The sequence below is a fragment of the Mobula birostris genome, chromosome 23 (assembly GCF_030028105.1).
Source record: "Mobula birostris isolate sMobBir1 chromosome 23, sMobBir1.hap1, whole genome shotgun sequence".
In the NCBI taxonomy this organism is placed as follows: Eukaryota; Metazoa; Chordata; class Chondrichthyes; order Myliobatiformes; family Myliobatidae; genus Mobula; species Mobula birostris.
Window position 1 is genome coordinate 29,571,927 of NC_092392.1, and position 128,663 is coordinate 29,700,589.

Genomic DNA, 128,663 nt, shown 5'->3' on the forward strand with positions numbered 1-128,663 from the left:
TCAAGTAACTTCACACTTCTGAAGGAGGTGGCTGAAGAGATCATGGAGGCATTAGTAATGATCTTTTAAGAAAGATTCTGGAATGGTTCTGGAAACTGGAAAATTGCAAATGTCACTTCACTCTTCAAGAAGGGAGAGAGACAGAAGAAAGGGAACTATAGGCCAGTTAGTCTGGCCTCATTGGTTGGGAAGATGTTGGAGTTGATTAGTAGGGATGAGATCTTTAGGTACTTGGAGGCACATGATAAAATAGGCCAGAGTCAGCATGGTTTTCTCAAGGGAAAATCTTGCCTGACAAATCTGTTGGCACTCTTTAAAGAAATAACAAGCAGAATAGACACCGGCAGCTGAGGAGGCCAAGTCTTTGTGGATATTTAAGGCAGAGGTTGATAGTATCTTGATTGTTCAGGCTGTGAAAGGGTACAGGGAGAAGGCGGGAGTTTGGAGCTGACAGAAAAGTTTGGATTAGCTATGATGAAATGGCAAAGCAGACTCAATAGGCCAAATGGCCTAATTCTGCTCCTTTACCCTATGGCCCTATGGTTTAGGAGGATGGATTTTCCCATTGGTGAAAACACGTTTAGGAAGGTGGGTTTTCCCATTGGTGAAAGCACGTTTAGGAGGGTAGGATTTCCCTTTGGATAACATGTTTTGGAAAGTGGGATTTCCCATTTGTGGAAACATATTTAGGAGGGTGGGTTTTCCCATTGATGATTGCTGGGTCCACTTCATACCAACATATCAATCCAAACAACTACCTTCCGTTCATTGTTATGTTGGTCCTGGAATGTGTGAAGACACTTGTAGGCTGCCCCAGCACGCCCTCAAGTGTGTTGGTTGTTAACACAAACAACACATTCACTGTGTGTTTCAATGTATATGTGATAAATAAACTTGAATTTTGATTCATTAACTAACTCGCCTGAATTTTTGGTAAAATAAATACATGAAATCATGTTTGGAGAATCTGGGTTGGTTTGCTGAATTCTTAAAAAATCATGCAAGCACAGAAACAAAACAAGATTGTACTTTTTGATTTTTTTTCTGCAAACACAAATTTAAAGCAGAAGCTTTTACTATGATTTGCACATTTGTTTTCTTACATTATAAAAGTTTCAATGGTGATACTGTCGTTGGTAAATTGCCTGCCTCCCAGCCTTAATTATCAGAAGCCTTGCTCATACGGTGGTGCTCAAAAGTTGGTAAACTCTGCAGAATTTTCTGCATAAATATTACCTCAAAATAATCAGATCTTCACCTATGCGTCCACAATGCTTCTGGGACAATGTTCTGTGAACAGTTGAGACAAAAGTTAAACTCTTTGGCAGAAATACACATTGCTATGTTTGGAGAATAAAGGGCACTGCACACCAACACCAAAACCTCATCCTATCTGTGAAGCATGGTGGAAGGAGCATCATGGTTTGGGCTTTGTAGCCTCAAGACCTGGACAGCTTGCAGTCGTTGAGGGAACAATGGATTCAAAATTGTATCAAGACAATTTCAGGAGAATGTTGGGGTAGCAGTCTGTCACCTGAAGCTTAACAGAAGTTGGATAATGCAACAAGACAATGATCTGAAAGACAAGAGTAAATCAGCAACAGAATGGTTTAAGAAGAAAATTTATGTTATGGAATGACTGAGTCAAAGTCCTGGCCTTAATTTTATCGAAATGTTATGGAAGGACCTAAAAAAAGCAGTTCATGCAAGGAAGCCCACCAACATCCCAGAGCTGAAGTACCATCCATCTGGGACATTTATCAGGAGCGCTGTGTACGCAGGGCCCTTCGTATCATCAGGGATCCCACCCATCCACTCAGCATCCTCTTTGACTTTCTACCATCCGATGTATAAAAACAAGAACGGTCGGGATGAGAAACAGTTTCTGCCCTCACGCCATTAGGCTTCTAAACTCCATGCTGCATTGTATGCGAAGCGTCACTTGTTAATCTGTTCTATATCTTGCAATATTTAATTTATGCACTTTAGTTTATTTATGCGTGATTCATCTGTAGATTTTATCCTTACTTTCATAAGTGATCTTGTGTTACGTGTGCTACGGTGCTTTACACAGTGGTTCGGAGAAATGTTTTCTCGTTTGACGGTATATAGTTAAATGACAATAAACTTGACTTGATTGTATCAATCGATTTCTGCATAATTGAGAGAAATTGAGAACTAATACATCCAGCAGTCATCCCCACAAGCACTAATCCCTATTGTCCCAACAACTGATCCCAGATCAGGTCCTACTAGCTGATCCCCACAGCCCCAGCAGCTGATCTCCACAGTCGCAACAACCGATCCCAGGCCCCAGCAGCTCATCCTGACAGCTCCAGCAGTGGATTCCTACAGCCTCAGCGATGCAACCCCAAGCCCCGGCTGCGGGTCCCCCACGCTCAGCAGCAGTCCTGACTCGGGACTCACATCCTTCCGGTTTCGTCATCGACATAGCTCCAACCCCGGAGCAAACTGATTGGCGCTTCTGCAGGAGCCGGGTGGCGTTCAGACCCCGGATTGGTGGGCGGGCCCGTCATGTTCGGTCGGCTGGAGGCCGGAGTCCGGAGCCCGGAGCCGGGATGAGTTCGTTCGAGGGGCAGATGGCTGAGTACCCCGGCGTGGCCATCGATAGGTTCGACAGGAACAACCTGCTGGCCAAGGCTTTCTTCCTCTCTCACTGTCACAAAGGTGCGGAAATCCTCCCTCAGCTGCGGGTGGTTGGGGCAGGTGGACCTGCCACTGTTTTCCGGGTCAGGACAGTCACGTTTACTGTCACTGAATTTATAACACATGACGGATGTTTTGTGGCAGCAGTGCAACGCAAAGAAATAGCAAGTACAACTTTGTAAGGAAGTGTTAAGGAAGCAGAAGGATTTGGACAGATTGGGGGAATGGACAAAGAAGTGGCAGATGGAGTAAGCTGTCAGGAGGTGCATGGTCATGCACTTTGGTAGGACTGTTTTGTAAACGGAGAGCGAACTGAGAAATCAGAGGTGCAAAGAGATTTAGGAGTCCTTGTGTAGGATTCCCGAAAGGTGGTAAGGAAGGCAGATGCAATGTTAGCATTCGTTTCGAGAAGACTAGATTATATTATACGCCTCACAAAGCCTCAGAGTTACATCCTTGCTTTTATATAAGCAAGGATATAACACTGAGGCTTGTAAGGCTTTGGTCAGACTGCACTTGGGGTATTGAGAGTAGTTTTGGACCCTTTATCAGAGAAAGGATGTGCTGGCACTGGAGAGAGGTTGAGAGGAGGTTCATGGCAATGATTCCGGGAATGAAAGGGTTAACGTTTGATGTATTCATTGGTGTTTAGAAGAATGAGGGAGATCTCATTGAAACCTGTCAAATATTGAAAGGCCCAGATAGAGTGGATGTGGACAGGATGTTTCTAAATAACAGGCGAGTCCAGGACTGGGGGCATAGTCTCAGAATAGTGATGTCTCTTTAGAACAGAAGAAGAGGAATTCCTTTAGGCACAGGGTAGTAAATCTGTGGAATTTATTGCCACAGATGGCTGTGGAGGCCAAGTCATTGGGTATATTTAAAGAGGAAGTTGATAGATTCTTGATTAGTAAGGAGGTGAAAGGTTAAGGGGAAAAGGCAGGAGAATGGGATTGAGAGGGATAGTAAATCAGGCATGATGGAATTGCACAGCCAACTCGATGGGCTGAACGGTCCAATTCAATTCCACGACATCTTATGCTCTAAAGGTCATGTACCTATTCCCTGATTGTTAGAAACAAGAGGACATGCCCTGAACAGTAAGGGTCCTTAGCGATGTGAGGCACCACCTCTTAAAGATGCCCTTGATGGTAGGGAGGCCAGTCCCTGTGATGAAACCGGCTCAGTCGACAGCCCTCGGCAGCCTTTTGCGACCCTGTGCAGTGGGGCCTCCGTTGTCAGATTTTGATGCAGCCAGTTGGAATGCTCTCTGCTGTACATTTGTAGAAATTGCAAGAGTCACAGTACCTGTGGTGGGTGTTTTACTTCTGGTGTGACATGTGGTAGGGGTGGGACTGCTTCACAGAGGAGTGTGATCTCTCACCAGGATTGGTGCTCAGGGGCTTGTTATAAGAAGAGACTGGATGGGTAGGGACATTAACCTGGGAAGTTCAGGGAAGGTACCAGACAATTGGAAGTGATTCTCAGTCACAACGTGACACCCAGTCAGCAGGCAGTGCGGTAGTGAAGCAGTTAACGTAACCCTTTACATCAGTTCTTGCCACTGTCTATAAGGAGTTCGTATGTTCTCCCTGTGACTGTGTGGGTTTCCTCCATGAGCTCCAGTTTCCTCCCACTTTCCAAAGACGTACAGGTTAGCAAGTTGCGGGCATGCTACGTTAGCGATGGATGCATGGTAACACTTATGGGCTGCCCCCAGCAGTTCTTGGACTGTGTTAGTTGTTAATGCAAATGATGCATTTCACTGTATGTTTCGATGTACTTAGGTCAAAGTTAATCTTTAAATCTTTTTTTAAAAGTGTTTAAAATCTGAACGGTGGGCACAAGTTAGTTTAACCCCGTTATTGGCAAGATGTTTAAGTCAATAATCAAAGAGGAAATTGCTAATCATTCAGGAAAAGTGCTCATAAGTAAGCCTAGACCATCAAACCTAGGCAAGTGCAATGTTAGCATTTATTTTGAGAGGACTAGACTCTAAAAGCAAGGGTGTAATGTTGAGGTTTTATAAAGCACTGGCGAGGCCTCACTTTGAGTATTGTGAGTAGTTCTGGAGTCCCTTATCTGAGAAAGTATGTGCTGACATTGGGGAGAGTTTAAAGGAGGTTCACAAAAGTGATTCCAGGGTTGAAAGATTTATCATCTGAGGAGTGTTTGATGGCTCTGGGGCTGTATTCACTGGAATTCAGAATAATGAGGGGAGACCTCATTGAAACCTATCAAATTCTGAAGGGGCTGGATAGAGTGTTTGTAGAGAGGATGTTCCCAATGGTGGGGAGTCCATGACCAGAGGACACAGCCTCAGACTAATGATAAAAAGTACTTTATTGATCCTGAGTGGGAAATTCTTTCATTACAGCAGCAGTATACACAATAATGTACCCAGTGTGAAATACTGTTCAGTAATAATGTTTAAAATAATAAAGCAGAGACTATTATACTATGATGCGTATTCTACCACACAGAGATGAACTGTTGTATATGCTTATTGCATCTGGTGGGAAAGATTTTCTGTAACGATCCTTATGACAGATTTTCTGTAACGATCCTTATGTCAGCTCGAATGATGTCCATTTAGAATGGAGATGAGGAATTTCTTTTGCCAAGAGTGGTGAATACGTGAAATTCATTGCCACAGATGGCTACAGAGGCCAAGTCATCGGGTATATTTAAGGCAGAGGTTGTGGATTCTTGATTAGTCAGGGCGTGAAGGGATACAGGGTGAAGGCAGAAGATTGGAGATGAGAGGGAAATGTATCAGCCATGATGGAAATGGCGAAGCAGGCTCAATGGACTGAATGGCCTAATTCTGCTCCAATATTTTATGGTCTTATCTTGTCTTATGCTTTGATGAAAGGTTACTTTTTTTAACAAATTTGCTTGAATTCTTTAAGGATCTAACAGGGAGAGTTGGTAGAGGGGAACCTGTAGATTAAAGTTCAAACTACATTTATTATCAAAGTATGAATACCATATACAACCTTGAGATTCATCTCCTTGCAGGCAGCCACAAAACAAAGCAACACCATAGAACTCATTTTAAAAAAAAACCCACACAGCAAATGCCCAATGTGAGAAAAAGGAACAAATTCTCCAAACAATTAAAAAAAAAGTAGACAATAACACACAACATGAACTGTAGAGCCCCCGAAAGTGAATTCACAGCCACGGGGCTGCCGAGGCGAGTGAAGCCGGTCCAAGAGCCCAGCGGCTGCAGGCCACAGCCACCAGGTCAGTTCGGCGCTCTGCGGATGGCTGCAGGCCACAGCCACCCTTTTTTTTTATTATTTTTAAACAAAATTCTTTATTACAAATGTCGGTGCTATACAATATTTACAAAACCAGTGACTAACACATTTACTACACTACAAACAGACAATACATGTTAAACCAATATATTGCCATCCTCATCAATGATGGCATTTACACCCCGCGGAGCCCAACGGTCCTGGAACATCTCTACAGTCGCCGTGGACTGTGCGTATTCCTTTTCAATATTCACCCGGGCACGAACATACCCCCTAAACATAGCCAGGCAGTCCGCCGGGGAGATCCTCCTGCCACCCTTTTCCAGGAGCCACAGATGGCAATTTTCGCCAGCCCCAGGAGCAAGTTGACAAGGACATCCTCATCCCTCTGTGCCCCCCTCCTTACTGGATGACCATATATGAATAGGGTGGGACTGAAATGCAACCAGAAGGCGAGAAGCAGCCCACGCAAATACGCGAAAAGGGGCTGCAGCCTCACACACTCCACGTACATATGGTACACGGTCTCCTCCAGCCCGCAGAAGTGACACGCGGCTGGGAGATCCGTGTACAAACTAAGGAACTTATTGCAGGGCACCGCTTTATGCAGCACACTCCAGCCGAGATCCCCAAGGTGCATGGGAAGGACTCCCTTGTAGAGGGACTTCCATTGGGGACCCCCCTCACCTCCAGGAGGAAAGACCGACCGCCATGGCGTGTCGGGACGGTGGACAAATGCTAGGAAGTAGAGGGTGTGGAGCAGCAGCCCATAAAGGTACCTCCTGCCTGCATCCCTGAATGGAATTGTGGCTGTCGATGAAAGATGGCTCAAGTTGTGTGGATTCGTCTCTCGGGTAAGGCTACGGGGCCTGGGCCCGACGAGCAGCTCAGCTTGAGTCGATCCACACACCTGAGCCGCACTGACATCCGTTGAGACAGGGCAAGGGTCGGCCAGGACCCCGCCCTCTGCCAGAGGAGGGGATTCCCGGCCTGAGGCAACCATGTTCCAGACTCTCAGTAGGTCCTGATAGAAGCCGGGCAGCCTCTGCAAAGCAGCACGGCTGACGCCCACCGGTGGTAGCTGCATATCTTCGTGAAGACAACGGCCCCTCTGGAGGAAGAAAGTCGCCAACACGTGCCACTTGGGAGGGTGCTCGGCATACAGGAATCTCTGCAGAGTCCTGAGGCGGAGAGCTGCCAGCCGTGTGCGTACACACACCAGCGACTGTCCGCCCTCTCCTTCTGGGAGACTCAGAACCGCTGCAGAGACCCAGTGCTTCCTGTTTCCCCAGAAGAAGTCCACTAGCTTCCTCTGCATTCTCGCGACAAAAGGGGCAGGGGGGGCCAAGGTGACCATCCGGTACCACAACATGGAGGCCACCAGCTGGTTTATGACCACCACCCTGCCTCGATAGGAAAGCACCCTGAGAAGGCCTGACCAGCGCCCTAGCCGGCCCATGATCTTTGTCTCCAGGTCCTGCCAGTTCGCCAGCCAGGTCTCCCCAGAAGGACTCAGGTAGACTGCCAGATAGAGAAGGCATCTGGTGCTCCACTCAAAAGCTCTCATCTCCTCCGGCAGGGAGTCCACCTGCCACTGGCCTACTAAGAGTCCGGAACATTTCGCCCAGTTGATCCTCGCGGAGGATGCCGCCAAGAAAACATCTTGGCACTCACGCATCCTCCGCAGGTCATAGGGGTCTGTCATCATGAGGAGTACGTCATCGGCGTAGGCCGAGAGGACGACCCCCATGTCCGGTTCGCCCAGAACCAGACCTGTCAGCCTTCTCCGAAGAAGGCCGAGGAATGGCTCGACACAGATTGCATACAGTTGACCGGACATGGGGCACCCTTGACACACTCCTCTTCGGAAGTGGATAGGTCCTGTCAATGATCCGTTAATCTTAACTAGGCACTCTGCGGCAGAGTACAGGAGCCGAACTTGGGCCACAAAGTGTGGTCCGAGCCCAAAAGCCTGCAGGGTGCCCACCAGGAAACTGTGGTCCACCCGGTCAAACGCCTTCTCCTGGTCAAGAGAAAGAAACGCTGCCGGGGTCCCAGTCTCCTGGAGTAGGTGGATCAGGTCCCGTACTAGGTGGACATTGTCCTGGATGGAGCGGCCCAGAACTGTGTAAGATTGGTCAGGATGGACCACCTGTCCAATTACCGAACCCAGACGGTTGGCCATTGCCTGGGCGAAGATCTTGTAGTCCGCGCACAAGAGGGAGACCGGCCGCCAGTTCTTTAGCAGGCGGAGGTCTCCCTTCTTGGGCAGTAGGACCACAACAGCTCTTCGCCATGAGAGGGGCATTTCTCCGGTGGCTAGGCTCTCCCCTAGGACAAGGCTGTAATCATCCCCCAGGACATTCCAAAAAGCCTGATAAAACTCAACACTCAGTCCATCCAAACCAGGGGACTTGCCCCTCTGGAGTTGCCGAAGGGCAGTGGGCAGCTCCTCCCGAGTCAGGGGGGCGTCCAGACGCACCTCGTCCTCTGGGCTGACCTTAGGCAAATCCTTCCAGACCTCATTACACGCCTCCGCATTTGACGGATCAGGCGAGAATAAGGACCGATAGAATGAACGGACTTCGTTGTTAATTCCATCAGGGTCCGTGATGGAGGAGCCATCGGCAGCCAGCAGCTCCACTAGCTGCTTTTGAACTCCCCGCCACCTCTCCAACGAGTAGAAGAAAGGTGAGCCACGGTCCAAATCCTGCAGCATTTGGATCCGTGACCTCACGTACGCACCTCGGGACTGCTGGAGCTGCAGGTTCCTTAGTGCGTCCTTCTTCTCCTGGTATCCCTGCCACAGCTGCTGGTCTCCAGCGGTCGGACCGAGGCGGGACTCCAGGTCAAGCAACTCTCTCTCAAGCCGCTCAACCTCAGAGCCCCGCCTCTTTGTCGACCCCCTAGTGTACTCCCGACATAAAAACCGGATGTGGGCTTTGCCCACATCCCACCATAGCCGTAGGGAGCAGAACTCTCTCCGCCTCTTCTTCCAGGAGACCCAGAACGCTCGGAACGAATCCCAGAATCAGCTGCCCTCCAGCAGCCGGTTGTTAAAATGCCAATACCCGGATCCCACCCGAGAGTGTAGTGGAATAAATTCCATCCACACAAGGTGACGATCCGAGCACGACACTGGCCGCATGGAGGACGCCGACACGCGGGAGACGCAGGCCCGAGAGATATATATGCGGTCTATCCTGGAACCTCCCTCTCTAGACCTTCTCGAGAAGGCGTCAGAGTTGGGGTGAAGATTCCGCCAGCTGTCCACCAAGTCAAAGGAGCCGACTAGCTCCTTTAACTTTCTTGCTGATGCTGGGTCGCGTTGGAGGCCCGAGCGGTCCTCCGCCTCGAGGGTGCAATTGAAGTCTCCCCCGAGGATGATGCAATCCCCAGGATCGATGGAGCTCAGCAGGGTGGACAGCTGGCAGAATAGGCGCGTCTGCATCATACCGCGCCTGGGAGCATACGCATTGATAAAATGCGATGGTACGCCATCCAGGCACACAACCGGCTGGAGCAGACGGCCGGGCACAACGTCTTGGACTCTTTCAATTACTGGCTGGAAGGTCGGGGCCAACGGGATCGCCACCCCTCTAGAAGTGGAGCTGAGGTGGCTCATGTAGACCCCGCCCCTCCATTCCAGGAGCCAAGCAGACTCGTCCCCAGGGATGGTATGGGTTTCCTGCAGGAAACTCACCGTATACCGCCCATCCCTGAGGACTGAGAGATTGTTATGCCTGCGAAGAGGACCCCTGCTGCCGTTTACATTGAGACTAGCTATGGTAAGCTTCATGTCGGGAGTACACTAGGCCTCAGCAGCTGTGCCCATTTCGGAGAGAGCAGAGGCGCCCTCCACCACACTGTCCCGAAAGAAAGCAAGGTTACTTTTTGCCTTCCGGGCTCGAGTGGTACCAGCGACACCCTGTGACCCGCCATCCCCTGTTGGAGCGAGGCTGCTTCTCCCTCTGACGTCTCTTACTAGGTCATCTAGGAAAGATTTTGGTTGCCGTCTGTCGTTCCCCAACACCGCATTCCTCTTTCCCTTTCCCTTTCGTCTGAGGATGACTCGCAGGGACCTCACCAGCCTCGGCATGCTGGGCCAGCGAAGCGAGGCTAGTTGAGGCCGGTGCTTGGCACCCTCAGAGGTGAGAATGAAATGCTTAATTTCCTCTACAGGTATCAATGGGGACTTCTCAGGAGGGGTGAGGATGTCCATTGTTTCACTATCGAAGGAGTCCCCCTCCAACCCGTCACTGCAGACAGAATCCCCATTGGCCTCCCCGCATGTTCCAATAGATGGCTGCACTTGTGACCCATACCGCGCAGCGGGCACCTCGCTCTTACCTGCCCGCTCCACCGTCGCATCAGCCTCATCTACATTTGCGGCAGTGGAGGGACAATCCCCAGGGGCTCCCTGCAAGTTATTTATTGCTGGGGTCGACGTGCATAGAATATCGTCCTCCCCAGGAGGCAGGTATAGAGGGGAACCCGGCACCTTTGGTCCAAGGGATTCACAAGCAGCCTGGTGCTGAGAATGAGAGAGCTTTGTCTCGTCTCCTCTTACACTATTCGGTACACTTGCCTCCAGAGAGGCACTGACTTGTAGGTCCTGGGTGGAGGCCTCCAGGGCTGCCTCATTTGTGCAAACAGGGCTGTCACAAGCTTTTTGCACAACCACACCATCTACCCCAGGACTGGTGGCTACATCTGGGGACTCAGGTTTAGAACCAACCCCTACCCGGATTCCCACCCCTTCCTGGGACTCCCCTGCAACTACATCCCCTGCCCTCTTGCGGGAACGTTACCTTCTCCTCTTCACGCCGGAGGAGCACACAGGTGCAGGCTTCACCGATGGGGCGGCGCTTTCTGTTTCCATCGCCCCGTCTGCTTGCGCACCTCCCTGAGCCCCACGCTCCACTTCAGGCGAAATGGGCGTGAGCTCTGCGGCCTCAGAGGCCGGCTTCTTAGGGTGTTTGGATTTCTTCTTTGCCTTCTTACTCTGCACAGACTCCACCCCGTCCCCCACCTGAACCACAGGGAGAGGAGCAGGGACCGACCCAACCGTAGGAGTAGGGACAGGGGTAGGGGCAGGGTGAGGGGCTGGGGCAGGGTCAGGGGCGGGGGCAGGGTCAGATGCAGGCACACGCGCAGGAGTAGGATCAGGGGCAGAGGAAGCTGGGGCACTGGTGCCCGAAGTGGGCTCCCTCGGGTTCCGGGTGGTAGGACAGTCCCTCCGAAAGTGCCCCACCTCCCTGCACGCATTGCACCGTGGGCGCTCGGAGCTCCAAAACACCTGATAGTCCACACCCCCATGCCGGACAGTAAACCGGCCCTCAACGTTGTCCTCCCTTTCCAGCTGCATGAATACCTGACGCCGGAAAGAGATTACGGTGCGGAGGGTGCGTCTCTTAAATTTGTGTCGGATGGCAGTGATTTCCGACCTTACTTGCCCTAAACGGGCCAGTGGGGGAAGCAGGACCTCATTTGGAATGAAAGGCTTAACATGCCCAAGCACGATACGTTGCGTGGGGGCCGTCACCAGCTCCATCGGTAAAAAGATGTTGTCTACCGTGACTCCCCTGCTTAGGGCCCGGTGCACTAGCTCTTCATTCGCCAGATAAAACACCGCCTTTCCGAACTCCTTCTTGGTGGCCAGAATACCGCCTTTCCCCACAAGGTCCTCCATTGCCTCCGCACACTTTTCTAGTGTCATTCCAGGGCGCAAAATACATTGCACCCCACGTTCCACCTTCACCGACCGAAACAGGGCGTTGTCCGAGGCCGGGGAGGCAGCCGCCCTTGCGTAACTCCCCGAAGGCCCGCAACTCCCTGGAGACCGGTCCGGCATGCTGGCGCTCTTTCCAGTCTGTGAATTTTACAGCGGTGCCAGTTAGAAGTCCTGGAGCGAGTCGAATAACTGGCTGGGAAAGTTTGCAGTCGACAGTTCCTCGCTGGCTCGGCGCCAGGAAAGGCTCCGTCGGACTTGCAGAGACCCAGGCCGGGAGAGGTCGAAACGTCCTTCCAGATGCTCCGGCTCTGACACCGGATGAAAATCAGGAAAATAATGGAGGAGGAACGTTGCCCCGATGTCAATGGGGGGAACAACGGCGTTTGCCTCTGGTTTTGGAGCGAAACCGGCTTCCTGGCGAGTTGCCAGCGGCCGCAGCTGGGAGCTACGCAGTTAGCAGCCGCCAACAAACTCAGTCCAAACTGGCAGTAAAACTCCACACCGAGCTTCCACACCAACGCCGTCACTCACTCAGTTATCCAAGAGACTTTTAGAGCCACCTCCAAAGTATTCCACGAACTTTATCCAGTAGTTTTCCTTCGATTTCCCCCAGCTCAGTCAGCACAGCTCCTCTCTGTGTCTGACCCTGCCGACGGCTGCAGGCCACAGCCACCAGGTCGGTTCGGCGCTGTGCCGACGGCTGCAGGCCACAGCCACCAGGTCGGTTCAGCGCTGTGCCGACGGCTGCACCCATGGCTGCAGGGTCAGTTCAATGCTGAACCACCCCGATCAAATAGCAAAATAGTTTTTTAAAAAAAATAAACACAAACATACAGAACGTGAACTGTAGATGTAATGTATCTGGATTTCTGAGAAGCACTTGTACTCAACACCAGTAATTTACAATGGATGTAAAAAAAAATGAGGATTCCTTGCTTTGTAAGATTATCTAAGGATAGTTAGCTTTTGCCTATTAGAGGTCACGTAGTAGTAATGCGATCACTCCAGTCGAGTATGATATTTTCCGGAGGGGCTGGCTGTAGGTGGGTCTTCAGGTGGCGTTTGAGGTCGATCCGGGATCCACATGTTCTGAGGGTCTTTTTCCAGAACTCACAATCCTGCCCCCTTCACTACAGGCCGATCGCCATGGACTTACTCTGGAATGTCTAGGGTGGACTCTCTGATTGGGGAACACCCGTGCGTGACTTTGTTTAATGTGGGAGGGGGATGCACGGTCAGGGTCCAGTGTCAGGTGCGGTGTGTAACAGCACTGTTGTACAACATGCTCTGGTATCTTCAAACTGGATCTGCGGTATTCTCAACTGGGAAATGGAATGATTGAGTGATGGAATTTCCAAATGATTTGTCTGCAGATCACATGAAGGGATTAAGAGCTCCTGTCCTGCAGAGACGGTTGGAATGCAGGTACTAATTCTGATTAGTGTTATCTCTCGAATGTTTTATATATAATTTAGCAAGTTGTTCTTTCTGGTGATAATTAATTTATTATTGTCACATGTACTGAGGTATAGTGAAAATATGCCTTGCACACGATCCATACAAATCAGATCAGGTAGAACAAGGTAAAAAATAAGAGAATGCAGAATAAAGTGTAACAGTTACAGAGAAAGTGCAGTGCAGGCAGACAGTAAGGTGCAAGGTCCTGGCGAGGTAGATTGTGAGGTGAGGAATCCATCTTGTACTACGAAACCCTTCCTTATACAGCAAGGTAGAAGATGTCCTTCAGCCTATGTGCTTACAGTTATCTTCTGCCTGATGGGAGAGGTGAGAAGACAGAACCTCTAGGGTGGCTGTGGTCTTTGATTATGAGGCAGTGAGAAGTGGAGACTGGTGGTCCTCAACCTGTCTTCTACTCATGGCCCTCTGTAGCCCCTACCCCCCCCCCGCATTCTCTCCCATCCCCGAACACACACAAGCTAAGCTCTTTTGCTGCCTTATTTGCATCATCATCACAGGAGTTCCCAACCCTTTTTATACTATGGACCCTTAACCGAGGTTGGGAACCCCTGATCTAGCATATTTTCCCATTCATTTCATTAAATTAAATTGCATTTATTAATTTATTTTTTATTTATATATTTTAGTAATATTTCATTAAGATAGTAAACTTATCATGGCCCATTCAGAAACTGCTGTGGCTCAGTTTCTTGTATTTTACTTGTGGCCCCTGTGAAATCCAGCATGGCCCCATTGTTGAGAACCACTGGTACAGACGGTCCATGGAGGGGGAACTGGTCTTCCAGATCTGTCTTCACAACTCTCTGGTCATGGGCAGAGTGGTTGCCGTATCGAGCCCGTGATGCAGTCACATGGGAAGCTTTGGCTGATGAAGGTCAAATGGGACACAGGGTCACAGAGAATGGAAAAGTCATTGCCAGAGGAGGAGGGAGGAGGTAGAGTTGAAATATTAAGGGAGTGTATGGACATTCAGCACTAACCTATCTCCTGAGGTATGGATGTCAAGAAAGTGGAAAGTGGCTACAATTTGCATCTTTCTTCTCCAGTCCTTTACCTTTCCCATCTATCACCTCCCAGCTTCTCGCTTCATCCTCCCTCACATACCCACCCACCAGTCTTCACCTATCACCTTCTAGTTCAGCGGTCCCCAACAACCGGGCCGCAGAGCATGTGCTACCGGGCCGCGAGGAAATGATACGAGTCAGCTGCACCTTTCCTCATTCCCTGTCATACACTGTTGAACTTGAACATAGGGTTGCCAACCGTCCCATATTTGCTGGGACATCCTGTATATTGGGCTAAAGTGGTTTGTCCCATAGGGGACTGCCCTTGTCCCGTATTTCCCCCGCTAAGATAGAGCGTTCCTAGAAACCTTTCGTGCAGAAATGGCATAAAGCGAGGAAGCAATTGCCATTAATTTATATGGGAAAAGTTTTTGAGCGTTCCCAGACCCAAAAAATAACCTACCAAATCATACCAAATAACACATAAAACCAAAAATAAATAATACTAACATATAGTAAAAGCAGGAATGATATGATAAATACACAGCCTATATAAAGTAGAAATAATGTATGTACAGTATAGTCGGGAAGATGAAAGCAAAGCCGATTTGTAGGGAGAAAAAATTGGCACGTATGCACATGCGCACATCACGTGCACACGTCACGCATGCGCACACAGGTGCCCGCGCAAGGCTTCATGGTCATGGTAGTCTTCCCTGGGGTAAAGTGTCCTGGGATTTGACTGCTACTTTTGTCCCTTATTTGAGAGTGAGAAAGTTGGCAACCCTAACTGTAAAAGACATGTTGAGGTGAGTTTAACCCTACTTGAACACCCCCCCCCCCCGAGGTCGGCTGGTCCGCAAGAATATTGTCAACATTAAAACTGGTCCACGGTGCAAAAAAGGTTGGGGACCCCTGTTCTAGTTTGTCCTCACTTCTTATTCTGGCATCTTCCCCCTTCCTTTCCAGTCCTGATGAAATATCTCATATCTCAACTGGAAAATTTGACTATTTATTCCTTTCCACAGATGCAATCTGACCTGCTGAGTTCCTCCAGCATTTTGTGTGTGCTGCTCTGTAATTTTCATGATTTTTTTTTTGACTACCAATTGCAAAAGCATCTGTGTGCTAAACAAATAGTTGATTTGATGTGTTCACTCAGTTACGAGTGGTGGAAGCTATAATCATGTGATCTTTCCGGTCCGTGGAGCAGGTTAGTGTCTGAACTGTTGGCGTTGAATTGTTAACTGACATCCTGCAGGTGCTGTACCGAGTTACTGACAGACCAGGTGTTGTTTCCACACCGCGGAGCTCAACCAACTTGTCCTTCCACGGCTACTGTATATCTGACAAGATTGTCACCTGTGCTGATCACTATCCGCCCAGAGGAGAGCTGTAAATGAAGGATGTAAAAGGATGTAGCACGATCACTCGAGTTGAGTCTGATGTTCTCCAAAAGGGGCTGTCTATTGGTGACTCCTCAGGTGGCTGATCCAGGATGTTAGTGAATCCCTCAGAGGAGAATGCCTGTGTTTAATGTGGGGAGGCTGATGTACAGGCAGCCGCCACACAGTCTTTACGCTTCTCTGCTGCAGCCTGCCCGTACCAGCTCCACGGTTGGATCGCTCTGTCTAGAACTCCCCCCCACCCACCCCTTGACCTTACCACCATGGGTGATCCTGCCATGAGCTAAGCTCCAGACAGCATTGCTCTCGGGGTCTCAGGAATTCTCAAGATTCTCTCCAACATGACAGGGTGACAATCCTCGGAGAAGGACGTGTAATGGAAGAACACACTTGCATTAACACCCGACACACCCAAGGATGCGCTGGGGTAGCCTATAAGTGCCTCGACATGTTCCAGCGCCAACGTAGCGTGCCCTGGTGTTCAGCAGAACAACACAGAACACAACAAGCAATAAAACAACAATAGCAAAACAAGCCCCTTTTACACTGGCGTCCCGGGGTGGAGATTGTTGCCAGAGCAGTATCGTATAACAGATCCTTAAGTCAGTTTAAAGACTCCCCAGACTCCTTTCGCTTCTGTGGCTGGGAGGAGACAGTGTACCACTGTTTATGGAATTTATAGTGAGAGGTTACAGTCTCTGTTTGGGTATCTGAAAGGGCTGCTCCTCAAATTCTAGTTACACTTCAATCCCACCCTTCTGATCTTCAGCCGCCCCCCCACCACCACCCCAGCACCCAGTGCAAAGGGAAGAGAGTTGTTCAGGTTATCTCCTGGTCGTATTGTGGCTTGGCCTGGCCGTGGTGGCCATTCAGAGGTCCAGGCAGCAGGTAGTCAAGAGTTCTGCCCAGACCAACTGCCTCTCCTCTTCCAGGGTTACATCCATGCCCACATGTCCCTGGAGAAAGGAGCACGCGATACCCACGGGTACGTGGATAAGTCATGTACACAAACACACGTACATCATGGCCAAGAAAGCTCAACACCTACACTTCCTCGAGGCTAAAGGATTTTGGCAGGTCCCCATTGATATTTATCAATGCGCTACAGAGAGCATTGTGTCTGGATGCATCATGGCTTGGTACGGCACCTGCTCTGCCCGTGACCTCAAGGAACTGTAGAGAGTTGTGGACACAGTTCAGCATATCACAGAAACCAGCCCCCCACCCCCCATGAACTCTGTCTTCACCTCGATGCCTCAGTGAAGCGGCCAGTGTAATCAAAAGCTCCACCCACCCTGGATCTTCTCTGTTCACCCTCTCCCGTCGGGCGGAAGGTACAAAAGCCTGAAAGCACGTCCCACCATGCTCAATAAGTTGGACTCCTGAGCCCATAATCTCCCTTATTGTCTGGCTGAACCACACTTCCTCTCTGACTGTTACACTTTATTCTGCATTCTGTTATCGTTTTCCCTGTGAGTCACAAACTCCAGTGGATGACCATGACGTACCACTGGATCTGGATTTCTGAGCTCAAGAGGCTGGGACTGCCCCCAGTGCAGCAGCTCTTCCACTTGGAAAAAAAAATTCTGCCGCACAAGTTTCCTGACATTGTCGGATGCGATGGACAGCTATCGTGTAATGAACTGATCTGTACGGACGGAGTGCAAGACCAGTTTTTCATTGTATCTCAGTACATGTGACAATAATATTCCTATTCTTTGGAGGATTTCTGGGACCTGTGGGTTCCACAGAGCCTCAAGTGTATTCTGGATAGTGTTCAGGTGAAATATTTAAGGGGAAACTGAGGGGCAACAACATCTTCCCTCAGAGGATGGTTTGAGTGTGGAAGTAGTGATTGTGGATTTGATTACAGCATTTAAGTACATGGCTGGAAGGGCTATGGTCCTGGTTCAGGTCGCTGAGACTAAGCAGAGTAACAGACTGTGTTATAAACAGTGTGTATCATGAAGCACTGTAATATTGTATAATCTAGTTCAGTGGCTCCACTTAATATCAAACAATGTATACAATATACATCCTGAAGTCCTTGTTCTTCACAGACATCCACGAAAACAAAAGAGTGCCCCAAAGAATGTGACAGTAAAAACGTTAGAATCCCAAAACTCCCCCTCCCTCCCTCCCCACACACTAGCAGCAGCAAAGCAATAACCCCCCCCCCCCCCTTACTTCAGGAAACGAGAAGCATCAGCACCACCCACCAAGCAAGCAGTAGCAAAGCCTCCAAGAAAGACTATGATCTGCAGTAATGGCAAGTCGATCTCCCCCTCCACCCTCTCCCCTCCCACTCTCTTTCTCTCCCCTCCCCCTCTCTCCCCCTCTCTCCCCCTCTCTCCCCCCTCTCCCCCTCCCTCCTCTCTCCCCCCTCTCTCCCCCCCTCCCCCTCCCCCTCTCTCTCCCCCCTCCCCCCTCTCTTCGCCCGCCCCCGTGCCAAAAAAAACAGCTTGCTGATTTATGGTGTTAAAATCTGCCACGTCACTTCTTTGTCCAAGATCTCCTACTTCAGAATCAACAACGAACTCTTTTCCCCACTGACGAGGAAAGAGAGAGAGCGTGTGCAATTTGCCGAGCCCAGAGCCCCTGACAGCCAATCCGCTGTTCTTGATGTTCCATTTTCTCCCACAATGCTTCAGTCGGCGGCACTGGCACAGAATCAGCTTGTCCCCAGGGCCGCAAAGCCTCAAAACCCCAAAGGCACGCCTGTCCTCTCGGCTGCGTCCTTGGGATACCGATAAATGGCCAGAAGTGGGTCCCATTGCCGCAAAGAACTGAAGCTTGAGTGTAGCTCTAGGTCAGGGTCCTCGACAGAACCCCATCCACCTCGAAAGGGAAAAAGAGAGACGTTAACGGCAGATATTAAGCTGTTTCTACAGATGAGCTTGAAGATGTCACTATCGAGTGCCATCGTTGTTCCGGTCATACATACCATGTCATGCTGTAATGACCGAGTAAACCTCCTTTGGGAAAGGAAGGGAAGTGCATCGTGGAAATGCCAGCACCGCCTCCAGGCACCATTCTTCCCCAAATGTCACATCACGCTGACTTGGAAATGTATCTCCATCCTCTTACCAGCAGTGGTCAAAATTCTGGAAGTTCCTCTTCAAGTTAAGAGAGGGAGCACCTTCATCACGTGGACACCGGAGTTCAAGTTAGTCCATCACCGTCTTTTCATAAAGCAGTAATTACTCTGACACTGCTGACCAAGATGTAATCCCAGCCTGAAGCAACTTGATTGCTTGAAAAACCAACAAAAGGCAGTGGATACAGGCCAGTCCATCAAAGGAAAACCCTTTTCCCACCATCAAGCACATTATAAAATCTCTTTTCGCACATTGGTTATTTGTCAGTCTTCACTTCTGAATAGTTCTCTTTATTGATTCTATTATAGTTCTATGTTCTACTGTGAATGCCTGCAAGAAAATGAATCTCGGGGTAGTATATAGTGACATATACATATTTTGATAATAAATTTATTTTGAACTTTTAATAGAATGAATCTTTTTTTCTTTACCTTTTACAGTCTAAAGCTGAGACTCTACTGTTCACCTGTCACAAAGGAGATTCTGCTAACAAGTAAAAAATATAAATTCTGGGAGAATTATATCGTAAGTTCCTTTTTCAATTCCTTTCTCTCTTTTTATTTACTTGCTGTGTTTAGTGAAGCTGCTAAGTGGGTCTGGACCAGACGTGGTCTTCCCAAGCGGTCATCTCAAAGTGTGAGATCGCATTGTGTGGCCAGCTGCTCTGAAATGCATCATGGGTGAGCGTGTGTAACACACGTGGGATTTGACTGAAGAAAAGAATGGCTGACATCACTTAGCACTTTAAAGCTTACAAAACTCATTGCAACGTGTGTGTGTGTGTGTGTGTGTGTATGTGTGTGTGTATGTATACATACGTACGGAGTGCATTTACTGAGCACTCTCTGTCATAACATGGTTCAATTCATGCTACAGTTGCAGAGTTAGAGAAAGAAGTAAGCCATTTGGCCCATTTATACTAATCCCATTTATCCAGTGATAGCCCTTGAAAGGGGGAATGCAACAATAAAGATTAACACAAACCAATCTTCCGTCCTTGGACGCACTTTACACCACACGCTGTCGGAGCAGTGCTGCCAGGATAATCAAGGACACGACCCACCCAGCCAACACACTTTCCGTCCCTCTTCCCTCTGGGAGAAGGCTCTGGAGCTTGAAGACTTGTACGGCCAGATTTGGGAACAGCTTCTTTCCAACTGTGATCAGACTGCTGAACGGATCCCGACCCGGATCTGGGCCGCACCCTCCAAATATCCGGACCTGCATCTGGGTTCTTTTTTGCACTACCTTACTTTCCATTTTCTATTTATGATTTATAATTTAAATTTTTAATATTTACTATCGATTTGTACTCCAGGGAGCGGGAAGCACAGAATCAAATATCACTGTGATGATTGTACGTTCTGGTATCAATTGTTTGGCGACTATAAAGTATAGGTATTTGTCACGTGTACATCAAAACATACAGTGAAATATCGATGACCAACACAGTTGAAGGACGTGCTGGGGGCAGCCCATAAGTGTCACTACACTTCCAACGCCAACACAGCACGCCCACACTTACTAACCCATACCCGTACGGCCTTGGAACGTGGGAGGAAACCCACGTAGCTACAGGAAAAATGAACAGACTCCTTACGGACAGCGGTGCGAGCTGAACCCTAATCACTGGGGCTATAAAGCGTAACCCTAACTGCTACGTTACTGTGCTGCCCTGCAGGCTGTTTCCTTACCCCCGTCCCTCTTTCATCCCACCAGTTCTCTACATAAAATATTGTTCCTGCATATTTCAGCTAACTGTTGAGTTGGTTCGGATTTGCTGATCAATAGCTGTCAGTTCAGCAGCACCGTCAAAGGTGCTTTCTTTTGTCCGAGAGATGGGACTTCCCTGCCCCGTCAGCTTAGCGTTAACAATCCCACAACCAGTGTTTTGAAGAGGACTTGGGAAGTGTTCCCTGGTGTCCTGGAGCCAACTTCTGACTGGCAACTTCCCCCACTTCACGCACCCCATCGATCACCCGAAACCAATTAGAGTTAAACTCTGTAATTCCAGCATGCTCCCCATTTTGGTGTTGGACTGGCAGATTTTTCTGGATGTCCAATTAATACCCCAACACATTTTTGATTCACTTTTGTTTAGTTGTTACGCTGTGTTGTTATAAACTTTACAGTGAGCCCAGTAAGATTAAAGGGCGTGTGGGAGTTACAGGGCCAGTGAAGTCTCAGGAGACATTACCTGTGAACCATCGGCATTTGGAGCAGTCAGAGATTGGTTCATTGAAGTTTAACTGCACCTAGTCATTGTCACGTTGGCGTTCGATCGCGGCACCGTTGTTTGCTATGTTGGGAGCTACAACGTTAGCTTCTCTTTTCCTTTACCTGGTCTCACTGTCACCTGCCAGCTTGTGCTCCTTCTCCTGCCCTCCCCCCTCAACTTCTTATTCTGGTGTCCGCCCTCTTCCTTTCCTGATGAAGAGTCTTGGCCCGAAATTCCCTCTGCTTATTCTCCTCCATAGATGCTGCCTGACCTGCTGGGTTCCTCGCATTTTTGTGTGTATTACTCTGGATTTCCAGCATCTGCAGATTCTCATGCGTTTATGATTTCCTACCCCATGCTGCCTGCTGTGTCTATTAATCTCTCTATTTCCTTCACATTAACTAGACGTTGTGGAAGACTGTGACACCTTGGGATGTGAAGGGGACTGATAAAATGAGTCTTGCGACAGCCAGATAGCTCAAGATATTAGAACATGGAACAATTTGAAGGAGTAAATTTTAGTTTTGTGTTGACCTAAGCTCTATTTAAACTACTTGGTGAGTAAAACACTGCAATTGTTTGTCTTTTTCAGACTGCTATTGAAGTTGAAACTCCAACTCAGATCTCCTTGACTGATGAAGCAACAGGAAAGGTAGAGATGTGCCTCTTCCTCTCTCTGAACTTCCCACACGGCCGATATGACCATAAATATTCCGATCTGAAAACAAGGCTTTCTTAAATAGAGTCATAGCACACTACAGCACAGAAACAGGCCCTTTGGTCCATCTAGTCCATGCTAAATTGTTATTCTGCCTAGTCCCCTTGACCTGCACCCGGACCATATCTCTGCATACGCTCTGATCCATGTGCTTATCCAAACTTCTCTTGGGTGTTGCAGTCAAACCTACGTCCACCACTTCTGCTGACAGCTCGTTCCACACTCTCACCTCTCTCTTGAGAGAAGTTGTTGCCCCTCAGGTTCCCTTAAATATTTCACCTTTCATCCTTAACCTATAACTCTAGTTCTAGCCTCACCCAACCTCAGTGGAAAAAGCCTGCTTGCAATTTGAACTTTTTTATGGTGCCATGGCCTGTTCTTCATCAAGTTATGGTATTGTTGCACTGTTGTAACTATATGTTATAATTACGTGGTTTTTGTTAGTTTTTAAGTCTTGGTCTGTCCTGTGTTTCTGTGATATCACACCGGAGGAATATTGTATCATTTCTTAACGCATGCATTACTAAATGACAATAAAAGAGGACTGCGTGTCCCCATAATCTAATCTAATCTAATATACCCCTCATAATTTTGTATACCTCTATCAAATCTCCCCTCATTCTTGTACACTCCAGGGAATAAAGTCTTAACCTATTCAATCCTTAACCCAGGTCGTCAAGTCCCGGCAACATCCTTGTTTATTTTCTCCACACTCTTTCAATCTTATTGATATCTTTCCTGAAGTATTAATCGTATTAAAATAACAGTATTAAATGGACTTTGACGAATGCAAGGTTAGCTTTGAACAGGCTAATATGCTGGAGCATGTCAAGTTTTGGAGCTTTTGGAAAAACGTGAGGATAGATAAGTCTCCAGGGCTGGACAGGACCCCAGGTTACTATGGGAAGTGAGGGACGAAATTGCTGGGACACTGACAATAATTTTTGCAAGCTCCCTGGCCTCAGGAGTGCTTCCAGGGGTTTGGAGGATGGCAATGTTTGTTCATGTATTGCCTCAATTAAATTGTAAGAGAAAGTTGAAACAATGAAACCTTTTCCCTCCATTGCTGACGCAGTTTGTAAGTCTGCAATTTCCTTTCTTTTTCTTTAAACCCATCACCCCAACTGGGGCATAGGTTGCCAACAGCAGCTTGCCGGAGCCCTCTGTCCTGGGCCAGTGTTTCAAGTTGTCCCCACGTGTATCCCATTGAAGATCATTCCTTTGGCATTTCTGTAGTTCTGGATGGAGTTGCTAGCCCTGTACCCAACTCTCCTTTCGCAGCCTGGCTTGGCGGAGTGTTTCCAGGTGGCTGGAGGACGGCAAATGCTGTCCAAATATTGTCTGGATTCGGGGCGCCACGGTAGTGTAGCGGTCAGTGTGAAGCTATTGCAGTTCAGGGCGCTGGAGTTCAGAGTTCAATTCCGGTGTCCTCTGTAAGAAAGTTTGTATGTTCTTCCCGTGTGCTTGTGGGTTTCCTCTGGGTCCACCGGTTTCCTCCTGTAGTCCAAAGACGTACATGTTAATGGGATAATTGGTCATTGTAAGTTGTCTAGTGTTAAATAGGTGGGTTGTTGGGCTGTGCAGCTCGATGGATCAGAAAGCCTGTTCCACACTCTAATCTCCAAATAAAAATAATATCAGTATTATCTGGAAATTAAATTGCAAGAAAAAGTTGAAGCAATGAAATGCTTGCCTTCCACTTCTAAGTCTGTAGTTTAGTGCTTATTGAAAACCCGACTGGGACAGCTGAGTTGGCCTGTGAGAAGGTCTGTGCTGTAAGGAGCTCACGTGGGCAGCCGGGAGGGGCTGAGTACCCTTGCACTGATCTGGTACAGGCTGAACAACTATGCTGTGTGTCTCTGCTTCAAAACCCTGACTTACTGAGGTACCCCTGTCTCTGCTTCACAACCTTCCCCTACTGTTGCCCATCATGCAAGCTGACTGAGTTGTTGACTTGTGGTTTTAAAAACCCTGCAGCTGTGCGGAGTGCCTCGACTGCAGATTGTAGTGCTCATAACACACACACACACACACACACACACACCCTCCATTTTCTGGGACACCTGTTAGACTGTAGCCTGCAGATTTTTAAATTGGATAGTACAGATATCTGATTAACCTGGAAGGAGGAGGAGAGGTGATTTGATAGAGGGGTGCAAGGAGATGAGTAACATTGAGTGGACAGCTGGAAGCTTTTTTCCCCCAGGGTGGAAATGGCTAATGCGAGGGGACATGATTTTACAGTGACTGAAGGAAAGTATAGGGGGATGCCAAGGGTAAGTTTTTTTTTTACATAGAGTGGTGGGTGTGTGGATCACTCTGCCAGGGGTGGTAGTAGAGGCAGGTACATTGGGGCCATCTAAGAGTCTCTTAGATAGGCACATGGATGATAGAAAATTGGAGGAATATATGGGAAGGAAGGCTAGATTGATCTTAGAAGAAGTAAAAAGGTCAGTACAACTGTAACGTTCGGTTATATTAGCTCGTGTATGTCTAGGGGAAACCCAGCCCAGCACCCACCTCAACACTCTCCACAGGGTCAGTTGCTGCCCGAATCAATCACAAACATCAATCATCAGCCAGCACACCCAGTGAATTTTAACAAATACACTTTATAGATATTACTAATTCTATGACATTAATATACATTTGATATAGAGAGGAAAGTAATGAAAAAAAAAGCGCCAGCACTTATCAAAGTCCAAGTTCTTTGTGCGCTACGTTGGAGCTCAATTCAACTTCAGACGACCACCCGAATTCCGTCGACTCACGGCTCGGGACCACCCTGAGTGATCGACTGGAGCCTCTCCACACGTCCGCGGTCTTCTTGTCTCTCCTCCGACTCCTTGCCAAAACTCAATCCACAGTCATATCATACAGCGTGGCATCCGAAAACAAAACGATACATAACCACTCTGCTAATAGAACCCTGTTATCTCATTTTAAAGTAAAACAAACTGTTAGCGCAAACTCTCTTCAGCATTAAAGCACAACAACGCTGCATTCCCCAGATTAACATAACAAAGTCGCCATTTTAAATGTAACAAAAGAAAGACCCCGTACACAACATTGTGGGCAGAAGGGCCTGTACTGTTCTATGTTCTGAATCTTTAATCAATGCACTTTTATACAATTAACGAGTCATCCTTTCATTGCTTTACATAAAAGTTAATGATACAATTTTTATTTCAAACAGAAAGAAGATATAGTTGTGACTCTCCTACCTGCAGGACACTGCCCTGGATCGGTGATGTGGGTATTAAGGATTTTTGTGATGTAGCTAAAGATGAAAGATTAGCTTTATTTGTCACATGGACATTGAAACCTCCAGTGAAATGCGTCACTGGCATCCGTGACCAGCCTGGTCTGAGGTTGTGCCAGAGGGCAGCCCACAGGTACTGCCAAGCTTCCGACGCCAACATAGCTTGCCCTCAGTTTCCTAACCCTAACCCGTGCAGTACATCTTTGGAATGTGGGAGGATACCAGAGCACGTGGAGGAAACCCACACAGTCACGGGGAGAATGTACAAAGTCCTGACAGACAATGGCGGGAATTAAACCCTGATCTTAGAGCTGTTGCTGTGATTGCGTTTACTCATTGCTATGCTACTATTCTGCCATTCTTAACTTGTGTGAATGTCAGTGCATGTGTTAGAATATGATTTTTTTTTGTTAATTAACTTTTATGTGAAGAAGGGTGGGGGGAATTTAAAAACTGAAGATGACTCACTGGAAAGAGAAGTGGTTAGCTGTTTAGAAGGAGCCTTCCTTTAAGGTAATACAGTAGTGGAGTTGGAGGTCATGCTGCAAAAGACAGTGGCTTTCTGCTCTGACTAGCTGTGCTTCACAGCAGAGGAATAGGTGTTGAGCTCTTTGAACAAGGAAAGTTGGGTTATTTTCTGTGTCACGGACGTGATCAAAGCACACAAAATCAAACTTGAGTTTGTTGTCATATGCACAAGTGCGTACTGAGCCGACTGCTGTACACTCTGCTCACGCAAGTCTGCACGGCCAAACGCCCGAGCAATCGCGTTGTCAAGTTTGCCAATGACATGACAGTGACGGGTCTCATCCCCAACAACTGCACGATGACCTACCGAGAGGAGGCGGAAGAGCCTGGAGGCCTGGTGCCAGGCCAATAACCTCTTCCTTGATGTCAACAGACAAAGGAGATGGTTATCAACATCAGGAGAAGTACGTGGGTGGTACAGCAGTGAGAACCGCTGGGAGTGCACACGTTGCACAACCTCTTATGATCCAAGAATGCATCCTACACAGTCAAGAAAGCTCTTAAACACCTGTACTTTCTGAGGAGGCCGAAGAGAGCTGGACTTCGTTCACCCAGACCATAGCATTCTACAGCTGCACAGCTGAAAGCATCCTTTACACTTGAGTACTGGAAGTGACATGAAACAATCTTGAATCTTAATATTCTTGAGATGCTATGAAACCCCTTCTTGCAACAGCATCACATAAACCAAAATATTATACATAAAGGCATCCGTTAGTCTTGCGAGACCATGGATCTGCGCCTGGAAAGTCTTCACTCTCCAGGGCCTGGGCAGGGTTGTATGGAAGACCAGCAGTTGCCCATGCTGCAAGTCTCCCCTCTCCACGGCACCAATGTTGTCCAAGGGAAGGGCATTAGGACCCATACAGCTTGGCACCAGTGTTGTCGCAGAGCAATGTGTGATTAACTGCCTTGCTCAAGGACACAACAAAAAAGTTATTATACTATAAAAAAGTTAATAAAATATAATACAAAATGCATGTAGCAAAGTTTACAAAAGTAAACAGTAAATAGTTTGCCCGCCTAGTGATGAGATCTTGGTGGTGGCAGGGTATTCATTAGTCTCACAGCCTGAGGGTAGAAGCTGCTACCCAGTCTGGCAGTCCTAGTCCTGATGCTCCTGTACCTCCTTCCTGATGGTAGTGGGTCAAAGAGATGGTGACATGGATGGTGAACCTGGTGGTGTGGGACTTCCATGTTTTTGTACCTTGTGAGAGACAGACTTTGGGTATCGCTAAAGTCGTTAAGATTTCCTTTGTTCATTAAAACTCAGCGCTGCCGGCAAGACCTAGTATTTATGGTAGATCGGCGGTTGGCCTCGACAGGATGGGAGTGAGCCACCACCTTGGACAGCTGCAGTCCGTCTGGTGAAGGTGCTGGAGGAGAATGCACTCGAGGAGAGGGGATTCCAGGATTTAGTCCCAGAGTCTGTGAAAGCTCAGAGATACATTTCCAATCAGAATAGTCTGGGACTTGAGGGGAAACCTGTTGGTGCTGAGGTTTCCCTGTTCCTGCTGCCCCTGTCCTTCTCGGTAAGATCCTATCCATATTCATTTGTCATATGTACATCGAAACATACAATGAATTGTGTCACAACACAACCTCGGGGTATGCTAGGGCACCCCACAAGTGTTGCCACACATTCAGGCACCAACATACTGTAACAAAGCCACAGTATTTACAGACCACCACAAACACAACAAAACAAGGCATTCTCCTCCCTTCTATCCACTCACTCACGCAGACAGGCTTTCAACTCTAGAAGAGTCCACCTCTGTTCTTAAACTTCTAGTGGACTTGCAGATTTGCTGACCCAGGGCTTTGACCATTGGCTCATGACCTCTGAACTCGCTGACCCAGAACTTTGACCACCAGGCTTCGGCCTCTGAACTTGCTGATCTAGAGCTTTGACCACCGGGCCTCCAACCTCTGATCTCGCTGACTCAGGGTTTTGACCGTTGGGTCTCGACATCTGAACTCGCTGACTCAGGGTTTTGACAGTTGGGTCTCGACATCTGAACTCGCTGACCCAGGGTTTTGACCATTGGGTCTCGACATCTGAACTCGCTAACCCAGGGTTTTGATCATCAGGCCTCTAACCTCTCTACCTACTGAGCCAGGCCTTTGACCATTGTACCTTGACCTTTGAACTCGTCGACGCAGAGCTTTGACCATTGGGTCTTGACTTCTGAGTTCGCTGACTTGGCTTTGACCATCCGCCCTTAACCTCCGAACTCACCGATCCAGGGCTTTGACTATTAGGCCTCTGACTTCTGAACTCGCCAACCCAGGCCTTGACCATCAGACTCCTGACCTCTGAATTTGACTACTTTGGTCTTCAAACTTTGAGCTTTGAATTTTGCTGTCAACGGAGTCTGATCTTCAGATTTGCATAGACATTTGACCCCAGGACTTGCCCACATGAGGGATGTGAGGTCACTGACCCTCATGTCCAAAGAGTACGTGAGGTGCTGTTGGAGTAACCTGGGTGAGTAGCTGCAAGGCATTTTGTAGATGGTGCATACTGTAGCCACTGTGCGTTGGTGGTGGACGGAACGAACGTGTACAGTGGTGGATGTGTTGTGGATCTTTGCTGATGTGCTCCTTGAGAAGTTGTTGGATGTGCATTTGGCCAGGCAAGCGGACAGTTTCCCATCACATTCCTGACTTGTTAAAGGGGAAAGAGTCAAGGGATGGTATTCAGCATGGAACACCCAAGTTCGGAGGCCAGTGACCCTGTGCATGGAGGGCCAAGGACTGTAGGCACTGAAGACGAAGTCAATGATCCTCGGGGTTAGAGGTTCGAGGTTAACATACCGTGATTGAAGGTTAGTAAGTCCAGAGATCAAGGCCTGATAGTTGAAGCCCTTGGATCATGGTGTTTGGAGGTCAGAGGCATAATGTCTGAGAGTCCAGAGCTAAAGACTGGATGTTGGAGGTCTGGAGGTAATCTGTCCTAGGATTGGAGGCTTGTCTGTGGATGGGTGAGGGGTTGGGAAAGGGGTTTGTTTTGTTGTGATTGCTTTGTTCTTATGAACACTGTGGGCGTGCTGCATTGGCGCCAAAGCGTGTGGTCACCCTTGTGGACTGCCCCCAGCACACCCCTGGGTTGTGTTGGTTGACGATGCAAACAACACATTTCTCTGAATGTTTTGATGTACTTGTGATAAATAAATGAATCCAAGGCTTTATGAATTTGCTCAGATGCTGGCAAGAATGTCACTCCCTCCCAGCTGAGCTGCCTGCCCAGTTAGGAGTTTGTGTGGTTTTAATGAGGTGTTTTACAATTGAGCGGTGTAAATGGTGCTGCAATATCTAGCAAATAGTAATCTTTATTCCTCCTGTTAGTCAGACCTTGGGGAACAAGAGGATCGTATTGTGTTGTCAGTAATGAAAGGATTGCAAGATGCACAGTATTCTCAAACTTGCCAGCAAAATGGCTCTGCATTTTATTCAGTACTTAGTGGTTTTCTTCAGATGGAAATAGATGAACATTTGAGGCTTTTGATGAGCTCCTGTAGCTTCCTGCTACACTTCAGCTGCCTCAGATAAACAGCCATCAGTGTCAAAAGTTCAAAGTAAATTTATCATCCAAGTACACAAATGTCACCATGTGCAACCCTGACATCCATTTTCTTGTGGGCATACTCAGTAAATCCAAAACAGAATAATAACCATAATAGAATCAATGAAAGACCGCACCAACCTGGGTGTTCAATCAGTGAGCAAAAGATGATAAACTGCAAATACAAAGTGAAAAAGATAATAATTTTGAAGTTTGGTTGATTGCTGAGATTGGCAAAATGTTTGCAGGCATTTTGGCTCCAATCGAGAAGCCATCATCGATGCACAGTTGAGGGTGTTGTCTCCTCAATGCTGGTTTAAATACTCCTCCAGGGTACGAATGGATATTGACTAGGCACCATGGTCTGGTTGGCTGATTCAAAATACTGAACAGTAGAAGATTCTGAATTCTGATTGGCTAGCTTCAAGGGAGATCTGTTGGAAGTGTTTGTTTTACTGTCCAGATCCTGAGATTACTGGCGATTCATTAATTGTTGATGTCATTGTTTCTCTTTTCTCCGTAAGGGTTCATATACTGCATCTATGTCGATGTGTTTGTTGATGGGCTCTTCTGTAGAGAACCGCACTTCGAGAAATTCTTGTTCTTGTTCTTTTCTTGCTTTTGCTTGAGTCAAGACTCTGGCTGTTGTCCAGTTGAAATGGTGTCCTCCTTTGTCTTCATGAGCTGATACAAGTGAGAATGGATCGTGACTTCTGCTGGCTAGCTGATGTTTATGTAGCCTGGTCGATAGTTTTCTTCCCATTTTACCTACATAGTCCTTGACTGAGTCACTACATTTGTTCCATCAGTCACATTTCTGTTGCGTTTTGATAGGTTCCTCCTCAAAGCTGCAGACAGTTTGTCAGCAACTATGATGCTGTGTTGCTGTTATTTCCGAGATGTCGTTTATGCAATAGTGATAAATATTGAGAATATCAGATGAAGAGTTCTTGAAAGTGAGTCCGTAGATTATGGGGACATTTCAATGATGGGGCAAGTGAAGTTGAGTGAAGTTATCCCCTTTGGTTCAAAAGCCTGATGGTTGAGGGGTAATAACTGTTCCTGAACCTGATGGTGTGGGTCCTGATGATTCTGTACTTTCTTCCTGATGGTAGCAGTGAGAAGAGAGCGTGACCTGGTGATGAATGCTGCTTTCCTGCGACAATACTCCGTGTAGACAAGCTCTTTTCTTCCCTCCCTCCACCCCTCCGTTGGGCAGAAGATGCAAAAGCTGGGAGCAAGTACCACCAGCCTCAAGGACAGTAACCCACTGTTATAAGACTCTCAGATGGACCTCTTGTATGTTAAAGATGAACCCTTGACCTTTCAATCTACCTTGTTGTGACCTTTGCACTTTATTTGTCTACCTGTACTGTAATTTTTTTTATAACTGTTAACACTGTATTCAGTTTCATTTATCACGTATACATTTCACCTGTACAGTGAAATGCATCATTTGCATTAACATCCAACACAACTAGGGATGTGCAAGTGTTGCCACACATTCTGGCACCAACATAGCATTCCCACAATGCTTGACAGAACAACGCAGAACTCAACAAGGGCAAAGCAAGCCCCCTTTCCTCCTTCACTCCCTCCCTCCCTCTCACACACACAGTCAGGCCTCCAACTGCAGGACAAGTGTCTGATCTCCAGTTTGGGCCTCCAACTCCAGGACAGACCTCCAGTCTCCAGGCTTCGGCCTTGGGTTTCAACTTCTAGATTGCCGATTCAGTATCGGCTGATGATTGTGGTCTTACGATGGGACCCTGAATTCAGACTCACCGGCCCATGTGCCTCCTCCTCACACGGACATTTGATCCTTTAAAGAAGCTCTTAGATTGACAAGTGACTATGCGGAGAATGGAGGGATATGGATTATGTGCGGGCAGAAGGGACTAGTTTGGCATTTAATTACTAGTCCAGTACAACATCACGGGCCAACAGGCGGATTCCCGTGTTGTCCCATTTAGTATATTGTGGTATTGTTTTCCTTTAGCTACCTTGTTCCTTAAGGTTGTCATAGTGGGGATGGACGGGGTGGGAGTGGGGATAAGCTCCCACTCCTTATTAAATGGTGTGCATCTCAACTAGCCTCTGACAACCAGGTCCAGCTCTTGGCCTTCACATGTTGCTTAGCAACTAAACCCAGTAGAACAGTTTCTCCTGACAGGAGAAGGGGCAAAGGCTGGCACCTAAAACCAGTCGGTTCGGGCAGACGCAGCTCATCGGCTCACCTGGGAGAAGGAAAACTCTGATCTCAAACATCTGCTGCCTTGCAGTTATACCCACTCATGGGCAAGGCTTTGGGATTAAACCCCGGGGGGGGGGGGGGAGTCCAGAGATGGAGTCCCAAAGGCAGTCCTCCATTGAGTTCAACACTGACTGGCAGCTCCTGCAATGCCATAGGTGCCAAACCATCTCGGTGTCTGCCTTTGGATTCATCAGTTGTGTGGAGAGGGTAGCCTGCTACATTGGCAACAGCTTGCTCTCTGTGTCGTACCGCCCTGGCTTGAGTATCACGTAGACAGCTAGGACACATTATCCATGGTTGACCCCAAACAGCGGAGGGCCTTAATTTGTACCAACTTGTGTACAGACTGATCTCAATGAAATGTGAACAAAAGTCTTTCAATATATCTCAGTACGTGTGACAATAAACTATTAACCTCCTGCTGCAGGTTCCTGTTTGAAGGGATGGGTGGCACTGTACTGTACACAGGAGACTTCCGATTGGCTAAAGGGGAAGCAGCTCGTTTCGAGTTCCTGCATTCAGGAGGCAGGTAAAGCAATACATTTCTTTTGCCTTGCGACCAGTCGCACTGTGACACCTTCAAATGGTGTGCAGATGTACAACACGGCACAGGCCCTTCAGCCCACAGTGCCTGTACTGACCATGATGCCAAAGGGGCTGTGGAGCTGAGCGTCTGATGTTAATGAGGGAGGTACCTACTTTTTTTCTGCTGAAATACCAACTTTTACAGCGCTCCTCATGCCCCTACACCAGCTCCCTCACCGCCATTCAGGACCCCAAGCAGTCCTTCTGAGTGAGGTGACACTTCACTTGCAAGTATGTGAGCATCGTCTATTGTATCTGGTGCTCCTGGTGTACATCGGTGAGACCTGAAGTAAACTGACCCAGTAATCAGAATCAGACTTATTATCACTGAAATATGTTGTGGAATCTCTTGTTTTGCAGAAGTAGTACAGTGTAATACATAAAAAAATTATTATAAGTTACAGTTGGTGGTTGTCCATCGTGTCTAACGACTGCATGAAACCAGTGCAGGAGAATTTTTAAAGTGGAAAAGCGATTTCACGGGGCAGTTCTCCTCTTGATCTCAGAAGTCTGGGTCCAGTGGTACGAACAAGTGTCACAAACTGGGGTCTTCCTTGGCTGCAGTGGATGACTATGACGTCTTCTGTGCCTTGGCATGTCTTCACTCTCCACGGAGCGTTGCAGAACCACCTTCCTGGCCGTTGGGTCTCACTGTAGATCTCATCCCCCCAGTCCGCCAGAACTGACTTTGCGTGCTAGGGCAGGCGTGTCCCTGTCTCGCTGGGGTTACAAAGCCACCGGCTAACCTCACCTGGTTTAGCCCGCCTGTCGTAGCGGTGTACCAGGGTGTGGCCACTGTCGCATGCAAACAGCTACTTGGAGCCACAGGAGGAATTTGAGTGTTTGGTGGGTGAGCTGCCCCGATTGGACATGACAAGCCCCTTCATGGGGATGCTACCCCTCCCTGGACACCCCATACATCCCATAAATTACAATAAGAAATATTTTAAAATAAATAGTGTTAAAACAGAGCAAATAGTACAGTAACTTCCATGGGGTCATGGACAGTTCAGAAATCTGATGGCAGAGGGGGAAGAAACTGTTCCTGAATCATTGAGTGTGTGTCTTCAGGCTCATGTACCTCCTTCCTGATGGTAGCAATGAGAAGAGGGCATGTCCTGGGTGATGAGGGTCCTTAATGATGGATGTCACCTTCTTGATGCATTGCCTATTGAAGATTATCCTCAATAGTGAGGATGCTAGTGCCTGTGATGGAATTTGCTTAGTCGAAAACTCTCTGCAGCCTTTTTTAAAAAAAAAATTATTGAGATGCAGTCAGAATAGGTCCTTCCGGCTCTAACAACGGCACTCCCCAACAATCCCTGATTTAACACTCGACTCATCACGGACAATTTACAATGACCAATTGACCTACCGACGGGTATGTCTTTAGAATGTGGGAGGAAACCGTAGTCATGGGAAAAACGTACAAACTCCTCACAGACAGCGGAGAGAATTGAACCCAGGTCACTGGTACTGTAAAGCATCCTGCCAACCACTACCAATGTGGCCCCTCTGTACCAGGTAGAGATGAAGTTCCCCAATATGCAGTATGTGATTTGAAAGAGCAAACATGGTGATAGACAATAACTAACTAGGAGCTAGTATGAAATTGATAGACCAAATGGTTGTTTCAGCTCTATCATTCTTCTGCCACAGACTGAAAGACATATCGACGGTGTATTTAGACACAACATTTTGTGACCCACGATTCTACCAAATCCCAAGCAGGGTGAGTGTTCACCAGATTTTACCCAAATCCTGCTCCTAGGCGCGATATTTTGCAGATGCTGGAAATCCAGACCAACACACATAAAATGCTGGAGGAACTCAGCAGGTCAGTCAGCATCTATTCAGGGGAATAAACAGTTGACTTTCCCCGATGAAAGGTCTTGGCCCAAAACGTCGACTATTTATCCTCTCTGTAGACACTACCTGACCTGATGAGTTCCTGAGATTGGGGTTCAATTCCTGGGATAAAGCCTCTGGCTGTCCACTCTGACAACTCATTGACCCCCAACAGAAATCCTAGTGAAGGATTATAATCTATTGGATTTAAGATTTCTTATCAGCCTGTGCAGAAAACATGCTGTCCATTTAGAATTAATGACATTATTGAAATGATTATGTGGCCTAGATGGGCTGAGTGGCCTATTTCTATCATTTTGTTCTGCAGCTCAACCAAGGGTGACGTGCAGGAGTTAACAACTTTATTTTGCTGAAGAGCTAATTGAATTTGAAACTCATTTTACATAAATTCCTGTCAACCTTCATTGCACGGATGAGGGCTTTTCCCTTTGGAGTGAAGGAGGATGAGAGGAGACTTGATAGAGATGATGAGGGGCGTAGATGGAGTGGACAGCCAGAGACGTTCTCCCAGGGTAGATATGGCTAACACAAAAAGGGCATAGTTTTAGGGTGATTGGAGGATTGTATAGGGGGAGATGTCAGAGGTACGTTTTTTTTACACAGAGTAGTAAGCGTGTGGAACTTGCTGCTGGGATGATAGTAGAGGCTGATACATTAGGAACAGTTAAGAGACTTTTAGATAGGCACATGGATGACGGAAAAGTGGAGGGTTATGTAAGAAAGAAGGGTTCAATTGAGCTTAGTAGGTTGAAGGGCCAGGACAACATCATGCCACTGTGCAGACTGGAAGATTAATTGACCACTAACTCGTCAACAGTGTGTGGGGGAGTGGTGGGATCTGGGGGCAATTGATGGAAGTGTAAGAAGAAAGCAAGTGACACAAAGGTTTGTGGTGTTGTGGATAGTGTAGAAGGATGTCGCAGGTTACAACAGGACATTGACAGAAAGCGGAGCTGGGCTGAGAAGTGGCAGATGGAGTTCAACCCAGAGGAGTGTGAAATAATTCACTTTGGAAGGTTGAACTTGGAAGGTTACAAGGTTAATGGCAGGATTCTTAATTGCCATTAACAATGTAGAGGAACAGAAGGATCTTAGGGTCGACATCCAAGGATCCCTCAAAGTTGCTACGCAAGTTGATAGGGTGGTTCAGAAGGCATTTGTGCGTTGGCCTTCATTAGCCCAGGATTGAGATCAAGAGCTGCAAGATAATGTTGCAGCTCTATGAAACCCTGTTTAGACCAAACTTGGAGTATTGTGTTCAGTTCTGGTCACCTCATTGTAGGAAGGATTTGGAAACTTTAGAGAGGATGCAGAGGAGATCTACTAGGATGCTGCCTGGATTAAAAAGCATGCTTTATGAGGATTGGTTGGTGGGCTAAAGCTATATTTTTTTGAGTGGAGGAGGATGAGAGCTGATGCAAAAGAGGTGCACCGATGAGAGGCATGGATTGAGTGGATAGCCAACACCTTTCTCCCCAGGACGGCAATGGTTAATACCAGAGGACATTCATTTCAGTTGAGTGGAGCAAGGTATAAGGGGGGGTTTTAGGTGCCTGGAAATCACTGCCAGGGGAGGTGGTAGAAGCAGATGTGTTCGGGACGTTTAATGGACTCTTAGATAGGTCGTGAGTTCGAGCCCCAGCCGAGGGAATGTGTTGTGTCCTTGAGCAAGGCACTTAATCACACATTGCTCTGCGATGACACCGGTGCCAAGCTGTATGGGTCCTAAGGCCCTTCCCTTGGACAACATTGGTGTCGTGGAGAGGGGAGTCTTGCAGCATGGGCGACTGCTGGTCTTCCATACAACCTTGCCCAGGCCTGCGCCCTGGAGAGTGAGACTTTCCAGGCGCAGATCCATAGTCTTGCAAGACTAACGGATGCCTTTTATTTATTTAGATAGGCACATGAATGACAGAGAAATGGAGGGCTGTGGTCTGTATAGGAGGCAAGGGTAATATTGATTGTGGACTAGGTTAGAAAGTTGGCACAACATTGCACAGCCTATGCTGACTATGTTCTGTGTTTTGTAAAAAGTGGTACTGCTGGAGGGTTTACCCAAATCATAGGTGTTTCATGTTCGACACAGCCATGGTGGGTTGAGGGGACTATTTCTGTACCCTTTGTCTATGAGAGCTTGCATCTCTGAATCTGGATTCTGATGGAGACTGCTGCTCCTTATAAATTGATGAAGGGTCTCTGCCTGCCTGTTTATTCCCCTTCATAGATGCTACCTGACTTGCTGAGTTCCTCCAGCATTTTGTGTGTGTGTTGCTTGGATTTCCACCAACTGCAGAATCTCTTGTGTTTGTGCTGCTCTTTGTGAGTTTTCTGCATTCATATTGCTGATGAACTGTGCAGAATGTTTATGAAAGACTCTAAGAACATAAGAGCCAAATTAGGCCATTCATCCTATTGAATCTGCTCAGCCATCCATCATGGCTGATTTATTATCCCTCTCAACCCCATTCTCCTGATTCTCCTGATAACCTTTGACACCCTTACTAATCAAGAACCTATCCACCTTTGCTTTCAATATACCTAATGATTTGGCCTGCACAGCTGTCTGTGGTAATGAATTCCATACATTCACCACCCACTGGCTAAAGAAATTTCTCCTCATCTCTGTTCTAAAGGGAGCCTTTATTCTGAGGCTGTACCCTCTGATCCTAGACTCCCCCATGATAGGAAATATACTCTCTACATCCTCTCTATCTAGGACTTTCAATATTCAATAGGGTTCATTAAGATCCCCCCCATTCTTCTGAACTCCAGCAAATACTGACCCAGAGCCATCAAACACTCTTCATACATTAACCCTTTTCATTCCTGGGATCATTCTTGTGAACCTGCTCTGGACCCTCTCCAATGCTAGCATGCCCTTTCTTACTCAAAGGACCCAAAGCTACTCGCAATGCTCCAAGTGCAGTGTGGTCAATGCCTTACAAAGTATCAGCATTACATTGTTAAAAGTTGGAGGTCTTCGTGGATCTAACTGATTGTCTGATGTTCGAACCTTGCCGTCCCCAGGAGGAGTGTCTGAATGGAATTCTGGAGTTGGTTGGAAGCTGGATCACACTCAGTCCCTACAACGTGGTGTGGCTAAACTGCAAAGCTGCCTACGGGTACGAGTATCTCTTTACTCACCTCAGTGAGGAGTTTGGTGTCCAGGTGAGTGGTTTGTACTGTGTCATTCAGATTCAGGGTTCAAGGGCTGAATTGTTGCATTTTGTCATCAAGTGTGTGCTTGACGTCATCACGGGTTTAATGTGGAACATCCAAGTCAGAAGGTCCCCTTCAGAGATTGGAGTATTGAAATCCAGGGTAGACCTACGTTTGGTAACCATCTGAACCCAGGTTTCCAGTACTGTGCAAAAGTCTTAGGCACCCTAGACTTTTTACGTGGTTTCAGATGGTATGGCCTCCACAGAGCTCTGATCTCAGTATCACTGAGGCTGTCTGGGACTAGCTGCAGAGACAGAAGCAAACGAGACAGCCAAAACCTGCAGAGAACTGTGGCAAGTTCTCCAAGATGCTTGGAACAACCTAACAGCTGATTTTCTTATAAAAGTGTACTAAGAGAATTGATGCAGTTTTAAAGGCAAAGGATGGTTGCAGGAAATATTGATTTGATTTAGTTTATTACTGTTTACTGCTCTTTATAGTAATTTTTTGATATTTAGAAACTTTCATTATTTTTGAAAGCATTTTTGCTTTACAGAATTTTTTTTTACGTTTGTAAGACTATTACACAATACTGTTGTTAACCACCTGGTTTAAAGGTGGTCTACAATTTAAGACCATAAGACATAGGAACATAATTAGGCCATTTGGCCCATTGTTCTGCCATTCTATCATGGCTGATTTATTATCCCTCTCAACCACATCCTCCTGCCTTCTCCTGAAACCTTTCGAGCCCTAACTAATCAACAACCTATCAACCTCTGCTTTAAATATACCCATTGAGAATCAGAACCAGGTTATTATCACTGACATGTTGTATAATTTGTTGTTTTGTGGCAGCAGTGCAGTGCAAAACAATAAAAACTACTCTAAGTTGCAATAAGAAATATTTTAAAAAGCAGTAATGCAAGAAGTGCGGTAGTGTCCATGGGTTCCTGATTAATCCATTCAGAAATCTGATGTGGCAATGAATTCCACAAATTCATCACCCCCTGGCTCAAGAAATTCCTCCTCATCTCTGTTCTAATAGAATAGAACTTCATTGTCATTGCTGAAGACAATGAGATTGTGCTGCTACTCAGTCTGTGCAAAACAGATATTTATAATTCACGCGGTACGGCTTATGGAACAAAAATCCCATAACTACAAGTGACTTTGATTATCCATAACACTCAAGGGCCATTAGCAAGCCGGGGTGTAGCATTATTCAGCTGCACAACAGCCTTTGGGAATATATATATATTTTTTAATAAGTAATGCAAAAATAGAAATTAAAAAAAGTAGTGAGGTAGTGTTCATGGGTTCAATCCATGTCCTGGGTGGTGAGGGTCCTTAATGATGGATGCCACCTTCTTGAGGTATCGCCTGTTGAAGATGTCCTCAACGTTGCGGAGCGTTGTGCCCGTGATGAAGATGGATGAATCCATAACTCTCTGCAGCCTCTTGCGATCCTCCACACCAGACAGTGATGCAACTGAACAGAATGCTCTCCAAAGTACATCTATAGAAATTTGCAAGAATTGTTGGTGTCATACCAGGTTGTCTCAAAGCAGGAAATGAAAGTATGAATGAATAATTAGATAATGCCGAAGAGGTTGTGCTTATGGGTTCATGGACCATTCGAAAATCCAATGGTGAGGGGAAGAATCTGTTTATAAAACATTGTGTATTTTCAAGCTCCTGTACCTTCTCCCTGATGGTGGTAATGAAAGGAGGACAGATGCCAAAGTAAATTTATTATCAAGGTACATATCTGTCACCATATACAACCGTGAGATTCATTTCATTTCCTTGCAGGCATTCACAGTAAATACAAAGAAACACAATAGATTCAATGAAAAACCGCACTCAAGATAGATAAATGTGCAAAAGATAAACTCTGCAAATGCAAAAATAAAAAAAACCGAAATAGTAATTATAAATAAGCAATAAATATGAAGAACATGATGTGACGAATCCTTGACAGTGATTTTATTGGTTGTGGGAACATTTCAGTAATGAGGCAAGTGAAGTTGAGTGAAGTTACTCAAAAGCCTGATGATTGAGGGATAATAACTATTCCTGAACCTGGAATAGTGAGTCCTGAGGCTCCGGTACCACCCGCCTGATGGGAGCAGCAAAAAGAGAGCATGACCTGGATGGTGAGAATCCTCGATGGATGCTGCTTTCCTGCGACAGCACTCCGTGTAGGTGTGCTCACCGGTGGGGAGGCTATGACCACAGCAGCTGATTAAGTCCTTAATGGTTGTTTGTGGGAGATTTTTGTGCATTAGTGCTGCACCTCCTGTGTGATAACAATGACTGCACAGTGTTTCTTTGGGAATGTTCAAAGGGGATCCTCACAACTGTAGGGTTAATGCTCCCTCCTTATTCCCAGGATCAGGAATTTAAACTTTAATCATCTTGCCCTTGGTTCCACTTTCCTGCCTGCTCCCCTTATGCAGTGCGTCTGAAGTTCAAGTCTGCTGGTATTCAGTGATCCAGGTTCCACCGCTGAAAGGCCTGGATAGAAGGCAGATGAAGAGGATGTTTCCGGTAGTGGGAGAGTCTCGGACCAGGAGGGACAGCCTCAGAATAGAAAAGCATTCCCTCAGAATAGAGACTAGGAGGAATTCCTTGGTGAATCTGTGGAATTCATTGCCATCAGATTTCTGTGTGGATCATAAATTATGAACGCCACCTCATTTTTTGCACAAATTATTACATATTTCCTATTGCAAACTATAGCAAGTTTTTAGGTATTGCACTGTATTGAACTCAGTAGGTCAGGCAGCGTCTATGGAAATGAATCAACAGCCAACGTTTCAACCCGAGACTCTTCACCAGGACTCATCAGTTGGAAAACATTTCTCCCGTAAGAGGTTACCAAAACTGGAGGCCATAGGGTAGGGTGGAAAATGTTCAGAGGGGATGTGAGGAATTGATTGTGAACTAGGAATGAGAAGTCGAGGGAAACTCATTGAGGGACCTACAGTGGAAAGGGTGAGCAACCTCAAGGTCCTGGGAGTCAGCATCTCTGAAGATCTGTCTTGGGCCTAGCATTTTGATACAGTTACAAAGAAAGTGCACCAGTGGCTACATTTCATTAGGAGTTTGAGGAGATTTGGTGTGTCACCAAAAGACACTCATAAATTTCTACAGATGTACCGTGGAGAGCTTTCTAACTGGCTGCATCTCCACCTGGTATTGAGGCACCACTGCACAGGAACACCAAAAACATAGAAAATTGTAGACTCAGCCACCTCTGTCATGGGCACAACCCTCCCCACCATCGAGGACATCTTTCATAGGTGATGCTTTAAGAAGGTAGCATCCATCTTAAGGACCCTCACCCTCATGCCATCTTCTCATTACTACCATCAGGGAGGAAGTTCAGGAGCCTGAAGACCCACATTCAGTGTTTCAAGAACTGCTTCTTCCCCTTGACCATCAGATTTCTGAATGGTCCATGAACACCACCTCTCGTTTTTTTCTGTTTCTGCACTACTTTTTTTTATTTCTTCTTGTAACTTGTAGTAATTGTTGTGTATTGCACTGTACTGCTGCCACAAAACAACACATTTCACGACATGCATCAGTGGTAATAAACCTGATTCTGAACGTTTTTACCTGGAGGTGACTGGAATCAGGAAGGCACTGACAGAGGGGTTCTTGGGGAGTTGGTGGCAGATGCTCTCACAAGTATCTGGTCGCACACTTGAATTACCAAAATAGAGAAGTCTTCAAGTGCTGGTAAATGGGGTTAGATGGCTGGAATAGACAGAATAGGCCGAAAAGTCAGTTTCTTACTGTATTACACTGAGGAAATCCTCCTTGGTGTCTTAAATAGATCTCTTTTTTTTTCCAGAAACCAACTCCCCCACCATCACATGTCCCCCTAGGGAGAGAGCCCTTTTAGCATCTACCCATTAACACAAGAGATGCCGCAGATGCTGAAAATCTTGATAATACACAGAGATGCTGGAGGAACTCAGCAGATCAGGCAGCATCTAGGGAGGGAAATGAACAACTGACATTTCAGCCCAAGACCCTTCATCAGAGCCCCCCAAAACTTTGTGTTTTTTGAGGTGACCTCTTGTGCTTTACCACCTTCAACTGCTCAGCCTTTCCTAGTAAGTCAGTCCTTTCATGTAAGAAGCCAAATGAGACGATGATTCTACCCTCTATTTGTGGAATGAACATTTTTTGGGTTTGTTTTGCATTTCTTTTTCCAGGTTCATCTTAACAAGCTGGACATGTTCAAAAATATGCCAGAAATTCTATATCATGTGACAACGGACAGACTGACACAGATTCACGCCTGCAGATACCCCAGGGTACAGTAACTTCAACAGATTTTACCTGCATTATTCCTTATTTCTCTGACCACCTGTCCCTACGTGGATGGTAGAAAAATGGAGGGCTATGTGGGAGAGAAGGGTTCGATTGATCTCACAATAGGTTAAAAGGCAGGAACGACATCGTGGGCTGAAGGATTGGTACTATCCTGTAACGTTCCATGTTCTGTATCCCTTCCTGGCTAGGGTTCAAATTTACATTTACACTCACACCTGCTGGATAACCATCTGGGATGTGACACGTGCGATATAAATGCAGGCTGTTGTTAGTGTATGTGTGGCTGAAGGGTTCATTATTGTTAACTGTACTGAGATACAGTGGAAAAACCTGTCTTGCGTACTGTTCACACAGATCAGATCATTACACAGTGCGTTGAGGTAGAACAAGGTGAAACACCAACAGTGCAGAATAAAGTGTAAAAGCATGTAAACCATAAGGTGCAAGATCATAATGAGGGAGACAGTGAGGCCAGGAGTCCATCTTATCGTACAAGAGTCCATTAACCGTTAGTTAGAAGCTGCCCTTGAGCCTGGTGATACATGCTTTCAGAGTTATTTATCTTCTGGAGTGGGGAGTAGAACATATGTCTGGGTGAGGTCTTTGATTATGTTGGCTCCTTTACTGAGGCAGGGAGAAGTATAGATGGAGCCCATAGAGGGACTCCTATGATGTGCTGAGCTGTGTCCTCAGCTCTCTGCAGTTTCTTGCGTTCACATGTAAAAACAACCGAAAGCAGGTCAGCGACAAAGTGCAAGATCATAACAAGGTAGATTGCGAGGCCATTAGTCCAGTGTACTGTACAAGAGGTCCGTTCAGGAACCAGTGGGATAGAAGCTGTCCTTGAGATTGGTGGTGTGTGCTTTCAGGCTTTTGTATCTTCTGCCCGATGGGAGAGGAGAGTTGAGAATGTCCGGGGGTGAGTGGGGGGGTCTTTGATTATGTTGGCTGCCTTGCTGATGCTGCAAGAAGTGGAGAGGGAGGCAGTGGAGGGGAGGCTGGTCTCCGTGATGTCTGTGTCCACAGCTCTGCAGTTTCTTGTGGTCACGCGCAGAGCGTACCAAGCCATGATGCATCGGGACGGAGTACTTTCTCTGATGGCACACTCTATGAGGGTATCTGGTTTTAATAATAATGTTCATGGTCAAGCACCTCTCCTTCCAATTTGTGTATTGATGTTTTTGCCAGGACGAATACTTTGCTCGCGGAAACAGGCTTCCGTGTGGAATCAAGGCCAAGGATGGGACTCCACTTCGTATCATCTCCATCAAACCTTCCACAATGTGGTTTGGGGAAAGGATGAAAAGCACCAGTGTCATTGTCAGGTGAATATACAGCCACAGCCTAATGCATGAGGTGTGTTGGATGTCTCGGGGCCTGTTCTCAACAGAGGAGGGATCTCGTTGAAAGCTTTCAATTACTGAAAGCTCTAGATAGAGTGGACATGGAGAGGATGTTTCCTATGGTGGGGGAGTCTAGGACCGGGGGTGTAGCCTCAGAATAGAAGGACGTCTTTCTGAACAGAGATGAGGAGGAATTTATTGCCACAGACAGCTGTGGTGGCCAAGTTACTGGGTATTTCTGAAGTGGAGGTTGATAGGTTCTTGATGAGTAAGGGCGTCAATGATTATGGGGAGAATGGGAAAGAGAGGGAAAATAAATCAGCCCATGTTGGAATGGTGGAGCAGACTCCATGGGCCGAATGGCCTAAATCTGCTCCTGTATCTTATGGACTTCTGGTTCCAAATCTAAAACTTGTACAGACCATTGGATTGTTTTGCTGAACACTTAAGGTTAAATCATGCGGGGTGATTCACGGAAAGCGTTCAGTTTTTGCAGAAAGTGTTCTTTGTACAGGCTCTTGGAGTGGATGGATTTTTACAGACCATTCAATTTATAGCTTATGTTTGCTGAGCTGAAGGTGAATCCTGGCGGCAGAAGTTGGTGGGCTGTTCAGAGGGAAAGTGTTGCTGGAAAGCGATATGTATACAACCAAACGAAACAACGTTCCTCCGGACCACAGTGCACCCGCAAAACGTATATCACACACGGCACATAAAACAAAATATTACCGTAAATAAGTCACTCAAATATTTTAATTTGCATGCATATAGTACACAGCACAGGTAAACAGCACAGTAAACAGCTCATCGTCCTAGTGAGGAGACCTCAGTGGTGGCAGGGTATTTGTTAGTCTCACAGCCTGAGGGGAGAATATGGTACCCAGTTTGGCAGCCCCCATCCTGATGCTCCTGTATCTCCTTTCTTGACAGTAGTGGGTTAAGGAGATTGATGATGGGTGGTAGGGTTCTTCACAATGCCTTGGTGAAAAGCAGCTTCACAAATCTAACACTTCATTGTTGACTCTGAGCCATCCCTCCCACCACCCCCACCACCCCCAATAATCCCAGTAAAACTGAAAATTGATGAGATAAAGCTTTGTTCTGGTGTAAATTACCCAGAAATTCCTAAGCAGATGGTGCTCTCACTTGAACAACTTGAAAAACCACAAACCCTCGTGTGGACTTTGTTTTGAGGTTGAGGCTGTGCTCCTCGATATGGGACTCAGCATGAACAACAAGCAATCTGGAGTAACGACTTTTGTGACCTCTGCACCACTGCTGAGGTCTCGTAGGAATAAAGGTATAATAAAGAATAGCTTTATTTGTCACAGTTACGTCGAAACGTCCCATGAAATGTGTCCTTCGCGCCCACGACCAACACCGACCAAGGTGTCCTGGGGGCATTCCTCCCCCCCCAACCCAGTGTTGCCGTGTTACTAGTGCCGACATGGCGTGCCCATAACTCACTAACCCTAACCTGTACGTCTCTGGAATGTGGTAGGAAACCGGAGCTCCCGGAGGAAACATCCACTGCTATTCACCACACAGCGCTCGGCAGGAGTTAGAGAGGTTGGGGGGGTGGGGGGGGGAGTTGCTTTTGCATTAGATCTCCAAACCATGCCAGGATTCTGAACGTTGCAAGAGATCTGTGTAAAGTAGGCCTTTATACTGGTAATGATAAAGTGTTTTCAGGGCCCCAGACAGTCCTTCCAGGTGAGGTGACACTTCACCTGTGAGTCGGCTGGGGTGATATACTGCGTCCGGTGCTCCCAATGTGGCCTTTTATATATTGGCGAGACCCGACGCAGACTGGGAGATCGTTTCGCTGAACACCTACACTCTGTCTGCCAGAGAAAGCAGGATCTCCCAGTGGTCACACATTTTAATTCCATGTCCCATTCCCATTCTGATATGTTTATCCACGGCCTCCTCTACTGTAAAAATGAGGCCACACTCAGGTTGGAGGAACAACACCTTGTATTCCGTCTGGGTAGCCTCCAACCTGATGGCATGAACATTGACTTCTCAAACTTCTGCTAATGCCCCACCTCCCCCTCGTACCCCATTCGTTATTTATTTATTTATATACACACATTCTTTTTCTCTCTCTCCTTTTTCTCCCTCTGTCCCCTTCACTATACCCCTTGCCCATCCTCTGAGTTTTTCCCCCCTTCCCCCTTTTCTTTCTCCCTAGGCCTCCTGTCCCATGATCCTCTCATATCCCTTTTGCCAATCACCTGTCCAGCTCTTGGCTCCATCCTCCCCCCTCCTGTCTTCTCCTATCATTTCGGATCTCCCCCTCCCCCTCCCACTTTCATTCTCTTACTAGCTCTTCTTTCAGTTAGTCCTGACGAAGGGTCTCGGCCTGAAACGTCGACTGTACCTCTTCCTAGAGATGTTGCATGGCCTGCTGCGTTCACCAGCAACTTTGATGTGTGTTGCTTGAAGTGTTTGTGCATGTCTGGCCCGGTATGCTGCTAGCATTTAGGGCAGCGATGAAGGTCCTCTGTCTTTGGTGATGTTCAGGGCTTCCTTCATCGTGTCAGTAGCTTCCCGATTCAGCTTTTCACTGCTGTTGGCCATACAGGTTCTGGATGGAGACTCAGGAATACCATCGCACTCAGACGTAGAAGGATTTTTCATTGCTATTTTGTAACAATTTTGTTTTACCAGTCCAGGTTGTTGATCTGGAGGGAGCGGAGGACCACTCTTAGTCTGACCTCTACCCTTTGACTTATTTGACCTGGGTGATGCTACCAAGCGCCAAAGCATAAAGCCCTGGCTCCAACCAGCAAAGCTCTCTGGGGCATTGAGGCACGCAAGACTCCAAACCCTATGACAAGGTTATGGTCCTCTTGAAGGGTTTGTACAAACCTGAGGACATTTACGGTGAGAGGAGGCAAGTTCAAAGGAGATACGTAGGGCAAATCTTTTATTTAAGCATAGAGCGAATGGTGCCTACAATGTACTGCCAGAGGTGGTGTTGGAGGTTGATATATTGGAGGTGTTCAAGAGGGTCTTGAATAGGTTGGCAAATATGCCAGGAATGGAAGGACGTGGACATTGTGTAGGCAGAAGGGATTAGTTTAATTAGGTGTTTAGTCACTAGTTTAATTCGATCAGTACAACACTGTGGGTGAAAGACCTGTTCCTCTGTATAGTTCTCCTTTCTCAAAGACATAAAAGTCAAGTTGATTGTCATCTGTACAAGTCCGTATCTGCACAGGTGCACTGAAAAACTTGCTTGCCTCAGCATCACAGGCATAGCACCAGATAAGCAACATTCACAACAAAAGCATAAATTATACTTACATTTTTTACAAGAAAGGTCACAACTAGAATTTAAAAAAAACAAAATCCATTCTGTACACGAGATGTTTAATCTGGAAACCGCCCTGCCTCAATGCTTTGAATGCTGTTGAACTGGTCTGTGTTGTTTGGTCAGTTCACAGAATTGACAAATCTGCTCAATTTGAAACAAAGCCATTTACTGTGTTTGTTGTTTTCAGGACTGGGGAGAGTTCATACCGGGCCTGCTTCTCATTTCACTCCTCATTCAGCGAGGTAATGCAGAAAGATTTTTAAATTTCAAATTCATTTAATGTTCCTGAGGCATTTTGTGTATCAGAAATGGAAGTAGGGCTGTCGCTCACCCCCTTGAGAATATGCCACCAATTAATCAGGGTGCGACTGACGCTAGAAATCCAGAGCAACACACACTCACACAAAATGCTGGAGGAACTCAGCAAGTCAGGCAGCTTTTATAGCGAGGAATAAACAGTCAACGCTTCAAGCCGAGACCCCTCATCAGGACTGGAAAGGAAGGGCGGAGATGCCAAAATGAGAAGGTGGGAGGGGGAAGGGAAAGGTGAACAAGCTAGAAAGTGATAGGTAACGCCAGATTGGTGGGGGAGGGGGATGAAGTAAGAAGCTGAGAGGTGATAGGTGGAAAAGACGAAGGGCTGGAGAAGATGGAATCTGAAAGCAGAGGAGAGTGGACCATGGGGGAAAAAGGAAGGAGGAAGGCCACCAGGGTGAGGTGATAGTCAGGTGAGGAGAAGAGTCAGAGTTGGGAATAGAAGAGGGAAGGGGGAGGGAAAAAGTTATCGGAAGTTGGAGAAATTGGAATTAGTGAACAGATTGTGACTTCTGTTATTTTCCTGCTTGTCCCCGTAATCGAAGACTCATCCATAGACTAAAAATCTTTCCTACTCGTTCTTGAATAAAATGACTCCACTTTCACTACTCCTTAGAGAATTGTTATACCTGTCCGTGCCTTGTGGCACATCGGGCGGCAACCTTGCAGTTTCTTTAGCACTTCGTCTGTTTTTTTTTATGAGGCTGACTTGCCAGCTCAATGCTCAACCCAGCACAGATGGAAAGTGTGCAAAGAGCTGGCCGGACTTGAACCCTGGACCACTCGCCTAGAAGTCTGGTGCTGATATGACTACACCATCAGCTGGCGGGTTAGAGAATATAGTCTCTGTACTCCACAGAATAAATTCCTCCTCCCTTTCTTAAATTTCTGTACTGTAGGGCTCTGCGAGAAGAACAGAGATGTCAAGAGAACCTCTATCCTAAAGAGATGAGGAGGAATTCCTTTAGCCAGAGGTTGGTGAAGCTGTGGAATTCAATGCCAAGGACAGCTGTGGAGGCCTAGTGGTTGGGTATATTTAAAGTGGAAGCTGATAGGTTCTTGATTAGTCAGGCCAAGTTATGGGGAGAATGGGATTGAGAGACATAATAAATCAGCTCTGTGGCAGGGGTTTCCAGCCTTTTTTATGCCATGGAACAATACTTTTATGCTATGGACCAATATTATTAAGCAAAGGGTCTTTGGACCCCAGCTTGGGAACCCCTGCTCTGTGGGAAGCTATAGAAAGGGAGACCCTTTTTCTGAAAGCATATTCTTAATTCTAGAATATTAATTTTCACGTTAATCTAACTTGGAATTGTTCTTCGTGTTTCCATTGAGCTTTCTGTATAGTCAGGTGCTCATGGTCATTTCTAGCAAGTGTTAGATTCTGATGTTTTGATTCAGAAGTCATAAAACTTACTGCTTTGCCATCATTTTAAGAGAGCAAAAGAACTGGAAAGGGCGAGTAGCAAGAGTCCAGTAGCAACGGCAGAAAATAACAAAGCGAAGATGGCAAGCCAATGTGCTTTGCTCTTATACCACAGATAACAGACATTCCATTCAAATTTGTAGGTAAGAGTTCACCAATCACATTCAAAGATTGAAAGTACATTTATTATCAAAGACTATAAATTATATAGCCTTGAGATTTGCTTCCTCACAGGTAGCCACAAAGCGAGAAACCCGAAAGAACCTAATTTTAACCCAACCAATACAAGAGGAAAAAAAAACACAAATCATGCAAACAACTGAAGCGAACAACAACAATTGAAACCAAAATTGAGTCCTCAGATCCAAACCCTGGAGCAACCTGGAGTAGGCCCAAAGCCTTGCTTGTCAGTTCATCATATTAGCGGGCAGAGAGCACAACAGTTGGGCCAGTTTTCATAGTCTTAGCGCCATGGACAGAGGGGTGACCATCATGGAGAAGGAGCGATATCAGCTCTAGTCCCGGATCCCTGCACTATGTCTTTTCTGTCTAAATTGACGAAGCAACAGAACAGCGAAAGGCTCTGGCACCCTGGAGAGAGGAGTGAACATCGTGGAGAGCGAGCAAAATTGGCTCCCACCTCCACTCTAGGCCAGCATTAAATTGTCTAAACAACGTATCATACCTCGCACTAGAACCTGGGCACCGCTGCAGCGAAAGGCTCGGGGCCTAGACCATGCCGCCCAGGGACTTGCTCCAGGCCCAGATTTCACCATCCAGCCTGAAGCTGCTCTCAAGCTCTTCAAATCAGCCCATCACCCAGAGTGATCCAACCACGCACCCAGGCCAGTCGTGCGGGCACTGAATCTCCTGCCCTGACTTCTCCTCTTGGCACCCAGAGCAATTCAACCCATCACCCAGACCAATTGTATGGGCATCGGAGCTCCACTGTCCCGATTTCTCTCTGACTGGCTCACTCCATCTGCATCGGTTCTGCAACCCACTACCCCCTGAACTCACCTCGCCATCGGTCCCCCATTCACGGTTCACAGTGATAATTTTACACAATTTACCTCAGGAAAAAGTGTTTTTAGTCAGATTTCTTAAGTTTCTGACCACCAGAAAGCTGCAGCGTGCATTCGGTAGAGCCGTGGTAACCGGAAGTTGGGACCAGATAGCCCCTATTCAAATAATATGCGCTAGAAGCTTCCAGAATAACACACAGAACTGTAACCACTAGGAAACGCAAAGAACAATTTACGCACATAGACAAAATACAAGCAGGCATCAGAAATTTCAAAACACAAAGAAAAGAACAATTTTAGGTCCAGTGGAACACTTGGAATTAGTGAGGAGGCGGGCAATGAAATTGGAAATGTTCCCTTCCGTAGATCTTCACCAGGCACCAGTCAGCAACTGGACAGAAGGTGAAGCTCAGTCCAAGTTTATCCACCTCTGATACTGCTCCAGATGAATGGTCTCCACCCGAAACATTGACTGTCCAGTTCCCTCGTACAAATGTTGCCTGGCCTGCTGAGTTCCTCCAGCTTTTCAGAATCAGTTTTAATATCACCGGCATATGTCATGAAATGTGTTGTTTTGCAGCAGCAGTACAATGCAATGCATAACAATAAAAACTAAATTATAGTAGGTGTGTTTATTTTTTTAAAATTAAATAAGTAGTGCCAAAAAGAGAGAGAAAAAAGAAAAATTGGTGAGGTAGTGGTCATGGGTTCAATGTCCATTCAAAATCAGATGGCAGAGGGGAAGAAGCTGTTCCTGAATCAATGAGTGTGAGCCTTCAGGCTCCAGTACCTCTTCCCTGATGGTAACAATGAGAAAAGGGCATCTGGGGGTCCTTGATGATGCATGCTGCCTTTTTCGAGGCATCGCTCCTTGAAGACGTCAAAGCTGAGCAGACCCATGATGGAGCTGACTGTGTTTACAACTTTTTGCAGCTTATTTCGATCCCGTGCAGTGGCCCCTTTCGTACCAGATGGCGATGCAGCTAGTTAGAATGCTCTCCACGGTACTGCTGTAGAAATTTGTGTGTTGCTCTAGATTCCAGCACCTGCACCCTCAGAAAGGAGACTGTTAACTTGTTTTAGTCAGATCATGGCACACAGGAATATGAAACAAATATTTCTAAGTATTAAATCATATTTCCTCTGCTTTCCAGTGTAATTATGTATGGCAAGATTTTCACTGTATCTCAGTACTTGTGACAATGTGACTGGACTGTTCACCCCCTCTCCTGTAAACACAGTAAAACTGAAAAATGACAATGCTTTGTTCTGCTGGAAATTACCCAGCAATTCCTAAGCAGATGGCACATTTACTTGTACAATTTGATAAACCACAAACCCTCATGTGTACTTTGTTTTGAGGTTGAGATTGTGCACCTCAGTACGGGAGGCATAATAAGCAACAAGCGATCTGCAGTAATGATTTTCATGACCTCTGCACCATTGGTGAGGTGTCGTAGAGAAAAAGATATTTTAAAAATTAGCTTTATTTGTCCACATATACATGAAAACATAGAGTGAAATGTGCTGTTTGTATCAAATCAAATCAGTGAGGATTATGCTGGGCAGCCCGCAAATGTCGCCATGCTTCTGCACCAACATAACAGTAATCCTGACTGGAACATCTCTGAACTGTGGCGGGGCGGGGGGGGGAGTGGAGAAATGGAGCACCCGGAGGAAACCCACACGGTCACAGGGTGAACATATAAACTCCATAAAGAGAGAGGCAGGAATTGAACCCGATCACTGATGTCTGGTGCTGTAAAGCGATGTATTAACCGCAGTGCCACCTCTCTGCCCTGTGATCTCAAACATGTTTACATTCCATCTTTTGTTCACTTTTTTAAATTTCTCTTTTACCTTCTCCCTCATTCTTCCCTTTGCTGCCAGATTAAGGATTTCATCTCGTACATACAACCTGTGACCATCTATCCGAATGTGGTGCCCATTGGCAAGACATATGAAGAGATTAGGGAGTTGTGAGTAGACCATTTGATGTCAGCTCAGTGTTCGTGAATGAACTTCACTCCTTTAAAATGTCTTTTTTTTTCTAAAAAATATTTAATGTTTGCAAACCTATAAACACTACCTCATTCTTTCTTCCTTCAGATTCAGAATCAGGTTAATATCATCAGCATGTGTTGTGAAATTTGTCTTTGCAGTAGCAATACAATATAATACAAAATAATAGAGGAAAAAATGGGAATTACATTGTGAGTGTGTGTATAATATATATTTACACACATATAACAGTGGCATGCAAAAGTTTGGGTACCCCTGGTCAAAATTTCTGTTACTCTGAATAGCTAAGCAAGTAAAAGATGAGCTGATTTCCAAAAGGCATAAAGTTAAAGATGACACATTTCTTTAATATTTTAAGCAAGAAAACTGTTTTATTTCCATCCTATACAGTTTCAGAATAAAAAAGGAAAAGGGCCTGAAGCAAAAGTTTGGGCACCCTGCATGGTCAGTACTTAGTAACACCCCCTTTGGCAAGTATCACAGCTTGTAAATGCTTTCTGTAGCCAGCTAAGAGCCTTTCAATTCTTGTTTGGGGGATTTTCACCCATTCTTCCTTGCAAAAGGCTTCTAGTTCTGTGAGATTCTTGGGCCGTCTTGCATGCACTGCTCTTTTGAGGTCTATCCACAGATTCTCGATGATGTTTAGGTCAGGGGACTGTGAGGGCCATGGCAAAACCTTCAGCTTGCACCTCTTGAGGTAGTCCATTGTGGATTTTGAGGTGTGTTTAGGTTCATTATCCTGTTGTAGAAGCCATCCTCTTTTCACCTTCGGCTTTTTTACAGACGGTGTGATGTTTGCTTCCAGAATTTGCTGGTATTTAATTGAATTCATTCTTCCCTCTACCAGTGAAATGTTCCCCGTACCACTGGCTGCAACACAAGCCCAAAGCATGATTGATCCACCCCCGTGCTTAACAGTTGGAGAAGTGTTCATGAAATTCTGCACCCTTTTTTCTCCAAACATGCCAAAAAGTTCTATTCAAAAGGTTCAAAGGAACATCTAAACAAGCCTGATGCATTTTGGAAACAAGTCCGGTGGACTGATGAAGTTAAAATAGAACTTTTTGGCTGCAATGAGCAAAGGAAGCAAACATCACACCGTCCGTAAAAAAGCCGAAGATGAAGAGAGGATGGCTTCTACAACAGGATAATGATCCTAAACACACCTCAAAATCCACAATGGACTACCTCAAGAGGCGCAAGCTGAAGGTTTTGCCATGGCCCTCACAGTCCCCCGACCTAAACATCATCGAGAATCTGTGGATAGACCTCAAAAGAGCAGTGCATGCAAGACGGCCCAAGAATCTCACAGAGCTAGAAGCCTCTTGCAAGTAAGAGTGGACGAAAATCCCCCAAACAAGACTTGAAAGACTCTTAGCTGGCTACAAAAAGCATTTACAAGCTGTGATACTTGCCAAAGGGGGTGTTACTAAGTACTGCATGCAGGGTGCCCAAACTTTTGCTTCAAGCCCTTTTCCTTTTTTGCTATTTTGAAACTGTAAAAGATGGAAATAAAAAAGTTTTCATGCTTAAAATATTAAAGAAACATATCATCTTTAACTTTGTAATTTGGAAATCAGGTCTTCTTTTACTCGCTTAGCTATTCACAGTAACAGAAATTTTGACCGGGGTGCCCAAACTTTTGCATGCCACTGCATATAATCAGTTAAATTAAATAAGTAATGCAAAAATAGAAATAAAAACGTACTGAGGTAGTTAGTGTTCACGGGTTCAATGTCCATTCAGAAATTTGATGGCAGAGGGGAAGAAGCTGTTCCTGAATCATTGAGTGTGTGTCTTCAGGCTCCTGTACCTCCTTCCTGATGGTAGCAAGACTTGAGCTGGGTGATGGGGTTCCTTAATGATGGATACCAGCCCCTTTCTTTTCTGGATTCTAGTTTCTGCCCCCTTCCTTTCTGATGAAGATCTTGATTGAAATATTTATTCATTTCCATAGCTGCTGCCTGAACTGCCGAGTTCTTCCAGCACTTTGTGTATGTTGCTCTAGATTTCTGGCATCTGCAGAATCTCTTGTGTTTATAAGAAGCTTCCTAAGGTGTAGTTGCTGAACACACTTAAAGCTGGAGGGGGAGATGGGCGGTGTAAAGGAAAGGGGAGGGGTGAGACACGAGCCCTAAGTGATGGGTGGACCAAGGAGAGGTTAAAGATGACACCTTCACCACCTCCTCGTCCCACGTGGTTTCTAACTTCACCTGCCCTCAGGTGGGGACTAGGCGGTTGTCGTGGACATGATGGGTTGAGGGCCTGTTTCTCTGCTGTACAAATCTTGAGGAAGCTGGAGATGTCAGAAATCTTCGTCTTCTTCCATCTTTCATTTTCTCAGCTCCTAGTGAAAGGTCTCGTCTGTTTATTCCTCTACGTGGATGCTGCCTGACCTGCTGAGCTCCTCCAGCATTGTGTGTGTGTTGCTCTAGATTTCCAGCATCTGCTGAACCTCTTGTGTTTATAATTTCACGTTGTATAAGACTGGGATAATAAACCTGATTCTGATTCTTAAGCTGAATTTTTTTTAAAATCTTGATTTATCTTGCATCTTTAATACAGTGCACCATCTCTGAGATGTTGGCTGGTCACAGAAGGAGATACCGAGCTGGGTTTTGAAGAACAGCCGAGGAAGAGAAGGAAGTGGGAAGGTTTGGGGATGAAATCTAAGTGTGGCAACAGAGGGTGTGGTCACTAAGGGTAGAATGATTCCAACCGAGATGAAGGAGGAAGAGGAGAGCAAACTGTCAGTTACTAGACCTGTTTGGAATGGAATATGACCTAGTACTAGTGTAAACAAGACTTCTAACGATGGTTGCGGTTTCTGAGGGTGCTGTCAGGACTTGTGACTAAGAGGTTTGTAACACTGTTGCTGGGATTCAGGACTGAGTGGTTGGGCAGGTTGGGACTTCTCTGGTTGAAGCGTAGGAGGATAAGGGATGATCTTATACAGGTGTATAAACTAATGAAGGGTAGAGACAGAATTAGTATAGGTTTATTGTTGTCACATGTACCGAGATACAGTGAAAAACCTCTTTCATATCATCCATAGAGATCAGACCATTACACAGTGCATTGAGGTAGGACAAGGCAAACAATAACAGAAAGCAGAATAAAGTGTAACAACCACAGAGGAAAGACAGTGTGGATAGGCAATAAGATGCAAGATCATAACGAGGTAGATTGTAAGATCAAGAGTCCATCTTGTTGTACTAAGGAACCTTTCAATAGTCTTATAACAGCAGAGTGAAAGCTGTTCTTGTGCCTGGTGGGGCAAGCTTTCAGGCTTTTGTATCTTCAGCCTAAAGGAATGGGGTTTATTCAGAACCTGAGGGGCAACTTTTCCACCCAGAGGGAGGTCAGTACATGGAATGAGCTGCCAGAGGAAGTGGCTGAGGCAGGTACATTAACAACATTTAAAAGGCACTTGGACAGGTTCATGGAAAGGAAAGGTTTAGAGCAGGGGTTCCCAACTTTTAAGGAAGTATGGATCTGTATCCTTAGACCCCCCTGTTTTACCACACTCCTCGGTACCCTACATTCATTGTCCTACCCTGGTAGGCCGGGAACCGCCGGTTTAGAGGGCTATTGGGCCAAACATGGGTAAATAGGATTAGCTTGGAATATCATCTTTCTGAGCATGGACTAGTTGGGCTGAAGGGCCTGTTTCTGTGCTGTGTGACTCTGACCGTGAAACTACCACTTTTTCAAAGATGCAGCTGTCCCATGAAGGATATCTGCTGTCCCTGACTGGCTTCAGACTCGCCAATGTGGGCAGTTTTCCACTGACCTTCGGAGCACCCACAGCCCGGGAAAACTCTTGATTGACAGGAAATGGCTGCTGGACAGTGTATTACAGGCCTGGCAGTGATTTCTCAAATGTTTGGATGAATTCGGATACCTCACAGGATCACAAGACTGGAGGGAATTAGAGGGATGGGGAGGGTTTGGATCCTTGAGGGAATGAGATATCAAGGCAGAACTAAGCCAGGAGTCAGTGCGTCTGTCTCCCCCTCCCCACAATGCATTGCTAGCATTAATAACCAACACAGCCCGAGGATGTGCTGTGGGCAGCCCGTATGTGTCACCATGCTTTCAGCACCAATCTGCACATTGGCCTTCATAATTCTATATATTGAGCACAGGAGTTGGATGTTATGTTGAAGTTGTATAAGATGTTATTGAAGCAAAATTTGGAGTATTGTGTGCAGTTCCACTCACTTACTACAGAAAAGATATCAATAAGATTGAAAGAGTGCAGTGAAAATTTACAAGGATGTTGCCAGGACTGAGGATCTGAGTTGTGGGGAAGGTTTGAATAGGTGAGGTCTTTATTCCCTGGAGCGTAGGGGAATGAGAGGAGACTTGATAGAGGTATACAAAATTATGAGGGGTATAGAAGGGTTAAATGCAAGCAGGCTTTTTTCCACTGAGGTTGGGTGAGACTAGAACTAGAGGTCATGGGTTAAAGGTGAAGTTTTTACGGAGGACATGAGGCGGGAGCTTCTTCACTCGGAGGGTTTGGAGCGAGCTGGTAGCAGAAGTTGTAAATATGGGTTTGGTTTCAAAATTTAAGAGAAATTTGGATAAGTACATGGATGGAAGGGCTATGGTCCGGATGCCAGAAGATGGGACAAGACAAAACAGTTTGGAACAGACTGAAAGGGCCTATTTCTGTGCCACAGGGCTCAATGACTTTATAACTAACTCTAAATGCAATATAACTTTCCAGCTTTTAGTTGGCTCACTGAGATGTCCTGTAGATTGTTCCTTGTTGCAGATGAAGTATCTGTTCTCTCCTGTGTAATGAACTGCCTTTACTTGGAGGGTAGTAACATTAAACGGACTTAGACATCAGTGGTCATTCTATTGCTTTTAATTGTGATACATTTTCTTTGTCTTTTGTTCTTCAGTTTGAAGACATTTTGCAGAAAGGGATCAGGGCAGGAAACCACATACCGGCCACTGGGAAAGCTGAAAAGGTCGAGGCAGAATCTCTTAAATCAAGAAGGTATGTGCATCGGAACAGTGAGCCAAAACAATGAGGGGGTATGATTTTAAGCTGATTGGAGGAAAGTATAAAGGGGGATGTCAGGGGTAGGTTTTTTTTACACAGAGGGTGATGTGTGTGTGGAACACATCATCATTATTATGTCTTGTATGTGAACGAGCCATCCAGATACAAAAAGATATCTACCTATGTTTCATTGACTATACAAAAGCTTTTGACACTGTCAGACAGCAAGATCTTCTGGAAATACTTCAAGATCTTGACATAGATGGGAAAGATATACGTTTCTGAAGAAACTTATACTGGGACCAGACAACATCCATCAGAATAGAAGGAGAAGTGAGTGAGTATGTGAATATCATGAGAGGAGTCAGGCAAGGTTGTGTCTTTTCGCCAGACTTATTCAACCTGTATAGTGAAAATATCTTGAGAAGTATCAAAGACATCAAAGGATTCACAACTGGAGGGCATAATATAAATAACATCAGATATGCTGATGACATGGTACTAATAGCTGACTCAGAAACAAAACTTCAAGAACTACTCACTATAGTGGCAGCAGAAAGTAATCACAGAGGCCTCTCAATCAACACCAAGAAGACAGAAAGCATGGTCATCTCCAGAAAGACAAACATCCCACAATGTGTGATCAAGATCGGAAATAACAAACATCAAACAAGTCAACAAATTCAAATATCTTAGCAGCCTAATAACAAGTAATGGCAAGTGCGACACAGATATTAAATACAGAATAGCAATGCCAAAAGAAGCTTTCCAAAAAATGAAGACCATATTAACAGACAGAAAGATGAGCACGTACACTAAACACAGAATACTGCAGTGCTACATTTATTCTATCCTGACTTATGGAAGTGAATGCTGGACCATTTCTCCAGCAATGGAGAAGAGACTAGAAACAACTGAATTATGGTTCTACAGGAGAATGTTAAAAATATCATGGACCACACACACATCAAATGAAGAAGTTCTCAGAAGAGCCCAAGCAGTTCGATCACTCATACCAACAATAAGGGAAAGACAACTCAGATTCCTACGACACATCATGTGGAAAGATGAACTGGAAAAACTCATACTCTCTGGAAAGATTGAGGGGAGTAAACCTAGACGAAGACCTCGGCTTATGTACATCAAAATCATAGCCAGGTGGCTACACATCAAGGACATGGAAGTCATCCAAAAAACGAAGGATAGATCTATACGGAAAACCATGGTCACCAAAGTCCGCATCGGATATGGTACCTGGACAGAATGTATGTGGGCAATCATGGTCTTTCCATGACCATGATTGTTACTGACAAATTTTTCTAGAGAAGTGATTTGCCCTTCTTCTGGGCAGTGTCTTTACAAGACAGGTGGCCTCAGCCATTATCAATACTCGTTAGAGATTGTCTACCTTGTGATGTGCACCAGCTGCTCACACGACCATCCACAACCTGCTCCGATGGCTTCACGTGACCCTGATCGAGGGGCTAAGCAGGTGCTACACCTTGCCTGAGGGTGATCTGCAGACTAGCAGTGGGAAGGAGCGCTTTACACCTCCTTTGGTAGAGATGTGCCTCCACCCCACCACCCCGTGTGGAACATAAGTCAGGAAATTGGTTGTTTTGTGGCAGCAGTGCAGTGCAAGACAAGAAAATTAAAAAGCCTTGCAAAAGCAGGAGAGCGATGTAGTGTTCACAAGTTCGTGGACCGCTCAGAAATCTGATGGCAGAGCGGAAGAAAAGTTACTCGTGCCTTTTTAACTTTGGAAGTGGGCGGCACAAGTCAATGAGTTGGTAGAGGAGGAATAGGGCATGCTCGCCTTCACTAGTTGGGGCATTGAGTTGCAGAGTCGGGAAGTTATGTTGCAACTTTACAAAACTCCAGTTAGGGTGTAGCTGGAGTATTGCGTTCAGTTCTGGCCACCCCATTATGGGAAGGATGTGAAGGGTTTGGAAAGGGTACAGAAGAGGTTTACCAGGATGCTGTCTGGATTAGAGGGCATGTATTATAACGATAGATTGGACAAACTTGGGTTGTTTTCTCTGGAGCAGCAGAGTCTGAGGGGAGACTTTCCCAGTGAAAGACACTAGCAGTATGCCAGAAATTCACGAATGTCAGGGAAAAATTGAGTGTAGTTGCTATACGAAGGAGAAGGTGCTTGGGAAGATGAAAATTCTGATGGTAGGCAAGTCACCTTAAAATGGTAGCTAAGGAGATCATGGAGGTATTGGTGGTAATCTTTCAATAATCACTAGATTCTGGAATGGTTCTGGAGGGCTGAAAAGTTGCAAATATCACTCTACTGTGTAAGAAGGGAAGAAGACAGAAGAATGGAAATGATCGGCCTGTCAGCCTGACCTCAGTGGTTGAGATGATTTTGGACTTTACTGTTAAGGATGTGGTTTTGGGAGTACTTGGAGGCTCATGACAAAATAGGCCACAGTCAGCACGGCTTCCTCAAGGGAAAATCTTGCCTGACAAATCTGTTGGAATTCTTTGAGGAAATGGACTGAGTAGAAAGAAGAGAGTCAGGGATGTTGTTCAGTTGGATTTTCAGAAGGTGTTTGACAAGGTTGCTGCAGAGGAAGCTGCTGAACAAGATGAAAGTACATGACATTATAGGAAATAAACTTGCATGGATAGAAGACTGGCTGATTGGCAGGAGGCAAAGAGTGGAAATAAAGGGGCAGCCGGTTTGCCGGTAACTAGTGGTGTTCTATAAGGGTCAGTATTGAGACTACTTTTCATGCTATATGTCAATGATTTGGATCATGGAATTGATGGCTTTGTGGCCGAGTTTGCAGATGATATAAAGATAGGTGGAGGGGCAGGTAGTGTTATGGAAGCAGTGATTCTGCAGATATATATAGAACATATAGAATAGCACAGCACATTACAGGCCCTTCGGCCCACAATGTGCCGACCCTCAAACCCTGCCTCCCATATAACCCCCCACCTTAAATTCCTCCATATACCTGTCTAGTAGTTGCTTAAACTTCACTAGTGTATCTGCCTCCACCACTGACTCAGGCAGTGCATTCCATGCACCAACCACTCTCTGAGTAAAAAAGCCCACAAAGCTGTGCTGAACATGTCCTTACCTTAGAAATTACCTAGGGGTACCCATAGCCCTCTATTTTTCTAAGCTCCATGTACCTCTCCAGGAGTCTCTTAAAAGACCCTATCTATTCCACCTCCACCACTGTTGCCAGCAGCCCATTTCACGCACTCACCGCTCTCTGTGTTTTTTAAAAAAAAACAACTTACCCCTGACATCTCCTCTGTACCTACTTCCAAGCACCTTAAAACTGTGCCCCCTCGTGCTAGCCATTTCAGCCCTGCTTGGAGAGTACGTTTCCAACAATGGTGGAGTCCAAGACCAGAGGGTGCAGCCTCAGAATAGAGGGACATCCATTTAGAACAGAGATGAGAGACAACTTCTTTAGCCAGAGGGTGGTGAATCTGTGAAATTCATTGCCACAGACGGCTGTGGAGACCGTCATTTGGTACATTTAAAGCAGAGGCCAATTGGTTTTTGATGAGTCAAAGCATCAAATGTTACGAGAGAAGGCAGGGGAATGGGGTTGAGAGGGATAATAAAACAGCCATGATGGAATGATAGAGCAGACTCGATGGGCTGAATAGTCTAGTTCTGCTCCTATACCTTATGGTCTTGCCTGTTTCCTGGGGTCAAGATATCTAACTTTTAAGGCACGCCCTCTAGTATGAGTGGGGATCAGCTGAAAGGAAGTGTGCAGAGTGCTGGGAGCCAGGAATGCACTGCCAGAGGTGGTGGTGGATAAACACCACTGAGCGCCATGGTATCGTAGCGATTAGCGCAACGCTATTGCAGCTCAGAATTCAGAATTCAATTCTGGCGCCGTCTGTAAGGAGTTTGTACGTTCTCCCCATGACCGCGTGGGATTCCACCGGGTGCTCCGGTTTCCTCCCACGGTCCAAAGACCTACCAGTTGGAAGGGTAATTGTTCATCGTAAATTGTCCTGTGATTAGGCTTGGCTTAAAATGGTGGGTGGTGCAGCTCAAAGGGCCCGTTCCACGCTGTATCTCAAAATAAAATAAAAAATTTAAAAAACAATAGAATTGTTTGAGGCATTTAAATAGGCAAATGAATAATGGAGGGATATCAATTTTGTAAGGGAAGAGGGATTACTTTAATTAGGCATTTAATCACTTGTTTAATAAGTCTGCCACAACTTAATGTACAAAATGGCCTGTTCTTATGCTGTACAGTTAGAGACATAGAAACTATTCTACCCAACCCAGAACTTAAAACACGACAGCTCAGAGGTACGAGACTCTGGCAGGAAGGTGGTGCTGTGGTTAAAGATCAAACGTAATCTTACTGAATAGTGGCAGAGGTAGGAGGCGCTGAATAGCCTGCCATTACTTCTATTGCTTGTGTTCATTTGGAATAATAAGAACATAGAACAGTACAGGGCCTTTGGCCTATGATGTTGTGCCGATCTTTTAACCTACTCCAAGATCAATCTTAACCTTTCCCTCCTACATAGCCCTCCATTTTTCTATCATCCATTGCCTATCTCAGCTTCTTAAATGTCCCTAATGTATCTGTCTCTGTCTGCTACATCCCTGGCAGGGTGTTCCACACACCCACCACTCTCTGTGTTTAAAAAAAAATAAAAAAATAATTAAGTAAAAATAATAAATAAAAATCTACCTCTAACACTCCCCCTCATATTTTCCTCCAATCACCTTAAAGTTATACCCTTAGTATTAGTCATTACCGCTCTGGGAAAGGTCTCTGGCAGTCTATGCTTCTTAGCAGCTGTAAGTAACTAAATTTTCATTGCCACATGGATTAAAATTGCAAGTCTCCTGCATTCTGTTGATGAATAACTTGAAATGATCATTTTACAAATCTAACTGCAAAAGGATAGTTCTTGAGTTTAAGGTGAGAAGTTAGGTTAACCTGAGTGCAGACCATTTAAAACAGCAACATTTAAATTTTAAAGTGCAGCACAATCTAGTCCAGTGGTTCCCAACCTATGGTCCACGAACCCCTCAGTTAATGGTAAGGCTCCATGGCATAAAAAAGATTGGAAACCCCTGATCTAGTCATTGTTTGAAGAATAGATGGACTGAATAATTTTAAAGGTGCATTTTTACAAACCACAAACTATGTTTATAATGTCTGCTGTATTTTATATCATCAAAATAATTGATAAATTGCTCTAATGTAAACTGTTGATTAGACGGTCGCGTATTTATGTGCAGTTTTAAATTTTAATGTTACTATTGTAGATGAAGAAAGCTTCGTGCCTGTGACTCACTTTTGTGAACTTCAGTTCTGAATGATACTTGCTTTTATTGTTTGCAGTTTGTTTTTTTTCTGCACATTGGGTGTTTGACAATCTTTTCTTTAGTGGCTTCTATTGGGTTTCTTTGTTTAGTGGCTGCCTGTAAGGAGACAAATCTCAAGGTTGTATATAATATGCATACTTAGATTAAAAACGTACTTTGAAATTTGAAGGCATGAATGGAATGCAGGAGACCTGAAATTTTAATCCATGTGGCTATGAAAACATAATTATTTATAGTTACTAAGAAGCATAGATCGAGTGGACAGCCAGAGACCTTTCCCAGGGCGGAAGTGACTAATACCAGAGGCATAATTGTAAAGTGACTGGAAAAAAGTATGAGGGGGAATGTTAGTTCTATCTCTGTTTCTCTTTCTCTCTCACACAAACACACCCACCCACACCAAATTTCCTGATATCGCTGCACAGTTAACTTCCTTTCTCAGACCAGTGGTGTAAAATTACAGCCATTAAACATTCTTCACACCCTTTGATAGTAGTTGTAATTAGGAACTGCGTCACATATTGCAAAGGTCAGTGCTGTCTTTGGACAGCGTGGAATTGAAGAATAGGCAAGTCTGTCCCATTTCCTTCTCATTCCCCACTGGCTAACTAACTCACACACTGACCTGTTTGTAATTTAATTGCCTGCCAGCTGATACACAATGCCTCACCCACCCCCCCTAGTTCTTCCTGGACTGGGTCTCCTTGGCCCAGACAGTGTACCTCCCTCCCTAGGGCTTTACTAAAACAGATGTTTTGTTTTAACCACAAACTGGTAGCTTTAGGATCATGCTCAATGCTGCCAGATTCATTTTGAATGTAGAACAGTAAATACCCATCAGCCCACAATGTTGTCCTGACTCTTTAACCTACTCTAAGATCAACCTAAACCTAATCTTGTGCACCTCTGTCAAATCACCTCTCATCCTCTTTTTCTCCGAAGAGAACAGCCCTGGCTTGCTCAACCTCTCCTCACATGCACGCTCTCTAGTCCAGGCAGCGTCCTGGTAAATCTCCTCTGCACTCTCTCTGAAGGCTCCACATCCTTCCTATAATGATGCAACCAGACCTGAACACAATAGTCCCAAGTCTGGTACAACCAGGGTTTTATAGAGCTGCAGTCTTCAGCAGGATACTGTAATCAGCTAAATTTAAATCCTGCAGCTGTTGTGAACTTGCATTTTGAGATTAGATTAGATTAGATTATGAGGACACGCAGTCCTCTTTTATTGTCATTTAGTAATGCATGCATTAAGAAATGATACAATATTCCTCTGGTGTGATATCACAAAAACACAGGACAGACCAAGACTGAAAAACTAACAAAACCACGTAATTATAACATATAGACGCAGATACCAATACAGTAACCACCCGGCTACCTTATTCATTGTATTAGAGGACCACGTGGAACTGAATTAGACAATTCAGCTCATTGAATCTGCACCACCATTCCATCATCGCTGATTTATTTTCCCTCTCAACCCCATTGCAGTCAATTATAAAAGATGAAATAGCGGCATATTTGGATAGCAGAAGCAGGATAGGTCCGAGTCAGCATGGATTTACGAAGGGGGAATCATGCTTGACTAATCTTCTGGAATTTTTTGAAAATGTAACTATGAAAATGGACATGGGAAAGCCAGTAGATGTAGTGTACCTGGACTTTCAGAAAGCCTTTGATGAGGTCCCACATAGGAGGTTAGTGGGCAAAATTAGAGCACATAGTATTGGGGGTAGGGTACTGACATGGATAGAAAACTGGTTGGCAGACAGGAAACAAAGAGTAGGGATTAATGGGTCCTTTTCAGAATGGCAGGCAGTGACTAGTGGGGTACCGCAAGGCTCGGTGCTGGGACCGCAGCTATCTACTATATACATTAATGATTTAGATGAAGGGATTGAAAGTAACATCAGCAAATTTGCAGATGACACAAAGCTGGGTGGCAGTGTGAAATGTGAGGAGGATGTTATGAGAACGCAGGGTGACTTGGACTGGTTGGGTGAGTGGGCAGATGCAGTTTAATGTGGATAAATGTGAGGTTATGCACTTTGGTGGCAAGAACAGGAAGGCAGATTACTATCTGAATGGTGTCAAGTTAGAAAAAGGGGAAGTACAATGAGATCTGGGTGTCCTTGTTCATCAGTCACTGAAAGTAAGCATACAGGTACAGCAGGCAGTGAAGAAAGCTAATGGCATGTTGGTCTTCATAACAAGGGGAGTTGAGTATAGCAGCAAAGAGGTCCTTCTGCAGTTGTACAAGGCCCTGGTGAGACCCCACCTGGAGTATTGTGTGCAGTTTTGGTCTCCAAATTTGAGGAAGGACATTCTTGTTATGGAGGGAGTGCAGCATAGGTTCACTGGCTTAATTCCTGGGATGGCGGGAATGTCATATGTTGAAAGATTGGAACGACTGGGCTTGTATACACTGGAATTTAGAAGGATGAGAGGGGATCTGATTGAAACATATAAGATTAATTAAGGATTGAACACACTAGAGGCAGGAAACATGTTCCCGATGTTGGGGGAGTCCAGAACCAGAGGCCACAGTTTAAGAACAAGGGGTAGACCATTCAGAACAGAGTTGAGGAAAAACTTTTTCACACAGAGGGTTGTGGTTCTGTGGAATGCTCTGCCTCAGAAGGCAGTGGAGGCCAATTCTCTGGATTCTTTCAAGAAAGAGTTAGATAGAGCTCTTAAAGATAGCGGAGTCAAAGGATATGGGCAGGAACAAGGTACTGATTGTGGATGATCAGCCATGATCACAGTGAATGGCAGTGCTGGCTCAAAGGGCCGAATGGCCTACTCCTGCACCTATTGTCTATTCTCCCGCCTTAGACCATAAGACCGTGAGATGTAGGAGCAGAATTCGGCTATTCAGCCCATCGAGTCAGCACTGCTATTTCATCATGGCTGATCCCGGATCCCACTCAACCCCATATACCTGCCCTCTCACCATATCCCTTGATGCCCCGACCAAGCAGAGATCTATCAACTTCTGCTTTGAATACATCCACAGACTTGGCCTCCACCGCAGTCTGTGGCAGAGCATTCCACAGATTTGCAGCTCTTTGGCTAAAAAAAATTCCTCCTTACTTCTGTTCTAAAAGGTCACCGCTCAATTTGGAGGCTGGATACCCCCACCAGAGAAAATATCCTCTCCATATCCACCTTATCTAGGTAGTCCTTTCAACATTTGGTAGGTTTCAATGAGATCCCCATGCATTCCTCTAAATTCTTCTCCCTTAACAGGCCCAAAACTGCCAATAGCTCCTCATATGTTAACCTTTCATTCCTGGAATCATCCTTGTGAACCTCCTCTGGACTCTCTCCAATGACAACACACCCATTCTGAGACAACGGGCCCAAAACTGTTGACAGTACTCCAAGTGCGGCCTGACTAGTGTCTTGTAAAGCTTCAGCATTATCTCCTTAGTTTTGTATTCTATTCCCCTTGAAATAAATGCCAACATTGCATTTGCCTTTTTTTTTACCGGAGTCAACCTATGAATTAACCTTCTAGGAGTCTTGCACAAGGACTCCCAAGTCGCGTTACACCTCCTGATGTTTGAATTTTCTCCCCATTTAGATAATAGTCTGCACTATTGTTCCTTTTACCAAAATGCATTATCATACATTTCCCAACACTTTATTCTATTGCCACTTTTTTGCCCATTCTTCCAACTTGTCTAAGTCTTGCTGCATTGCTTCCTCGGCACTATCTAGCCCGCCACCTACCTTTGTATCATCTGCAAACTTTGCCACAAAGCCATCAATTCCACTATTTAAATAATTGACAATACTGACCCCTGTGGAACACCACTAGTCACTAGCAGCCAACCAGAAAATGCCCCCTTTATTCCCACTCACTTCCTTCTGCCTGTTAGCCATTCCTCTATCCTTTCCAGTATCTTTCCTGTAATACCATAAGATTTTGTCTTGTTAAGCAGCCTCATGTGAGCCACCTTATCAAATGCCTTCTGAAAATCTAAGCCAATAACTTCAATTACCTCTCCTTTGTCCATTCTGCTTGTTACTTCCTTGAAGAACTGTACAGGTGTCCCCCGCTTTTCGAACTTTCGCTTTACGAAACCTCACTGTTACGAAAGACCTAAATTAGTACCCTGTTTTTGCTAACAGAAGGTGTTTTCTCCGTTACGAAAAAATCAGCGCGTGATAAAAAATCAGCATGCGAAAAAAATCAGCGCGCGCCCCGAGCAGCCGCTCTCCCCCGGATTCGGAACGGCATTCCAGCCGGCATTACTTAAACACGTGCCTGTGAGCAGCCGTTTGCAAGATGAGTTCTAAGGTATCGGAAAAGCCTAAAAGAGCTCGTAAGGGTGTTACACTTAGCGTAAAACTAGACATAATTAAGCGTTTCGATCGTGGTGAACGAAGTAAGGACTAAGTGGGTTTGGCTTGTGGAAGCTGATGAAAATGATGTTGAAGAGGTTTTGGCATCCCATGACCAAGAACTGATAGATGAAGAGCTGATGCAATTGGAAGAGGAAAGGATAACAATCGAAACCGAATAAGTAATGATAAAGTACGACTTTAATTTTGAAAGGGTATGTCAGTTTAGGGGATATTTGCAGGATGGTTTGAGTGCTTACAAAGAACTGTATGGTAGAAAAATGCGCGAGGCTAGCAGTCAAGCAAGCCTTCCACATCAGCCACAGCAGACGACGAACCTCGACCTTCGACATCAAGGTGGCCAGTCATAGGAGAAGATAAGCTGCCTGCTCTAATGGAAACAGACGACGAGATGACTCTCCAGTGTCCCACCACCCCAACACCCAGGCCGCGGACAGATACTGTACCGATTCGCGGAGAATGCAGCAGTAGCCGGGAGGCACACAGCACATCTTTAAGAAAAAAGCTGAAATAAACATGCTAATTAATTAGGTACCGCCCGACATGTAATTGTCGGCCCAGATCAGAGGTGATGCAATCGGAAATCGGCACTGATCTGGGCTGACAATTACGTGCCGGGCGGCACCTAATTAACTAGCTTGTTTATTTCGGCTTTTTTCTTAAAGATGTGCTGGGTTCCTCCCGGCTACCGCTGGACCCCTGCATGCTTCGCGGATCGGTATTGGTCGCTGCCCAAAGGGTGGGGGCCGCTGCACCACCCCAACCTGCGACGACTCAGCCTAACACACCATCATCAGTGTGCTCGGCGCTGTCCCAATTCCCGTAAGTGATACTACACTGTACATACATTATTTCTACTTTATATCAGCTGTGTATTTTTACGTGTTATTTGGTATGATTTGGCGGCTTCATAGCTTAAAGGTTACTGGAGAGCGCTTGCGCCGTGTTTTTGCTGATGGCACTTGCGTGAGATTTTAACTACAGAGAACAGTTCAGGCAATGATTGTGGAAAAGTATTTCTACTTTATATAGGCTGTGTATTTATCATATCATTCCTGCTTTTACTATATGTTACTGTTATTTTAGGTTTTATGTGTTATTTGGCATGATTTGGTAGGTTATTTTTGGGTCTGCGAACGCTCACAAAATTTTCCCATATAAGTAAATGGTAATTGCTTCTTCGCTTTACGACATTCCGGCTTACGAACCGTTTCATAGGAACGCTCTACCTTCGGATGGCGGGGGAAACCTGAAACAGATATGTCAGGCAAGATTTCCCTTTACTGAAACCATGCTGATTTTTGACTTATTTTATCATTTTATCTCCAAGTACCCTGAAACCTCGTCCTTAGTAATGGACTCCAACACTTTCCCAACCACTGAGATCAGGCTAACTATCCTATAATTTCCTCTCTTTTGTCTTCCACCCTTCTTAAAGAGTGGAGTGACATTTGCAATTTTCCAGTCCTCTGGGACCATGCCAGAATGAAGTGATTCTTGAAAGATCATGACCAATGCATCCATTATCTCTTCAGCAACCTCTTTCAGGACTCTAGGATGAGTCCACCTGGAACCTTTCTGTTTGCCTAGCACGTTTCCTTTGTAATAGCAATGACACTCTCTCCTGCTCCCTGACACTCACGGTCCTCTGGCATACAGCTAGTATCTTCTACAGCAATGACCGAAGTTCATCTGTCAGTCCTTTACCTGTGAGTCTGCTGGGGTAATCTACTGTATATCAGTGAGACTCGATGTAGATTGGGAGACTGCTTCACGGAGACCTACACTCCGTCCACCAGAAAAAGTGGGATCTCCCAGTGGCCACCCATTTTGGATCTACTTCCCATTCTCATTTCAATATCTCTATCCATGGCCTCCTCTACTGCTGCAATGAGGCCACAATCAGGTTGGAGAAGCAACTCCTTGTATTCTGTCTGGGTAGCCTCTAACCTGATAGCATGAACATCGATTTCTCAAACTTCCAGTAATGGCAACAATTCCGTTTCACCATTCCCCAGCCCCTTTTCCCCCTCTGACCTCATCTCCTTGTCTGCTTATTGCCTCCCTCTGGTGCTCCTCCCCCTTTTCTTTCTTCCATGGTCTTCTGTCCTCTCCTATCAGACTCCCCCTTCTCCAGCCCTGTATCTCTCTCACCAATCAACTTCCCAGCTCTTTACTTCACCTCTCACCCCCTCCGGGTTTCACCCATCACCTCGTGTTTCTCCCTCCCCTCCCCCCCCACCTCCTACCTTTTAATTCTACTCCTCATCCTTTTTTTCTCTCCAGTCCTGATGAAGGGTCTCAGCCCAAAATGTCAACTGTACTTTTTTTTCCATAGATGCTGCCTGGCCTGCTGAATGCCTGCAGCATTGTGTGTGTTGCTTGGATTTCCAGTATCTGCAGATTTTCTCTTGTTTCGAAGTTCATCTGCCATTTCTTTGTCCCCCATTACTCCCTCACCAACATCATTTTCCAGTGGTCCAATATCAACTCTCACCTTTGTTCTATTTTTTTATATAACTGAAAAAGCTTATAGTATCTCGCTTTATATTATTGGCTACTTCGCTCTCATATTTCATCTGTTCCCTTCTTACAGATTTTTCTAGTTGCCTTCTGTCAGATTTTAAAAGTCTCCCAATCATCCAACTTCCCAATCACTTTTGCTACCTTAAATGCCCTTTTCTTGGCTTTTATGCAGTCCTTAACTTCCCTTGTCAGCCACAGTTGCCTAGCCCTGCCATTTGACAACTACAACTTCTGTAGGACACATCTGTCCTGCGCCTTGTGAACTACTCCCAGAAACTTCAGCTGCCTGTTTTGCCATCCTCCTCGCCAGTATTCCCCTCCAATCCACCTGGGCAAACTCCTCTCTCATGCCCCTAAAGCCCTTCTCCCCATAACTTTGGGCACCCTGATTAGTCAAGAATCTATCAACCTCCACATTAAGTATACTCAGTGACTTGACCTTGATACCTGTCTGGGGCAATGAATTTCACAGATTCACAACCCTCTGGCCAAAGAGATTCCTCCTCATCTCTGTTCTAAATGGATGGCCTTCTGTTCTGAGGCTGTCTAGACTGTCCCGCTATCCCTTTCCACGTCCATTCTATCTAGGCCTTTCAGTATTCAATAGGATCGCAGTGAAATTCTTCCCCCCCCCCACCCACCACCACCATTCTTCTAAACTCCAGCAAGTACAGGCCCAGAGCCATCAAACACTCCTCACGTGTTAACCCTTTCATTCCCAGGATAATTCTTGTGAACCTCCCTCTGGACTCTCTCCAATAACAGCACATCCTTTCTTAAGAATGAGGCCCAAAACTGCTCACAATACTCAAGTGGTGTCTGACTGTCTTCTAAAGCCTCAGCAGAATTTACGTTAAAGTAAGATCCTTCTTGGGTCTAACTTGGATGGGGCATTGTGGTCAGCATGGACCAGTTGGGCCGAATGGCCTGCTTCTGTGAATATAAAACTGTTTCTCTTTCAGACGCAGACTACCGGGATTTGTTTGATGACTGCCATCCAATTCCATCAAAGCGAGTATCGTGCGCTCCACAACACTCGTCACCCACTGGGGAAACCCCTGAACACAACGGAGAAGTGCTCACACATGGTGCCAGTGAGCAGATCATCTGCCAAAATCCTGAGTTCTTCGACTGTGAGGAGTCAAACGACGAGGATGAAGATGACGAGATTGAGGAGGCTTGCGCTAAAGATGATGCAAGCTTGACGCGGTATCAAGAGCCTGCCGATCCCACAGAGCGGCAGGAGATGGGGACAGTGGCCTGTGAGACAGACACACCTCCTTGGGGCTTGTTTTTCAAGCAGGAGCCAGCTTCAGTATCCGAAACGGACGAGGGTTTGGAAAACGTTGGGGAACGAGAGGTCAGTCCACACTCTCCCAAGCTCTTCAGCGATTCCGAAGATGGAGATTCCATCTTCTTCCCCTCACAAACTTCATCCCAGTCAACCCACATATCGGAGCAAGGCAGTCAGGGCAGCTTGTTCGGAAAAGAACCTGTGCCTGCCCCAGACAACGGAGTGGACTCTGTGAAGTTCCCAAACAGCAATGACAAAGCAACACTAAACTTAATGAGACTAGAGAAAGTTAGCACTGGAGAAGAACTGCAGAACTATGAACCTCCAAGCTGTCCATCAAACAGTGAGTGCAGTTCCCACCCAGTGCTCAATGTCAGCATTAAGGATACAAATACAAATACTGCCTCTCACCTCCCAGGAGGACGAGAACAAAACGTGACTTCTGGTTTTAAATCTGATGACTCTCAGACATCCTCAGAGTTTGAGATACCGTCCACCCCGGACTCTGAGTTACCACTGGCTGAGGAACTGAATGTCATTTACTGTAAGTTAGCTGCGGGAGAGGCTGTGAAAACCGAAAAACACAAACACACGAGTGGCTGCAAATTGTAGTGCATGTCTGCCGCTGGTGGGGATGAGAGCACGGGAGCTAAAGTGAAGCGAAAACCCAGAACTTCAGTCAAATGGCTCTCGTTTCTCTGCACTGATGCATAATTTGGGTTATTTTTGGGAAAATAGGACTTTCGTCATCTATGCTGTAGGAATGCAGGAGTAGACTGCTTGGCTCCTTGTGTCTGCTACCCAGTTTCATAAGATAATCTTCCATGTACGCCCTTCTGTAAGAACTTACCTCCACCTCCCCCTTCCCCATCAGCACCAATCCCTTATCACTTGTTTCCCTTTAGAACCAAAAAGCTTCTCTATTTACAGCCCACAATACACAAAATGCTGGAGAAACTCAGCAGGTCAGGCAGCATCCATGAGCAGTCACCATTTCGGGCCAGGACCCTTCATAAGGACTGATGAAAAGTTGACCGTTCATTTGCCTTCATAAATGCTGCCTGATCTGCTGAGCTTCCCCAGCGATTTGTACCTGGATTGCTCCAGATTTCCAGCATCTGCAGAATCTCTTATGTCTATCCGTGGCCCAAATATGCTCCGGTCTTTTTAAAGACTCTCCACCTCAGTGAAGAAATGTCTCCTTGTCTCTGCCCTAAATGGCCAACCTCATATTCTGAGGTTAGTGACCCCTGGTTCTAGACTCCTCAGTTAGAGAAGCAAACCCTGACAACCTCTCCTCTTTAATGAGAATCACCCTTCGTTCTTCTGCCCCCCCCACCGATGTCCTGTCTGCATAACTTCTCTTGAACCCTACATATCTCTCCCTCTCTCATCAACAATTGTCGCAATTTACCGCATCCACTTAATTTACCAACCTGCATGTCTTTGGGATGTGGGAAGGAACAGGAGCAACTGGGGAAAACCCACCTGGTCACAGAGAGTATGTGGACCCCACGTGGACAGTGCTTGAGCTCAGGATTGAACCCAGACCCCTGGTGTTATGAGCCAGTGACTCTACCCTCTGCGCCACTGTTCTAGCTTGTTTTATCTTTCTGAATTTGCCCTCCTCACCACTAACACATGCAGTTGTGCACACACAGGCAGTCACAGTTGCGCATGCACGCACACCATACACAGTCTCTCACTCACTTGTGAATGTATTCGACAGTCCCCATATTGTCTGTCTCTCTCTCTCACACACTGCAGTCTCTTGCTCACATGGTATAGAGTCATAGAAAAGTACAGCACAGAAACAGGCTCTTCAGCCCATCTAGAACATTAAAACTGCCTACCTCCATCGACTTGCGCTGGGACCATAGCCCTCCCTAACACTACCATCTACGTACCTATCCAAACTTCTCTTAAACTTTGAAATCGCGCTCACAGGCACCACTTGCGCTGGCAGCTCATTCCACACTTAAGACTCTCTGAGTGAAGAATTTTTCAGCTTTCACCCTTAACCCATAACTTCTAGTTGTAGTCCCACCCAACTTCAGTGGAAAAAGCCAGCTTACATTTACCCAATATTTACCCCTCATAGTTTTGTATACCTCTATCAAGTCTCCTCTCAATCTTCTATCTTTCAAGGAATAAAGTCCTAAACTATTCAATCGTTCCTTTTCACTCAGGTCCTCCAGACCAGGCAATATCCTTGTAAATTTTCTATGTCCTCTTTCAACCGTATTTACATCTTTTCTGTAGATCAGTAACCAAAACTGCGCGTAATATTCCAAATTAGGCCTCACCAATGTCTTATACAACTCAACATAACATTGTGACAGTATTTTGAGATATGAAGACTAATATGCCAAAAGCTTTCTTTACAACCCTATCTACCTGTGGTGCCACTTTCAATGAATTATGGACCTGTATCCCCAGGTCTGACTTGAAGGGGGTGAGTAATCATGCAATCAACTATTTTGTGTTTAATAATTGTAATAAATTTTAGACCAATTTGTAGAAATTTGTTTTCACTTTGACATAAGTCTTTTTTTATTGATCAGTGTCAAAAAAGTCAAATTAAATCTTTGATTCAATGTTGTAAAATTGAATGGAATTGACTTTATTACTTATATCCTTCATATACATGAGTAAAAATCTTTACATTACGTCTCTTGAAGTGTGCAATTATAATAATTTATAATATGTACAATAGGATACAGTAGTCAATATTATATAGAAATACAGTTGTGTCAGCATGAATTAATCAGTCTGATGGCCTGGTGGAAGAAGCTGTCCCGGAGCCTGCTGGTCCTGGCTTTTACGCTGCGGTACCGTTTCCCAGATGGTAGCAGCTGGAACAGTTTGTGGTTGGGGTGACTCCGGTCTCCACTGGTCCTTTGGGTCCTTTTTGCATTCCTGTCTTTGTAAATGACCTGAATAGTGGGAAGTTCACATCTACAGATGCACTGGCTGTCTTCACCACTCTCTGCAGAGTCCTGCGATTGAGGGAAGTACAGTTCTCATGCCGGGCAGTGATGCGTGCCCCCATAGGAAGTTCTTAGAATTTTGGGGGCTAAACCAAACTTCCTCAACTGTCTGAGGTGAAAGAGGCGCTGTTGTGCCTTTTTCATCACACAGCCAGTATGTACAGACCACATGAGGTCCTCGGTGATGTTTATGCCGAGGAATTTAAAGCTGTTCACCCTCTCAACCCCAATATATTGATGTCTATAGGGGTTAGCCTGTCTACATTCCTCCTGTAGTCCACAACCAGCTCCTTTGCTTTTGTGACATTGAGGGAGAGGTTGTCTATTGACACCACTGTGTCAGGGTGATGACTTCTTCCCTGTAGGCTGCCTCATTATTATTTGAGGTTAGGCCAATCGGTGTAGTGTTGTCAGCAAATTTAATTAGCAGATTGGAGCTGCGGGTAGCGACACAGTCATGGGTACACAGAGAGTAAAGGAGCGGACTTAGTACACAGCGAGTAAAGGAGTGGACTTAGTACACAGCACTGAGGGGCACCTGTGTTGAGGGTCAGAGGTGAAGGAGTCCACTCTTACCACCTGCCAGCGATCTGACAGGAAGTCCAGGATCCAGCTACACAAGGCAGGGTGAAGGCCGAGGTCTCTGAGCTTCTTATTGAGCCTGGATGGAATTATGGTGCTGAAAGCTGAACTGTAGTCCAAGAACAGCATTCTCACATAAGCATCCCTCTTCTCCAGATGTGTAAGGACAGTGTGTAGAGCTGTGGCTATTGCATTGTTGATCGGTTGTGTCAGTTGGTGAACTGTAGTGGGTCTGGTGTGGGTGGTGCATGCAGCAGATGTAGTCCATGACCAGCCTCTCAAAGCATCTGCTTATTATTATTAAACAATAAAATATGAAAGCTTTGGGGGGGGGGGTGAATACTTCTTATAGACACTGTTCCCTGGCTGGTCCTACTGAAATGCAAAACCTCACACATTAATTTTCAACTGCCATTTGTCAGCCCATTCTTCCAGCTGGTACAGATCCCTCTACAAGCAATGATAGCCTTCCTCACTGTCCACTACACCCCCAATCCTGGTGTCATCTGCAAATAAGCTGATCCAATTAACCACAAACCACATTATCATACAGCAACGGATCCAGCACCCATCTCTGCGGCACATCACTGGTCACAGGCCTCCGGTCAGAGGGGCAACCATCTACTACCACTCTCTGGCCACAAAGCCAATGTCTAATCCAAACTTACTACCTCCTCTTGAAGGCCGAGCGACTGAACCTTCTTGACCAACCTCCCATCCGGGATCTCTCACTCACACAGGTACTCAACACACAATGTCACCATATTGTCTCAAACCCAGCAGTGTGAAAACAGGAGGGTTAAAAACCCAGGGCTAAAGAAATACCGACAGAAGCTTCAAAGACCTCATCCCTGGGAGAGAAAGGATTTTTAACGATGGGCAATACCTGGAGGACGATGTAAAAGACTGGCCCAGGACAGAGGCCTCTGCTGAGCAGCTGCCAGCGGCCTGTGCCCCAGGAGGGTGATAGGCTTAAGAGTGCACACACGTCCTTGAACACATTCAACTTGACTTTGAACCTGGGCCCCTGAGCTGGATCTGTGATCCCTCCACTAAGCACAGGCTTGCTCCGGCCTTCTGGACTCTGACGGATTTATCTGATACCACGGTTCTCTTACTTGTTTTTACAGCCCGTAATGGTCTGGGACCAGAGGACATCACAGAACTGTTTTTGTTTTATTATCCTGCTCAAGTTCTCAGATTTTCTTCTGCCAGTCTCCAATCTCCCTCAAAAGATAATTGGCAGGTCAGCCTTTTTGAACCACGCTCCTAAACTGTGGAATTCAAAACCTAAAACTATAAGGAATGCAGACTCAGTGACACTTTTAAAAGTCAGCTCAAAACCTATTTATTTAACCTTGCTTTTAACTAACATCATTTTGTCTTTTATTTTCATTTATTTTTTTAATCTTACTTTCATATTTGTACTTTTATCCCATTGTAAAGCACTGAACTACAACTGTATGAAAAGTGCTTGATAAATAGTTATTATCTATCACATGTACATTGTAAAACAGTGAATTGTGCCATTTGTGTTAACAACTGACATAAAGGTGTGATGCTGAGGAGGTCTCACTTGGAGTATTGTGAGCAGTTTTGGGCCTCTTGTTTAAGAAGGAGCGTGCTGACATTGGAGAGAATTCAAGGAAGGTTGACGAAAATGATTCCAGGATAGAAAGGCTGTCATATAAGGAGCGTTTGATGGTTCTGGGCCTGTACTCACTAGTCTAGAAGAATGGGGGGGATCTCATTGAAACCTTTGGAATATTGAAAGGCCTGTCAGAGGCTCCCAACCTTTTTTATGCCACGGACCCCTACCATTAACCGAGGGGTCCGTAGACCCCGGGATAGTGTGGATGGCTTTTCCGATGGTGGGAGAGTCTGGAACCAGCCTCCCAATAGAGTTGCCTATTTAGAACAGGGATAATGAGGAATTTCTTTAGCCAGAGGGTGGTGAATCTGTGGAATTCAGTGTCACAGGCAGCTGTGGAGGCCGAGTCATTGGGTGTAATAAAGCCAGAGGCTGATAGATTCTTGATTAATCAGGGCGTGAAAGGTTATGGGGAGAAGGCTGAACAGAGCTGAGCGTGAAATGGATCAGCAGAAATGGCAGAGCAGACTCGATGGACCAAATGGCCTCATTCTGCTCCTACGTCTTAAAGCTCTCACGTGCCGGGGGCAGCCCATAGGTATCACTACACATTTTGACACCAACATAGACAAACAAATGTTGAACCCAGACCAAACAACTCTCCTGCTTACGGACCAGATGACTATGGACGATTATGATTCCAGGACCAGTAACGCAGAGGTGACAAAGAGCTGACCATGATGGAACTTGGCAGGTGGCGCACACACATCACCCATTCAGCCCTTCCCACCTGGATAACCATGTGGGAGAATGGAACTGACCCTTCAGCCCACAATGTTGTGCTGACCTTTGAAACTACTCTTTTATGTGTTTGCTTATTTAATACTACTTTACCTCTTCTCTTCACCAGGGGTGCTACCCCTCCCCGGACACCCCAGCTCATCAACCTTTGGTCCCCACCAGCTCTCACCTGTGATTGAATGTAGCTGGTTGCATGTGACAGCAGCCACACCGTTCAGCTGGCGACCTCATACCCCGGTGAGACGGGGACGTGTCTGTTTGTTCTAGCATGCCAAGTCAGCTCCAGTGGACCAGGCAGATGAGATCCAAACGGCCAGGAATGTGGCTCTACGATGCTTCATGGAGACCAAAGGGCATGACAAGGTACAGACAGTCACGGTCGTCCACAGCAAACAAGGAAGACCCTAGTTTGCGATGATTCCTTGTACCACTGGACCCAGACTCCTGAGGTCAAGAGAATGGAACTGCCCCAGTGCGACAGCTTTTCCACTTTAAAAACTGTCCCACACAGGTTTCCTATCCATGGATCAAACCATTACACTGTGTGTTACAGACATACAAATTTTTAAGGGCATTGGCAGGGTAGAGGCATGGTGTATACGACCCCCAGCTGGAGGGTTGGCAATCAGAATCACAGTCTTAAAAGGTGGGATTGGCCATTCAGGCCGAGAGGGGTAAAGGACAGGGAATTTCTGGAATGCTCTGCCACTGAACCTGTCACTCCCAGCAATCAGGACCAAGTGTGATAGACTTTTGCATATTTGCGGAGTTTAGGGGTCTGGGGTTAGTGCAGACTTGAACAGGAGGGTCCAAGTTGGTTTATTATTCTCACATGGGGTCATAGAGAATTATAGCACAGAAACAGGCCCTTCAGCCCATCTAGTCAGTGCTGCTTTGTCATATCGACCTGCACTGGGACCATAGCCCTCCCATCCATGTTCCTATCCAAATTTCTCTTAAGTGTTGAAATCAGCCCCATATCCACCTCTTTCACTGGCAGCTCGTTCCACACTCTCACCATCCCGAGTGAAGAAGCTTGCCCTCAGGCTCCCCTTCAATATTTCACGTTCCACCCTTAACCCCATGACCTCCAGTTCTAGTCTCACCCGACCTGAGGGGAAGAGAGGTTGAAGGATTGTGTTGAAGATGGCGATGACCAGCAAACAGGAATTAATTCAGCAAGGGGAAACAGCGTCACAAGGAAAGAGACCAGTTTGAAACACTGACATTTATCATCTTTTTATGCAAACATTCTACACCAATTTGCAATTCACAGCTCAGTACAAAGAGGTATACAAGACTTGAAACAATCCTACACAAAACAAAAATTCAAACTTATTTTATCCATTCTGAGGTCTCATTACCCCTTCAAAGCAATCAGTCCCCCAAGTCATGTTTCGATATCATCTCTGACCGCATGCCAAATGGCCAATCTCCCTCCTGCCAATTCCCCACAATGCTCATGTCTGAAAGATGAGAAATTTGGATGATTGTAGATCTGGGGAGAGGGACAAGGGCGGAACTTGCCTTCTGCTTTACTTGTTGGACGGGATTTTAACTTAAATTAATTAATTAAATTTTTAGAGATACAGCACAGAACAGGCTCTTCTGGACCAACAAGTTGCACCACCTATTTAACAGCCTAACCACGGGACAATTTACAACTAACCTGCCAACGGGGATATCTTTGGACTGTGGGAGGAAACCAGAGCACCTGGAGGAAACCCACGCGGAGGAACGTAAAAACTTGCTAACGGAGTGCGCCGGAATTGCACGAACAGCTATGCTACCATGCCCCCTCCCAACCCCGCGATTCTCGGCAAATCTTCAGGAGGGTCACTCCACGAGTTCCTCAGCTTTGCTACCTGCCACAGGGATGTCCTGCATTGTGGCAAGAGTAAAGAAATCTCCGATACTTAAAGGTGAGCTTTCAAAGGGAGGAATCACAGAAATGCATCGTCAAAGATGTTCTTAATTCCTGTCCTGTTTCTCTATGCACCTAATATATCCCCATTAGTTCCCAAGTATCACTGTCAGCAGGACTGTGGCTGAGCTCAGAGGAAGATTCCTCCTGCCCGACACACTATCAAACAAAATAATTAATTCTGTAAACATTGTTCTTCATCTTCAGGTATCAGGGTGGAAAGTCCACTGCTGGTTTCTGGTATCAATTGCAGCGGTCAAACATTGTCCACCTTGGAAACTCAGCTCTAACCGAGAGACTTCAGGAATTCACGCAGCCACGACAAAGTGTGACACATCTAGCACCAAGTGGTTCTTTGCCCATGCCTCTTAGTCAAACTGAAGCTGCAAACTGTACATTACTGCTGCTTTAAAGAGAGAACACTCTCCAAAGCACAACAGTTCCAAGAAATACAAAAATAGAATTTCGCAATAAGGATCATGACATTTGTCTTTTCCATCAAAAATTATTGGCAGAAAGGTCAGTGGGAGATTTGATGACTGCCTTAGCTGACTTAAACCCTGCATCCCGATAGAAAGGATAATACCGAAGAAAGAAAAATCCCAGATTCTTATTAACTGCTATGCTAAGTGGCAAAATATCCCTCTCACTCCCAAAACTAATTCCAGGACTGCTTCTCCCATCGGCTGTTAGCAAATTTTCTGTTGTCGGGCCTTAATGTGATGGATGAGGTAAAACTATACGCCCGGAATTAATGCGGAAGATGCATCTGGAATTTTTGAATACCTCAAGAATATTTTCTCTACGGTATAAAAGGGACCCATAGGCATGATGGCGTCACAAGACTGACCTTAAAAGCAAGCTTGCAAACAGTTAGCATGGCGCATTGACTTAATAGTTTAATAGCAATGTCTTAACAAAAGATTAATAGCTTTGGGGGTTCTGATCTTAATTTGTTGCATTCAATTATGCACAGAAAAAATTATTCTTGCTTTGAAGGGTTAAAGAGCAAGCATTTGCCATGATATGAAGAAATGTTTTGCATTAAGGAAGGATAAAGTGGTGCTGAATTATTTGGCCATAACTTACCTCTAAACACACCTCTTCCCCCTTAACAATACACCTGAGATCTGGAGCGGAGAGCAACCCAGGAAATGCTTGCACAATTTCTGCTGCGTCATATAGGATGGGATTATTTTTTTCTGCCAATAATTTGAAGGAGTTCCACAAAGCAGGCTGATTATGCAGTGGCCAGATTTACTCACACAAGCTAGCAAACTTGGATAGGCACCTCCAAATAAACAAAAAAAAAAAATTTTGAAGGTTTTATTGCAGAAGATTTCCAAATCAAACCTGCAGAACTGAGAACAATACTCATGTAGAGAGTGCCCTTTAAAGCAGGTCACTCCTCACCAGGGACTAAGCAATCCTGGATGTTGCTTTGGTGACCTGCCTTGCCGTGGGTCACAAATAGAAGCAACTAGCCTCAATACAATTTCTCCCAAGGAAACTATCTCACAGACCTGCTCTCAAGTCCAGGACAAATGTGAATGACACTTTCCTGCATGGTGTATACACAATTTCTTCTCAAGTGTCATTATGCAAGAGCTCCCATTTTAGGATCCACATACTCTTATTTAAAAAAAAAACACACAAAAAAAAAGTTTCTTCCTTGCGGACGCTGATCAGTTCATAAACCCTCGGCAGGACAGGGACCCACACTTGCATTCAATCCTACGCTGCTTTTTGGTTGGCCCATTGACGTCGGAGGTCTCAGTAATCGAAACATCACCCGAACCTACCAAAAGAAAGAAAAAATTGTTTTACTCCCATTCCTCAGAAACATGCCCGTCACTGGAGAGTCCTGCTGAGGGGGCTCAGTCCGCAAAATCAACTGTCCATTCCCCTCCATAGACGCTGCCTGACCCACTGAGTTCCTCCAGCATTTTGTATATGATGCGCAACTTTAAGTGTCCCCAGTACAAGATACTGATGAAGCCACACTTGGAGCATTGTGTTTATAGGACGTTATAGCACAGTACAAAACCTTCAGCCTGTAAGACCATAAGATAGGGGAGCAGAATTAGGCCATTCAGCCCATCGAGTCTGCTCCACCATTCGACCATGGCTGATTTATTATCCCTCTCGACCCCATTCTCCTGCCTTCTCCCTGTAACCTCTGCCTCTCTGATTAATCAGGAAACTATCAATCTCCATCTTAAGTATACCCAATGACTTGGCCTGCACCGCTGAATGTGGCAATGAATTCCACAGATTCATCACCTGCTGGCTAAAGAAATTTCTCCTCATCTCTGTTCTAAAATGTACAATGAGTATGCTGACTTTTTAACCTAACCTAAGATCAATCTAACCCTTCCCTCCTACATAGCTCTACATTTTTCTATCATCCACGTATCTGTCTAAGAATTTCTTTGCAACCTTTACCAACACCCCTGGCAGCTCTCTGTAAAAAAAAAAAAACGACTTTTAACGTCCATGCTATACTTTTCTGCAATCACCTCAAAATTATGTCCCCTGGTATTAGTAATTTCTGCCCTGGGAAAAAGCCTCTGGTTATTCACTCTATCTGTATCCCTCATCATATTCTATACCTCCATCAAATTCAGATTTGCTCTATGGGAAAGTTGCCATTAAGGCAGCATACTGTCTTGGGAAGCCCTGTAACAGTGCCGATGAGCAGAGGGATCTTGAGGTCCACGTTCCTAGCTCCACAGGTTCAAACTTCAAAGTAAATTTATCAACAAAGTACCCCGCTTTTCGAACGTTCGCTTTACGAAACCTCACTGTTACGAAAGACCTGCATTAGTCCCCTATTTTCGCCTTCAGAAGGTGTTTTCACTGTTATGAAAAAAAAATTAAGCGCGCAACAAAAAAATCAGCGTGCAATAAAAGGCAGCGTGCGCCCCGAGCAGCCGCTCTGCCCCGGATTCTCGCCGGAATTGCTTTAACACGTGCCTGTGAGCAGCCGTTTGCAAGATGAGTCCTATGGTATCGGAAAAGCCTGAAAGAGCTCGTAAGGGTGTTACACTTAGCGCAAAACTAGACATAATTAAGCGTTTTGATCGTGGTGAACGAAGTAAGGACAACGTGAGTTTGGCTTGTGGAAGTTGACGAAGATGATGTTGAAGAGGTTTTGGCATCCCATGACCAAGAACTGATAGATGAAGAGCTGATGCAATTGGAAGAAAAAAGGATAACAATCGAAACCGAATGAGTAATGATAAAGTATGACTTTAATTTTGAAAGGGTACGTCGGTTTAGGGGATATTTGCAGGATGGTTTGAGCCCTTATTAAAGAACTGTGTGATAGAAAAATACGCGAGGCTCAGCAGTCAAGCAAGCCTTCCACATCAGCCACAGCAGACGACGAACCTCGACCTTCGACATCGAGGCGGGCAGTCATAGAAGAAGGTGTGCTGCCTGCTCTAATGGAAAAAGGCGACGAGATGACACCCCAGTGTCCCACCACCCCAACCCCCAGGCCACGGACAGATACCGATGCACGGAGAATGCAAAGGTAGCCGGGAGGCACACGGCACATCTTTAAGAAAAAAGCCGAAATAAACATGCTAATTAATTAGGTGCCGCCGACACGACACAGATCAGAGACAACGCAATCAGAAATTGGCACTGATCTGGGCCAACAATTACGGGCGGCACCTAATTAATTAGCATGTTTGTTTCGGCTTTTTTCTTAAAGATACACTGTGTGTCTCCCTGCTACCGCTGGACCCCTGCATTCTTCGCGGCAATGTATCGCTCAGCGGCCTGGAGGGTGGGGGGCCACTGCACCACCCAAATTCCAATGACTCAGTCTAACACACCATCATCAGTGTGCTCGGCACTGAACCAATTCCGGTAAGTGATACTACACCGTACATACATTATTTCTACTTTATATAGCCTGTGTATTTTTATGTGTTATTTGGTATATTTGGCAGCTTCATAGCTTAAAGGTTACTGGAGAGCGCTTGCGCATTTTTGCCAACAGCACTTGCATGAGATTTTCTGCCAACGGCGCTTGCGTGAGATTTCCGCTCCGGAAAACAGTTCAGTAATGATTGTGGAAAAGTATTCCTACTTTATATAGGCTGTGTATTTATCATATCATTCCTGCTTTTACTATATGTTACTGTTATTTTAGGTTTTATGTGTTATTTGGCATGATTTGGTAGGTTATTTTTGGGTCTGTGAACACTCACAAAATTTTCCCATATAAATGGTAATTGCTTCTTCGCTTTACGACATTTCGGCTTACGAACCATTTCATAGGAACGCTCTATCTTCGGATGGCGGGGAAAACCTGTACATATATATCACTATATACAACCCTGAGATTTATTTTGCTCAATAAACATAGAATAATAACCATAATACTGTATAATCAATGAAAGACTGCACCAACTTGGGCTTTCAACCAGCGTGCAAAAGACAACAAACATTGCCATTACAAATATAAAGAAATATTAATAATAATAAATAAAAAAGGAATAAATATCGAGAACATGAGATGAAAAGACGGTGCTGGGCTCTGTGGCGAGAGCTGATTTTGCTCGATTTCTGCAATGATCACTCATCTCTCTGTGGCACTGAGGCTATGAAGACTGCCCCGGCTGCTGTGCTCCCTGCCTGCTAACATGATGAACTGATAACCAAGTCTCACGGCCTACTCCAGGGTTTGGATCTGAGGACTCAATTTAGTTCCGAATGTTGTTCGTTTCAATTGTTTGCATGATTTGTGTTTTGTTCTTTCAATTGAGCATCGGGTGTTGGTCTTTTATTTTTTTTTCTTTAATTTCTTTAATTTTCTTTACCGAGTTAACTGGGTACTTTATCGAGAAGTGTCCTTTACCGAGTTAACTGGGCACCTTACCGAGAAACTCTTCCCAAAATATAACGAAGGATATACTTCGATAATAAATTTACTTTGAACTATAACGAAGTAACTATTGAATAAAGATTTTTGCTGTTTAATAATACTAAAATGAAGAACATCCTTGGTTCGCGAAGAGTTAGTTCAATTTTGACGCTGTCCTCCACATGATTGGTGATCTCATCAATTTCCACCAGGTGCTCTGGTTTCTTCCCATATTCAAGAGACAATCTGGTTAGTAGGTTAATTGATCATTGTAAATTGTCTTGTGATTAGTTCATTCTTTGTCTGCCATGTCATATGACATAGGCGATCATGGTCTTTCCATCACTATGATTGTTCTTGGCAAATTTTCTCTACACAAGTGCTTGCCATTGCCATCTTCTGGGCAGTGTCTTTACAAGATGGGTGACCCCAGCCATTATCTATACTCTTCAGAGATTGTCTGCCTGGTGTCAGTGATTGCATAACCAGGACTTATGATATGTACCAGCCACTCATACAACCATCCACCACCTGCTCCCGTGGCTTCATGTGACCCTGATCAGGGGCTAAACAGGTGCTACACCTTGCCCAAGGGTGACCTGCAGGCTAGCGGAGGGAAGGAGCACCTTACACCTCCTTTGGTAGAGACATATCTCCACCCTTCCACCCATCCTGCGATAGACCAGGGTTAAACAGGAGGCTTGCTGGATGGCGCAGCTTGTTGGACCAGAAGGGCCCGTTCTGCGCTGTACCCCAAAATAAAATCAAGTGTAGGAAACAGAGACTCACCCTTCATTTGATAGTCAAACGTTAGCTCTTCACCAGCCTTGATGGTACGTGTTGAGAAAAGTGCAATCCTGGGCAGACGCGTGTCCAAACTATCGATAAAAACATTGTAAACCTGAAGATTTGGGTCACACTGTGGGAGAGAGAATCGAATTTGAATCCAGCTTGTGCATTCCCCCTTTCTGACTCAGTTTTAGAAAAACTGAAAGCACTAAATAACAAACTTCAACAGACGGACTGTTGAAAAAACCCTGAATGGTTTCATTACTGCCTGGTACGGCAATCTGAATTGCACAGGAACACAAGAAGCTGCAGACAGTAGTGAGCTCAGCCCACCACATCGCAGGGACATCTCTCCCCACCATTGCTCATATCTACAAGAGCCCCAAGAAGCAACATCTATCATCAAGTACCCCACCTTCCAAGCAATGTCTCCTCGCAGCTTCCATCGAGCAGGAGGTACGGAAGCCTCAAATCCCTCACCATCAGGTTCGGGAACAGCTACTTCCCTTCAACCCTAACCAATACCTCAGTATAACAATGGAACAGTAAACTGGTCTAGGCATGGTCCTACTAGAGCATAGTTAGTGTATGTAGTTCTGTAAAAGATGTATACTGTAGCTCTGTAGAAGTTGGCGACACAGGAGCATGTCGGCCAGAACTAGTGATGGGGTTTCAATTTCCGCACAGGTTTGCACTCTCTACCTGTAACTGCATGGGTTTCCTCCAAGTGCTCCAGTTTTCTCCCACATTCCAAAGATGTACAGGTGAGCGTTAGGGTGGGGATGCCATGATGGCACCGGAGGCGCTGCGAAATGTCCGACTCTCGCGTGCTGCCCCCAGCACATCCTCGGACTGTGTTGGTCATTGACGCAAAACGACACATTGCAATGTATAGGTGACAAATAAAACTAACTTTTATAAAGCTAATATTTAATAAAACGAATCTGATATCTCCAGTAGCACACTCAAATATTATTGGCTACGTGTGGGCACGTGGCCAAGTGGTTAGGGCATTGAACTAGCAAGCTGAAGGTCGTGAGTTCGAGCCCCAGCCGAGGCAACATGCTGTGTCCTTGAGCAAGGTACTTAATCACACATTGCTCTGCGACGACACTAGTGCCAAGCTGTATGGGTCCTAATGTCCTTCCCTTGGACAACATTGGTGTCATGGAGAGGGGAGACTTGCAGCATGGGCATCTGCCAGTCTTCCATACAACCTTGCCCAGGCCTGCGCCCTGGAGAGTGAAGACTTTCCAGGCGCAGATCCATGGTCTCGCAAGACTAACGGATGCCTTTACACTCAAATATCATAAAAGTCAATGTACCATGAAACCGCCTTACACCAAACAAAAGAATTTGCATCTTAGATCTCAAGGTCTGTGTAATACTTACGCTGTGATTCACAAAATGCGAAATATTCCCAAATCTCGCAGCATCCACAGTATACTCATCCTCTACGTAGTCCAGGTCGAACAGGTAGGTGATGCCTTTACTATCATAGAAACGCCCTCGCCTCTCTGCCTCCTCGCTGGTGATTACCTGCCAAAAAGAGAGAGCGCCAGTCGAGCGTGATGCATTGGAGTGTGCAGGACGTCCAGCGCCACATGTACAATACCGATCCCTCCCCACCCCGGATAACCAACTGAAGTTCGTCGTTCAGCAGAGAACAAGAAGAGTACAGTGACACAGCCGGTAGAGTTACTGTCTCATTGCGCCAGCTGTAAGATTGAGTGTCAATGCCCACCACAATCTGTAAAAAGAGTCTGTACGTTCTCCCTGTGATGTATGGGTGCTCCAGTTTCCTCCCACTTTGCAATGGTGTACAGTCTTAGGCATCTATAGGTGTATTTAGCGGGGGTGCTTAAGGCTTTTACACAGCGCTGTAGTAACTTTATGTGTTGCGTTGTACTGCTGCAGCAAAAAAAAAATTCATGACACATGTGAGTGATGATAAACCTCATTCTGAGATGGGTCTCTATTGCAGACTGAAGAGTGGGAAGGGGGCAGGGAGAAGGAAATCATTGCTGGGAAAGGGAGAGGAGAGGAGGCACCACAGACATTCTGTAATGATCAATAAATTAATTGTTTGAAATCCAGTGACCTTGCCTGGTGTTTCAGGGCTGGGTGTGCCCACACCTGTGCTTGGCACTCCTCCTCTGCCAACAGTCCCACACTCTCCTGCGGGACCCCATCCTCACCATTCCCGGCATCCTTTGCTCCCGCCAGATTTACAAACTTGCTCTCTGCTCCACGTTGACAAATACAGTACTGTGCAATAGTCTGAGGCAGCCTAGCTATATAAGCGCATACAAGGTAGCAAAAGTTGGAGGATTGGGAAGCTTTTAAAATCCAACAAAAGGCAACTAAAAAAAAAGCTAATAAGAAGGGAAAGGATGAAATAGGAAGGTAAAGTAGCCAATAATATAAACCAGGATACTAAAAGTTTTTCAGTTATATAAAGAGAAAAGGGGAGGTGAAAGTCGATATTGGACCACTGGAAAATGATGCTGGTGAGGTAGTAATGGGGCAGATGAACTTAATGGGTACTTTGCATCAGCCTTCACTGTGGAAGACACTAGCAGTGTGCCAAAGGCCCGATAATGTCAGGGAGCAGGAGTGAGTGGCTTTGCTATTACAAAGGAGAAAGTGCTAGGCAAACAGAAAGGTCTTAAGGTGGATAAGGCATCTGGACCAGAAGGAGCACATCCCAGAGTCCTGAGAGAATTGCTGAAGAGATAATGGATGCATTGGTCATGATCTTTCAATAATCACTTGATTCTGGCATGGTCCTGGAGGACCGGAAGATTGCAAATGTCACTCCACTCTTTAAGAAGGGAGGAAGGCAAAAGAAAGGAAATTATAGGCCAGTTAGCCTAACCTCAGTGGTTGGGAAAGTGCTGGAGTCCATTATTAAGGATGAGGCTTCAGGGTACTTGGAGACTAACGATAAAATAAGTTAAAGTCAGCATGGTTTCTGTAAAGGGAAATTTTGTCTGACAAATCTGTTAGAGTTCTTCGAGAGAATAGCAAGCAGGGTGGACAAAGGAGAGACAGTGGATGTCATTTACTTAGATTGTCAGAAGGCATTTGATAAGGTGCCACACATGAGGCTGCTTATCAAGATAAAAGCCTATGGCGTTACAGGAAGGATACTGGCAAGAACACAGGAATGGCTGACAGGCGGGAGGCTGTGAGTGGGAATAAAGGGGGCCTTTTCTGGTTGGCTGCCAGTGACTGGTGGTTTTCCTCAGAGGATGATTCTGGGAATGAAGGGTTTAACATATGAGGAGTGTTTGGCAGCTTTGGGCCTGTACTCACTGGAATTTAGAAGAATGTTGGGGGTGGGGGGTCCTCATTGAAACCTTCCGAATGTTGAAAGGACCAGATAAGGTGGACGTGGAGAAGATTTTTCCTATGGTGGGGGTATCCAGAACTAGAGGGCACAGCCTCAAGATTGAGAAGCAACCTTTTAGAACAGAGGTAAGGAGGATTTCTTTTAGCCGAAGAGTAGTGAATCTGTAGAATGCTCTGCCACAGACTGTGGTTGAGGCCAAGTCCGTGGGTATATTTAAGGCTGAAGTTAATGGTTTCCTGATTGGTCAGGGCACCGAAGGATATGGCGAGAATGCAGCTGTATGGGGTTGAGTGGGGTCCCGGATCAGCCATGATGGAATGGCGGAGCAGACTCGATGGGCTGAATGGCCTAACTCTGCGCCCATGTCTTATGGTCTTATATATGTACCCAAGAACAGTATTTTGCACAGTACTATAGGGCTAGGGTTAGGGCATTATTGGTGCTGGAAGCATGGCAGCACTTTTGGGCTGTGCTGGGCGTTGACACAAAGAATACATTCCACCGTATGTTTCGATATACAGTACCGTGCAAAAGTTTTGGGCACATATCTATCTATGGAGCTTAAGACTTTTGCACAGTGCTGTATTTGTCATGTGGAATGGACAGCGAGTTTGTAAATCTGGCGGGAGCGGAGGATGCTCAGAATGGTGAGGGTGGAGCATCGCAGAAGGTTGGTGGGGGGGACAGGTGATAGAGGAGTGCCCGGGATTGGTGGTGGGGGGGGGGGGGGGGTGGCATGAATGCAGACACACTCAGCCCTGAGTCACTAGGCAAAGTCATTTGATTCCAAACAATTGGTTTATTGATCATTATAGAATGTCTCTCTGGTGCTTCCCGCTCACTCCCTTCTTCCTTCCTCTTTTCCCAACCATGATTCCCTTCTCCCTGCCCCCTTCCCACTCTCAGTCCACAGCAGAGACCCATATCAGAATCAGGTTTATCATCACTCACATGTCATGAAATTCGTTTTTTCTTGCAGCATCAGTGCAGTGCAATACAATACATAAAATGTCTACAGTACTGTGCAAATGATAGGCAAATATATATAGCTAGGGTGCCTATGACTTTTGCACAGTACTGTATATATTCCAATGTAGAAGTGTCAAGTAAAGCTCGTCTTAACCTTTCACTTGAGATAAACACCAGGGTGACACTGGTCAGAAACAGTTTGCATTGAACAGAGCGAAGTGAGTTCAAGGTGAAAGCAGGTGAAACTTTGCCAACTCTGCCTCGTGACGGGATCTTCGATAACACCAAACGCAAGAAAAACACAGAGAATTATCACATTAACATGTAAATAAATGCTCATTTAAAATTAGCTCGCATGCAGTCGCTTGTTATGGACAGACAATGTAAACATGGACAATTGTTCATTTGCTCCAGGTTCACCTTCAGTTTTAGATTTTATCAGACTACATTAAAATACTACTTTTGTAGATAAACAAGAGGAGGAATTTGTCAGTGCACAGGAGGACCCTGGGGAGTTCAGGAGAGATTGGACAGGACAGGACTTTATTTTTTGGAGTGCAGGATGAGGAGTGACCTTACAAAGGTGTCTAAAATCACGAGGGGCCCAGAGAGGGTGAATGCACTCAGAAAAAGAGAATCATGTACACAAGGGAAAAGGAGAGCAGTAAGATTGAAAAGAAACCTGAGGGGCAAGTTCTTCACCCAGAGAGTGGTGAGCATGAGGAACGAGCGGTCGGAAGAAATGTTTGACGCAGGTACAATGATGAGATTTCGACAAGTCACGGTTCTGATTCTATAGACAGGAAAGGTTTGGAGAGAGATGGGTCAAACACAAGCAAATGTGAATGGCTTGGGTGGGCACCTCAGTTGGTTATAGAACACTACAGTACAGAAACAGACCCCTCAGCCCATACAGTCAATGCCGAAGTAATAATCTGCCTCGTGGCAATGACGTCCATCCTCACCATATCCCTCCCATCCTTGTACCAATCCGAATTTCTCATGTTGAAATCGAACCTCACTCTCACCGTCCTCTGAGTGAAGTTGTCCCCCTCAGGTTCCCCTTAAACATTTCACCTTTCACCCTTAACCCATGACTTCTAGCTGTAGTTTCACACAAACCCAGTGGAAAAAAGCCCGCTTACATTTACCCTCTCTATACCCCCTCATAATTTTGTATACCTCTATCAAATCTCCCCTCATTCTCCTACACTCCTGGGAATAATGTCCTAACCTATTCAACAGTTCCCGACTCCTCAGGTGTGCTGCACCAGAAGGGCTGAAGGGTCTGATGTAGAACTCTATTACTGAGAATGTGTGTGCGCTCTGGCACTGGGTGTCTCTACGCCCGCGCAGTGTGCCGACTGGCTGCAATACGGCCTGGTACGGAAACACCAACGCCCCTGAGTGGAAAACCTCACATCAGGTAGTGGATTCTGCCCAGTACGTCACGGGTAAAACCCCCCCCAACCATTGAGCACATCTACATGAAGCATTGCTGTAGAAAATCAGCATCCATCGTCAAAGATCCTCACCACCCAGGCCATGCTCTATTCTTGCTGCTGCCGTCAGGTAGAAGGTACAGGTGCCTCAGGACTCGCACCAGCACAATGAAGAACAGTTACTACCCCTCAACCATCAGGCTCTTGAACAAAGGGGGATAACCACACTCATTCTAATTCTGGTGTTCCCACAACTGACAATCTCACTTTAAGGACCCTTTTATCTTGTTATTTCATGCTCGTTATTTGCTGCTATTTATTTATATTTGAATTTGCACAGCTTGTTGTCCATTGTATCTGGTGACACATTATGTACTCTGATAATAATTTTACTTTGAACTGCACAGAACAAATAACTCTCCACATCTTCCAGACTGCGATTCCTCCACAAAAAGGTGAGCCAGTTAATGCCACTGCCTCCAACTCCAGGGACGCGGGCTTGATCCCCACCTCTGGCGCTGTCTGTGTGGGGATTCTGTACGTTCTCCCTGTGACCAGGGAGGTGACCCCAGGGGCTCTGGTTTCCTCCCACAGCCGGGTGGGTCGGTGGGTTAATTGGCCCCTGTCAATTGTCACCAGGAGAATGAGAGGTGATGTTATAAAGGAGTATAAAATTGTGAAGGGCCCAGGCTGTGTTGATGCACACAGTCTTTTTCCCAGGAAAAGGGAGTCAGGTACAAGAGGGGAAAGATTTAAAAGGGACCCGAGGGGCAACTTCTTCACCCAGACAGTCGTCAGAACATGGAACAAGTGCCAGGAGAAGTGGATGAGGCAGGCACATTAACAAAATTTCAAGGACAATTGGACAGGAAAGGTTTAAGGCAGGGGTTACAAACCTTTTTTTATGCCATGGACCCCCTACCATTAGCCAAATGGTCATGGACCTCAGGGTGGGAACCGCTCAAGGGATATGGACCGAATGTGGGCAAATGGGATTACTTGAAATGCAAAACTTGGTCAGCATGGAAGGATTGGGCAGAAAGGCCACTCTGTGCAGTATGACTCAAACAGAGTGATTGCCTGCAGGAAGCTGAACCAGATTCCCAATGAAGAGTGCAGAGGAGTGAACAGTAATGCCGACAATTCCTCTTTCCTCCCCCCACCCCCAACAACTCCCCACTCCCCTAATAGATACTGCTCAACCTGCAGACTATTGCAAAAGCCTTACAGATGATGCAGAAAAAAAGAAATCAGGCTAAAAAATAAAAGAGCAAAAGCGTAGTGGGGCCACATGATGCTTCCTGCACAGGGGAGATCTCTGGCATATCCCTGCCTACACTCACCCGGTTTTATCGACATACCATAGAAATAAGAGTGGCCAAGAACAACCATGACATACGACATGGCACAAAACGATGATGATGATCACAGAAAGCATCGTATCTGACCGCATCACAGCTTGGTATGACAACTGCTCTCCACGTGACTGCAGGAAAGTGCAGAGAGTTGTGGACACAGCTTGGCACATCACAGAAACCAGCTTTCCCTCCATGGACTCTGTCTACACTCCCACTGCCTCAGTAAAGCAGCCAGAACAATCAAAGCCCCCACCCAACCTGGACATTCTCTCTTCTCCCCTCTCCCATCGGGCAGAAGATACAAAAGTCTGAAAGCAGGTCCCACCAGGCTCGAGGACAGTTGCTGTTATCAGACTCCTGAATGGTTCCCTGATACAATAAGGGGGACTCTTGACTTCACAACCTACCTGTTATGATCTTTCACCTTACCGTCTACCTGCACTGCACTTCTCTGTAACTGTTACACTTTATTCTGTTATTGATTTACCTTGTTCTACCTCAATGCACCGTGTAATGATCTGATCTGTATGAACAATATATTAAGACAAGCTTTTCACTATATCTTGGTACATGTGACAATATTAAACCAATTCCTATTCCATTTGCAGCTCTCAGTCCAGCTGTACTCTTCACCCCCTCATCAAACGCACCAGCCCTTCAGGGTGAGGAGTGCCAGGTGTCACTATCAATGGGTGAAAAATGCTTTTCTAAAACTCCTCTCGAGCACACATCACATGAAACGCACAATCCTCCCCTACTGTCTCCGACAGAAGGCACTGGGAACTATGCAGATTAAAAATGTCTATCTTTATTTGCCACATGTACCTCAGAACATACAGTGAAATGAGTCACCGGTGTCATCGATAAGCACCGTCCGCGATGTGGTCCACATTTTAACATCTCTCCTTCCCTCGTGGTTGAATAAATTCTTGTTTTTCCCTCTTGGATTTACCCCCTCATGGATTCCGACGGTCTTGGGAGTGAAAGAATTCTCCCCACACCCACCAGACTTCCAAAGGCCTCTGCCAGGGTTTGTTTGAACTTCCAGACTTGAGGAAGTAGTTCAGTTGCGGCAGTAGCTCCGTAACGACAGAGGTGAATGTGAAGATTACGAAGACATGCTCAGTGGTACAGGAGCTAACTAATAAACCGGTCACTGAGTGTAGAAGGAGGTCCTCCTCGTTTACCTGCCCTCACACGATGAGATGGCTCTGTAATGATTTGCTTATTTAAAGATACGCCCCTCCGGCTTTCGAGCCACACCACCCAGCAACCCCAATTTAACCCTAACCTACTCAAGGGACAATTTACGATGCCCATTTCACCTAGCTGGTATGTCTTCGGACCGTGGGAGGAAACCGGAGCAGTCGGGAGGACCACAGAGGACACAGTGACAGAACTCCGATCTCTGACGCTCTGCGCTGCAATCGCACCACGCTAACCGCTACCATTGTGGCTCTCAAGCACAACATTCAGGAGCATTTTTGTCGTCCCATTACCGTTACGCACTGCCAGATCAACGGCACTCGATCATTGTACTTCCAGTCACTACCTGACAGTGAGCTGTCACTCAACCAGCAGCATGCCACCCTGGTAAAATAATCCATAAGATACAGGAGCTGAATTAGGCCATTTGGCCCATTGAGTCTGCTCCGCCATTTCATTAGCGCTGATCCAATTTTCCTCTCAGCTCCAATCTTCTGCCTTCTCCCCAAATCCCCTCATGCCCTGACCAATCAAGAATCTGTCAACCTCTGCCTTAAATAAACATAAAGACTTGGCCTCCACAGCTGCCCGTGGCAAAGAATTCCACAGATTCACCACTCTGGCTAAAGAAATTCCTCCTCATCTCCGTTCTAAACAGACACCCCTCTATGCGGAGGCTGTGTCCTCTCCACATCCACTCTATCACAGCCTTTCACCAATCCAATGCTGCCTGACCTGCTGAGTTCCTCCAACATGTGTGTGTGTTACTCCTTTACTTCATTCTAACATCAGCAATCCAGTGATAAGGCCAATAGAATATGCAATTAAAAAGATAAGGAGAGTGTTAATATTCTTATGAAGCAACTGGAAGACATCAAGGCTAACTCCTTGATATAAATAACAGATGAACGTCTGGAAGACAAGAGGTGTACTGAAGCGCGTTTCTAGTTGCATGGCTTCAAGGCCCAAAAGAACCTTGTCAGCATATGGAAATGGAAGTTCAACTGGTGAAAAATGCAGGCATTTCTAGGCATTAAATGGGACATGGAGGACATTACTGTAATTTTCAGCCTTGGTTTGGCTCTGGCTTCAGGAGTGAGAACAAACACCTTGAGTGCTAGTCAGGGGGATCCACAAGGACAGAAATTCAGTGCCTGCAAGCAAGAGCAAATACATCTCATTCCAACGACCGGTCCATGGTGAGATCCCACATGGATTATTGTGTACAGGCCTGAACCTGCCTGTGATAGAGCGAGTGCGTCTGGCTGATCGCTGGTCTGGGGCCTTTTCTCTTTGAAGACAGATTAAGGAGACTGGGTTCAAGAATGCTGAGGCTTTATGAGGCATTGGTCAGACCACACGAAGTATAGTGAGCAGTTCTGGTCCCAGATCTCCGAAGGGATGTGCTGCCTTGGAGAGGGTCCAGAGGAGGTTTACAAGAATGATCACAGGAATGAAAGGTTAACATATGAGGAGCAGTTGATGGCTGTGGGCCTATACTCTCTGGAGTTTAGAAGAATGAAGTGGGGGCCTTCATTGAAATTTGTCAAATATTGATAGAGTGGATATGGAGAGTATGTTTCCAATAATGGTGGAGTCTAAGACCAGAGGACGCAGCCTCAGAATAGAGGGTTGTCCCTTTAGAACAGAGATGGGAGGAATTTCTTTAGCCAGGGGGTGGTGAATCTGTGGAATTCATTAACACAGAGGCCAAGTCATTGGGTATATTTAAGGCAAAAGCTGATAGGTTCTTGATTTGACAACCCTGACTAAGGTTACAGCAAAGAAGGCAGGAGAATAAGGTTAAGAGGGGTAATAAATCAGCCATGATGGAATGACCAAGCAGAATGGATGGGCCGAACGGCTGAATTCTGCTCCTATGGTCTAAGAATTTCAGGGTTTCGAAGAATGGGAGGGAGGACACCTGCCTTGGCTAGGGTGTTAGGAATAAGAGTCACAACATCAACAATAAGGGTTGGCCATCTTGGACAAAGTGAAACAGCCACTTCTTCTCCTAGTGCAAGGTCAATCTTTGGAATTCTTCACCCAAGAAGCTCAGTTACTGAGGATATTCAAGATGGAGATCTAGAGCTTTTTGGACAGAACACCTCACAGTCCAGGACCTTGGCCCCACAATCTTGTGCTGACCTTTTAAACTACTGCAGAATCTACACTATCTAACCCTTCCCTTCCACATAACCCTCCATTTTTCTTTCATCCACGTGCCTATCCAAGGAGCCTTTTATATTCAATCAGGCTCGTGAGGCATGGCCTATCCCCTCACAAAGCCATGTTGACTATCCCTAATTAGTCTACGCTTCTCTACATTCTCAGAAGTTCTGTCTCTAAGAATCCTCTCCAATAGTTTGCCCACCTCTGACACAAGACTCACTGGTCTATAATCCCCAGGGTTATCCCTATTCCCTTTCTTGAACACAGGAATGACATTTGCCACCCTGCAACCTTCTGGTTCTACCCCCGTGGCAAAGTTTCAACAACCTCTTTCCTCATGCCCTGTCGTAACCTGAGATATATCCAGCCCCAGGGACTTACCTATCCTAACGTTTTCCAAAAGTTCCAGCACATTGACATCGTCATGTTCTGACGTTATCAGCCTGTTTTACTCTGCTCTCACAAATGTCAAAGTCCCTCTCACTGATGAATACCCAAGCAAAGTACTCATTGAAGACCTCCCCAACTCCTCTGACTCCAGGCACGTTTCCTCTTCTATCCCTGATCAGTTTTACCCTTGCTCCAGTCATCCACCTATTCTTCACAAACATGTAGAATGCCTTGGCGGTTTTCCTTAATCCTGTTCGCTAAGGCCTTCTAGCTCTCCTAAATCCATTCTTAAGCTCCTTCCTGGCTACCTTATCTGATCCTTGTTTCCCTAAACATTAAGTATGCTTCCTTCTTCCTCTTGACTAGATGTTGCACGTCTCCTGTCAACCATACTTCCGTTACCCTACCATCCTTCCTCTGCCTCGACGGAGAAACCCATCCAGAATCCCATGCAAGTGCTTCCCTAAGCAATCTCAACAATTCTGTTGTGCATTTCCCAGAGTACATCCTTTCCCAAATTACGCTCCCAAGTTCCTGTCTAGTAGCATCATAATTCACCTTCTCCTAATTAAACACTTTCTCATATTCAATCCCACTCCAAGGCTATAGTAAAGGTCAGGGAGTTGCGGTCACTGTGTCTGAAATATTTACCCATTGAGAGATCTGACCCTTGACCTAACTTACTGCCAAGCACCAGATTCAATATGGCTTCTCCTCAAGTTGGTCTGTCCACATGTCGAATAAGGAATCCTTTCTGGACACTCCTAACAAATTCTCTGCCATTTTGCACTAAGGAGATGCCAATCAATATTAGGGAAATTGAAGCTCCCATGACAACAACCTTGTTATTTTTGCACCTTTACAAAATCTGCCTCCAGATCTATTTCTCAGTGTCTCTGTTGCTATTGGTCTATTGAATAATCCCAACAGAGTGATTGTTCCCTTCTTTTTTCTGACTTCCACCAACACTGACTCAGTGGACAAAATCCTCCTTGATATCCTTCCTTTCTCCAGCTGTGATACTATCCCTGATTAGCAATGCTACACCCCAATTCTTTTACCCCCCCTCCCTGTCCCTCTTGAAATATCCAAACCCCAGAACATCCAGGCCTTGTGACAGCCACGTCTCTGTAGTGGCCACAGGATCGAAGGTGGGTCTCAGGAGCTGAGAGACAGCAGGTCTACCTGTTGTACCACAGAGCCACGACAACAGCAGTTCCACGTCACTGAGCCAAGTAAAATGGGGAAACCTACAGGAATCTCCTCCATCAGTAAAGAGTTTGTACATTCTCCCTCTGAGACCCCGTGGGTTTCCTCCGGGTGCTCCGGTTTCCTCCCACAGTCCAAAGATGTATCGGTTGGTAGGTGAATCGGTCATCGTAAATTGTCCCGTGGTTAGGTTAGGGTTAAATCAGGGGTTGCCGGGCAGCTTGAAGCTCTGGAGAGGCCTATCTCCTGCCATATCTCAATCAATGAATCAATAAATAGCCACCAACCAATCCCTGGGCAGAACACTGACAGGCTCAACAGCAAAAGCCAATCCAGACAGAGATAGACATCAATTAACCTCAGGCCCTTCACAACCCATAATCTAGACACGGTGATAACATGGGAGGAATGGGTGCACAGCAAGAACTAAGAGGGTTTATACAATAACAGATCAGCTTCTCTGGCAAACTGCCCGTGACTTACTGTTAATACAGCATAGTATTCAAGTTGACAGGTATCAAGATAAGAGGCACATTGACTGGACAGAGAGACTTTTTCCCAGGGTGTAGAAAGGCTAATATGGGGGGTGGGGGGTGGAGATTAAATTTAAGGTGATTGGAGGGAAGTATAAGGGGGGATGTCAGAGGTAGGGTTTTTTTTAATACAGAAATCAGTGGGTGTATAGAAAGTCCTGCCAGTGGTGGTAGAGACAGATATATTAGGGACACTTAAGAGACTCTTAGATAGGCATATGGATGACAGAAAAATGGAGGGCTATGTGAAGGGGGAGGATTTGATTGATGTTAAGAGTAGGTTAATAGGTCAGTTCAACACTATGGACTGTAGGGCCTGCACCGTTTGATGTTCTATGTAACTTCTGCCACACAATAAGCAAGGTATGGTAGCGTAATGCTTCATCGGAAGACCGGGACTCAATTCCTGCCGCCGTTTGCGAGGAGTTTGTACATTCTTCCCCCCGGCCACGTGGGTTTCCTCCCGTGTTCAAAGACACACAGCTTGGGGTTAACGAGTAGTGGGCATGCTACGTTGGCGCCAGAAGCATGATGACACTTGTGGGCTGCCCCCCCCCAATATACCCTCAGATGGCGTTGGTCGCCAGCACAAAGTGACGCATATCACTGCACATATCGGTGTGCGCTGGACAAATAAAGCTTTAAAAATGCTTCCTACCTCTCCAACGTATTCCATAACAAAACTATTCTTCTTGATCTTTTGGAGGGTTTTAATGCCCCACCCTCGCCCGTCTGAAGTTCGGAAGATGCAGAGGTCGTAGAGCGTGCCTTTCTGCACCACCCTGTTGGGACACTGGGGGCTGCACGCACAGCAAGAGTTACATTCGAAGATGGGCTTGCCCGGAGCGATCTTCAGCCGGGATTCTGCGTTGTAAGCAAACTGGGCCCCGGCTTCCTCCGGGCAGCACTTCCCTTCCAGGCAGTTGAAGCACTCGCAGCCGACCAGAGGTTCTTTGTTGAGGTTTATTCCGAGCGAGGGCTTGTACTGGTTGATATAGTGGAAGTCCAGTGGAGGCGGCTCAAAATCCACCTCATTTTCCACCAGGATCCTCCCTCGATGGTTCTTCTTTCTGTTGAGCTCCTCCTCCCAACGCCTCAGCGCCAGCCTTTGCTTCGACTTCTTGGTGATGTATTCCGAGAACACCAGTTTGAAATCTTTGCAGTTATTTAACTTCAGTTTCTTTGCCATTTTCACTTTCTCCAAGAATTTCTTCTGGTCCTCCTGAAACTGCTTCACCAGACCAATGCAACGGAGGTGCCTCCTGGGTTCCCACGTGTTCGTGCACTCCGGCCAACCCTTCCACTTCACAAAGTAGTACTCCTTACCCTAAAGGAGGGGTAAAAATAAATACATTAGATACCTCCTGGCAGTGCACAGTTTTGTTTTTAAAATATACGCATGAAAACGACAGCATGGCGGTAGGCATGGCACTTTAGTGTCAGGTTCAAATCCCGCCACTGGCTGTAAGGAGTTTGAACGCATGTTCTCCCTGTGACCGCGTGGCAATACTTGCAGGCTGCCCCCAGCACAATCCTTGGACTGTGTTGGTCGCTGACGCAAATGCTTTGATGTACATGTGAGAAATAAAAGTAATTTTTACCTTTGGTAAAACACACTGAATCCTACCTTCCCCCTACCCTGACTTCACCTATTACGTTCTAGCTTGTAATCCTTCCTCTCTCCCCACCTTTCTTATAAAATCATAAGAGTTAGGAGCAGAAGTAGGCCATTCAGCCCATCAGGTCTGCTCCGCCATTCAATTGTGGGCTGATCCAACTCTTCCAATCATCCCCACTCCCCTGCCTACGCCCCATACCCCTTTGATGGCCTGGCTAGTTATTCTGACTTCTTCCCCCTTCCTTTGCAGTCTCAGCTCAAAGCATGGACTCTTTATTCCACAGATGCTCCCTGCCCTGCTGAGTTCCTCCAGCATTTTGTGTGTGTTACTCTGCAGCGTCTCTGGTGTTTTAGCTTTTCATTGTACCTTGGTACATGGTTGTTGGTACCTAGTATTGTATTCAGCTCTGGACAATTCATTATAAATTGCTATATCACAGAAATCAGCCCCCCAGCCGTGGACTCTGTCTATGCTTCTCGCTGCCTCAGTAAAGCAGCCTCCCACCCCAGAGTTCTCTCTTCTCCCCCTCCCATCAGGCAGACAATACAAAAGCCTGAAAGTACACACATTCAGGCTGAAGGACAGCTCAACCTAATCTTTATCTATGGTAATGCACACGAAATGCCACCGACCCTCTCACCTGACTTCACCTATCACCTTCTAACTTGTATCCCTTCCCCTTCCCTCACCTACTGCAGAATGGCAGCAGAGGTTAGCACCACAGTGAACAGCACCAGCCACCCGGGTTCAAATCCCACCACCGTCTGTGACGAGTCTGTATGGTTTCCTCCGGATGCTCCGGTATCCTCCCACAGCCCAAAGGCGTACTGGTTGATAGGTTAATTGTTCATTGTAGATTGTCCCGTGATGAGGCTGGGGTTAAGCCAGGGTGGTGCAGCTCGCTGGGCTGGGCTGGAAGGGCGTACTTCCCATTGTATCTCAATAAATAAATAAAAAGCTTCACTGTAATTTTGACTCTTGAATGAACCTCACCTACAATAAGATGGCCTCACAACCTACCTCGTGACGATCCTGCACCTTACTGTTTACCTGCACTGCACCTTCTCTGCAACTGTTACACTTTATCCTGCATTGTTAGTTTTCCCTTGTTCTACCTCAACGCACTGTGCAATGAGCTGATCTGTGTGAACAGTATGCAAGACAGTTTGCCACTCTACCTCAGTACATGTGACAATAATAAATCAATCTTACCAAGTTGCAGGTTTTTAAAGCAAGGTTTTTTAAAACTGAATTAATTTATTTTAACGTTATTTAGAGGTACATTGTGGAACAGGCCCTTCCAACTCACTGAGCTGCACTGCCCAGCAACCACCGATTTTAACCCTAACCTAATCACGGGACAATTTACAATGACCAATTAACCTACTGACCAGTACCTCTTGGGACTGTGGGAGGAAACCAGAGCACCCGCAGGAAAACCACACGCATGCAGGAAGGTCATAAATACAAACTTTTGCAGACAGCACCGGAAGTGTGATGATATCCTGAGTTCTTCATTACGGACTGTGCCTTTAAAGCGAGAGAGAGAGAGCGAGAGAGCGAGAGAGCGAGAGAGAGAGAGAGAGAGAGACCGAGCAGCTCGTAAGTTGCTGCGGTGATGGAAGGGAGGTGGAGTTATTTGATGGACAATTGATGTTATGGTTTCTCTGCAGCTTGTTTTGAATATACAAGGACACACAGACACACACAGTTAGAGTCAAGATGGATTCCGTCAACTGGAGACACCAGTGAGTCGGTTGCTGGTTTAAACTTTCAGTAGCCCAAAAGGGGTGAGTTGAGATCGATCCTGAGTATTGATAAATGACTCTCACAAGTTCTCTGCAACTAGAACAAGTTTGCAGGAAGAGAAGAGGGGAGAGGAAAGTCTGAAACAGAAGAAACCTAGTGACAAAGAGATCACTGTTTGGACTCTCTCTCTAGGTAGCCCGTGAGGGTGAGTTTGGTTCCATTCGACTACGAAAGTGTGATCGTCACTTAGTTAATCCACAGGAGTGGGTTCTCTGGTGAGGGGAAAACCTTTGTGAATACCACATGTGTGTTTACCTTTTGTCTGGGTGTGGTAGTTCACTGAAGAAAGGCAAATCACTGTTGGAGTTATTTCAGATGTCGTGGAACTGGATAAGTGGCTATCACATTGTGTGTCTAGGGTAACCTTGTGGAATCTACCGGTGTGTCGACCCTTGCCTGGACGGTGGTTCCCTTGAAGAGGGTCCCCCTTGTGATAAGCTACTGTTGGTGATAATCCATACATGGACTCTGTTGGAGTATCCTGTGGCTACGACGTTGAGATCTCCTGTAGCTGAATTCGGGTGTGGTACCACTTGTGTTGAAAGGATATTCATTGAAGATCATTGTTGGTGATATTTCGTGTGTGGAGTGGAACAACTTTGGAGATAAAACCTACTACTATTGTTATCTTGTATTGCTGTTGTGGAATCTGTGGAATAGCGACGTAATTGCCTTCTCACAACACTTGCCTCTGGATTACAAACATCTCACATTAATTAACCTGTGCATCTGAACTGAACTTTTCTTATCTACCATCGTAAGACTGTATCAATTACCACCTAAGTTTAAAGAAGTTTGGGTTCTGTATTTACACACCTATATATGCATAAACTTTGCTAACCTGTCTGATTTATCTAGTTTTAAATTACTGTATTGCGTAGTTACTAATAAAAAAGTGTTAGTAACCTGCGAAAACAGACTCCAGGTGTGTTCCATTTCTGCTGGTTCTTTAACCCGCTGCGGGTTACGTAACAAAACTCAGATGCCCTGAACGGTAATAGTGTCGTGGTAACCGCCATGTTACCATGGCGCCCCATTATGAACCAATCCCAAGCAACTGATAGAGTCCCCTTACTATTGAGAGCAGAAGCTCAGATTACTCCGCAGTGTCCCGTTTAGTCAGCTTAAGGACAGGACAAGCAGCTTTTACAAACTCATGATTAAAAAGGAAAGTTGGACGAACAGTACACTGGATTGGTATGCTGCCAAAGACGAGCGAAATGTACTGTGGAGAACATTCTAACTGATTGCATGTGTATCTGGTACGGAAGCACTGTGTTATCCATTCATGTATAGCTTGACCCTTACGGGTTGCTGTCACGCCAGCCTGTGTGTTACATACTGAACGTAGTGTGAAGGGGCATTCTGGGGAGATGACTTACAATTCAAACAGCAGCACATGTGTACTCCTCACCTCTCCGCCTCTCGTGTTACTTACGGCCACTGGGCTTCGCACACATAACACACAGGATCAGGAAAAGCTGCAGAGGGTTGTCACCTCAGCCAGCTCCATGAAGGGCACTAGTTGGGAGGAGAAGATGGCGGCGCGCCTGTGTGTGCGCAGCCCTCCGGTGAAAACTGATATCATATCTGTTAAATAGGGCCCGTAGCCAATTCTGATTTGATAGAGAATGGACATGAAAGCACAGAGGAACACCTGGAGAAATTTCTGAAACACCCGTTTGCTGCTGTCGTTATTGTGCGGTCAGGAATCTTTCGGAGGGTAGGCCTCAAAATCCCCAGCCTTGCCTGCTTTTGGCGACTGAGAAGGAGGTCGAATCGTTCGGACAGAGATGGCGCTCAGTACTCGGTGTCGGAGAGCTGATCAGAGCTCGAAGTTTTCGGATGACTCAGAGTCAGATTGTGGTCGGCATGACAGGGAGGGTTTTTCTTCCTTCTCCCGTCTGCGTGAGATGTGGGACATTTGAGAAACTTTGAACTTTACTGTGCTCATGGACTTCTTCATCAAGTTATGGTATTGTTGCACTGTGGTAACTGTACATTATAATTATGTGTTTTGTCAGTTTTTTCAGTCTTGGTCTGTCCTGTTTTGTAATATCACACCAGAGGAAATAATGTATCATTTCTTAATGCATGCATTACTAAATGACAATAAAAAGGGGACTACATGTCTTCTAAATCTAAATATCTAAATAGCCACCCCACCATCAAGGACCCCTTCAAAAGGCAGCTCCTCAAGAAGGTGGCATCCATCATTAAGGACCCCCCCCCCCCCAATCACGCAGGACATGCCCCCTTCCCATTGCTAACATCGGGAAGGAGGTACAGGAGTCTGAAGGCACAGACTCAACATTTCAGGAGCACTTCTTCCCCTCCACCATCAGATTTCTGAATGGTCCATGAACCCACGAACACTACCTCAGTACTTACTCTCTTACTGCACTTTTTAAAAAATATTTCATCCTGTAAATCACAGGAATTTTTATGTATTCCACTGCACTGCTGCCGCAAAACGAATTTCACAACATATGTCAGTGACTTTGCTGCTGAATTGACAAGAGACTTGTGCTGTAGGTGAACGTGCAAAGGATGTTTCCTCTTCAGCAATGTTCCCTCTAATTTGTAATGACCAGTGCGCGCAAAAATCTTGTGCTGGGCAATTTTTTGCCCAGTGACAACAATACATGCCCATTGAATAATTTCTTCAATAAAAACGGTATAAATAAGGCCGTTCTAAAACCTGCAAACAAATCATCGCAAACTCCATGTTGACAATAACGTCCGCATCAGAAACCGGAAAAGGAAATGTGATTGTGTACGATTATGAAATATATTCAACATGCAAACGAGGTAGAGGGTGACGACCTTCTGTGCGCAGTTTAAATTCCTTCGTGTGCCAGCGGCAAAAGGTGTGGGCGCAAACACACGCACACCTCAGAGGGAACGTTGCTCTTGAGGGAGCATATGGAACTCAGGAACACCATTTACAAATTGGGGTGGCTGTCATCTATTTAAGTCAGAAATGAGGCAAAATTACTTCCCTCCTAGACTCGTGAGTATCTGAGATAGAGCTTATGAACATATTTAAGGCAGTGGTAGGTTATTACTTGATAAGTACTGGGGGGGGGGAACGTGGTGGAAGATCATCAGCTATGGGTGGCAGTTTAGAGTGGAGATCACATCAGGTCAACCGTGGTCCTATTGTATGGCGGTGGTGGTGGTTGTCCATTGTCTCTGACAATGACAGGAGACCCACGTGGGAGAGTTTTTAAGGTGGAAAGCCAGTGCACTGGGGCAGCTCCATCTCTTGCCCACAGAAGTCCGGGTCCAGTGGTATGAGTGAACGTCACAAACTGGTTCTTCCTTGGCTGCAGTGGATCACCATGACGTCTTCTGTGCCTTGTCATGCCCTTCGCTCTCCACGGAGCATTGCAGTACCACCTTCCTGGCTGTTGGGTCTCACTGTAGATCTCATCCCCCACAGTCTGCTGGAGCTGACTTCATGTGCTAGGACAGGCATGTCCCTCTCTCACTGGGGTACGAGGCCCACCAGCTGCCCTTGCCTGGTTTAGCCCGGCTTTCGAAGTGGGATGCAAACAGCTCCTTGGAGCCACAGGCGAGAGCTGAGTGTTCGGTGGGGCCGGAACGTAAGCTGCCTAAATGGACACGACAGGCCTGGTTCCTACACTTAATGTGTACATTCACCTTTCTAGAATTTATACATTTACATTTCTGTGTGTCAGCGTCTCAGAGGATCTAAACTGGTCCCAACACACTGACACAATCATGAAGAAGGCACTCCAGCTGCTCTACTTCATCAGGAGTTCGAGGAGATTCAGCACGTCACCAAATTTCTAAAAATGTACGGTGGAGAGCATTCTGACTGGCTGCATCACCGCCTGGTATGGAGGCTCCCATGCACAGGATTGCAAGAGGGTCGTAGACTTAACCAGCTCCATCATGGGCACAACCTTCCCCACCATCAGGAACATCTTCAGAAGGCAGAACCATTTGTGGAAGAGGAAAGTTAAAAGGTTGGCACAACATTGTGGGCCAAAAGGCCTGAACTGTGCTGTACTCTATGTTCAAGAAGATGGCATCTATCATTAAGCACTGTCAGGATCCAGGACCTGCCAGCTTCTACTGCTACCATCAGGGCACAGGTACAGAAGCTTGAAGACCCAAACTCAATGATTCAGAAACTTCTTTCTCCCCTCCACCATTAGATTCCTGAATGGACCAAGAACCCATGAACATCTCACTGTTTATTTTGTAATTACTTCTGCACTACACTGCTGCAGCAATACAACAGACCATGCCATCTACACTTAGTGGCCACCATGTTAGATACACCTGTACACCACCTTGTTCATGCAAATACCTGATCAGCCAATCACGTGGCAGTAAATCCATGCATAAAAGCATGTCGACATGGTCAAGAGGTTCAGTTGTTGTTCAGACCAAACATCAGTAAGGGGAAGAAATGTGATCTAAGTAACTTTGACCATGGAATGATTGTTGGTGCCAGACAGGATGGTTTGAGTATCTCAGAAACTGCTGATCTCCTGGGATTTTCATACACAACAATCTCTAGTTTACAGAGAATGGTGCGGAAAACAAAAAAACACCCAGTGAACGGCCAACATCCAAAGAGATACAAGAGGTAACTAAGAAAGTGACCACTGAGTATGCCAGTGATAATAAACCTGGTTCCCATGCCGAGAATATTCACAGCATACAGAGACAGATTTTTAATCACAGACAAAATCAGGGATGTAAGGGTCAGTGGCCTGGGGAGACATCATTGAAAACTAGAATACAGAAGCCTATAGCCAAAGTTTAGCAGAAAAGAGTTTATGATTCCATTTCCGACCTACCACACCATTAAACACAACCAATTGGTCCTCTGTCAATTATACAAGCAAGGATGTAATGTTGAGGCTTTAGACAGCTCTGGTGAGGCCTCACCTGGAGTACTGTGAGCAGTTTTGGGGCCCTCATCCAAGAAAGATGTGCTGACATTGGGGAGGGTTCAAAGGAGGTTCATGAAAATGATTCCAGGATTAAAGGACTTGTCATATGAAGAGCGTTTGATGGCTCTGGGTCTGTATGTACTGGAATTCAGAAGAGCTAGGGATGACCTCATTGAAACCTACCGAATGTTGGAAGGCCTCAATAGAGTGAATGTGGAGAGGATGTTTCCTATGGTGGGGGAGTCTAAGACCAGAGGGCACAGCCTCAGAATGGCGGGATGTCCATTTAGAACTGAGATAAGGAGGAACTTCTTTAGCCAGAGAGTGGTGACTCTGTGGAAATCGTTGCCACAGGCATCTGTGGAGACTAAGTCATTGGGTATATTTAAGGAAGACGTTGATAGATTCTTGATTAGTCAGGACATGAAGGAATACGGGGAGAAGACAGGAGATTGGGGCTGACAGGGAAATGGATTAGCCATGATGAAATGGCAGAGCAGATTCAGTGGGCCAAGTGGCCTAATTCTGCTCCTATATCTCATGGTCTCACGGTCCCATGCCGTCCTCCACTGTTAGCCCTCGTACCCCAACCACAGCCAATGAAGAGTGATCTCCCTTCATCCCAGCCGATACATCGACTGATGTCCATGTACAGGGAGCGCCTACCTTCTCTTTCTTGTATCCGCACAGATATTCCACCTCGTACTCCTTCAAGTCCTTTTTGGTGATCCCCAGGGCAGAGCAAGTGAGCTTCTCCGTTCGGCAGATCTCCTGGAGAATTTCAAATGATGCTAGACACGGGACACACCACACTGAGACACAAAGCAAACAGGACAGGGGTTAGAGTACAGCAGAGGGATAGGCCCTCCTGCCCACAATGTTCATTTTACTGAGGGACACAGCGCAGAATAGGCCCTTCCGGCCCTTCAAGCCCAGCGACCCCCCCCCCCCCCCCGATTTAACACTACCCTAATCACAGGACAATTTACAATAACCAACTGTGTGTGTGTGTGTGTGTGTGGGGGGGGGGTGTCGAAATGGACCAGTACAAGGGCGGCACAGTGGTGTAGCAGTCAGCGTAACACTATCACAGCACCAGCAACCTGGGCTCAATTCCCACCACTGTCTGTGTTTGTACGTTCTCCCCGTGACCACGTGGATTTCCTCCGGATGCTCTGGTTTCCTCCCACATTCCAAAGACGTACGGGTTTGTAGGTTAATTGGTCTCATTGGTGTAACTGAGCAGCATGAGCTCATTGGACTGCGCTGTATCTCAATAAATAAATGGAGGGCTAGCAGTTTATTGTTGTAACATGTACCGGGATACCGCGTAAAAACTTGGTACATGACATCCAGGCAGGTCATCTCCCCACATAAACACATTGAGATACAAGAAGAAAACAAAATACAGAAAAATTAAACACAAGAGATTCTGCAGATGCCGGAAATCCACAGCAGCACACACAAAGTGCCGGAGGAACTCGGCAGGTCAGGCAGCATCGATGGAGATGAATAAACAGTCGACATTCCTGGCCGAGACCCTTCATCAGGACTGAGACGGAAGGGGGAAAGACGCCAGAATAAAAAGGCGGGGAAGGGGAAGGAGGATAGCGAGGAGGTGAGAGGTGAAGCCAGGTGGGTGGGAAAGGTAAAACGCTGGAGAGGAAGGAATCTTTCAGGAGAGGAGAGTGGACCATAGGAGAAAGGGAAGGAGGTGGATCACCAGGGGTAACTAATGGGCAAGTGAGAAAAAGGCAAAGGGCCAGAGTAGGGAATAGGAGAGGAGAGGGGGAGAGAATTTTTTTTTAAACTGGAAGGAGAAATTGATATTTACGCCATCAGATTGGAGGCTACCTAGGTGAATATAAGGTGTCGCTCATCCACCCTGGGGGTGGCCTCCTCTTGGCACAAGAAGAGGCCATGGACTGATACATCGGAACGGGAATGGGAATGGAAATTAAAATGTTTGGCCACAGGGAAGTTCCGCTTTTGACAGATGGTGTGCAGGCGCTCGACGAAGAGGTCCCCCAGTGGAGAGGAGGCCACATCGGGAGCACCGAACACAGCGGACAACCCCAGCAGATTTGCAGGGGAAGTGTTGCCTCACATGGAGGGCCTGCTTGGGGCATGGATGCTGCCTGACTTGCTGAGACCCTCCGGCACTTTGAGTGTGTTGCTGCAGTTACAGAGAGTGCTGTGCAAGTGCCCAGGAAAGTTCAGATGAAATTTAACCTGAGGGTGATTGGTGGAACCAGATAGTGGGGAGAGGCATAGAGGATCAAGGTTCCAGAGCAAGTTTATTCACCATATATACATTTACACGTATTAGGAATTTGCTGTGGGGCGTTGGTCAGGGTGCGACATAGAACAAAAACAACACATTCAACAATTATAAGGAATATCGTAGAGACAGAAACAGGCAGGGAGGGAGGAGAGGAGAAGGGAATGGCAAAGAGAAACAAAGGAAGAAGAAACTTGGGTGGACAGGTGAGTGTGTGTGGGAGGAATTGATTTATTAGAAGGGGTGATTGATAAGTTCATGGCCTAAGGTAGAAGGAGTCAGTTTTAGAAAACCTAGTACATTTATTTTTCAACATAGTCCCCTCCTACATGTACACGCTTAGTCCAGCAGTCGTGGAGCATATGGATCCCTTCTTTGTATAAGTGGTCCACAGCAGGGGTGATTGATAAGTTCGTGGCCTGAGGTAGAAGGAGTTGAGTTATACAGCTCTCGTTACATGCACGTGCAGTTCAACTCCTTGTGTGAAAATGCAGAAAGTTTGAAGTTTCTTCTCATTTCCTTCTACTTTAGGCCACGAACTTATCAATCACCCCTGCTGTGGACCACCTCTAGAGGTCCAAGACGCCGACTTCTACAAAGAAGGGATCCGTATGCTCCACGACCGCTGGACTAAGTGTGTAAATGTAGGAAATATAAATGTGCTAGGTTTTCTAAAATTGACTCCTTCCACCTTAGGCCACGAACTTATCAATCACCCCTCGTATTGCCACATGAACCAAGGCACAGCGAAAAGCTTGTCTTGTATATGGTTCATACAGATCAGGTCATTACATGGACCATTGAGGTAGAACAAGGTAAAACAATACAAAATGCAGAATAAAGTGTAACAGCTACAGAGAGAGTGCAGAGCAGGTAAACAATAAGGTGCAAGGCCATAACGGGGTAGTAGCTACAGTGCGTACCATCTACAAAAAGTACTGCAGGTACTTGTCAAAGTTACTAACTGGTTGTATCATGGCCTGGTATGGAAACACCAAATGCCCATGAATGGAAAAGGCTGCAGAAAATGGCGGATAAAGCCCAGTCCATCACAGGCAAAGCCCTTCCCACCACTGAGCACACCTACAAGGAGCGGTGACACAAGAATTCAACATCCACCAGGCGAGGGTCTCTCACACTACCACCATTGGGCAAGAGGTCCCACACCTCCAAGTGCAGGGACAGTTTTCCTCTACAACCACCAGGCTCCTGAACCAGTGTGGATAACTACACTCAACTCTGAGCTGATTCCACAACCTAGACTCACTTTACAATCCATGTTCTCAGTAGTAATTTTTTATTTGTAGTTTGTCTTCTTTTTCACATTGTCAGTCTTTGTTTGTGTATAGTTTTGCATAAATTCTATTGTATCTTACGTAAACGCACCTCCTTATCCATAGGAATAAGACACAAGCTCAGAATTAGGCCATTCAGCCAATCGAGTCTACTGTGCCATTCCATCATGGCTGATTTATTATCCCTCTCAACCTCATTCTCCAGTCTTCTCCTTGTAACCTTTGATACCCTGACTAATCAAGAACTCATCAACCTCCACTTAAAATATACCCAATGACTTGGCTTCTACAGCTGTCTGTAGCCATGAGTTCCACAGATTCACCACCGAGGCAAAAAAAGGGCTTGCTTCCCAACCTTTCTTATGCCTTGGACCAATACCATTAAGCAAGGACTCCGTTAAAGAAATTCCTGCTCATCTCTGTTCTAAAGCTGTGCCCTCAGTCCTAGACTCTCCCAGTATACAAAACATCCTCTCCAAGTCCATTCTGTCTAGGCCTTTTGATATCTCATAGATTTCAATGAGATTTCCCCCTAATTCTTCTAAACTCAAGCAAGTACAGGCGCAGAGCCATTGAATGTTCCCCATACATTAACCCTTTCATTCCCAGAATCATTCTCATGAACTTCCTCTACACCCTCTCCAATGCCAGCAGATCCTTTCTTTGACCGGGGGGGGGGGGGGGGGGGTCCAAGACTGCTCACAATACTCCAAGTGCAGCCTGACTAACGCTTTATAAAGCCTCACCATTGCATCCTTGCTTTTAAATTCTAGTCCTCTTTCCTTTGGCAAATAGGAACGACAGCAGCAAGCTAAAGTTTAAATTCAATAGTCCAAAATAGAAACTTGTTTCCCTTACCCACTGCCCTTCCTGGACATCCAGTTGGACTGCTCAGTAGTACATTCCCCCTAGCACGTTCATCTGGCAGGGGTAGATTGCAATGCACTTCTATCTGTGTGGACAGATAGTGTGTATCTTACAACAACCAAGCAGCAGAATTCATTTCGCTAGGTAAGTGATTTTAACAACTCCTCTCCATAACAGGAATATATTAAGCTCTTCTGAACAAATTTAATGCCTGTGTACATTCAATTATTGCGAGGGGAAAAGAGAATCATTATTGTAATCAATTACAATAGTTACCAGTAATTAATTAATCACTTTAACTGTAGTATTTACAAACGTACATCATCGTAAATGCTTTGGATTTAATGGTTAGGTGAGGTTTGAAGTTATTCATGTAACAGCATAATGGGGGAAAGGACACTGACAGAAATGTCATGGTGGGCGAGAGGGAACGAGAGAGCACACACAGGAAAAATGAGTGCGCAGGCAAAGGAGAGGGAGAGGGGGTGTGAGAGGGGGAGAGAAAGAGATGAAAATGAAGATTTTGGGGGGGAAAGGAATCTCCTGAATCTGGGGGTCCCAAAACTGAAGGCGCTTCACCAGTTGCCAAGTGATCCTGTTATCGGGAGTACAAGTGGGTGGAAATGAAGAGGGTCATGTGCTTGTGGTTACACATGGGGAGGGCAAGAACACAGAAAGGGCGAGAGTCAGTATGTGAGTACAGGGCTGTTGAGGAGACCAAATCCAAATGACCAAACTAAAAGGAGACTGGTAAACTGGTTAATTAGTGTCATGTGTACCAAGATACAGTGAAAAGCTTGTTTGGCACACTGCTCATACAGATCAAATCATTACACAGTGCATTGAGGTAGTACAAAGGAAAACAATAGCAGAATTCAGAATAAAGTGTAACAGTTACAGACAGAGTAAAGTGCAAAATGATCACGAATTAGATTGTGAGGTCCACACTCCAGTTTATATTGAGGAACCATTATAAGAGCGGGGTACAAACTGTCATTGAGCCTGGTGATACGTCCTGTCAGGCTTTGGTACCTTCCGCCTCATGGGAGAGGGGAAAAGAGAGAATGTCCGGGGTGGGTAGTAACTGGCTGCCTTACGGAGGCAGAGGGCAGTGTCAACAAGAGTCCATAGGGGGACGCTAGCTCCTGTGGTGTGCTGAGCCGTGTCAACAACTCTGCAGTTTCTTGTGGTCATGTGCAGAGCTGTTGTCATACCAAGCTGTGATGCATCCTGACAGGACGCTTTCTGTAGTGCATCGATAACAATTGGTGACCCTTCATCAGGAGTGATCTCAGCCCAGAATGTCAACTGTTCGTTCCCCTCCATAGATGCTGGCCGACCTGGTGTGTGTGTGTGTGTGTGTGTGTGTGTGTGTGTGTGTGTGTGTGTGTGTGTGTGTGTGTGTGTGTGTGTGTGTGTGTGTGTGTGTGTGTGTGTGTGTGTGTGTGTGTGAGAGAGAGAGAGAGAGAGCGCGCGCGCGCGTCTGTGTGTGTGTGTGTGTGTGTGAGAGAGAGAGACAGACAGACAGACAGACACACACACACACACACACACAGGATTTCCAGCATCATCTGCAGAAACTCATGTTTGTTTATTCTTCAGCCTTGGGATCTGGGCTTCTCTGAACAGGCTAATACTTGTTCCCACTACCTCAGTGACCAAGTTCAACTGCAGAAGGCAACGGCGAATACCCTCAACCTGCAGATTCCCTTCCACGGTGCACACCTTCCTGACTTGGAAACACATCACCATTCCCCCATCAACACTGGACGTAAACCCTGAATTGCTCTGCCCAGCAACTCTGTGGGAGCACCTTTACCAGCGGTTCAAGAAGCAGCTCTCACCACCTTCCCCAGGGTGTTTAGGGATGGTCAATGACAAAACATTGTATCTATTTGGAACATTGTTTGCAATTATGGGCGCCATACTACAGGAAAGGTGTCATCAAGCTAGAAGGGGTGCAGTAAAGAGTCATAGGACTTTGCCTGGATTGAATTTGAAAGTTTTTTGTACATAAGATCTGCTGGAAATCCTGAGATCTGCAAACTGCTGAGGGCCAGATCAGAGGCATTCAATTCTGGCAACCAAGAAAGTAACAAGAGGTCCAGGTATGATCTCCAGAAAGCCATCTCACAGGCGAAGTGGCAATTCCGGACTAAACTTGAATCAATGAAGGATGCTCGACAGTTGTGGCAGGCTTGAACGCTATCACCTCTTACAAAGTGATATTGAGCGATATAGGTGACAACAGGGCTTCACTCCCAGATGAGCTCAATGCCTTCTATGCTCGCTTTGACTGTCAGAACATGGAGGAACCATCACAGACTCCCACAATCCCTGATGACCCTGTGATTTCAGTCTCTGAGGCCAACGTGAGTGTGAGGATAAACCCACGAAAAGTATCTGGTGCAGAAGTAAAGACCAGTACTGATCAACTGGCTGTGATCACTTAACCTCTCACTTTGGCAGTCTAAGGTACCCATCTACTCCAAGCAGGCTTCAAGCTTATACTGGTGCCCAAGAGAACATGGTAACCTGCCTCAACAGCCATCGTCCATAGCATACCACTGTGATTAAGTGTTTTGAATGGTTGGTGATGAAACATATCAACTCCTGCCAAAGACAAGACTTGGATCCACCCCAATTTGCCTACTGGCACAAGGTCCATAGCAGATGCCATCTCACTGGCTCTTCCCTCAACCCTGGAACATCTGGACAGCAAAGATGTACACTTCAGGATGCTCTTTATCGACTACGCCTCTGCATTCATTGCTATCATCCCCTCATCGATTCTATTAGGGTTATTGGCCTTATTGAGTATACCCACAAGAAAACGAATCTCAGAGTTGTATATAGTTTGCTTTGAACTTTGAATGTTCCCCCTGTGACCATGTGTGTTTCCTCCGGGTGCTCCGGTTTCCTCCCACAGTCCAAAGGCGTACGATTTAGTCAGGGTTGGTAAGTTGTGAGCATGCTACGTTGGCACCAGAAGTACGGCAACACCTCTGGTCTGACCTCATCACACCCTCTGATTGTGTTGGTCAGTGACGCAAACCACACATTTTGCTGTATGTTTCGATATACATGTGACAAATAAAGCTAAACTTCATCTCTGCTCTACTCCACGCTAGCCTTCTGAGTCTATGCCTGTCCAAGAACATTGACCTGACATGCTGTCTCTTGGGACATTCTTCATCATCATCGTTGTGACATGGGCGATCATGGTCCCACGACCACGATTGCTCTCAAAAAAATTTTCTACGGGAATGGTTTGCCACGGCCTTCTTCTGGGCAGTGTCTTTACAAGACAGGTGACCCCAGCCATTATCAATACTCTTCAGAGTTTGTCTGCCTGGAGTCAGTGGTCGCATAGCCAGGACTTGTGATGTGCACCAGCTGCTCATCTGACCATCCACCACCTGCTCCCACGGACTCACGTGACCCTGATCGGGGGGCTAAGCTGGTGCTACACCCTTGCCCAAGGGTGACCTGCAGGCTAGCAGAGGTAGGAACGCCTTACACACCTTTGGTAGAAGCATCTCCATCCTACCACCCAACATTGGACATTCTCACACGCAAAAAACTGATGGTAAGCTACAGGAGGGATGGCGATCAGAAGCTTGGTCAATTAGGCAGATTGCATTGATGTTTAAAAGTACGAAGAGGTGGGGGGGAGGGGCAAAGCAAACTGATAAAACACTGGAGGAACACAGTGGATCAGGCAGCATCTAGGGAGGGAAATGGACAGTGGACGTTTTGAGTCAAGAACCTTCACTAGGAATCAATGTCAGAGAAGTTTAGGGGGAAGATTCCAGAACTCAGGACTCTGGTAACTGAAGGCACAGCCACCAGGAGCACAGCAATTCAATTCTGCGATGGTCAAGGGGGTCAGATGGAAATACAAGGGATTCTGCAGATGCTGGAAACCTGGAGCAACACACCCAGAGTGGTGGAGGAACCTCCTGAGTCCCATCGGCGTGTTGTCAAGTGGTCACAATTAAGAGGGCACAGAGATCAAGGCGGGCGGTGGGGAATTGGTTGTAAGGCTGAAAGGTGTAAAGGAAGCAGAGGGGGGCAAGATGAAGATCAGTACATGCGAGGAATAGACAGGGGAGATAATCAAAAGCTTTTCCCTACAATAAGGCTATCAAAAAATGAGGACAAGGGTTTAAGGTGAAAGGTAGGAGAATTAAAGGTCACCTTAGGGATACATTTTTTCAACCCACTGTAGCTGAAAGCGATCAGAACATAGGACAGCACAGTTCAAGCCCTTCTGCCCACAAAGTTGTGCTGACCTTATAACCTACTCTAAGATCAATCTAACCCTTCCCTTCCACATAGCCCTCCATTTTTCTTCCATCCAGTTGTCTAAGTTTCTTAAATGTCCCTAATGTATGTGCCTCTACCAGCCTTCCTGACAAAATGTTCCAAACACCCACCAACCACTGTGTAAAAAAAAATCACTATTTCTGACATCCCCCCCTGCACTTTCCTCCAATCACCTTAAAATTATACCCACTCGTATTAACCATTTCCACCCTAGGGAAAATGTATTTGGCTAATGCCCCACCTCCCCCTCGTACCCCATCCGTTATTTATTTATATACACACATTCTTTTTCTCTCTTTCCTTTTTTACCCTCTGTCCCTCTGACTATACCCCTTGCCCATCCTCCGGATTTCTCCCCCTCCCCCTTGTCTTTCTCCCTGGGCCTTCTGTCCCATGATCCTCTCATATCCCCTTTGCCAATCACCTGTCCAGCTCTTGGCTCCATCCCTCCCTCTCCTGTCTTCTCCTATCATTTTGGATCTCCCCCTCCCCCTCTCACTTTCAAATCTCTTACTCACTCTTCCTTCAGTTAGTCCTGACGAAGGGTCTCGGCCCGAAACGTCGACTGCACCTCTTCCTAGAGATGCTGCCTGGCCTGCTGCGTTCACCAGCAATTTATGTCTCATCATCTTGAACACCTCTATCAAGTCACCCTCCCTCGCTCCTGAGAGAAAAGCCCAGCTTGCTCAGCTTTTCCTCATAAGACACGAGAGATTTTGTTTGTCACCTAAAACGCTCAAAAACTTCCACATATGTACCTTGGAGAGCATTCTGATGGGCTGCATCACTGTCTGGTATGGGGCGGGGTTATGACACAGGATCAAAAGAAGCTAGAGAAGGTCGTAAAATTAGTCAGCCCCATCTTGGGCACTAGCCTCTGTATTATCCAAGACATCTTCAAGGAGTGGTGCCTCAGAAAGGCAGAGTCCATTATTAAACATAGAAACATAGAAAATAGGTGCAGGAGTAGGCCATTTGGCCCTTCAAGCCTGCACCGCCATTCAGTATGATCATGGCTGATCATCCAACTCAGAACCCTGTACCAGCCTTCCCTCCATACCCCCTGATCCCTTTAGCCACAAGGGCCATATCTAACTCCCTCTTAAATATAGCCAATGAACTGGCCTCAACTGTTTCCTGTGGCAGAGAATTCCACAGATTCACCACTCTCTGTGTGAAGAAGTTTTTCCTAATCTCAGTCCTAAAAGGCTTCCCCTTTATCTTCAAACTGTGACGCCTCGTTCTGGACTTCCCCAACATCGGAAACAATCTTCCTGCATCTAGCCTGTCCAATCTCTTTACGATTTTATACGTTTCAATCAGATCCCCCCTCAATCTTCTAAATTCCAACGAGTATAAGCCTAGCTCATCCAGTCTTTCATCATATGAAAGTCCTGCCATCCCAGGAATCAATCTTCTTTGTACTCTCTCTATGGCAAGGATGTCTTTCCTCAGATTAGGGGACCAAAACTGCACACAATACTCCAGGTGTGGTCTCACCAAGGCCTTGTACAACTGCAGTAGTACCTCCCTACTCCTGTACTCGAATCCTCTTGCTATGAATGCCAGCATACTATTCGCCTTTTTCACTGCTTGCTGTACCTGCATGCCCACTTTCAATGACTGGTGTATAATGACACCCAGGTCTCGTTGCACCTCCCCTTTACCTAATCGGCCACAATTCAGATAATAATCTGTTTTCCTATTTCTGCCACCAAAGTGGATAACTTCACATTTATCCACATTAAATTGTATCTGCCATGAATTTGCCCACTCACCCAACCTATCCAAGTCACCCTGCATCCTCTTAGCATCCTCCTCACAGCTAACACTGCCGCCCAGCTTCGTGTCATCCGCAAACTTGGAGATGCTGCATTTAATTCCCTCATCCAAGTCATTAATATATATTGGAAACAACTGGGGTCCCAGCACTGAGCCTTGCGGTACCCCACTAGTCACTGCCTGCCAAGACCCCCATCCAGGACATGCCCTCTTCTCAACGTTACCGTCAGGAAGGAGGTACAGAGCCTGAAGGCACACACTCAGCGATCCAGGAACAGCTTCTTTCCCTGGGCCATCTGATTCCTCAATGGACATTGAACCTATGAACACCACCTTAGTTTTTTTAAATATTATTCCTGCTTTGGCACTGTTTTTAATTCAATTATTTAATAAACAAATATATACTTACTGTAATTGATTTACTTACTTTTTTCTGTATTATCATGTATTGCATTATACTGCCGCTGCTAAGTTAGCAAATTTCACAACATATGCTTCTGATATTAAACCTGATTCTGATAAGACATGCCCTTTAATCTAGCATACTGTAAATCTGCTCTGCATCCTCTCTGAAGCTTTCACGTACTTTCTACAATGGGGCGACCGGAACTGAACACAATCGTCCAAATGTGGTCGAACCAGGTTTACAGAGCTGCAACATTACCTCATGGCTCTTAATCTCAATCCTCTGATGAATGAAGGACAAAACACCATATGCCTTCTTAACCACCCTATCAACCTGCATAGTAGCTTTGAGGGATCTATGGATGTGGACCCCCAAGTTCCCTCTGCTCCTCCACACTGATAACAAAGCTGCCATTAACCCTGTATACCGCCTTCAAATTCGACCTTCCGAAGTGAATCACTTCACACTTTTTCTGGGTTGAACTCCGTCAGCCACTTCCCAGCCCAGCTCTGCATCCCTAAACAAGATGCTCAAGTTGGAGCCAGTGTGGGTGGGCAAACACAGGAGTGAGGGCTGTCGTGAGATGGTGCAGAGGCAGCAGGGTTTCCCTAATACGATATGGCATAAGAGCAGAATTAGGACATTCAGCCCATCGGATCAGCTCCACCATTTCATCATGGAAGATACATTTCCCTCTCAACCGCATTCTTCTAACTTCTCCCCATAACCTTTCATGGCCTGACTAATGAAGAATCTATCAACCTCCGCCTTAAATATACCCAATGACTTGGCCTCCACAGCTGCCAGTGCAAACAAGAGATCCAGAGATTCACCACCTTTTGGTTAAAGAAATACCTCATCTCCATTCTAAATGGACATCCCTCTATTCTGAAGTTGTGCCTTCTGGTCCTGGACTGCCCCACCATAGGAAGCATCCTCTCCGCATCCACTGTATCTAGGCCTTTCAACATTTGATAGGTTTCAATGAGATAACCTCTCATTCTTCTAAATTCCAGTGAGTACGGGCCCACTGAAACTCAATACATTTGAAAGGGCACATGGCAAAAGCTTTTCATAAATTCCACGCTTAATTGTTTGTGTGTTATTAGTTGAGGCAGATTGTGTTTGTCTATTATTGTGACTTGGATGAAGATCGGACCACATTGTATGAATAATTAATGTAGAAAACCAGATAATTGCAAAGGGTTCACAAATTTTCTCTTGCAATTGTACATCCTTGCTTTTATATTCTAGTCCTCTCAAAATTAATGCTAACATTGCATTTGCCTTCCTCACCACCAATTTAACCTGCAAATTAACCTTTAGGGAATCCTACACAAGGACTCACAAGCCCCTTTGTCTCTTCAAGTTTAGAAAATAGCCTCTGCTTTTATTTCTTCTACCAAAGTGCACAATCATACACTTTCCAACACTATATTCCATTTGACACCTCTTTGACCATTCTTCTAATCTGTCCAAGTCAGTCTGTAGCCTCCCTGCTTCCACGACACTATCTGCCCCTCCACCTATCTTCATATCATCCGCAAACTTGGCCACAAAGCCATCAATTCCGTAATTGAAATCACTGACATATACCGTAAAAAGAACCGGTCCTAACACAGACTCCTGCAGAACACCAGTAGTCACCAGCAGCCAACCAGAAAAAGCTCCCTTTATTCCCGCTCTGTCTCCTGCCAATCAGCTACTGCTTTATCCATGCTAGTATCTTTCCTGTAATACCATGGACTCTTAACTTGTAACTCTTGTCAAAGGCCTTTTGAAAATCCAAGTACACAACGACCACCGATTCTTCTTTGTGATTCTTCAAAGAATTCCAACAGATTTGTCAGACAAGATTTTCCCTTGAGGAAACTATGCTGACTACAACCTATTTTATCATGTGCCTCCAAGTACCCTGAAACCTCAGCATTCAACTCCAACATCCTCCGAATCACTGAGGTCAGACTAACCGGCCTTTAATTTCCTTTCGTCTGCCTCTCACCCTTCTTGAAGAGTGGAGTTACAGTTGCAATTTTCCGGTCCTCCAGAACCATGCCAGGATCTAAAAGATCATTACTAATGCCTCTATATCTCTTCAGCTAACTCTTTCAGAACTCTGGGGTGTAGTCCATCTGGCCCAGGTGACTTATCTACCTTCAGAGCTTTTAGTTTCTCGAGAACCTTCTCACTAGAAATAGCAACTGCACCCACTTCTGCCCCCAACATTCTTAAACCTCCGGCATACTGCTCATGTCTTCCAGTGAAGACTGATGCAAAACACTTATTCAGTTTGTCCGCCATTTCCTTGTCCCCCCCATTACTACCTCTCCAGCGCCATATTCCAGCACTCCAATATCTACTCTCGCCTTTTACTCAGAAAAAATATTTTGTATCCCCTTTGATATTGTTGCCTAGCTTACCTTAATATTTCCTCTTTTCTTCCCTTATGGCTTTTTTGTTGCCTTCTGTTCGTTTTTAAAACTTCACCAATCTTCTAACTTCCCACTAATTTTTGCTCTATTATATGCCCTCTCTTTCCCTTGTCAGCCATGTTGTGTCATTTTGAATTCTCTCTTCATCTAAATAATAGTCTGCCCATTTATTTCTTCCACCAAAGTACATGACCATACACTTTCCAACATTGTATTTCATTTGCCACTTCTTTGCCCATTCCCCTAAACTACCTAAGTCTCTCTGCAGGCTCTGTTTCCTCAACACTACCTGCTCCTCCACCTATCTTTGTGTCATCGGCAAACTTAGCCACAAATCTATTAATCCCACAGTCCAAGTTATTGGCATACGTTGTAAAAAGCAGCGGTCCCAACACCAATCCCTGTGGAACCCTACTGGTAACCGACAGCCAGTCAGAATAAGATTCCTTTATTCCCACTGTCTACTTTCTGTCAATCAGCCAATGCTCTACCCATGCTAGTAACTTCCCTGTAATTCCATGGGCTCTTATCTTGCTAAGCAGCCTCATGTGCGGCACCTTGTCAAAGACCTTCTGAAAATCCAAGTACACCACATCTACTGCATCTCCTTTATCTACCCTGCTTGTAATTTCCTCAAAAAATTGCAGTACGTTAGTCAGGCAGGATTTTCCTTTCAGGAAACCATGCTGGCTTTGGCTTATCTTGTCATGTGCCTCCAGGTACTCCGTAATCTCATCCTAATAATCGATTCCAACAACTTTCCAACCACTGATGTCAGGCTAACAGGTCTATAGTTTCCTTTCTGTTGCCTCCCACCCTTCTTAAATAGCAGAGTAACATGCAATTTTCCAGTCATCTGGTACAATGCCAGAATCTATCAATTCTTGAAAGATCATTGTTAACGCCTCCACAATCTCTCCAGCTACTTCCTTCAGAACCCAAGGGTGCATTTCATCAGGTCCAGGAGATTTATCCACCCTCAGACCATTAAGCTTCCTGAGCACCTTCTAGGTCGTAATTTTCACTGTACATACACTTCCCTGACACTCCTAAATGTCCAGTATACTGCAGATGTCTTCCACTGTGAAGACTGATGCAAAATACACATTCAGTTCCTCTGCCATCTCTGCGTCTCTCATTACAATATCTCCAGTGTCATTTTCTATTGGTCCTATATCTACCCTCAACCCTCTTTTACCCTTTATATATTTAAAAAAGCTTTTAGTATTTTCTTTGATATTAGTCACCAGCTTCCTTTCATGATTCATCTTTTCCTTCTTAATGACCTTCTTAGTTTCCTTCTGCAAGTTTTTAAAAGCTTCCCAATCCTCTATCTTGCTTTGGCTTCGTTGTATGCTGTCTCTTTTGCTTTTACTTTGGCTCTGACTTCACTTGTCAGCCACTGTAGTGTCCTTCTTCCCTTCGAAATTTTCTTCTTATTTGGAATATATCTGTCTTGCACTTCCCTCATTTTTCACAGAAATTCCATTTCTACTCTGCTGTCCTTCCTGCTAGTGTCCCTTTCCAGTCAACCTTGGCTAGTTCCCCTCTCATGCCCTTGTAATTTCCTCTATTCCACTGAAATACCGACGCATTGGAATTTAGTTTCTCCTCAAATTTCAAAGTGAACTCGATCATATCGTGATCACTGTTCCTTAAGGGTTCCTTAACCTTAAGCTCTCTTATCACCTCCGGACCATTGCACAACACCCAATCCAGCATAGCCGATCCCCTAGTGAGCTCAACAACAAGCTGTTCTAAAAAACCATCTCTTAGATATTCTACAAATTCTCTCTCTCGGGGTCCAGCAATGGCCTGGTTTTCCCTATCCACTTTCATGTTAAAATCCCCAACGATTATCATGACATTATCATGAGTTCGCCCCACATCCTTCTAAATTCCAGCAAGTACAGACCCACAGCTATCAAATCTTCCCCTTATGATAACCCTTTCATTCCCAGAATCATCCTTGTGAACCTCCTCTAAACCTTCTCCAATGCCAGCACATCTTTTCTTAAATGAGGAGCCCAAAATTGTTCCCATTACTCAAGGTGAGGCTTCACCAGTGCCTTATAAAGCCTCAGCATCACATCCCTTCTCTTGTATTCCAGACCTCTTGAAATGAATGCTAACATTGCATTTGCCTTCCTCACCACCGACTCTACCTGCAAGTTAACTTTTAGAGTGTTCTGCACAAGGACTCCCAAGTCCCTTTGCATCTCTAATTTTTGCACTTTCTCACTATTTAGAAAACAGTCTACATATTTAATTCTACTACCAAAGTGCATGACCATGCATTTCCCAACATTGCATTTCATCTAAGTCCTTCTGCAGCTAACTGTTTCCTCAACACTACCTGCCCCTCCACCAATCTTCGTATTATCTGCAAACTTAGCAACAAAGCCATCTATTCCATCATCAAAATCATTGATATACAGCATAAAAAGCAGTCCCAACACCAATCCCTGCGGAACACCACTAGTCACTGGCAGCCAACCAGAAAAGTATCCTTTATTCCAATCAACCAATGCTCTAACCATGTCAGAAACTTTACTGTAATACCACAGGCTCTTAAATTGGTAAGCAGCCCCATGTGTGGCACCTTATCAAAGGCCTTTGAGGAAGGACATTCTTGCTATCGAGGGAGTGCAGCGTAGGTTCACGAGGTTAATTCCCGGGATGGCGGGACTGTCATATGTTGAAAGATTGGAGTGACCGGGCTTGTATACACTGGAGTTTAGAAGGATGAGAGGGGATCTGATTGAAACATATAAGATTATTAAGGGATTGGACACACTAGAGGCAGGAAACATGTTCCCGATGTTGGGGGAGTCCAGAACCAGAGGCCACAGTTTAACAATAAGGGGTAGGCCATTTAGAACGGAGTTGAGGAAAAACTTTTTCACCCAGAGAGTTGTGGATCTGTGGAATGCTCTGCCTCAGAAGGCACTGGAGGCCAATTCTCTGGATGCTTTCAAGAAAGAGTTAGATAGAGCTCTTAAAAATAGTGGAGTCAAGGGATATGGGCAGGAACAAGGTACTGATTGTGGATGATCAGCCATGATCACAGTGATTGGTGGTGCTGGCTCAAAGGGCCGAATGGCCTACTCCTACACCTATTGTCTGTTGCTTTCTGGAAGTCCAAATATACAACATCCACTGCATTCCCTTTATCTATCCTATTTGTAATCCCCTCAAAGAATTCCAACAAGTTTGTCAGGCAAGACTTTTCACTTTAAGAAACCATGCTGACTTTGTCCTATCTTGTCCTGTGTCACCAAGTACTCCATAACCTCATCCTTAACAATTGACTCCAACATCTTCCCAACTACTAAGGTCAGGCTAACTAGTCTATAATTTTCTTTCTGCTGCCTTCCTCCTTTCTTAAAGACCGTAGTGACATTTGCAATTTTCCAATCCTCTGGCACAATGACAGAGTCCAATGATTTTTGAAAGATCATCACAATCTCTACCACTACCTCTTTCAGAACCCTAGGGCGCAGTTCATCTGGCTCGGAGACTTATGTACCCAGAGGTCTTTCAGCTTTTTAAAGCACCTTCTCCCTTGTAATAGTAATTGCACTCACTTCTCTTCTCTCACACCCTTCAACATCTGACACACTGCTAGCATCTTCCACAGTGAAGAACTGATGCAAAATACTCATTTAGTTCAACTGCTATCTCCTTGTCCCATGTTATTATTTCTCTGGCTTCATTTCCTAGTGGTCCTATCTCCATTCTCATCTCCCTTTTTTTTCCATACTTGAAAAAACTTTTGCTATCCACTTTGATAATTGTTTGCTAGCTTGCTTTCCAATTTCTTTTCCCTCCTAATAATTCTTTTAGTTGCTGTCTGTAGGTTTTAAAAAGCTTCCCAATCCTCTCTTTCCATTAATTTTTGCTTTGTTGTATGTCCTCTCTTTTGCTTTTAGATTAGCTTTGCCTTCCCTTGTCAGCCAGTTATAATATTTTGCCATTTGAGTATTTCTTCATTTATAGAGTACATCTACCCTGCACCTTCCTCATTTTTCCCAGAAACTTACACTATTGCTGTTCTGCTGTCACCCCTGCCAGCATTTTCTTTCAATTTATCTTGGCCAGCTCCTCTCTCATACCACTGTAATTTCCTTAACTCCACTGAAATACTGTTACGTCAGTCTTTACTTTCTCCCTATCAAATTTCAAGCTGAACTCAAATCATATTGTGATCACTGTCTTCTAAGGGTTCTTTTACCTTAAGCTCCCTAATCGCCTCCGGTTCACTGCATAACACCCAATAGCTGATCCCCTAGGCTCAATGACAAACTGCTCTAAAAAGCCATCTCGTAAGGAAACTCACTTTCTTGAGATCCATTACCAACCTGATTTTCCAATCAATCTGCATGTTGAAATCTCCCATGACTATCATAACATTGCCCTTTTGACTCCTTTTCTATTTCCCGTTGTAATCTGTGGTCCACATTCCAGTTACTGCTGGGAGGCCTGTATATAACTGCCATCAGGATCATTTTACTCTTGCAGTTTCTTATCTAAACCCACAAAGATTCAACGTTTTCCGATCCTACGTCACACCTTTTTACTGATTTGACGCCATTCTTTACCAGCAGAGCCATGCTACCTCCTCTACCTACCTTCCTATTCCTCCAATGCAACAGTAACCTTGGACATTCAGCTCCCAACCATAACCACCCTTCAGCCATGATTCAGTGACGGCCACAACATCGATAATCTGTAAAAGTGCAACAAGCTCATCCAGCTTATTTCTTGTACTCTGTGCATTGAGGTATAACACTTTGTGCAATGTATTTTCTACCCTTATTGATTCTGCATCCCTCGTACACTGACACTCACCCTGCTGGCTGCAACTTTGTCCTATCGTCTGCCTGCCCTTCTTGACAGTCTGACTGCATGCTACCTTTGCTTTTTTTATCATCTGTCCTATCCTGAGTCCCTTACTCTATTTCCCACCCCTCCGTCAAATTAGTTTAAACCCTCCCCAACAGCTCTAACAAACCTGCCTGCAAGAATATTGGTTCCTCTTGGGCTCAGGTGCAACCCGTCACTTTTGAACAGGTCATACCTCCCCAGAAGAGATCCCAACAATCCAAAAACCTGAAGCCCTGCCCCCTGCACCAACTTCTGAGCCATGCCAAATCATCCTGTTTCTACCCTCTCTGGTGTGTGGCACAGGCAGCAATCCAGAAATTACTACCCTGGAGAGCTTTCTACCTAGCTCTCTGAAATCTCTTTTCGGGACCTCTTTGCTTTTCCTTCCTGTGTCATTGGCACCAATATGTTCCGAGACATCTGGCTGCTCTCCCCCCCTCTCCAAAATGCTGTGGACGCGATCTGAGACGCCCCTGACCCTGGCAACTGGGAGGCAACATACCATTCGAGTGTCCTGTGCACGTCCACAGACCCTCCTGTCTTCATAAGGTCACTTCTCAATCTCCTATCCTCCATTCCCACCCTGTTCTCACCCTGCAGCCACGGAGGATGAGAGGTGTTCAAAATGATACCAGGCATAGATAGCGACTTTTTTCCCCAGGGTAAAAAGGGCTAATATCAAAGGACATCCTTTTAAAGCGGAGGTTCCCAATCTGGGGTTCATGGACCCCTCGGTTAACGGTAGGGGTCCATGGCATAAAAAAGCTTGGGAACTCCTGTTTTATAGTGAGTGGAAGAAAGCACAGGTGTCAGAGGTAGTTGTTTTTTCAACCACACAGAATGGTAGGTGGGTGGTGATGGTTGAGGCAGATACATTAGGGCAGGGGCTCCCAGCCTTTCTAAGCCATGGACCAATACCATTAAGCAAGGGGGTCTGTGGACGCCAGGTTGGGAAACCCTGGATTAGGGACATTTCAGAGTCTCTTAGACAGGTACATGGATGACAGAAGGGCTACGTGGGAGAGTATGGCTGGACTAATCTCGGAGCAGGTTAAAAGGTGAGCACAACAACCAGACTATGTTCTATCCAGCCAGCCCCTGTAACTTCCTCCTCAATTCTTGCCTCACTCCAGTTTGGTGACTCGTTCCTAGAGCAGGGCAATCAGAACTGAAGGTGACCGTACCAACATCGTGAACAACTGCAACACGGTGGTCCCACCGCTGCGACCCAGTAGTCTGACCAAACTCCATACTCCTTCCACACCGCCCTCTCTGTGTCACCACTTTCAACCCACTTGAATTTAATTAGTCCCTCACATAAATTCTTCCTAACTGGTTTCAAATCACGCTCCACAGCACTTCTAAGAAATATCCCAAGCTGCTTCATGGTGTTAAAAGCACTGGCATATTCACACACAAAGTGCTGGAGGAACTTAGCAGGTCAGGCAGCATCTATGGAGGGAAATGAAGTCAACTTTTCAGGCTGAGACCCTTCATCAGGGCTGGAGAGCAGGGGAAAGAAGTCAGAAGCATGCTGTTTATTCCACAACACAGATGCTGTCTGACCTGCTGAGCTCCACCAAAGTTCAAAATAAATTTATTATCAAGAGCATATATGCCATAAACACGAGAAAGTCTGCAGATGCTGGAAATCCAGATCAGCACACAGAATGCTGGAGGAACTCAGCAGGCCAGGCAGCATCTATGAAATTGAATAAACAGTCGACGTTTCGGGCCGAGACCCTTCTTCAGGACTGAGAAGGGAGAAGATGCCAGAATAAAAAGGTGTGGGGAGGGGGAGGAGGTTAGCTGGAAGGTGACAGGTGAAGCCAGGTGGGTGGGAAAGGTCAAGGGCTGGAGAAGAAATAATCTAATAGGAGAGGGGAGTGGATCATAGGAGAAAGGGAAGGAGGACGAGACCGAGAGGGACATAATAGGCAGATGAGAGGAAGTGAAATGTCAGAGTGGGGAACAGAGAAAAGGTGGGGGTGGGGGAGGGAGAGAGAGAGAGAAATTTGTTCACCAGAAGGAGAAATCAATATTCATGACCTGAGGTTGGAGGCTACCCAGATGGAATACAAATGAAATAAATGGTGCTGCTCCGCCACCCCGAGGGGCCTCATCGTGACACACGAGGAGGCCATGGACTGGCACGTGGGAAGGGGAATGGGAATTTAAATGTTTGGCCACCACAAAGTCCCACTTGTGGAAGATGGTGCATGGGTGCTTGACAAAGCGGTGCCCCCAATTTACCATGCATCTCACCAATGTAGACAAGGCACCATCTCCACTGGGAGCAGGAGCGCTGGGCACAACGGACAACCCCAACAGATTCGCTGATGAAGCGTTGCCTCACTTGGAAGAACTGGTTGGGGCCCTGAATGGAGGTGAGGGAGGAGGTGAAGAGGCAGGAGTAGCTGTTAGGCTACTTGTAGGAAAACGTGCCCAGAGAAAGATTAGCAACACACATCAAAGTTGCTGCCTGGCCTGCTGCGTTCACCAGCAACTTTGATGTGTGTTGCTTGAATTTCCAGCATCTGCAGAATTCCTCGTGTTAACAGAGAAAGGTAATTAGGGAGGGACAAATGGACACGGAGGGAGAGATCCCTGCGGAAAGCGGAGGTAAAGATGTGCCGCCATACACTACACTGGGATTCATTTTCTTCCAGGCATTCACAGTAGAGAAAAGACATAGAATAGAATCAGTGAAAAACTACAAAGACTGACAACCAGTGTGGAAAAGAAAAAACTGTGCAAACACAATAAATGATATTCAGAACATGAGCTGTAGAGTCCCTGAAATTGTGCCTATAGGTTGTGCAATCAGTTCAAAGTTGAGGTGAGTGAAGTTACCCTTGCTAATTCAGTAGTCTGGTGGTTACAGTGGGGAGAGAGCGGGTGTCCTTGCCTATCACTAACAGCACTCCATGTAAATGTGCTCAGTGATAGGTTTGTGATGAACTGAGCTGCAGAAACCACATTTTTGTCGGATTTTCCTTGTGTTTTGCGTGTGTGTTGGTGAAGATTTCCAGCACTTGCAGAATCTCCTGTGGCTGATTCACACTGTATGGCCCCTCTCCACAGAAAACCCAAGTTAACTCAGCTCCCAACACCTCCCACTGTCTCAAGGCTAATGTCGTTTCCAGTCCACAACTGTAACGGAGAATGAATAATTGTTACACCTAATCCGGCGCAGCATATAAAAGGCACACCGGGATAAAGAACACGATAATTAAAAAAAAGTACATACAACGTTACGCGAAGCTTCTTTCACATGTTTTTTTTTGTAAAAAGCAGAACTTTTCACCATACTCTACAAGTGGCAATAATCATAACTTTTCAGGGAAATAAAATAGCACAGGTACAAAGTTTAAACTACTCCACACCGTCACGGGTAACAGTTAACGTGAAACACACTCGACTTCACACACTTTGGCGCTTTTCTACTTGTCAAGCAACGGCCAGCCCCGACTCCACAGGCGAACCTCGTCAGAAATACTCGATTTAAGTTCTGGCATGAGGCGGGGGTAGAGTACGTGTACAGAGGAAGGGCAGACACTTTTAACACTCGCTGCAGTGCTCTTTGTAGGAAGCAGCCGCTCTCTCCCAAACCGAAACCAAAGTTACATCAGTGCGATTTCCCCGCCAAGCGAACGGCGCTGGGTGTATGAGAGAAAGGGCAGCCCTGTTCTACCCCTCACAGGGGCCTGGGATCGAAGCACGAAATGCAGTTAAATAAACAAAAATAATACACAAGGGAAAGTTGGGGCAGGTATTGTTAAAAAAAATCGATGCACTCGCAGTCTCTGTCTAGCCAGTTTGAAGGATTAAAACAGCGACAAGACCCCTGGAATCGTAGATAAAACCAAGGTCCCCGGGAGCCAGTGCGAAGATCCGAACTCCAGTTGCAAGGGAGTCCCGGGAAACAGTGCACGGACCCGGGGCTCCAGTTGCAAGGGAGTCCCGGGAAACAGTGCACGGACTCGGGGCTCCAGTTGCAAGGGAGCCCCGGGAAACAGTGTACGGACCCGGGCTCCAGTTGCAAGGGAGCCCCGGGAAACAGTGTACGGACCCGGGCTCCAGTTGCAACGGAGTCCCAGGAAACAGTGTACGGACCCGGGCTCCAGTTGCAAGGGAGTCCCGGGAAACAGTGTACGGACCAGGGCGCCGGCTGCAAGGGAGTCCCGGGAAACAGTGCACGGACCCGGGCGCCGGCTGTAAGGTGGTCCCGGGAAATAGAGTAAAAACCCGGGCTCCGATTGCAAGATAGTCCCGGGAACCAGCGCAAGGTCGCCGGCGCCAGTACAATGGTTCCGGGAACCCTAATGGAAGGTCACCCCGGACGCCAAAGCAAGAGCCGCACTAGAGGCGGCGAGCTCCGTGCGGCGGGGGTGGGGGGAATGCACCGGCCCCGCCGGCGTCTCCGTAGCCCGAGTGCGCGGCCCCCTCCCAGCAAATACTCACTTCCTCGCATTTCAGCCATCTTGCTTTCCCATTCAAACATGGGGGCGCGCAAAAGACGCTGTATTAGAATGTAAAACTCCTCCCTCCTGCCCGCCCGAAAGGGGATGGTGCTGACACAAAGAATGCAATGCACTCTGAACGAGCCGGAGCTGCCGGGGGAGGCGCTGGTCCGAAGGGACGGGAAGGCCTCGGCCGGCTTGCGGACCGGTTCTATTGTGCGTGTTTCATTGCATCTTGAGACGGGCCGGCTCCGACGGCGTGCGTCTCTTTGCGGATGCCGCACACTGGAGATTGTAAAGGTGGTGGTGGGGGAGAGTGCACCAAACTGCACGGAGAGAGGGCAAGCCGGAGGAGAAGCGGCTGGAGGCTAGTGCAATGCTCCGGTCGGTTTGCGGACGGGTTCCCGGCCGCTGCAACCCAGCGGACCGTCTCCCTGCAAGAAAACCGACTGAAAACACAAGGCAGCGGCCGTGTCCCCGTCCGTAACGTGAACGTATTTCGCCTGCGTTAAAATGCCCGGAGAGAGGGTAATCCCTCAATAGTGGGGTTACTAAAAATAAAACACACACACCAAGCCCTCTGCCACTCTGCATTTATTTTCTTTTTTTTTGGAAAAAGCTTTTTTTTGCGATTTTTAAAAATAATCACCCTTGCGTGTATAACTCCCTACCCCCACGGCCAGCCTCTGTGACGGCCTCCAACCGACAGGTGTCAATCATTCCCAAAAAAAATGCCATCATTCACCTCTACACTTCCTCTCCACCCCGCTCTCCTCCAGAAAGTACCCTAAGCCTAACAGTTTGTGGAGCATTTGATTCCCTGCAGATGCCTCAGTGTCATCCAGCACGAAAGCAGGCCCTTCGGCTCAACTGGACCATGATGACCAAGTTGCGTACCTAAGCTAGTCCTATTTCCCTGCGTTCGGCCCATATCCCTCTGAACCCGACTCTGGAGGTTTGAGATCAGTTTTCCTTCTCCTGGATGAGCTGGCGAGTTCCACCTTCCTGTAGTGACTGGTTTTAAGGCGCCAGCAACCTGCCTTTGCCCCTTCTGTCATTGGAAACGGTTCCACAGGTCGTAGTAGCTAAGGGGCACGTGACGGCCAGGAGCTGGCCTTGTTTGTCAGAGGCTGTCTTGAGACACATGCCATTGGAGCACTTAATAGTTTGTGGGAGCTTATCCCCCCACTACCTCCTCTGGCTATAACAACCTTCAGGAACCAAACCCTGCCTATCCATGTACTTACCTAAATATCTTTTAAATGTTATTATTGCACCTGCCTCTGGCAGCTCATTCCATATTCTGGCCACACTCTACATGAAGAAGTTGCCCCTCAGGTTCCTATTAGGCGTAATTTGTCCCCTTTGCTTGCATTTGGCTTGTATCCCTCCCTGTGGGTGCCAGAATGTGTCCTGTGGACTGACTCCAGCACAACCCATTAGCTGTTAATGCGAGCAGCGCACTTCACTGTATGTTTGGATGTACATGTGACAAAGCTAATCTTTATTTTTAAACCTTTCCTATCCATGTACTTTTCCAAATGTCTTTTTAGTGTTGTTACTGTGCCCACCTCTACCACTTCCTCTGACAGCTTGTTCTATATACTCATCACCCTGTATCTGAAGAACTTGCACTTTAGTCCCCTATAAATCTTTCCTATCTCACCTTAAACCTATGCCCTCTACTGTAGCTTTAGACTCCCTTACCCTGGAAGTAAAGACTTGGACCATGCGCATCATCTACACCGCTCATTATTTTATTAACATCTGTAAGTTGGCCTGTGCTGATCCACTGGCTGGAGTGTTTACTGAGATCTTTAACCGCTCGCTTCAGCAGTCTGAGATACCAACCCACTTCAAGCAGGCTTCAATTATACCGGTGCCTAAGAAGGACATGGTAACCTGCCTCAATGACTATCATTCAGTAGCACTTACATCCCAGCATTGAAGTTTTGAGAGGTTGGTGATGAAACATCTCAACTCCTCCAATTTGCCATCTCATTGACTCTTCACTCAACCCTGGAACGTCTGGACAGCTGAGGTGCATATATCAGGGAGCTCCTTATCGACTACAACTTCACATTCAATACTATCATCCCCTCAAAACTAATCAATAAGCTTCAAGAACTTTGCCTCAACACCTCCTTGTGTAATTGGGTCTTCAGATTAGCATCAACATATCCTCCACAA

General features: G+C 46.0%; 2 protein-coding genes across 4 annotated transcripts; one reads left to right on the forward strand and one right to left on the reverse strand.

Moving 5' to 3' along the window:
- Positions 1-2,536: 2,536 nt before the first annotated feature.
- Positions 2,537-71,825, forward strand: dclre1c (DNA cross-link repair 1C, PSO2 homolog (S. cerevisiae)). Of its 3 annotated transcripts, XM_072241264.1 has the most exons (14): positions 2,537-2,688; positions 13,041-13,092; positions 19,095-19,179; positions 21,465-21,524; positions 24,787-24,842; positions 31,627-31,728; positions 33,444-33,516; positions 36,681-36,821; positions 41,048-41,149; positions 42,357-42,493; positions 46,021-46,075; positions 50,493-50,581; positions 55,541-55,638; positions 68,848-71,825. In XM_072241264.1, the coding sequence occupies exons 1-14, from the start codon at positions 2,580-2,582 to the stop codon at positions 69,789-69,791; spliced, it is 2,103 nt and encodes a 700-aa protein (XP_072097365.1). In that variant the 5' UTR covers positions 2,537-2,579; the 3' UTR covers positions 69,792-71,825. The 3 variants fall into 3 exon arrangements, with proteins under 3 accessions (XP_072097365.1, XP_072097366.1, XP_072097367.1); XM_072241265.1 differs by lacking the exons at positions 2,537-2,688; positions 13,041-13,092; positions 24,787-24,842 and having other exon boundaries at positions 19,097-19,179; XM_072241266.1 differs by lacking the exons at positions 2,537-2,688; positions 13,041-13,092; positions 19,095-19,179; positions 21,465-21,524; positions 24,787-24,842 and adding an exon at positions 30,168-30,244.
- Positions 71,826-76,370: 4,545 nt separating this feature from the next.
- LOC140186762 (histone-lysine N-methyltransferase SUV39H2-like) lies at positions 76,371-126,510 on the reverse strand. Its single transcript, XM_072241296.1, has 6 exons — positions 126,475-126,510; positions 104,398-104,543; positions 96,028-96,696; positions 84,128-84,274; positions 82,736-82,865; positions 76,371-78,865 (listed from the first exon to the last, which is right to left on the reverse strand). The coding sequence occupies exons 1-6, from the start codon at positions 126,491-126,493 to the stop codon at positions 78,753-78,755; spliced, it is 1,224 nt and encodes a 407-aa protein (XP_072097397.1). The 5' UTR covers positions 126,494-126,510; the 3' UTR covers positions 76,371-78,752.
- Between the last annotated feature and the right edge of the window lie 2,153 nt (positions 126,511-128,663).

Excerpts from the sequence above, each read along its gene's own strand:
- dclre1c (XM_072241264.1), top strand. The coding sequence starts at position 2,580 with ATGAGTTCGTTCGAGGGGCAGATGGCTGAGTACCCCGGCGTGGCCATC. Across the intron at positions 33,517-36,680 it reads TCTACCAAATCCCAAGCAGG|GAGGAGTGTCTGAATGGAAT; the intron begins GTGAGTGTTCAC and ends TGCCGTCCCCAG. Across the intron at positions 36,822-41,047 it reads GTGAGGAGTTTGGTGTCCAG|GTTCATCTTAACAAGCTGGA; the intron begins GTGAGTGGTTTG and ends TTCTTTTTCCAG.
- LOC140186762 (XM_072241296.1), bottom strand. Across the intron at positions 84,275-96,027 it reads TTATGGAATACGTTGGAGAG|GTAATCACCAGCGAGGAGGC; the intron begins GTAGGAAGCATT and ends TCTTTTTGGCAG. Across the intron at positions 78,866-82,735 it reads GTTTGACTATCAAATGAAGG|GTTCGGGTGATGTTTCGATT; the intron begins GTGAGTCTCTGT and ends TTCTTTTGGTAG.